The sequence below is a fragment of the Anser cygnoides genome, chromosome 5, assembly GCF_040182565.1.
Source record: "Anser cygnoides isolate HZ-2024a breed goose chromosome 5, Taihu_goose_T2T_genome, whole genome shotgun sequence".
In the NCBI taxonomy this organism is placed as follows: domain Eukaryota; kingdom Metazoa; phylum Chordata; class Aves; order Anseriformes; family Anatidae; genus Anser; species Anser cygnoides.
This window is the reverse complement of record NC_089877.1, coordinates 33452993-33597171: the sequence shown is the minus strand read 5'-3', so window position 1 is coordinate 33597171 and position 144179 is coordinate 33452993. Positions and strand designations below refer to the sequence as shown.

The window sequence follows — 144179 nt, the reverse complement described above, 5'->3', positions numbered from 1 at the left end:
AAGATATGGGGAAAAATGTGGAGGAATAAACGCACCCATGTTCCTTCCTAATCTATCACCTTCCTGTCTAATGCAGACAGCTGGCATGTCCCCAGCACATTGCTACAGTTCCTCTGCTCCCGACACTATTTTGGGGCCCTGTCTTCACACCAATGAACCATTCCAAAAGAGTTTCTCCGATGCGTTTGGCACAAACAGGCTTTTCTCTGACATGTTGGTGCAACACCACCTACTGCTCATTGCCAGGGTGTATTTGTACTCAGCCCTGAGGAAACCTGCCTCTCCCTTTCTGCAGGAATGCCTCCAGCGACTTCGGCTCCCTGCCAGGGTTAGCTGTGCCAGGCTATGGGGCCCATGCTGGGAAGAGTGCATGCACCTAAAACACTGCTCACAACCGGCCTGCAGGCTGCCTTGAATCCATCAGTTGGTGCCTCAATTTCCCTTGCTGGAAGATGAAGATGACACTGGTCTCCTTTCAGAAGTATTTTGATGGCTTTGGCTAAACCCAGGCTAGATAAGCCTCTGTCCGTGGGTGAGGAGTTGCACCTGCAGTTTCCTATGACGGGCAATGTGGTACACCCTTGGAGCTTACCACTGTCACAGTAGAAAGTAAAAAATCTTTCTAAAATTGTCCTGGGACAGAGTTTTGTCAACCAGCAGTCCGGAGAAGTGCCAACTCACACAACACAACTGCAGGGAGATCTCTGCAAACTCCTGTCTTTCAGCTGGCAGGGGGGACCTCCCCCAGCATGCTCGTGCCTGGCACACCATGTGTCCCATCATGACGCAAGTGTGTAGGAAGTACTGCACAAAGCATTATCATTAAGTAAAATCTGTGCTGAGGCCAAAGCCACTCTGGTTGGTTCTGAACTGTGATTTGCACAGAAATAGATGGTGACACACAGAAATTGAGATGAAGGAAGGAGGTCCTGGAGGCAGACAAAGTTCTTCCTGTAAAACAACTTCAGAAGGACTGGAGGAGCCTATCCACCTTCAACAGCTGCCTCCGACTGAGTCAAACAGAAGCACACCTGTGTATTTCATACCTTTTGTGACCAAAGGACTCAGAGGTAAGTTTACATGCTTCAAAGCTGCAGAGGCCCAAGTGCTGCAGGTGGTGGGTGCAGACCAGCCTCCCAAAACACCCTACCAGGTGGATGATCAGAGTTTCTCCCACCACTGACAAACCTGGCATTAGCAATCCCCAGTTCAAGTCACAACTTGAATGGTCTTTGGGTACATGTAAACAGGCCAGGCAGTCGCACAGTGACTCCACACCCTCTGCCAGACCTACACGTACTCCATTTGTCCCAGGACTGTTGCCTGCCAGCTCCTCCACGAGAGCTACATATGCTCCCACCCAATGCAAAAAGGGCAACTGAAATGACATCACCAGCAAAAAGTGATGTGGCGAAGCTCATCCAGATCGTTGGAGGAAACCCAACACTGCTTTTGGAAGAGTAATACACGAAGGTCTCTCTTCCATCCTCACATCCTTGCTCCTACAGGAGTCTCACTATTGGGGGTTAGGAAGTGTTTCCAGGGAGGAGAGAAGAAAATGAGATCTTTCAATTCCTTTCACCTCAATTGCAAAAATAAGCTTCCCTACTTTTCCTGTTCAAGGCAGATTTTTCCTGGCCTTTAACCAAGTCTTTTCGGCTGATCTGTGTTCAGATCTATGATGCATGGTCAACATGTTCAGTGAAATCTGCATTTTGCTGTTAACCAGTGAATGCTTGGGTGTCAACAGAAACAAGACACGGGTGTCAATAGAAAGCAAGATCCAGATTTTCAAAGTGTCAGAAATAGATTTCCTTTGACATTAGCTGCCCAAACACCTTTGTTGGTTGGGAGCAGTCCTGTTTTCTCCAGGAAAGTCCAAGTCCATATTGATAGTGCTCCACGTGCACTCCTAGAGCAGTTTGTACAGCACAAGCTCTGCTCAGCAGATGCTCATACAGACCTCACTGAGTTTGAACAACACAGTCCTCCACATTCTGCGTGATGCTTGGGATGGTCAGAGGGTTTTCCCATAACCTCCCCTTGGGAGAACAGCACTCAGCAGAGGTGGTGGGAAGCAAAAGAGCTAATGTGGACAAGTAGAGGCATTGGTGACTGGAGAAGTCCTGCCCTTCACATGTTTAAAGCAGGCCCATAATCCTGTGCCTAGCAGGATGACTGTTCCTTCCCAGCTTGGTTGAGCGCACAGACTCCAAACTGCACCATCACATGGAGCTTTCCCACCTGTTGTTCATGGAGAATAATTGCTGTGAGGCAGAGAAGAAAGTTAAAAGAATGAACATACGAATGAAGCACAGGTACCAAAAATGGTGAAAACTTATGAGATCATCTCATCCTTCCCCCTCTCTTAGTCAATACCGGATTGTTCCCTGCCGGACTCCAGAACAATGCCACTTAACCTAGATGCAATCATGCTGCAGGAACTGCCAAACACAATGCAATGAAGAGCTGAGAATGAGCTCATATGTGTTAATCCGATTCCTGCAATAAACCAATCCAGAGCTCTGGTCTCCATCCTGCAACATTCTCCTGAGCCAACCCTTCTGTACTTATGTGCTGACACTCAAACAAAAGCTGCAGCCTCCAGTGGGCTGCTGGCATAACCTGGAGCCAGGAAAACGCAGCACAACAATATTGATGAATGTTCTCGCTACTAAAACCATTGCTTTGTTTAGGTGGAATCCATAAACCTTGTTGTTCACAGACATTTGGGGAGCAAAGCTTTATTTCCAAGAATGCTCGTGGAAAGGAAATCCATTGTGTAGGCCAACATGAATAGACCCCTGCATGTGCAGTCTGTATGGGAAGCATCCAGGTGGCTAGTGAGAAAATAGCTTCTTATCAAATACAGTTATGCATTACGAACAGCCACAGATGATTCACAAACATTTAGAAGGCATCCCCATCTGTGAGGCGCACGCCACCCAAATGGGAGCCCGAAACAATGCCGCATAGCAAGCATCCTGCAGGAACGGCTAGCCACAACGCAACAGCACTCTCCATGGACCACAAAATCCACCACTGGCCAGAGCATTCAATTCACTGATTGCAAAACATGTCCAGAGCAACCACAGCACACTCGGAGGGTGGAAAGGAACATCCCAAGTATTCCTTGGGCTGATATCTTACATTCCTTTTATATAAGAGACCTTAAAACAAAGGGTTAAAAAGCTTGTCCAGGGCCCATCAAAACACTTTCCTGGAACTGGCCCGGGTAGCAAACATATCTCCTCCTCCTTCTTAAAATCATATAGCTGATAAAAAGCAGAGAGGCTTTCATCACTATTCTGTATGCATAATTAGGTTTAATTTACGGAGCGATGAGTCCTTAGTAAGTGCGCACACACAGACGGAGCTTGTTCATTTATGTGACTGATATCCAGAAACACAGTTCCCCAGTCAGAGTTTGGGCAGCAAACGCAAAAATGTATTTTGATACTGGAATGCGACAGCATGCACAAAAATATGTCCACCAAGTGCAACATATTGTAAACAGGAGCATAAGTAAAATAAACAAATACATGTCATTTCATCTGGGTCACAAGTTGACTCAACATGACATTTCCTTTTGTAGTGAAGAACATTTGGGGAAAAGAAAGCCTATTTATACATACTGGAATATATTAGGACAGGGTTTTTTTTCCTAGCTCTCGTGGCTATTTTTGCAGTTAGCTGGTCTCAGAGTTTAGAGGCTTTTCCCCCTTTCAAGGTCGAGATTTTCTTTCTGCTTGATCTTACGGGATCACAAGTCATAATCCTGCATCCTTGAAAGATGCATTACTGTACAGCTGTGATCAGTGACCTCAGCCACCCGATTTTGCCACAAAATCAGAGAGGACTCTCCAGGCTGAGAACAGTAGCTCTGTGTTCAATACTACCAGATTTTTAAAGGCATCAGAGACAACCTCCATTTCTCCCATGCTTTCTCTTCCCGAATGACACTTTACAGCTGTGTCTCCTCCAGCAGAGAGGCAGCAAGGACTCCCTGGGGAGCCCATTTTCACTGCTGCTCTTGAATAACTAAAGTGGGAACACGCGTCCCATGTCTCTAGACACATGCTCATGCACACAGCACTCTGAAGCCCTGTGGGTGGTTTTCATGGAAGAGAAAATTTTGGCTGATGCTTCTCTTGCTCTGCCTGCCTCATGCAGAGCAAATGCACCACTGATCTCTGACGTGTCCCTTGTGCTCCCTGAGCTGCTCACCTCCTCATGTAGGTGTCTATCCAGAGCAAGCCCAGCACTGTGCATGGGGTATACAACCACAGGGAGGTGTATGGAGGAAAAGAGACTGACCCCATGGTCCAGCAGGCCAGACCAGGAGGTGTCTGGCTTCCTGGCTGTAAGGTACATGTTTTGAGCACCAGGTCTTCAAAGCCCTTGGCTGCCTGTTACCAACTCAGCTGTCGTCCACATGACATCGCCCCAGGGCTTCCTCCTGTGCCCCTGGTGAGGGGCTCCTCAGGATCACAGCTCACCGTGGCTGCAAGGTTTGCAGGAAAGGCTGACCTAACCCTGCACCAAGCTGGCCCTCAGACCCATTGTCTTGAAATCAGGGTAATGATGGATGCCTAGGATGTTTCATCATTTCCCAGCACTGTTACAAGGCCCACATTTAAACCTCATCAAAAACTTTTTGGTTTCCTTTCTGATTTTTATGTGCCTGGAGTGCTGGCTATGCCTCCCCCAACCTTTGTTCTCCTGTTATTAAATGAGTGGTCCATTTTTCTGAGGATGAGCCGTACTGTTGTGCAAACCCATTAGTTAGCTGCCTGCATTAGCAGTGAGAGCCAAGTGAGGGGTTTGCTGCCTGGGACATGTTCTTCACATCCTCTCCCCCCATCCACCCAGGTGCCATCGCTCCCTTCTCAGCTTTTTCCCACACTTGCCACAGGGCCAAATAAACCAAAGGCTGGATGAGTCAGCCGTAGAAAACAGGGCAATGAGCTTCTGAATGAGTCTGACACACAGATTAAGATGGGGAGGTTAAGAGCCTCTCCTCCCAGAACATCTCCTTCAGTCAGTCCTCCATGTGTGAGGGCAGCATGGATCTGTGCACATACACATACAAGATGCCACTTTGGCATTTTCCCCTCTTCCCTCATCTTCTATAATTCCTTTCTGCTAATATTTTCCTGCACCTTTCTGCAGGAATTAATACCCTAGGCTGCCGGTCTTGACCAGGACTTCTCTATCACTGCTGCAATAAGAGCATGTAAAAATAGTAGTAACCATACCACCATAATTTGGAAAAGAGATTGTGTGCAGCAACTCACATGTTTCAGTGACTAATGTAATAATGAGGCAATAACATCCCCACTTTGGGTCTGATCCAGCTGTTTGTCCAAGAGGTCTCTAGGTGCAGCTGTCCTCACCACCAGCTCCAGATCCTTTTAGTTACAGCTGTAACAGTGCCGTATTCCTGCTTACAGATTTTCTTTTCCTTCTTTGAAAGCACCTGCTCTCTGCACTGCCATTTCTGTTGTTAGATAGCCAGGAAGGGCGAATCTGAGCTCTGCCTTCAGGCATTTCAGGGAGCAAGGTGCTCTCTCATTTTGGAAGCCTCTCTTTCGCAAGCTTCTAACACAAGCTCGATGCTAATCCAGAGCCGTCCCAGAGGCTGGAGCAGCCTGGCCTTTCCTCCAAAGGGCAAGGAAACAACCCACAGCCGCTGGTGGAGGCAGTTCGCCGGGGTCAGGTGGCACGTGCAAGCCTCTAGCGTCGCGGGTCCTGGTGCCAAGAAAAACACCACCGCCGTGCTTCCTGCGTGCCGTCAGCAGGCAGGACAGCCCCGGGTGTTTCCTCCAGGCGGGTGGGTAAAGGGACGAGTGGGGATGTTTGTTGTGCTTGGATCCAGACGCTCATCCATCTATCAGAGCACACCATCTACAGCAGTGGGCTGAGCAGCAGCAGTGATGGGGAGACACCAAGCCACCCCTGCCCCTTGGAGACCAGCAGGTTCCTCTGCACCCACCACTACCTGTCCTTGCTTGCTGGAGGAACATCCTCACCCACCAGGCCCCTAGCATCAGCAGGGACCAGCCAGCCATCGCATAGTTCCAGCTCCTCCATCCTACTGCGTCATAGTCACTAAGAAAAAGGACCCAGCAGCTCCTTCTCACCTGCCCAGCAACTGGAGCTTTCACCTGTAGACTTCACACCAAAGCCTTGCACAGAGGTTGCTCATCCTTTTTATAGCTGGTGGGAGGAAGATTAAAGCCCAGAAACCTGATGTCCCATTGTCCTGCTTGCATCAATACGGGCGTAAAATATGCCACCAGAGGAATAATTGGATTTCTTCAAAGCCACCAGATAAAGCAGACCCCTCTCACAAGCTGCACTCCTTGCCCAGCAGCATTGATATGCTGCAAAGAAAACTGTTGTGTGCCACAGCCTCACAGAAGCATGAAAACAGGCTTGCAGCCTGCTCTTAGATAAGCCCCAAACAAATCAGAAACAACAAGCAAAAACTTGATTCAAGGTTTACTCCAGGATGGACGTCTTGCTACGATAAATTAAGGTGTTTTTCATTATTAAAAATAAACAAAGCAATGAAAGTGAACCGTGTCACCATTCATACACTTAAAAAACATCTTTAATCTGCTTGGGAAAATCTTTTTTTCTCCGTAACAGGAAAAAATATTAGTTGTCCAGATAACAAGCAAAACAAAATCAACCAAAGGGCATCAAGAGACTTCCTGAAATTGAAAAAACAATGTTTTGTATAACAAGTTAAAAAAAACACACAACATACACAGCAAGCAGAATGATTCCTCCAGTTTCTTCAGGTCGTTCTTAGTTTCAAGAACACAAGGAAAAACTACACAAGTAGGCGAATGTTTTATTTAACCTTGCAGCATTTTGCAGCTGTCCTATTCCTCTTCCCTTCTCCCTCCTCTCCTCCCCCCCCGGAAACCATTTGTCTTTCTAGTGCCTTATTTTTAACAGCTCAGCCCAGCCCCAAAGGGACATGTGTAAAAACAACGAAAGAGCCTAATCTGGCGACTTTGGGGCTCCCGGGACTGAAATAGCAAGCCCAATGCAAATCAGCATTGCGCCGGTTCGCAAGAGGGAGTGACGCCTCCCGTCGCACGAGGAGGGGATGGAGGGAGCCGGCTGCCGCGGGCAGCTCCAGTGGGTGATGCTGGCAGGGAGGCCCGGGAACCCATTCATCCTGCAGTAAATCAGCCCCTGGAGATGTGGGGGGAAGTTTGCACAATGTCTGCCCCAATGCCGCCTGGATCTCCGCCAGGCCCGCGAGGCTTTCATTCTCAGGAGTTCACAGATCCCACCTAGGAGCGCCCGACAAAAACAATACTGGATGCGGCCTGGCCTTCTCCCCCATGTCTGCCTCTCGGCCACTGAGCCATGGAGGCCTCAGGAAATCATTAGCTGTGCCTGCTAGGAGCTTTGGGATCCTAAAGAATTATTCACATTGGATGTATTCAGAGGTTGTGTTGGGTTTTTGTTGTTGGTGTTGGTTTTTTAGGTTATTTATCGTTTCCACAGGTTCATTCGTTATCTTGATTTATGCGTTTTCTCATGTTTGGCCCTGTAGATTAATTATAGCAACATAGGGTTCAAAGGCCTGCTGCATTACAGTTATGCCAGCCTTCAGTAACCCAGTTGGTTGCAATCAGGCAATTAAGTCATGAAATTATATCTGCTCCCTAATAAATACACACAAGGGCAGGCCCAGCCCTAACACCCTTACAAGCCAATTTCAAATGTGGTCTCCGAGATGCTGAAACACACATTCTGTGAATATTTATGGCTGCAGAAGTCAGGCCATTGCGTGTTTGCGAGAAGTAATCCCTAGACAGGTGTAGTACCAACCAAAGCAAATTGATTTAGAAATGTCAACATATATTCATATATTATTTGCCCAGCTCAAGCACTTATAGTAAATGTCAACAGATCTAGGAATAGGGTTCAGGTTACCAGTAAGGAAACCTCCAGCCTTGCAGCACGCACATATTGCAACGGGAAAGAAACACAAATCTACCAGCCAAAGGAAATCCCCCCGAAGATGGTGCCAGGAGAGGAAATCCACTGAAATCCACATCCACACTTTCTGGGGACGCTCCACCAACGGAAGCCGTCAGCCTGCAGCACTCCCAGCACATCTGATCCCCCCAGCCCAAGGTCCCCACATTCAGCGGGGTGGCTCCTGGCATCCCGGAGGGCAGGCTCCTAGGCAGCCACCAGCCCAAATGAGGTGCCCCTTTGGCAAGGTGATGCTGTCCCACCTCTCCTCTTCCGCCAGAAGCAGCCACATTTCCCCAGCTGACTGACTCATCACCAGACTGCTGGCCAGGAGAAAGAAAGCCCTTAATGGTAACTCAAGCATGGAGCCTGGGCATACGCTGAGGCGGGTCCCTCTTAAATACCCCCCCATCCCCAGAGGTATCTAAGAGACGTGTGGACATGGTGCTTAGGGACATGGTTCAGTGGTGGACTTGGTAGTGTTTGGTTAATTGTTGGACTTTGTGATCTTAAGGGTCTTTTCCAGCCTAAATGATTCCATGAGGACTTCGCACAAAGTCACCAGGCCCATCCTGAGTCAACACACACTCACCAAGCTGCACCATATCCTGACAGGATATCAGCAGTAAACAGTAGGCAAATACTCACGCTTTATCATCGGCTGGTATTTGTTGTTTTTAGAGACCTGCACTAAAATTCCCACTGAAAAAGCGCATACAACAAAAGTAGCTTCTATTTTCTGCCTACGGCAGAGCTGTGCGAAGAAAGCCATTTCCTTCATTATTATTCTGCACACAAAAATGGTTTGATGATGTCTGTCGTTTTTTGCTAGTTTTTTTTTTTTTTACATCTATTTGCTTAACTCTTGGGAAAAGATTTGTTTACAAATTTATTTTACAGATCCATAAAGATCTGTCTCTGCTCCCCACAAGTGTTTGCCTTTCATGACATGTGCCTTACAAGGGCACGGTGGGATGAGTCAGAAAGTCCCCCCACCACCGGGCAGAGCAGGCACCCACCTCGGGCACAAAGATGGATCATGCACATTTGGTTTTGGCAAATGATCGTGCACGGCCTTCACATGCAAGTTTTCTGCAAAAAGAACATTCCTGTAAAACCGGAGGCATAAACCTGGAAAGAAAGCAAACCCTTACAACAGCACTATCATGACTAAAGCATAAACAGCTATTTGCTGGAAATCACTGGCAACATTTGCTCAGCAAAGGTTATTGTTAGAAAATATAATTGATATTAATGTCTGGGGCTATCACATCTGATTGTATCAGCAAAATATGCTATCACTCGCTAATTACTTTTAACGTGATTTTCGTGGCCGAGCAGCCGATGCTGGAGAACAGAGTTGTCTTTTTAAGCACAGCAAAATCCTGCCTAATTACAAATTAAGCTCCAGACCGAGGCAATCTAGCTGCTGCGGCATCGAGTTTGATAAAGCAGTGCTTTCCCATTTAACTTTGGATGATTCTCATCATCATTTCTCCATGGAAGTAACACTTTTCTGAGAAAATAACGCTGTTAGCCTGCAGAACATTGCCACGGTACAATAGCTGCCTGCTTGGGGCTCACTCGCCACCTGCTTTTCCTTGTTTTGTTTTCTAGCCTCTAATTACTGAGCAGAGTCAATTCCTAATGAGGCAGTTTGATTTCCTGTTTTTCATACTTCTTGAGCCACTTAAAGAGCCAGTCCAACATAAAAGGAACCCTTTTCTAAACAGATTTTAAATTAATTATAATAACCTTGGTGGTTGTTGTTGTTGTTGCTCTGCATGTGCGCGCGCATCTGACTTTTCCATGGCTGTGTTTCTCATTTAATGTTTCCACACGAAACAACCTTTTTTTCATGTGTGTGTGTGTATGTGTTTCCCCCCCCCCAACAATGCAAACTGGAAATTCTTGTCCAGGAAATTGTAGCCACAGAAACACTGTGTCTGGGGCTGAGGAGGAAAAGGTGATGATGTCATGAATAATTGGGCTGTGAGAAAAGATGGAGCATGAATAAGGAGGGAAATATTCTGACGTCTGTCTTTAAAGCTAGAAGATAAACACTTGTTGTGAATGGTACACACTGGCTTCCAAAAGGGCTGGTAGGAAGAACAGTATTGCATGACCACTCAAATATATGAATGATGCTAGGCAGGGCTTTCAGCCCTCTCCTAACCCCGCTGCACACGTGTAATGCCTCTCAGGTCACATCTCGGGGCTTCCTATGTGGATACCGGTGGCACTGGAGAGCTGCCGCAGTTCCTGGGATTTAGGGAGGGTCTTAGTCCTCCTCCTTCCTCTGCTGCCTCCTCCCTCCGTCCCCGCTCCCAAGCTGCCAGCCCTGCTCCCCTGCCCCAGTCTCCTGGTTGCGCTGGTTGAGGCCGCTTGCAGAGGACACCTTAGGACCTCGCCGCAGCAATGGTTCCCCTGTCACCCTGGTTCCTCCATCCCTCCAGGGCAGCCAGTCCAGCCCAGGACTGTCCTGCTGGGCTGCCCAACAAGCGCACAGGCGAGGCAGAAGCTTCGGAAGCTAAATCAGTGTGGTCGTACCAAGCAACCCCTGGCGTTGTTATACCAGCAAGCGCTGGAGTTTTGCCGTAAAAACTGCATATAAAGTTCATCAGGAAAAAAAAAAAGCAACCTGCTGCTAGAAACAGAGAAAAACCAACCTACGCTACAGCTCTAAAAATTAAACTGTACTCAGCCGGGGAGGGCTGCATTCCAACCGCACCCAAATCAGAAAGCTGAGAAAACTTCAATGGGCTCCAGCTTCTGGATTATTATTATTATTATGACAGGGTTTTCCTCTCAGGATTCAGACTCTCTCTAAATGGTGGGAAAAAGGGTTTTATACAACCTCCAGTCTCCACATGACAAAGTGACTGCCTATTCCTACAGTCGTCTGAACAGAATAGACGGAATAAGCTATTGTCTGTGCTCAGAAGTCAGCTCCTGCACCGGCACTTGATTGGTCCAGGATGTAGAGGAACAAAAAGGTCATTGAATAAAAGAAGAACAATACTTTTCATGAAACAAATGAGCTTTTGCTAATTTATAACATGTTTGGTTTGGGTATCATATACATCAAAATGATGTAATTAGTAAATGTCATTTTCTGGAGAGAGAGAGCTCCACAAACCCTTAATGATGGGAATTTCCTGCCCCAGACTAGAGTCTCTGGACTACCAGGGCATCATAAAGATGCTGTATTTCACCAATAATTAGAGTGGACGCAAAGTGGAACCCAGCTGTGCAACAAGGGGAAAAGGAAAAAGTTCACCTATGGCAGAGGTTAGTTGCACTGAAGGATTAATGAGAGAAACGTAACGGAGCAAAGGCTGATTAAAATGGGCACAGTCACAAGCTCAGCTCTCAGAGCACCTCAGTCCAAGGGACGCTCAGACATGGACAGAAGCTTTGCAGGTTATGCAGCACGCTGCTGAATGCATCCAATTGAGAAGGCAGTTTTAAAATAAGACACCTCAATACGCTCAACAGAAACTTTTCAGGTTTTGGAGCACAGTCACACTCACCGCAGAGGTGCTCATGCCAGAGGCTATGTTTTCTAGATCTGAGAGTAAAAACTGCTCTCACAACACTCTTCGCTCAAAGGGGAGTCAGAAGGTCAGAAGTACTGGAGACCTCATGTAAGAGACTTCTCTTACTGTCATTCCAGATTGCACAGGGCCACCTGTACCAGGAGTCTCAAGACTCCTGATATTCACAAACCCATTGCCTCACTGCCAGACATGAGTTATCTAGGAACATAAGGAACCTTCTTGCTAGAAAAACAGTATTTTGCACTTTTTTTTTGGTTTTCAAATTCGGCTTGAAACTAAGCTGGGTGTAGGTTTATTCAAAACCACCAGAAAGAGCAACTGGCTACAGCCAAAAGACCTGAAAACCCTCTTCAGATACACATCTGCCCTCTTCTAATAAGCATATCAGCCACATCTGGGAGACTACCCAAAAACCTCCATATATCACTTCCTCCAGGTCCTTAAGGCAGTTCTGAGTTGAATGTTGTTATAATGACAGGGGAAGGAGAAAAAAAAAAGCTTCTTGTGCCATAAGGGATGGAGAGACATAGCAAACAGCTAGGGGTCTATGAGATTTGAAGAGCCTACCAGAAGTGCCATGCCCTGACCTAGCTGCTCAGACTCAGGAGATTACCGTAGAGACCCAGTGTTTTGCTTTCATTTCAGATGTTTCTGACCCTTTCTCTGCAGAAGTGTTGCATCAGCTTCACCCCCTTAGACCAAGGCTCCTGCAGTAGTATGGAGACACTCAGGCTGTCTCAAGAGCAGTGTGGTGCTCTCTTCTCCCTAGGGCTCACTGCAGCTCAGCTGCTCCCAAGAATGGGCAAGGGGGTGGTGAACCAAGCCACAACCTAGAAAACCTTTTCTCACGCGAAAATCCAGTAGGCAGACTTATGAGGAGAAACCTCCTCTGGCAATGGCCACAACATTCTCTGAGCCGTGTGATAAATATGTTATATTAGTTCATGTTTCCTTCTTCACAGGAATTACTCAGGCACACGTGAAACAATAACACGATCTGGAAAAAACTTCCTACATCGTTTGTACTGCAACTTTGTTCTTCATGGCAAGTTAAATGTATGTGGGAACCAAAACCGAAGCCCAAAGGGCTAGTGAATGCTAATCACCGAGTCTCTTCTGCCAGTAATGGGCATGTCTGAGCTGGAAATGTTTAACTGCTAGGGATTTTCACCTCTCTTAGCAAAGGAAGGACACCTCTAAATGTGACATTCTTCTCCCCAGGAAATACCCCTACATTCTCTGCTGGTCAGAAAGGAAAACACTCCAGTGCAAATAATTTACTTCACACCCGCTTCTTTCCTCCCCTTTAATTTGCTTTTTCAAAAATTCCTTCTGCTGCCAACTTTTCTATCTTTTATGAAGATTAACCCAGCAATTCCCACTTTTGTAAGCAGCTCCAACGGAAATCTGCTAAAAGAATAATCTCGAGTCAACAGAAGTGCACTCTGATGGGCCCCAGCTGAGCCAGCTGTGTTTCTGCAGCTCTGCAAAAAAAAGAAAAGCTTGAGTGTCCTCTTTGCAGGTAGAGCTAAGGTGCTAGAGCAGAATAAGTGACCGCACAACAGCTGCTCCTCTGTACATACATCACCATTTCTGGGCTCCTGGGCGCCAGAAGGCAATGTCAGCAGGATGCACCATGCCCTGCAACGCTGCTGTGTGCAGTCCTGGAGGTGAGCATCGCGACCAGGTGAGGGGCAGGAGACGTGTTTGGGTACTGCCCTGCCTGCTGGCAGCTCCCTGGGGCCCCCAGGTAGAAGGGCAAGCAGTGGGAGAAGACCCACAGGTGTCCCTGTGTGGAGTCTCCTGCTCCTATCCCTACAGGGAAGAAGGCTGCAGCCCTTCCCGCACAGCCAGGAGTCACCAGCATGTGACACATCACCCTCAAGGAACCAGGGCAGCAGGTAAAACGGTTGACTCACAGACCATCCACCTTTTTCAGCAAGCTTCTCGCTTACCATAAATGAGTGTCTGCAGCACACTTTCAGTTCCTCTGTCACGCTCCAGCCTAGCTCTGCATCACCAGATGCCAAGAACTTGACCATGACCTCAAGGTAATACCGCTGCCCACAGCTACAGCTTCTGTAATGCCATGGGCACAATGCAGTGGTCAAGTTAGTGGACTGAGAAGCATTGTAGGTGGTGAGGGGAGGAGAACTTCTTGTGAAGATGAGCAGCCTACAGCTGCATGTGGTTAGAGGCATGTGGGTGGTGATGCACCAAAGAAATGGGCGGCGCTTGTTTATTCTAGTGGTTTCCTGCGTTATCATATATGTCTGGACAGACAGAAGCAATAAAGGTATAATTCAGGTTAAATATTTATTTACTGCCTACTTAGAAAATGTCACTGAGCTAACTGAACAGTCTCTTCTCATCACAGCAGTCCAAGGTCATACATTACCAGTAACTGCAATTTCCCAAGTCTCGTCTTTGGCAGAGCCTGTTCTCACAAGTGCCTCACCCAGTCACTGCAGTAGATGGCATGGAGGAGGGAGAAAAAGTGAATAGCAGCAAGGCAGCAGGAAGGAAAAGTCTAGAAAAGGCATGGGGAAAGAAGATGGGGCAGTGTAAGAGCAACTGAAAGAGCTAGTCAAGTAAGTGCACTTACTGGACTAGAACAAAAAAGTGAATTAAAAATAGTCTAAATGCAGCAACTGCACTGGGGTAGTGCTATTGTTTTTATAGATCCGTCCCCCTTCCTGAGACAACCTCTTCTCAGTAGGATGCAACAGCCAAATGCACTGCATATGGATGGGGAGAAGCAGGAGCCAGCGTGATCGGCATGGGGCCAAAAGTCCCAGCAGGTCCTTTTTAAGATCTCTGCATCATGGAGACCAGTCCAGGTACAGAGAGCTGTCTCTGCTTTTGATGTGGAGATTAACATTGGGCCAGGGTCTGAGGTTCCCAGTAGCTGAGCTCTCCAAAATCAAGACCAGGAACCCAAGGACAAAGATTGTTATACAAGAACACTGGCCTTCAGAGTATAAACCCCCTCAGTACGTTTCTTTTATTTTACTGCTTATATAATAACCTGATTTGATCTTTGACCTTTTTGCTTGCTCAGCCTGGAAAGAGGAAGTAGCCACTGATTCAGATTGAACTACCACCAAAACCCAACAATACAGGATGGCGACCCTTCTGGACACAGCTCTGTTCTCCAGAGGTGTCTCTCATTCCTTCCTCTGCTGCAACATGCCAGAGGACACAAAGCCATGGTGATCCAAAGGGCTCAACCCAAAGCCCCTCAGTCCTCAGAGAGCACTGGCTCAGGCTCCAAAGAGACCTCTCCATCCCCAGGGACACACCTGCCCTCTGCTGAGGTGAGGACAAGCCCCTAGGGAGATCTCATACACTGCTTCAGCTGGAAAACTGACTGCAAAATCAGCAAGGAGAGAAGAGACACAGGAAGGTGAAGTAGGGAAGGGGGTAAACCTAAGAGGAGCTCAGTCATTTCTTTTGTTTTAATCCATTTAAGAGTGTGGCACCTGTAACAGCTTACTGCAGTAGGTTCCAGAATGTAATCATACTTATTTAAACAAGAAAGTTCTGCTTGTTTTAAAATCATCGGCTGGTAATCTCATTTTGTGCTTCCACATTCATGAGCTACAAGAAATACCAAGGGGTCATTCCCTGCCCTGCTTTCTTCATTTTAGGGACCCATCACATGCCCCCTGACAGCTGTTTCCCTCCTCTGCTTAGTGCCTCCTGACACAGCCACTGCCCCACGTCCCCAGCTGTTTTGTGGCCCTTTCTTGCCCCTTTCCTACAGATGGAGCAGGGTTTCAGACACAGCAACATCACAGAACCAGATTGCAGGTAGTTCAGTTTCATCCCTAGTCCCTGTCCTAGAAGGCTTCTGACATTTTACCTCCCCATTTGCAAAGGGAGGCATGAAAGTGATAGCAAACACAAGAAAGCTTGGTCTGTAGACAGATTCAGTGGGCAGAAATTACCACCTCCTGCATAACAAGGGCCATCAAATATCACCTGTTATTCAGAGCAGGCTTGTGACACTAAGCCCCACTATTTGTCCCTGTTAAACTACTTTGGTACATAGCTACAATTTCTTTGGAGGCCACTGTGTCCCAGAAAAAAAAAATAGTGAGTTTTCCATGTGAATATGCATATGGCATCAGGGTGGCAAGGGTCTCTATGCACTCAGAGTGAGAGGTACTGAGCATTAGGTGTTACCCCCACACTCACAACCCATTAAAGTAACTTTCAGAAGCATGTTTAATCAAGAATTAATGCATGCTTAATCAAGAAGCCTCACCTGAACACTACCACATACACTGGATCAAGGAACTGGATATGACTTGTGGCATCTTTCCAGGTCATCACCCAACATGTGCTGACCAAAAGTCACTGCCATCTATGATATCACCCATCTTGATTATGACGACTCTGTTGGTTTCTGCCTTGCTGCCAATGACTATTGATTCACACATAAGGACTGCCTGCATCTTTTTTGATGGGTTTAGTAGAAACACACTGCTAGCTACTCCTCCACATGAAGGAACATTAGAAGAGCAGCATGTAATACCTTGCACTGCTGCTGCTTAGGCTGTAGTGGGTCCTTTAGCAAGAGGAGATACCAATCTTTAAAGCTATTGTCCTGGTTCCAGTTAGGACAGAGTTAATTTTCCCTCATAGTAGCTGGTAGGGTGCTATGTTTTGGATTAGGATGAGAAGAGCGCTGATAACGTGCTGATGTTTTAATTGTTGCAGAGCAGATCTTACACCAAGCCAAGGACTTCTCAGCTTCTCGCTCTGTCCTGCCAGCGAGCAGGCTGGGGGTGCAGCAGGAGCTGGGAGGGGACAGACCCAGGACAGCTGACCCAAACTGGCCAAAGGGGTATTCCATACCATCTGACGTCATGCTAAACAATATATAGGGGTGGCTGGCCGGGGTGGGGGGGCCGGCTGCTCGGGAATAGGCTGGGCATCGGTCAGCGGGTGGTGAGCAATTGCATTGTGCATCACTTGTTTCGTACACATTATTATTGTTAATACTATTATCATTATCACTATTATTGTTATTATTATTTTCCTGTCTTAATAAACTGTCTTTATCTCAACTCACAGGCCTCACTTTCCCATTTTTCTCCCGCATCCCAGAGAGGGAGGGGGGAGGGTGAGTGAACAGCTGTGTGGTGTTTAGCTGCCAGCCAGGTTAAACCACAGCAGCTATGCATCCAAAACACCTCCAAGCAGCACCAAATTCAAGGAGAATAAGCTTGAGGCCACAGGAACCTGGTCTGAATTGTCATCCACTGATGGAGAATTCAGTGGCCCCTTCACTGGGTTTAACAGCATCTGATAAAGTTACAGGCAGTACATTTCCAGCCTAGCTAAACTCTACACAAAGCACCACTGAAAAAATACGTCTCTACAGAATCTGTAGTTGGAGGTGCTTTGGAGTCTGCAGCAATACAAGGCTTGGACCCTACAGCAGATCTCTAAATGACAAAAACTCATCATTTCCTGTTGTTTTAGGAGCAAACTGGAGTCACTTTGGTGTTTCTACACCATAAGCCTCAACTATACTGTGGTCATTACTGTATTTTGCTAAGCCAGGCCCTATTCTCTAAGTATTCTGTTTGTACAGCAGCTTCTGTTGGTATTTCCTCATTCAGGCTGCAGTCACTCAGAGTATGAGTATTTGTATGAATCATTCTTCTAATCACCCTTGCTGGCTGCCTCTGAATGACTGCTCAGTTAGAAGAAACGTGAATGAAAGTAGCGTGGGTAGCAATTTTCAGATTGAGCTTGATTTCCCCAACTTGTATACTAGGTAAATAAGAAGAGAAACAAGAGCCAGCACTAAGACCTGGTCTAAAAAACAGTGCCAACCAAAGCACAAAGACATCTGCATGCAGCTTCTTCTCCCCCACCCCACCACCTCAAACCATTACCTTCAGAAGAGCAGACGCACCTGCATTTGGGTTACCACGTATCTGCATGCTAAAACATGGTCCCGAGAGCCAGCCTCCTACCTTCTGCCTCATCTTCTCCATATCTTCTCCTTTCCTTCTCCTCAGATGTCATTTTTCAGCTTTCCTTCACTCTTCACGAAGAGATCTTCTCTCTCCCCTTAAACACCCAGCACATCCCACTGACCTCAGCTGGGAGCTCTGAACAGAGCTGCACAACAGACAAAGAAACCTTCTGCCTTTCCAACCCACCACTTTTATCCTGGCACAGCACTGGCTGATGACAGAGCTCAGGTCAGCACAGTGCTATCAGGAGGGGCACATCACTAGGAACACCTGCATCTGGGTTTGCCCAGAGCTTCCCAGCAAGGCTGCCTTGCCTCAGGTGAGTGTAATGATGCCACCCTCATCGAGAGCACCATGGGGACCACAAAAATACATTTCCAGGTGGATATATGGTTTATCTTTAACCACTTGCCCACCATTTGTAGTGTGAAGAGGGTTCAAAACAGCTCTGTCACAGAAGATATTCTGTGGGATTATACAGCTGCTGTGCCGCCAGCCCCAAGCAAAGTGGCCAGAAGAGCAGGCAGAGGGAGCCAGCAGGACTTGCACGAGCAGTGGTATCCCTACCCGACTTCTATCCCCCCCCATCTTCTGCCATTGTTCCCTGCTGCAGCCCCGCCGGTGGCAGTCACTGCTGGAGAGCTAACGCAGGGGAAACTGTCCCTGGTGACTTTTCTGCCCTGTCATCTGCACTTGATCTGATACAAAGCAGATATCTGGTGGGTAGAAATCAAGGCAATGGGACGTAGACTGCCCTCAAGTTCCAGCTCCTGCTAACAAGTCTGACGGAGAACAAGGCTTACAGAGGCCTTGCCAAAACTCTTAAATATAAAAGCTCCATCTAGGAATACTTTAAAGCTGGAAGTGGTCTTTTCAAATGAATGTTCACTGTTTTCATCAGTTTGAAGAGTAAGTAAGAATTAATCAGCTGTGAGTTGTTTCTAAAATGAGACAAGAAGCAGCACTCATCCACAGGGGACTGCAGCAGGCATGAAATGAAACAGAACATGAAAATGTGGCCAAAACTTTTAAATGGGAAAACAAGCAGACACCAAAATAAGCAGTTGTACAATATGTTGTGTAAAGTGCCTTCGTTGGACAATTCATCATTAACAGAATAAAACGTTTCCCACTACATGAGATAAAGCATCTTGGTTTGGTGATATTCTTCAAAGGCTTCAGCTGCCACTGTGTAAATTTCAAGACTGAAGGCTAACGCTGCTGTTAGATCCTAGCTAATAAACACACTGGGTATCTAAATTGTCATATGTCTTGGCATTTGACCAGCAAAATGCACGTGGAAAATCATATGCCAGTAAATCTGCCTTCTGCTTTTAAGCTGATTATTCAAGGGTTAACTATGAGATCCTCTAATGAATTAATAAAACCCAGGTATATTTTAAAAGCTAATGATTCATCACAATATCTATTTTAGAGCATTATGAATGTATAAATGGTAAGATGAAAATGCTTTGTAACCTATAGAGAGTTCATTAGTGGTGGTACATGTCATTTGAAATCTCCCTTCATCTACATTCACTACAACACTCCAGATTTTATTAAGAGTGACCCTAAAACAGAATCTTGCCTTAGACTCTCCTTCTCTGAAGTTAAAAGTGTGTTCAAAATCCAGTCCCCAGTGTGAAACCTGATTGTACAAGTTACTCCATTCAGCATCACGACTGTGGTGCAGATCCCCAGCTTCATCCAGGTACCTCAGCTTGCACCCTGTCTGGGTTGGATCAATGCCATTTGCTCCGTTGTCTTGCTGTGACATGAGGAAGGTTTCAACGAAAAGAGCATCAAATTGCAAGCTATCTATGAGGCTGTATTTCTTTATATATAGTAGCTAGTTCTGCAAATCCTGTCATAAGGATTGTGCTCTCACTGGGACTGGAACACCCCTATCCTAAGCTCAATATCCCAAGCAGTGGATGCTCAGAGGTCACCCTTTGCTTCCAGCTCTGCCACAAACTTCTGCACATCTTGGAAAACCACATCATCCCTGCTCTTTTTCCCTCTCCTGTCTTCTGACTGACTTGTCCATTCAGGCACTAAGGAAGGAATTAATCTCACCTTGCTTTAGCTTCCTAAAAATGAGGGGTCTCACCCGATCTAGACATTCAGGATCTTCTAGAGTTAATGGAGAGAGAAGGGTTTCTGTAGATGACAATTCACCTGGTCTAATGCAGATTGCCCTCCCAGGGTGGGCAGTATGGTCCCACCTCTCAGTGCTGTCTCCAGAGGAAATACAGGTACTTGACATGGCCCATATATCTGTTAAGCAGCTAAAGTAAGGTGGGACAACTCCCACCCTAAGCTGGGTCTCCCACTCTGGGTGTACACAGAACCATACACAAGGGTCCCATGCCTCACCCAAAACTTTTAAACAAGGTAGTGCCTCAGCCTCACCCTTTTGTTTCATCCCTCCGTTACAACAGCTACATCCCCTCCAGGGTGGGGCGTATCTCTGCTGTTTGCCCTTCCACAGGTGGTTTAAGCCACCAAGGGAGACTTTGGTAGTCACCCCCACTTCACCAGCCTGTGATGCTGTAGGGCACTCGGTAACAGAAGACTTCCAGGGCAGGGAGCCCTCAGAGCTGCTCCCCTTGGGAAGGACTCCTGTGGAGGGAGGAACATCTCCATGCCATCCCAGGGCTGCAGGAGACACTGCCACCATGGGACAAGAGCAGGAGGAAGGAGTTGGGTACCCTGTGCCCTCAGTGTCCCATTGTTGTGCATCACTTAGCACTGGAGATGAAGCATGTATTGCACGCCCATTCGGGGCATGCTACGGGGTCAAGTACCAACTTTCTTTAGTTTGCTAAATTACCTGATGAAACTTCTGATTTAGAGAATACAGCCGGGAGCCTGGGCAAGCACAGCTTTTGCCATCCAAATAGATCTGCTGTCACATATGACTGACAAGATATTTACGCTGATGGGTCAACAGACAGACAGACAGATTCATTAATTTTCTTCTCCCTTGTCCCATTATCTAAGCCCCTGTGCCATCCGCAGCCACTGGAGTGAATGTTCATTTCTATTCCATTGTCATACTAACTACTGCTCTAGTTTAAGTATTCTTTTGAACCCCAAGAACAATGCGCGCAAGGCGCAAATCCATCCCACTCCTCCATGGCTAAGTAGGGCCATTAGACAGGAGAAACAATAGAAACGCAGCGGGTGCTCTGTGTTTGCTCCCTGCATGGCTGCACACAAAGACAAAAAGCGAGGAGGGCTGGATGGGCCAGGGATGGGTGTTGGATACCCCGATGCACTCATTTTCCCAGCATCCCCAGATCACAAAGGAAAAGAGGTTTTGCATGGGCCTGCAGAGGCTACATCAGTCACTGGGCACAGGACCTCATTGTTTGGTTTGTTTTGTTTCCCTGAACAATATGTCACATATTTACTTTCCTCTTGGAGGGCTGATGCTAGCATAAAATCATCACCACGTTATGTCAAAATGTCAGCATGCCACATCGCCACAGCTCCGCATGAGGCTGCCTCATGGGCCCCCACTAGGATTTCTGCATCCAATCATTTCCCATAAGCAGTGTTCACAGGATGTGAGATCTTCTTAAAATAGGACAAACCCAGAAATCCTGGAGCCGGTGGCAGCCCTCGTTCATGTCTCTGTCTTGAGTGACTCCATCTGGACAATCTAGGATCGCTTTTGATGGGCTGTGGAAGCAGCTGCTCCTGGTTAAAATCTTTTTTACTAGAAATAAATAAAAATGCTATGGATAAAAAGTCAGGATGGTCTTTCTCTTTCTTCGGTCATTAGCAGGTTTTACCTCCAGCGCAGGGATTTTAAAAGGGATTTTCTTACCTAGGTGTCCAGCTGTGCTTTAAACACCCTTGGCTTTTACCAGTCTGCAGCTCTGAGAAGTTACAGCCGCCTTGAATCAGCTAATCCTGGTGCTCAAGCAGGTGCAGCTCCACCGAGTGCCAAGTAGACCTCTCCTCCTGCTATTACACCAGCACTGGCCTCCAACTCTGACCCAAAATTCAGTCCTGAGGATTCAGCAGCTCCTGCCTAATGCTGGGCTACCAGGGTAGTGAGGAAATCAGGAGAGCTCAGAAGGAACCTGGCGTAGCCACCACGAACCCCTGTGGGGGACCAGCCCACAGGAGGTGGATGCCACCAGGGTGATGGTGTGTCATGGACCTCTGCTGGGTGCAGGGCTGGAGGCCACGAGCCCCGGCTGCCCCAGAAGGGCTCCCCCACGCCCCCGATGCCTTGCTCTCTCTCCTGCCCCAGTGGGACAGCCTGCATAGGGAAAGGGTTAAAACTGCCTGTTACTTGCTTTCTGTGACAGATCCCTTTACCCAGCGCTATATAATGTAGCCCCAAACATATTCTATGCAGCCAAGGGCAGCCCAACCATCTGTTGGAAGACACAGACCTTCTGATGCAGGAGTTCCCAAAGCCTGGCCCACCAGACTTTTACTAAGGAGCCTGCAGAGGAAATTTCCCCCCTTTAACTGAAGCCAGCCTGCACTTACTTTGTTAAGTTGCTTCAGGCAGTGTCCCACCCATGACTGTTGACCCGTATGTGCCTTTTGTATGAACAAAGACTTGGGAACCTCTGGTCCCAGTGAGGCATGTCCAGCCTCTCAGTTCGACCCTGCCAATCCCACCCATGGCTCTAAGGTTCAAAAAATGACCAAGATCTGGGCACCTCCCAGGTACCTCCTCTCCCAGGTACCTCCTTCTCAGTTCTAGCTGTAGTTTCCAGGGGTGCTTTTTATGAGAAATCCCAATTCTGTCCAGCCATCTCAGGTAAAAGTGCCAAGTGACTAAGTGGATTTCTTGCTGGCTTCCAAAGGCAATTGGGCTTCCACAGCCAGGTGCTTTGAAAGTGGTATCCCTGGCCTGCACTGAATTAATTCAGAAAGAAACAGACTCACATTACTGAAATATGTACATATCTATAATTTTTTATTTAGTCAGATTCAGGTGCCTTTGACAGGCCCAATAGCACAATGAATTAAGCAATAAGCGTAGCCACAGAAGATCCCAGCAGTACCAAAATCACCTCTGGAGGAGGAAATTGGTCAGCCCAGTGCTGCTCCCTCCCTCCATGAGGAAACTGCCCGGTGTAACCTCCCCACGCCACATTACTCACTCCACTTTCTCATCTCCCCAGCAATGCCATTTACTCTCCCCCGAGACCTGCAGGGAGACACCTGGAGAGGTTCCACCCTGCTCCCTCGGCTTGGCTCAGCACAGTGCATATCAGCCCCGACACCCACAGAAGGACGGGGTCCCTGTCCCGCAAGGTCCCCATGCAGGGGTCCCAAGCCAGCCTCACCCCAGCATTAAGATAACATAACACAGCGCTAAGGAAGGTGGGATCGGTGGCTTTAGTGCTCGACAAAAATAAGAAAGAATAAACGAAAGGCACTTTTTAATGTTTTGTGTCCTCCCCAGCTCCGGTCCGTGCCCTGGCACAGGGTTTCAGCCGAGGCGAAGCCCCGGGCTGGGCGGCTGTGCCGGTGGGGCGCTGGGCTGGGGTAGGGCTTGGGAGCTGCTGTGGCATCTGGCATGAAAAAATGTCCCGGGAAGCTGTTACATTAAATGGCCAAATCGATTTATTGAATGGCAGGTGTTAGCTACAAACAGATGGAGAACATAAAGGCATAAGCAGGCATTTGTATGGAAAAGAAGCCATCGATTTGGAGCTGAGAGGCTCAATAGTGATCGTTATACCCTTTAATAGAAATGTTCTTATTTTTATGGGCTCAGCTCCGAGCAACAATGGGCACACACCGCCGCGCTGCCCCGGCGTCCGGCCAGGGCCGGGGGGGGGGGGGGGGGGGCTCGCTCCAAGCCGAGCCGGGCCGAGCCGAGCCGGGCCGGGCGGTACCGAGCCGAGCCGGGCGGTGCGGAGCGGTGCGGGGCCGGGCGGTGCGGTGCGGGGGCGCGGTGCCGAGCCGTGCCGAGCCGAGCCGTGCCGTGCCGTGCCGAGCCGAGCCGAGCCGAGCCGAGCCGAGCCGAGCCGAGCCGAGCCGCGCTGTCCCAGTTGGCACGCGGCGTGCCCGGCCGGCCCGTGGCAGCGCCCCGCGGCAGATGAGGCACGCGCCGGCCTCATTACAATGAGAATGGCCAGGCTGGAGGAGCCATGTGGCAGCAACAGTTTGCAAATCCCCCCTCCTTCTGTGCGAATCGGGAAACATTTCCAAACATTTGTACCCCAAATCGACCACATTAACACCCCTCGGAGCGGCTCTCCCTGGAGAGATGCTCCGCGCTATGGACATTTAGGCAGAAACAAAACAAGCAAGGGGGATTTTTCTTTTCTTTTCTCCCTTTCTTAGGCTCTCTGGGTGTGCGTCAGCGCTGAATCGATGCGCAACTTTCTAGCTAAGGGGTTTAAAAGCCATCGGGGAATCCGGCTCACGGAGTGGGGCCGTGCACATGGCAGGGGCGGCGGGTGCGGAACAGACGGGCAAGCTCCGGGCTCGGGTGCCCGGTAAAGCACCCCTCAGATCCCGGTAAAGCACCCCTCAGATCCCGGTAAAGCATCCCTCGGGTGCCCGGTAGAGCATCCCTCGGGCAGGCGCTGGGGCGGACCGGGACCCCTGCCGGGAAGGGCAGCGGGCAGATGAGGACCCCCCCCCAGTGTCCCCGAAATCGCGTGGGGGCTGCAGCCGAGCCTTTTGCTCCTGTCCCCATAGGAGCCGCGGTCCCACGGCCACGGGTGGGGCGGGCACCCCCCGAGACGCCTGCAGGGCACCGAGCTGCTGGCGTGCTGCTCCCAAAATAAACGCACGGAAAGGCTCACGCGTGTCTCCTTCCAAAAAAGCCGGGTGCCAGCACTTTGTGGCCGGAGCCCCGGCCCTGGGGTGTCCCCCCGGCCTGGCACCCCACGCGAGGTGCTGGCCCTATGCGCCACACTCCGGTGGATACGGCTGCACTTTCAGGCTCAGCTGTCCGATGCTGTTAATGCAACTTTTTTTTTTTTTTTCCATCTGAAGCCTGTGTGCGTGTGTCAACATGCAGCAGGTGGTTTATTATATTCCCCGTTTATTATTTTATTAGGGCTCTCTTTATAGCCGCAATCACAATAATGCCCTGGAGTTTCGAGGAGGATTTTACATCTCTTTCGCACCACTCGCCCCGGCTTCTGGAAATATTTGTTTTGTGGGGACACGTGGGGAGTTGCAGCGACTTGTGGAGCACGGGCAGAGCATGCAAACTGGGTGCAAAGCTCAGGGCGGCAGCCACCGGGAAGGTGGCGGCACCCGTCAAGGTGCGCGGCCAGGGGATCGCAGCGAGGTTTGGCGGAGCTGTGAAAAGCAGAGATCAGCTTGTCTTGCTCTAACCTACATTAGCTCCGGGTCCATATGGTAGATGCTGCCTGTGGATCTCCAGCACCAAAGCGGGGCCTATTCTTGCACGCCGCCCTGCTTGTGCCAGATGGTGCCTGGACCAAGTGGCCATGCGTGGGGTGGCTCTGGTTAGCCTAATAAACGTCCAATACAAGTCAAAAATCAAAACACACACATACTAACATCTGCTAGAGCCTGCAGTACCCAGCTAGCCTTTCAATACTGAATTAAAGAGCCCCACAGCCCTTCTGTTCCCCTAGGTTAGACACTCATTACCATTTATCAAGCACTGATGTTATCTGGCCTCTCATTTTATTTAGTACCGAAGCTATTAGCATCAGATTTGATTTTGACAGTTGACGCTGCTGCTGGTAAAGCCGGGATCTGGCCGGGCGGATCGCCGCAAAATTCCGAGTCCATCAGCGGCGACACATTCCTCCTCCCGCCTTGTTTACGAGGCCGAGACAAAAGAGCTCCCGTCGGGTGCCTCTGCCCGCGCCTCGGCTCCCCCGCAGCCCCCGCAGCCCCCGCACCGTGCCCGCGGTGCCCCCCCCATCCCCATCCCCTTCCCCATCCCCTTCCCCATCCCCTTCCCCATCCCCTTCCCCACCCCGGGACCGGCTCCGCGGGGAGGCGCGGCCGGGGGGTGCCGCTTCGTGCTGCCGCGGCCGGGACCCGGCTTTTTCTCCCCCATTTCGTCCCCCCCCCCCCCAGTCCCAAAAGAGCCCGGGCTGGGGAACGGCAGCGGCAGCGCCGAGGCCCCAGGGCGGCTCCCCAGGTGCCCCACGCCGCCAAGGTTCGCAGCCTTGCGAGCGCGGCGCTGGCATAAAGGTGGCAAGACCTCATTACCATACAGCTGAAGGTTTATCTCTCCCTCCCCAACCCCCCCCCCCCTCCGGCCTCCCATCCATTTAACAAGCTGAACTAAACAGCCACATGAAAGGCCTTCTCTGTGCTTGGCTTTAATGAGGGACACGCGACCCGACAATAAGCGCCCGCTGCAATCAGGCCGACGCTCGGCTGGCACACGCCGCCCCGCAGCCCCCATTGCCCCCCCAGCCCCAAACGCTGCTCCCCGGGGGGGTCCCCACCGCGCCTCGCCCCCCGCCCCGGCCGGGCTGCGGTGCCCCGGCGCGTCCCGGAGGCGGCGGCGGGGCCGTCCCGTGCCGTGCCGAGCCGTGCCGAGCCGTGCCGTGCCGTGCCGTCCCGTGCCGTGCCGAGCCGTGCCGTGCCGTGCCGGTCGGTGCCGTGCGAGCGCCCCTTTTGCTTTTGCTTTCTGGGGCCGGCGGGGCGAGGACGGGGAGCGGCGGGGACGGGACGGGACGGGACGGGACGGGACGGGACGGGACGGGACGGGACGGGACGGGACGGGACGGGACCGGCGGCCGTCGGGGGCCGAGCGGGGCGGCGAGGCGGGCAGGACGGGTGCTTTGCAACGCTTCGGCCCCTATTGTTCGGCCGCCCCGGGAGGCTGCTCCTCGGAGAGGCGTCCGCTTTTCCATGGAGCTCTCCCTCCCCGCGCTGTAAATATCTCAACAGATGCTCGGCTCGCTCCTAATCAGCTCGGCTCCTCGGCGGCCAGCGCGGCGGCAGCGGCAGCGGAGCGGCAGCAGGGAATTAGCGCCGGTTCTGCGGGCTCCCCGCAACATTTGGCTCCTTTTTCCAGAAAGGAAAGATGGAAAAGGGGAGGGATCGCCCGTGAGGCTGACTGACGGTTTACATAATGAGCTTGCGAGGATGCGAGGCAACTATATAAACAGCTCGGAGGGAAGCGAGTTTTCCATTTACCGAGCGCTGTTCGCACCAGTCCAAGGAGGAGCGGTCCAACACTAAGCACTCCCCTTCGCGTCTCTCCCTAAACCCACCCGGCTTTGGAGTTTACAAAGGCGCCAGGAGCGGTCGGAGCTCGGGGGTTGGCTGCAGGATTTCATTCCCAGAAGGGGACGGTCTCACCCCACCACACCTGGATTTTTACCTCCCGCTTTCTGCCGCTGCTCGGGGAATACTGGCGAGGGCGGATCGCGCTGCGAGGGGCGCCCACCCGGACCCTTTGAGGAATACAGGAGGAAAGCTAAACCCTCGGAGAGCTGGAAGCGCCGCTTCCACGAGGATGACAGCCTTGCGCAGCTTTGGCTTGACGTTTCTGTTAATGGTTTTGCAGCAGGTAATCACGCACCGAGCTAACTAAGCGAATACGTGGAAGGGGTTCGCGGAGCGCAGAGCGGGCGACGGACGCCAGCTCGCGTGGCGGAGCCCGGGTAAGGTGTGATTTGGGTTTTTTTGTGTGTGTCTCCCCTTTGTGCAGGGGGTGGCCGGCTCCGGCGTCTTCCAGCTGGAGCTGCACGAGTTCGTCAACAGCCACGGGTCGCTGGCCAGCGGCAAGCCCTGCGCCCCGCACTGCAGGACCTTCTTTCGCGTGTGCCTCAAGCACTTCCAGGCGGTGGTCTCCCCGGGGCCCTGCACTTTCGGCAGCATCATCACCCCGGTTCTGGGGACGAACTCCTTCAGCGTCAAGGACACGGAGAAATTTGACAGCCCCATCAAGCTGCCCTTTAACTTCACGTGGCCGGTGAGACTCCGCTCGGAGAGCCGAGCGCGGCCGCGGGGCAAGGAGGGCGGCAGGGAAAGGCTGAGCTCACGCAGAGCAAACCGCTCTCGCCGGTAGACTTCTTCCCAGAGCTTCCTCTAAGGAAAAAAAAAAAAAGAGGGGTGGGGGGTGAGGGATAACACGACCCGATGGCACGGGGCGCGGGGCCGTGCTGACGCTGCTCTCTCCGCCCGCAGGGAACCTTCTCGCTCATCATCCAGGCCTGGCACGCTCCCGCCAACTACCTGCCGCAAGGTGAGCGCGCCGCGCGCCGCCGGCAGGGGGCGCGCCGCACCCGCTGCGCGCTCCCGACACCCCCCCCCCCCCCTTCTACCCCTGTCCCGGTCCCAGCCCCGGTCCCGGTCCCAGCCCCCCCCCCCCGCCGGCCCCCCCCGGCCCAGCTGTTTATCCGATAATTTCACGGCCGGCTTTATCCGACCATCAGCAGCTCGGTCCCCCAACGATATCCATCAGGGGCCGCTTTGATTCTGTCCCGACCCAATCTCCAACACAATTGCGTTTCCTCCGGTTTATTTTTGGCGTGGGAAAGAAAGGAGCTCTGCGGTGAGAAAGCTGCGAGGCTGCCAAAGAGCCCCGGCCGCCTTTTCCTGTATTTTACACCTTTCTCGAATTCCGCCCTTTGGAAAGGAATAATGGCTTTGGGATGTTTTTCTGACAAGAGAGGAAAAAGGATATTCCAGCAGCACAGCAGCCCTCGCTTTGAAAGGCCTCTCTCCGCAGAGCCCCCGCAGCCCGGGTTAACGCTCACCGAGCCCGGGGCTCCAGCCCTCCTCAGTGGGGCCACTGCACACACACATTTGGGGCAGGGGTTCCTGGGGCAGACAGTGGTGCTGGTGGTGGTGGTGGCCATGGATACAGTAGTGATGATGGTGATGGTGGTGGTGATGGTGGTCGTGGTGATGGGGATGATGGTGGTGGTGATGGTGGTGGTGGTAGCGGGCTGCTGACACTGTCCATTGTCCCCCAGGCTCCCAGCCGCTGCCTGAGGACTGGCTCATCAGCCAGATGGCGATCCAGCGGTCGCTGGCGGTGGGCGAGGACTGGTCGCAGGACGTGCAGAAGGGCCCACTGACCCAGCTGCGCTACTCCTACCGGGTGGTCTGCAGCGAGAACTACTACGGGGACAGCTGCTCCCGCCTCTGCAAGCGCCGCGATGACCGCTTTGGCCACTACGTCTGCGAGGCGGACGGCAGCCTGGCCTGCCTGCCCGGCTGGACTGGAGAGTACTGCACCGAGCGTAAGTGCCAGGCCGTGACAGACATCGGGTGTGTGAGGGGCCGGGCACAATAGCTCCTGCATGAGCCCCATGAGCTGCCCAGGCCCCACAGCCAGCCATGTGGCATCGCCCCTCTCCACAGGCTGCTGGCAGCCAGCTGCCGCCTCCTCGCCTAGGTGGGGAGTGAGGGACTCCCAGTGAAAGGCCGTGCCACCTCCTGGCCTGTGCACTGGGCAGGCCTCTAAAGCTAGCAGGTGTCTCAGCGTATTAAAACACATCACCTGCTCCGACTTTCTTAGGCCCTCCTCTGTGCTAATCCAAGAGCTACACTGGGACAGGAGTGTAGCTGAAGAGGCCTTTGAGGAAAGGCAACCCCCTAAAGCATCAGGGAGCTGTTCGGTGAAGGCACTCCGATCCCAAAAGCTTGTCCCCTGTTCCAGTTGTGTCAGCAGGCCCCACGCTGGATGCAGTGGTGTTTGCTTGTAGCTGCAGCGGCGCTGCTGCAAAACATCGTGCACCTGGCAGAGCTCGGGGCTGTGTTTTCCTGCTGACCTTTCCCCTCTGTGGAAAGCGGCACGCTGAGGACTTTGCCCCCCACCCCCCGTTGCTGCAGCTGCTAATGCTGTGCTGCACCTCTGTGAGCAGTGAAGAAAGCAGAGAAGGGATCTTGGCTGTTATCGCTGAGTCAGTCATACCTACTCTGAGTTAACACGCTCACAGCTTGCCCACAGAGGCTTACACCATTTCTGCTGCCAGAGAAGATGGGGCAGATGTTGCGCTGTTGTAGCAGGAATCCTTACTGTGGGCTCAGGGTCCCGCTGGATTTTTGCAGTCTTCTGTTAGCACGGGCAGAGCCACCACTTGCTCCTTTTGTATGAGAGCTGCAAGAGTTCATGTTTGTTGTGTAAGCAGAAAAACTAAAGGACAACTTGTCAGATGTTGGCTCTCCTTGTTCACTTCCTCCTGCTCCAGAACTCCTCGTACTAGGAATTTTTAAAACAAAGCTTTGAAAGTGCAAAACCGGTTTTCGAAGCATATTTTTAAAAGCAGACATTCCCCCTTTTAAAAGTGTACTCTGTAGTGGCATATGTATTTACCTAAACATTTCTGCTTTTTTTATGTTCTCTTTATAGCCATCTGTCTGTCTGGATGTACTGAACAGAATGGATATTGCAACAAGCCAGGAGAGTGCATGTGAGTAGATGGCAATTGCAATCCGAACTTCAGTTAAAACAGAATAGTAATAGAAACTTGTAACAGAAACTTAAACTCTTTTCCATGTCATTAATGTTTTAATTTGACTTTTCTTTTAGCTGTCGTCCTGGCTGGCAAGGCCGCTACTGCGATGAATGCATTCCCCACATAGGCTGCCGCCACGGGACTTGTAAAACACAGTGGCAGTGCATTTGTGATGAAGGATGGGGTGGCCTCTTCTGTGATCAAGGTTAGTTCCGAACGTTGTGCTTCTGGGTCTAGATTGGGTATTCCTCAGTACGGGACTAAGGAATCCGACCCATCAGATCTAGAATTAAATTTCAGCCAGGTACACGTTGAGAGGCATCAGTTTGTACCAAGGCTAATATTATATTAGTAGATACTAATACTTAACTTGTAGTAGTTTGGGCTGAAAACAAGCAAGCCTTTTTGGTAGGTGTTGAAAAACAACACCACCTGGATGAGTTTTGAACAGGCAAGTTTTCTATCTTCTCAAGCTAAGTTTAATGTATTCCCTGTACAACTATAACAATTTACTAAACAGTTTCCAGCAGCAGTAAACACCATAATTTGGGCCTTCCTTATTTTGCATACAAGGAAGTTAACTCATGTGATAAGTCTGGAGCATGAGAGAAAAATCATGTAAGCAAGAATGAAAAGTACAGGTTCCATTTTAAGGTACACCAGACCACTTCCACCTATTCAACCCATTGAATCACTGAACTGTAGCCAGCTGAGCAGTCATGTCCTCAAGGCCATATATGCACTGCTGGCACTGAGATCATTAAGTACTCAGAGCAAGTTAAGTGTTTTCATGACATTTATAGGATTAAGATGGGGAAGTCTGAATTAGGCAGGAAAAGTAAAGCTGCAGATTTTTTTTTCTGTTTGTAGTTACCTATTAACCAGTTGTATTCCAATTAGTCTATGGTATTTATAGTGCTTATAAAGATTTCTACTTGCGTCCTATGAACTTGTGTGCTTAACCTCTGTCTCAGATCTAAGTGAAAACAAAAAGGGCCATCAAGCTTGGCAGAGCATTTAGACAGTTTAAACTACTAACATTCATAACAAGGGAGCATGGTAAATAAACAATAAAAGATTTCTAATGTTTGTTTAAATCTTCAAGCCTAAATATTTTTATTTCCTTCCTGCCTTCCCAGAACGTGCCTTGGAGCACACCTTTTAAAGATTGGGCTAATTCTTTTAGTATGTGACATGTTGTGCACGGACTGTCTGTCCATTACGCCTTGGAGCGTCTTTCTGAGAATACACACAAAGTACATTTTGGCATCCACATCCCATTACAGCTAACAGGTTTACACACACAAAAAAGGGAGAGTATAGCAAAGCATTAAGAAAGATAAGTTTCCAAAATTCAGAGCTCAAGTGATAGACGGAGAGCAATATGTAAAATTCGTAACAATCTGAAACATCTGATTATTACTGATAATAATCTGAATAATAACCTCCAGTATTCCTATTAATAGCAAAATTGAAGACTTTTAAAATTGAAAATTCTTTCTTTACTGTTGACTATGGTGTTTTTGTATGAATGTCTTTTTTCAGCCATCAAAGACTCTCTTCCCTAACACATGGTATCTTTGCAGATCTGAACTACTGTACTCACCACAGACCGTGCAAAAACGGAGCAACTTGCATGAACACCGGCCAGGGCAGCTATACGTGTTCATGCAAACCTGGCTTTACCGGTGTTGACTGCGAACATGAGATCAGCGAGTGTGACAGCAATCCCTGTAGGAACGGTGGTAGTTGCACGGTAAGGGCATTTTAAATGTAAAGTCTTTGTGTGAAGCAAGCCCCAGTATACCTTTCCAGAAATGGTTTTGTAACAACATAATGGGAATTCGATAGTACACAGGTTCATTACTGACGCTCACAACTATCATACTGAACCCTTCCCTGGACGTGTCAGGGGAGGAAGTCTGTTACAGGAGGAGATGTATCATCTAGATTAGAACTAGTCAACTGATCCTTAGGTTTCTGTGGCAGCCATTACGAGATCTTGGCAAGATTCAAGGTTTGTGAGGGAGCAGATCTTTAAAAAAATAAGTTTCCCAAATGAAGGTTCATACCAAAATGTGCCGAGTCTGTATTTTAATAATAAATAAAACGTCTGCTTTCTGTTATGGAGCGTAGTGCCAGTTGATACAAAGACAATCAGATGAAACACTTTCTGCAAAACAGGGTTCTTCATTTTTAGTTTTCTGCAGTCTCGTGTTTCAATGTATTTTCAGAGCCAGTCAATGATTGATCCTTCCTGTTGATAACGACTGATGGCTTACAAATATCAGATGTAATCCAATGCATGTTTTGATTAAAGCTAATGCTGCAAGACCCAACTCCCTTCTCCCAAGGCCTTGGACATACATTACTTGCAAAGAAGAGATGAGTTTTGTTGTTATCTAAGTGGAGGGACTTCTCAATAGCAAAGCAAAATAACCCCCTTTTTTATTAAAAAATAAAAAATAAAAGGCTCTCATGGAGAGGATAAATGTCCTGACCACAGCTGTGTAGGTTGACATCAGGCATCCTCTTAGATAGTAGTGGTGTTAGTCATGTTTTTGCCTAGTTGCCTCTAGGCTCCCTACAACTGCGTCTGCTCTGCTTGTGTAGTTGCATGATTACTCCTGCACGATGAATACGGCCAATTCTCGGCTCTATCTCTCACAGACCAGCCTGCAGTTATTTACTCTGAAAATATCACTTTTGCCACAGTCAAAAGTTCAGTTCTGTCTTTTGGGACAGAACAGCACACGCTGACCAAAAATAAATGCGCAAGCAGCTATCCTTTGGTGGCATCAAATTACAATGGCTAATGTTGTGTTTTGCAGGATCTGGAGAATGGTTATCACTGCCTCTGCCCCCCTGGCTACTATGGAACTCACTGTGAGCACAGCGCTTTGACGTGTATCGATTCTCCATGCTTTAATGGTGGCACATGCTTGGAAAAAGAACAAGGGGCCAGCTACACTTGCGTTTGCCCTTTTGGCTTCACGGGGTCGAACTGCGAAAAAAAAGTAGACAGGTGCACAAGCAACCCATGTGCAAATGGTGAGTCTTTTTATCAAAAACTCTCACGTCTCCTTGATTTGTTTGTGCTTTTCAGTGCAGAAGTGATAGAAATCCAATCTGACCTCTACTCTTCCTCTAATACATTAGTCTCTCTCCCTCACTGTATTCCACGTCTACCCTAATTTTGGCCTCTTGGGGCAAGGGGGACGACTTTCACTGGCACTTTCTACGCAGGAAAAAAATGCACAAGTTGGATGGGATAGGATGGGATATGGGATGGGATAGATGGCAGAACTATGCACATTCAATTAACTTTATCACCTATTTAGAAGGGGCATATTTTTAAAGGGTGACGGGTAAGCTAGAAGGAACTTTTCGATGTGTGGTTGTTTGGTAAAATAACCTCCCTCTTCTTGAGGTCGTATAAAATGCTTACGGGCAGAGCTTTATGTTTTATTGGAGACTGATTTTTTTCTTTTATTTTACTTTTTTTCCTCAGATGGTAATTGCTTTTACCTTGGTCAGATTCGCGTGTGTCGTTGTCGGGCTGGTTTCTCTGGTCAGAAATGTGAGATAAACATCAATGACTGTGCCAGGAACCCATGTTCCAATGGGGGAACTTGTCACGACCTGATCAACGATTACACCTGCACATGTTTGCCAGGCTATAGTGGCAGGAACTGTGACATCAAAACCAGAGACGAATGTGCTTCTGGGCCATGTGAGAATGGAGGCACATGCTACAGTGGACTTTACAGTGCCAACTTTGTCTGCTACTGTCCTTCTGGCTTCATGGGCAGCCGCTGTGAATTACCAGTTTATTCAGTGCCCATTACACTTCCTCCTAAACCAGTCCCCTGGATTGCCATATCCATGGGAGTGGGGCTGGTGGCTTTGCTCATACTGTTCTGCATGATAGCAATGGTCATCAGGCAGATGAGGATGCACCCAGAGCAGGACTTGGAGACAATGAACAACCTGTCTGACTTCCAGAAGGACAATCTCATTCCAGCTTCCCAGCTCAAAAACACCAACAAAAATAAAGACCTCGAAGTGGACTGTGGGCTGGAGAAGTCAAACTACAAACCCAAGAATCATAAATTGGACTACAATCTGGTAAAAGACCTGACAAGTAGAGGGACACAGGAAGATAAATATTACAAAAGTGAAAAGTGTTTAGGAGACAAGTCTCCACTCCGACTACACAGGTGAGAATGCAGTCTTCCTAGTAGTCTTTCTAAAGCCCCCCCCTCACCTTCATACCCATGTAGGAGCAGATGAGAAAATATGAAAAAAAAAAAAAACAACTCGGGGAGATAGCATACAAAATAAACCAGAGCAAAGCCACGAATCTTGAAATAAAGTACACGTGTTGTGGCCAAGTGGTATCCGTAGCTAAATGAATTAAATTGAGAGCTTGTGCGGGGTGCTGGTAGTATGGGTGCTGTGAAAGGGAATGGGAGCGACTAGTCTACTGATGAAAGTAAGAAGTATCTTTTCTTCCTCAATTGATCTCAGAGAAAGAACAGTACAGCATATAATGATAAAAATAAGTATATTGGTTATTAAGAAGGTAAAATGATCTGCTTACTGAGAAGAAGGTTAGAGTAATAATAATTACTCTCTTCAAAAAAAGAAAATGGCAACTATTCACTAGGTCATCAGTATTCTCATACACATACTGAAAGTCTTGCCTGGGTCCTGCTTGTGACAGGTGCACTGAGGGATCTGAGGAGTATGTAGCTAAATTGGACATGGCAGAAATCTAGCAAGACACTAGCTATTCCTGACTTCCACCTCCCTAGTGTACTGTCCTGCCATCATATAAAACACATGAAACTTCATCCTCTGCCCTTCCCTCCCACATCTCCTTGGCAATCTCATTCCAACCCTCCATATTCATTGGATTTTTAGAGATAGGAGTGTTAGTAGTCAAATAACGCCCTTTTCTCTCTGCCCTGCCTTAGTGAAAAGCCGGAATGTAGGATATCAGCGATATGCTCTCCAAGGGATTCAATGTACCAGTCCGTCTTTGTGATAACAGAAGAAAGGAATGAATGCATCATAGCCACAGAGGTAAGTAAGTACATGGGTGAACAAGCATAAATTCACAAAGTAAAACAGGCAAATTATCCTTTAGAATTGGATCTGAGAAGGTTACTCAATTTCCAGGGATCCCCGCATACACCCCTTCTCTTCTGTGGCTGACAGGAGTGCCCAAGCAAACTGAGCATACAGCGGGGAAAAAAAAATAATAAATTAGCAGCTCTAAAACCAGAGATTCTGGGTTTAGATAAGGAGATGAAAGCACCGAACCTCAACCCATAAAAATTCAGTACATCGTAGGATTATTTCCTCTTAAATAAGTAGTCGGCAAAAAAAATGAAATAATAATAGTTCATAAATCCACTGATGTAAACCCATGTTTTTTTTCCCATGACTACTATGGGTAATCCACGTTCTGTGGAAACAGGCAAAGCTATAGATTTCCAACAGAAGATGGAAGGCAACTGAATGTGTTAAGTGGATAGGCATAAAAGACATTTAAAAAGTCTGTAGTAAGACATGGATGAAAATTTCAACCTCTTGGCATTTAAGCTCTAGCTATGTGTTCATGGCTGCAGCAATTTAATGCTGTTTCTTAAGTTACTGATAAACATATCTAAATTTTGACATTATCTTGAAAAGCTTGAGAACAGTATACAAAAAAGAGGTGCCTAGCAGTGAATAACCTGAAGACTTCAAAAAAGCATCTACTGAAGAACCAAACAGTTCCCAAAGAATTATCAACAATCAATACCTGTCTTTTTCAGTGAAGTCAGTCACCTCTAGCACTAGTTTCAGGTAGTTCCAGACTCCAAGAAAGAGAGCTTGCTGCGCCATATAACAGTGATCTGTGAAGTCAGATCTGCAGCTTTCTGTCTCCCTTGCCAGGGCGGATATCAGATTTCAGCTTGAAGGCAAGCCGGAATACAAGTCAACCAGTAATATTAAAAGTTTAACTGAAAGGATTTTCAAAGATACAAATGTCAGTTAGACACTTCATTGCCACTAACTGACCTAAATATTGTATCTTCCTTTGAAGATCTTGCTGACCAAAGCTGGATTTACATCAGGCAAGCCCAAAAGTACTTGTATGATCAGAATGACAGGCCCGCGAAACTTCTCTCCCCGGCACACAAGCTATTGTGTTATACCAGATGCCTTTCACAGAGACTTAATGTTAAGCACCCAGATTTTTAAGGTTTATCCTAGGCATTTTCTCCCTCACTCCAGGTAGAGAGGCTACTCGTCATATAGATGAGTTGTTTGCTGAATATTCTCTCTCTCTGGATCCAGCCAAAAACATTGAATGCTGGTAGTTAAGCTGTAGTAATATCTGGCTTAAATTACTTCGGCTTGAATTACAATTCATTAGTTCTGCTGTACTCTGTGCTTCCTTCTCATTTGTTGTGTTACTTTTATGCCCTGACAGGTATAAGACTGAAGATCAGCCCATTTGCACCTCAGATTTGGTAATGCCAGTAGATGGACGTTCCTGCTGCATTGTTTACAATTCAGAACTGGATTGGACTGTTTTTAATTACATGCAACTTGCTGCTCTCAGGCGGAGGATGGAACTGGGTGAACTGGACAGACTGTGAATTTACTGAAAGATGCAATACACCTTTTTGTTCTTACTGCCCTTGTTTGAAGTTTGATACCAGATATCTCATTGGCTATAGAAGAAGGGAGGCAGAGGGAAGAGAGAGGGGTTAAAATGCTTATGTTTTGACTTGCTTTTAAAAGATACTGAGGCCAGTTCCTCATGGACAGACCTGTGGCTTTCCAGAACTCTGGGTATGGGAGGTGCTGGTAGAGGAGGAGGCGCTTAACTATCACAGACGTTGCCACGGAAGGTGTGAAGAAAGACACATTGCTATGCAGATAATGGATACAGTATAAATGAGGTCTCCATTTTTTTTCCGGGTTTAAAAGTGCCTAAAATGTGTCAAGAGAATCTAACAAGCCCAAACAGAGACTTGACTGCTCTTTCTGCAGTTACCTGAACAGTATTGGGCAGGGGTGATTGACACTTCTTGCTACACATCAATTTGCGTCTCCTCTCTCCTGCTGCATGTACTGGAGACAGTTTAAGGGGCGAGAGGAGGAAGGAAAGAGGGATACCGAATTTACGTCATCTCATTTGGTGATGCTTTGGAGAACTGATTGACCCAAGCCACAATATGGGACGGGATTTTCACAGATTTAAGCATCCAAGAAGGGAAAGTTGTGATAAGGAATGTCTACTGCCTGTTCCCCATTGATACTGAGGAGAGACATGATCCCAGTTCTATTTAAAGCCTTACAAATGCGTTTTAAATCAATCAGCTCCTAGAACCTAAACATGCTGAGCTGTCTCAGCTGTTTTCATGCCCTTTGCACTACCAGTGATTGTGAATAGACATTACTTTTTTCTTCTCCTTCCTCATTCTCTCCCCCACCCCCTTGTTCTGACACAAATTTGGGGGTTTATAATGTGTTTCTGAATTAGGTGCCACCTACTGCAAATAGTCTCAAAGTTGCAGCTGTTACTTTCTGAAGGAGAAGCAGCAGTGTCATCCCTGTATTTCTCTGTCTGGTTGCAGATCTCCGATTCTGTCCCTCACGCTGGTTCCAAATGCCCAATAGCAAAGCACCCACTGAGAGGCCCTCTGCCAAGACGGGTGGAGATTAGAATTAGAAGGTCCTAGGCTAGTCCTTTTCCTTTCTTACCGCCCCACTTCTACAGGGAAAAGAGGAAGCCAGCCCCTGGAAAACAGAGGCCTGCAGAAACTCTTATCTACACATTTACAGCAATAATATTGGGTGCCCCCGTGGAAAGTGCTGTGACAGTAATGAAATGAGACTGTGAGGTGGGGCAGAATGAGGAGGGAGGAAACAAAATCTCTGCAAAGAAACCTGGACTGTGCTATCTCTCGGACAGCGATATTCCTGCCCTTGTAAATCCTGTTGTTGGACTAGCCCATCTAATGCCTTGAACTGTGCAGACAAGACCCTTCATAATGTCCACTACTGACCTTCTGCTCTGACTGTGTAGGACCATTTTGAAGATGACCTTCAGAAATCAATAATATGGGTTTTAGTTTGTCTGTTTGTAGTTTATTTTGAAGACTAGTATTTCAGTAATTTAAAAAAATCAGAAGCACTGAACTTTCTACGTTTTATAACATTATTTTGTATATAATGTATATTTATAATCAAAACAGAAGTGTAAATATGTTTATTACTTCTCATGTAATGTTTTTAATGTGATGACAAAGTTTGAATTTTATTTTTTTTTCAAGCAATGAAAATACTTTCCTGCTACTATGAAGTTTATTGTGGTTTGTCCTTTTACACTTCAGGTTCCATGATTTTGTGTCAGACAAGGTTACTTGAAGCCCCAGAAGTAAGCTTGTCTGCCTGTTCCCTGCAGTCATTTCATTTTGCACACCAACTGCTGTAGGCTGCTTTTATAACCATTACCTGATGTCAACAAAGTTGTTCAGCTGAAGAGCATTCATCTGACAGAAACTTTATTTATGTTGTAACACATAATATTTAAATTACATATATATATATATATTCTCTTGCTATGAAATGGGATCGAACCATCAAGAAATTTATTTTTATCATCACTTCCCTCTTTCTCTTCTGTGGCAACTTGTGGCACAGAAGATTCAGATTTCACACCATTTCAAGGTGGCTGTACAGACTTGGGGTTCACTTACAGAACAAGATATGATTTCTAATTGTTTTTAATCCTATGTCTTTAAATGCTTTCAGTAAGACACAAATCTCGCCCTGCTCAGGATCTACTTCTACACTTGCAAAGCTGTATCCCTGTTTGAGCAGGACGGGTGAGATTTGTCTTCTGCTCGCAGGACCAGAGGGAGTTTCAGGCCTTCTCCCTTCCCTGTGCTACACCAAGAGCTGTGTCCTCCCAGGGCATCCCAGAGTCATTATCCTCCCCAGCCCTTTCGGAGGATGTTTCCACGGAAAACGTGTAATAAACATGCTTGTATAAAACACTCCCTGCAGATTTAGTAGCCTTTGAAATGCACACATTTACAGACAATTAGATCTCCCACTAGATCAGCTAGGTGCGATACAGCCAACATCTGAATGCACAAAAGAAAAAACTATAAGAACAGGAAACCACTGCTGCTCTATTTTAAAACCAGGCACTTTTTTTTTTCTTTCTGGTGTTGACAAAATGCCAAAAAAGCATCTTAGTGTTGGATGCCTTTTGTATCTTTCCCAAAACAAAATCTAACCAAAACTTGCTAGTTTAAATATATATATAAATAAATTAAAATGAAACAAACAAACCAAAAAAACCCCACAGACATTAACAGAAGAATCATAACAAATTCTTTTTAATTTTTCATTATAATACAAAAAATAATGGTTTATAAGAGTCCTTCTGAGTGTATTGCTAATGTTACATAAATGCTATTTACTTTGGATGGTTTTGTTTCTCCCTCTTCAGTTCTTTTCTTAGCAAAATTAACTTTCAAATGCCAATCAATTTCCTTGGCTACCATAAAAATAAACTTAAGATGAAACTCAGAAATAAAGCGCCACCTCCCCCTCCCCAAACATTCACCCTGTAGAGCAAATTATGAAAAACAAGCCATTGACAAAAAGCCGAGCAGATGCTCCCTGCTTGCAGTCCTTCCTCGGCAATGTGAAATAAACCCAACAGATGCCTCTCCTAATTGAGCACATGGATTACATACACACATGCACTCTGTCCTGCTTAAAACAAAACACACACAAAAATCAAACAGGAAAATAGCCAGAGAACTCTTCCCAAAGCCCAGGCAAGCAGGAATGCTAAGACCAAAAAAGACTCAGCTCTTCCTGCTCAAAACAAGACAGGAAACCGCATCTATATACACTGGAGGGAGTTGAAATCCATTAAAACCCGTGGACCTGATTATGTAGATCCCACAGGGTAAAGCAGGTACAACACATGCCTTTGTGTATCCACACAGGAGAGAGGAAAAAAAATAACGCATCAGCTTACAAGGAAATCTGTGAATATTTACTGGAGGCAGCACTGCACTATGCAGCTACCAGAATAGATCACAGATCCTACACAGGAAAAACAGGAGCTGTGCCTGCTTCCACACAGGAGGAGATGGAAAGCATATGTGTATCTACGCACGTGTGCACATCCCCAGGTCCTTGCCAAAGAAATTACAAGCAAATTAGCTGAACACATATTATGACCTGGGTTTAACCCACACCTTCAGCCAGAAGTTTCCTTGCCCGGGACTGCCGTGCGCTGCCTGCTCACCAGCCTGCCCCGAGCTGAGCGCATCTCACAGCACATAAACTCACTAGGAGGAGCTCTGCGATCCTTCTGGGCTGAACGGGCTCACCTGAATTTCAGACATTCCCCTCGAGGACCACGGACGATGCCAGGACTGTAAATGCACCGACAAATAATGCCACTGAACAAGCTGATCGGAGTTCTCAGACCCAGCTGTGGACTCTTACTTCTCTTAGCACCATCTGCCCCAGCTATGGCAAGCTGCACCGAAACCTGGCTTTCAGTTATAAAGACCACACAAATTCATTAAAAAAAAATATGTGAAAAAGCACCAGTTACAAGAATGGACTCCCGACTACGAGAAACTGGTGTTTGCTCACATTAGTACTCAATACAAACTATTCCACAGCTACTCACTGGACTGAGTGACAGGGGTGCTGCTCCAAGCAGCACTTTACTTGAGTTGTTGCATGTTCAGCTCCAGCCCTTCATCCTTTACCTCTTTAAACAGTTTGCTTATTAGGGGAAACGGACGCCGGGATATACCCGTAACTATAGCACCCACTGGTGCCGAGACAACACGCAGCAGCACCACGCTGATTCAAACGCAGCACAGGGCACTGAGTTTAGTTAGTGAGTGTAGAAAAGGGATGCTTGTAGAAACTGTGCTTGCTACAGGACCTGCCTAAAATAGGATAAAATGCAAAATGTGTTTTGTCATGCACAGTGCTTGTCCAGCAACAGCTCTCAGCCTTGGGAGAGCTGCTGAGAGTCTGAATTAGCTACAGTGCAACTGCAAACATTCAATCCAACGGATGAAACCACCTCTGTAAAAACACATTTCAAATACTTGCATCGCTCCTCTGTCTTTTTTCATTCACTCACGGCAAAATGAGGAAGGCATAGCAAGCCACCAACAAGCCTGTACTGTAGCAGCTGAAGTGAAAGTTATGTATCTGTTTCTGCCTTATCTCACATGCCTGATCCATGAATACATACTGATTTTATGCAATTGATAAGACACGCCCAGCACATTTTGCTCACAATCCAAATTCCAGTTGTGGAGAATTGACATAACCCAATGGCCCTCTGCCACACTTCACTGTTTTCATAACTTCCATTTTATGGCCTCTCTGGAGAGTCAACACCAAGATTCCCCCCCCCCTTCTCCCCAACCCCCACGCTCCCTCTGCTTTAAATTTTGCCAGCTCAGCTCCCAGAGCTTGCAGTCAGTGACCTGATACTCTGCTAGCCAGTGACACCCAAAGCAGTGAGATTTGTCCCCACTCACTCTCTCGCCTCCTGTAATCCTGCCTACTCTGCACCCAGACCTTGTCTGGGCAACACTGTGACTCAGCACCGTGGAACCACCCTCCCTCTGTCTCCTCCCTCTGTTGGTGGTATCACTGCTGCTGTTTACGCTCCTCATCCTGTGCAGCTTTGTGGCATATTTCTGTAGCACTGTGGTCTACCATGCTGCAGGGTTGGGACAAAAATTTTTCTGATTCACATGTAAATGATTGTGCATAGAGCAATAATTTCAGGTGTTAGATCAATTGTTCCATGCACAACATTTGGTTCTAGGGACCAGCATGTACTTTTTCTCCTTCCCTTTAAAATCCTGATGGCAAAGCATAACCAGCACCTAGAGGTGCTTTCTTCTCCATGGACAGCTCGGCCCTCTCTGATTTGCTGTTCAGCTCTTGGGAGACATCTCCAGGTCTTCTGTGCTTTCCACCATGCTGGTCCCCAAGGGACTGTGTTGTGACACACTTTGTGCAGCTCTCCAAGCTGCTGGAGTGCACCCCTGGGCAAGAAGAAGTCACAGTAAAGTTTAAAAGTACAGAGCGTGGAGTTGGATGGAAAATTAGTTCTTCTCCCAGACCATTGTCCTCCTCTCCACCTGGGTCACTGAGGGCTTGTGACTAACACGTGTGTACAAGAGGGGAGACCTGAGAGCTAAGGCAAGTAGAGTGGTCCACATCTGGAGATCACATACCCCTAGATGCTATGTGACCTGAGTAACACAGGTGATCCCAGGCTGACTTTCTCTCTTCCATACACTGTGGAATACAAATTTAGTGATGGACTTGCCTCTCACACATGTAGCAGGGTAGTGCAGAACCACCACAGAAGGGTTAAATCCTTCTAAATTTCTTCCATGGGCATCATGTCTTTCCTCCTTCTGACTGAAATGGGGACAGTGCTCAGACTTTCTCTATCCCTGCAGCCAACCTGCTCTGCAGGCTGCTCTGCACAAGGCCCACATCATTCCCAGGACAGTCCCAAGTTGCAAAATAGCACCTTGTTCACAGCCATGTTTTGCAAATACACAGATAAATGAGGAAAACACGCAGTTTGAGGAGAGGCTGTTGGTGATGGCATCTTTTAACTGCGCTTTATGACTTATTTGTTGAGCTATTGCTGGCTTTACAACGGTTTTGTTGATTACATTTTTAACTAACTGTCTAGAAGGTCACAGAGGCACCATGCTTGTTTTTATAAATTAAATTAAACCAACTCATATTTAACATCCAAACAGATCTGTTGAGAGTTAGGTTTATAGCTGGAGAGGCCCTCACCAGCCAGAACAGGACCTGACCATTCCTGGCGTCATGCAGGAGCTCTGACGATCCCTGTACCTGTACACGTGGCTCCCACAATGTTTTGTGAGTAGGGTTGCTAAGGTCAAAACTATTGGTACAAAAAATGAATCATCATGCTTTTGAAATTAATTTTCTATGAACACCATTTAATATTTGCCTTACATTTTCTGCTTGGCAGAAAACACCACAGCATTGCCAAAGCGTTTTTGTTTGTGCTCATTTGTTCTCTGGAAAACTGTCAGCAAAGAAACACAAGAGAATCTGAACAAAATGTATTTGGAGGGAAAAAAAAAGAATAAAAGCGTGATAACTGCGAAAGAAATGGCTCTGCTTTAAAACACCTCTTTCAATTCAGACGCCAGGTCCTGGTGCTAGCTCTCCATCAATAGCTTCTCCTACTCCCACATCTCCTCATATCACAGCAGCTCTTTTCTTCCTCCAGACCTGCTCCCTTCATGAAGACAAACAGTGATTTTCACTGTATGTAATGTAATGGTATTTAATTTTTGTCATAAGTTGCTTAAGAGGAGGTTTTGAAGCTCTCCAAAACATTATATGCAATTACACTGCATTTATATGCAATTACACTGCAGGACAGTTTCTGGAGATGGAGTTCACTTACATCCCAGAAAGAGGTAGAAATTCCCTTGTACTTCTAATTACAAAAAGCTCCTTTTACATTGAGACAGTTAACATGGTTAAGGAGTCCTTACATCAGATACACATTTTTTTCATATGCAATTGTTCCATAACCTGGCATCTTCAGCTGACGCGGATTCATTTGGAGCAGGATTTGCTTCACCTCATGGCAGCCATCCAAACGTGAAGCTTCTAGTCCAAGTGCAGGCTTTTTCTAGGGTTCATGCAGAAAGGCAGACGCTTCAAGCTTTCCTCTCTGGAGGGGAAGATGAAATAAGGGAGAGCAAACTGCTTTCTGGAGGGCGACTCTTGGAAAGGCCACTACCATTAACTGACACTGTGATGGACTGGGTTGTGTGGGACGCGTCCTTGTGCCTGAATTTTCATCCACACTCATCCCTGACACGTCCTTCAGAAATCTCCCTTTCAACCCCAATCTGCTCCCCTCTGCTGACATACAAGATGGAGTTAATAATGCCAACATGCCTCGGGAGGATGTTGTGAGGATTCATTCATATCTTTCAGATTCCTTGGGAAAAGCAGCTGCGGAAGTGCAAATTATCGTTTACCGTTCCCATCTTATTGTTTAAATAGCAGCTCAGTGTAAACAGTATCTGGGAAAGCAAAACAGCCGCGCTCGAGTGCGCGGGGGCAGAATCGCTCCCTCCTCCGGCACCCGCGGCGGAGGAGCGTTTTCCTTGAGTTTGGGCCCAAAGCGCCCGCATTGTGCTTCCATCATCGCTTCCTGTTTGTTACCTCATGACATCATTTCCTGCTTCCTGACCGATTACAACCGTGCCAACTGTTTTTCCCAAGCCCCAACCAGCTTCCCACCCCCCCCCCCCCCCGAGCCCCCCCGGTTTCTTCCCAAGCAGAAACACCACAATAAACACTGGCCTTGGCAGAGCCCCGCCATCCCCGTTAACCTCCCCGCCGCCACAGGCCTGGCTCCCGCTCCCAGCAGCATGGCCGGGGAAGCCAGGCTGTGATGGGGATGGCCACGACATGGCTGGCGATAGCCACGACATGGCTGGCGGCGGCCACGACGCCTCCACTGAGGCTGCTCCACGTGCAGCCACCGCAGCGCTCACACGCTCACCCCTCTGGAGCCTGTGCTCGAGGGCGATGGGGCTGGGGGGCGGCTGCATGGCGGCCATCACCCCCCGGGACCCCCGTGTGCAGCCCCGGCCCCCCCTGGTGCCGGTGGAAGCAGCCCCGCGGGCCGCAGGCCGGCGCCGGGCAGGGCAGGGGCGGCAGGGGGCGCCCCGGCAGCGCGGCGGGACGGGACCGGGACACGGAGGGAGCGGGGACCGGGAGGGAGGGAGGCCCCAGGCCCCGCGGCTCCTCGCCCCCGGGGCAGGAACGCTTCACCAGGCGGGATCGCCGAGGTCTCGCAGGGGCGGGGAGCAGCGTGCAGGCTGGTGGGAAGCAAACGCTGTACACTTGTGATTTTTAAGGGCTTTGGGGCCGGGGACACGCGGGACAGCAGTCCCCGTGTAACAGCAGTTGTTACCGGAGCACGCCGGAGGCTCTTCGGAGCTGTGAGGCAGCTCCGGGGGTCTGAGCCTCCACAGGCTCTCCTGCAGCGTCAGCCCACTGCAGCAGCAACCCACCACAGCTCGATCCGACAGTCCTCTGCACAGCAGTGCCCAGTTCAGGGCCTGCAGCAGCTCATACGCATTACCAGCTTACTGTGTCATCTCACCACCTTTAAAACATGAACACTGAATAGCTATTGCAGATATATACGCCAGAGGCACATGCTCAGGTCAGCCAGCACAAATGCAATATCCTCAACCACTATGAAATGACCAGCCAGGTAGGTCAGGAGCCAGCCCCGCTACGTGCAGTGCAGATCCTGCCACCCTCCTTAGGTTAAACGACCCTCCTGTAGGGAAAAGATGAAGAAGAGACCTGTTCAGATGGCTCCATAGCAAGCAACGTGCCACAGAAGAGCATGAGAAAGTCTGAATCCTGTGTTTGCAGAGGGCTCTGAGACACTTGGCAGGAAAACGCTATCTAAAGGCCCCTCAGTAGGACAGGTTTTGTGTCCAGCCCCATGACTCACTTCACAGGCCAGTTGGATGTTCCACCAGTGTCACTGCATTTTCATTCCTTGTGGTTTGCAATGATTTTGTTTATAAGGCCCTTTCACCTAAGTGCCTCATAAGTATAAGATCATGTGGTATTTGCTGCCAATAGTTGTTAGCTTTAAGGTGCCAGTTTACAAAAAACGCATTAAAGAAGGCAGGCTACATACTGCTAAGCAGCGGTGGTGGTTTGAAAGGCCAAGGTGAAGGGCAAACCACGTACTGAACAGAGAACGTGTCAGTAGAGGATTTAGCCTGGGAAGATTAGAGAGATGCTGTTGGAGAAGAAATGCTATGGGATGGCAAAGTAAGTGGGAGACCAAGGGATATTGCTTCTGCTCCTGCAACTTCACATCTGCATGGTACAAAAGTATCTGTGACTGCTGCTTGCTTATCCACCCACAGAAAGCCAGTGAGCCTGTTGCTGCCAAAGCTCGGCCTGCACGTGGGATTGATCAGAACAGCTCAGTGGTCAAGGTGCTGCCGCAAGCTTGAGGAGATGAAGCTTAGCAGAATGCCAGTGCACTGCATCTGTCTGGCACTTTATTTCCTCACATCTCACCTACAGTATGCAAAAATAAAACAAAACCCACCACAACAACAACAAAAACCCACTCTGTTCCTTCACCTTTTGCCTGTCTTGTCTAAATAGACTGTAAACTATTTGAGGAAGGAACTGTCCTTTGCTGTGGCTTTCACAATCCTCAGGTGCTTCTGAGCCACAACACACTGCACAGGAAAGACCCTGGACATCCTGAACTGCAGAATGAAGACAGAGTGGCTTTAACTGTTCTTCCAAAAATAAAAATAAATAAATAAATAAACTATATATATATATATATATATGCATGCTTTTAATTAGCTGTTTTCTTACTAAAACATCTGGAAACAAGTCTATGTCGCTATCAGTGATCCCAGTGCAATACAAAGCTTTATTGCTGTCCCTTTTGTGCATTGTTGTTGGAAATCTGAGCGGGCAATGGTTGCAGGGTATGTTCTGTTTATTAACTTTGTTGTGGACTGTCCCACCGCATGCTACTGTGGGGCATGTTGCTGAGAACAGGCTGGAAAGCAACAGATATACCACGCAAATCCAAACTGGCAGCATGTGGGAGTGGGGGAGAGCTATAGTGCTGAAGGAGCTCTTCATCGTGCACCAGTTACCACATGCAGATTTTATCTCTGGATAGCCAAGTAACTTCATCTGTGCTGGAGGGCAAGGAGAGCAGTGGGAAAGAACAGAAAGTATTTGCAGCAGATCCATAAGCCTCACACATGCACATACAGTTTTGCAGCCCCTCAGGAGCCAGAAAAACAGCATCTCTGACCTACCCTGTAGAGCTAGTAGAAGTCTACAGAGCGGTCACAGCCTGTGGCTACAGCACTGAGGCTGTGAAAGCTCAGGGTAGGTGGCAGAGATGAGATGCCTCTCATGAGAGACACCTTAACTGAGCAGAACTGTGGGGTCTCTTGGAACTGAAAACATAGTCCTCTGTCACGGTGCAATGCAGTTAATGGGGGCTAGTAAGGGGGCTAATGAAGTTAAATGCCCTGTGCTGCATGGCCACAGGCACGCACTGTTAGTGTGAGCAAAATTTGTGGCCACAAGGATAGCTTACTAATAGTTTGAGTATATAGGTGCATCATTGCAAGGCCATGGATTGAAGATATGCCCAAAGTGCCTTTAAAAAAAAAAAAGTGCCTTTAAAAAAAAAAAAAGAGCTTTGCTTAGCTCTGGGACTGCAACAGCAAGGTCACAAGTGACTCAGTAAATAATAAGTCTGTACTGCAATGGGGAATGTACTGAGGCGTTACAAAGTGCTGCCTGCAAGGACAGGTGCCAGGTCATTCTCCAGAAAGGCAAAGGCATTCAAGGCACCACTGTGCAACCACAGAAGATTCTCCCCACCCCAGATCTGCAGAGGTCAGCCATTTCCCAGAAGAATGGGGGATGTCATCCTTTATATTTTGCTAACCAAGATATAAAGCCAGCTGCATACTAGTGTACTTGCACTGAATCCAGCAGAGTTACATGGGTGTGAATCAGGACCACAGGAACTCAGGTGAAGTGTCTATTCCCTCTCTTCTCCCTGCTCCTTCTGTTCAGGCTCTACAGCTGCCCTCTGCGCAGAATTTACCTCTCTCCTCCATTAGGTTTTGTTGCCACTACAGGTTACAGCAGGTGTTTGTACAGTGCTTTGAGACTCTCTCTCAGTGGGGGCTACCTTACCATTGAATACAAACACTTCTCTATGCTCTGCCCTCCACCTCACTGTCGCTGTCACGTTGCAGGATGCACCCAAGTTACTGTAACTGACACAAGCTGAAGGCAGCGCTGAAAAGCCTCCTTTTGGCTGCTCCAAAAACAGGCTGCCAGAGCTGATCCCTTTTCCTTAAGGAGCCTCACCACAGTGCTATACATCCTGTGGGCATTTTATTTTACTTTTTATAAACAACTACCTCATTAGCTCCATGCTTCCTCTCCACATTCGAGGTCAGCAGCTGATGGTGAAGTTTGAGAAGAGCTACGAAGGATGAACCTGCTCTTTGGACCACTGAGGAGCTCACTTTCCATCTCTTCAGACTTACCCACTTGCACTTTCTTGTGGAGAAATTCCTGCTAGCTCAGGATGACATTCCTGCCAGACTCTGAATGTCATCATATGGAGATTTGCTCCCACACAGAAGGGTGCAGAAAGGATGATGTGCTAATGAGCTACCTTCTTATCCCTGCTGTCAGATCAGTGACTCTCCCTCCTCCTCTACCCTTCCCCTGAACTACAAATGCGATTGCTTTCCAGCAGCACTGCAAAGAGCCCAGTCCATCTGCAGTCCTGGAACCCCTCCAGAGGGCAAATTCTTGGCTTTGCGCTTCAAATTATCTTGTCTTTTCTCTAGAGAAGAAGGAAGGAAATACCAACCAGGGCACTGATGCAGCCAGACCGAGCAATTGAAACAAGGCCAGCATCCCTCTTGCCATCGGACTACCCAGGCTGTCCTCCTGCCAGCGCTCAGCAGGCCAACGTGCGCCTGTTGCCACCGTGTCACTAGTACTGCTACTCTGCTTGGTAGCGCGGCTGGTGTCTGAGCCTGCTCCCCCATGCCTCTCTCGATACATCACCCACCACGGTACCTCACACCCAGCGAGCAATATGAAATCTAATCCAGGATGGATATCTTAATACTTAGTTAATCTCCCTTGTTCCATAAAGAACTTTACAATTTCTTCACTCTCCATGATTAGACACCTGTGGTATATCTACTGGGCCAGATCTATACAAAAAACACTTATCTTCAAAATAAGAAGAGTGATATCTCTTGAAAGGTTCACTTGAACCTTTATTTTAGTGCATGCACCATGAGAAAAGGGTAGTTTAGTGGGACCTGGCGTGTAACTCTCATGTTTCTTCCTTCTCCCAACAGTGCCATTATAAGGAGAGGTCCAAGCAGCAGCACGAATGCACCTGAGCAGCTGGTGACCTCCCGCTCCCTCCTAGCATGACAGAGGAAGGCAGGTGCTGGAGGAGGCTCCAGCCCCTCGTGCACATGTCTTGGGTGCCAGCAAGCAGGGTGCTCTGATATCGCTCACACCAGCTCCCACTTACCCTTGTGCAAGCCACTTTCCCTCCACTGCTCTTCCCAGGTGTAAAGTGGGCTAATACTTACTCACCCACCTCTGAGAGGGATAGTTAGTCCTTACTCATCTGCCTCAATGAGTTAGGCTCAATTAGCCAGTGTAAGAAGAGTTCTGTGCGTTACCAGAGCATACTGATGCAATGCCTGAGCCTGCTCAGGCAGGAAGCATGCACAGGTTGGAGGCAATGAATACAGCAAGGTCAAGGCTACGGTTCCATGGTACTTGCGGTCCGTTGAAGGCATAAAAACACTTCAAGTGTCCTGGTTATCAGCATACCTCTTTCACATCATCTCTCCACACACAGATTAGAGCTTGCTGAGAGGCCAGTAGTTCTGCTTAAGGCCCTCAGAAGTGAATGAGAATGAACAGAGTGGAAAAGAACTGATAATAAATAAACTGCTTGGGAGGAGGAACAATCTGCCTGCCCAGAGTTGTTAGAGGATCCATAGGTACAACATTTGACAATGAACAGCATCTAAGCAGTTGCTTTAATTTCTCTCATACAGAGGTAACATACCAGGAGAGAGATTTATCCACACAAATTCACAAACAACCAATGATGCTCTCAAATGACATCCATTGTTGTTCCCCAATTCTCTTACTTTTGAAATCTATGTCAGACTTCTTTTGTTTTTTGCTTTTTCAATTTAAAGGGTCATACTGAGAGCTGAATGCTGTTTTCTGTCTTTCCGCTGTTTCTCGGTTTCCCCATTTATGGCTGTTTCTTGACTAACCTGGTCACACAGTATGAAATGATTTGGTTTTAAATCCAGTGCACCAGGTGTCCAGCAGACACCACAGGAAAGCTGGGGGACTCAGCTTGTAACAGTTTTGATCTAATTTCTTCTGGGAAAAGGCACGTGTAGCCCCCAGCTGGCCCTGCCCCATGGATTTCTCCCGCTTTAGGGCTCTTTACATGTTCTTTACTGCTAGTGCTCAGCAACCTGATGCAACCTTTGCTACTTATCTCACCAATACCATGACATGCCACAGTGACCTCTCTGCTCAGGGACTGGGTCCTCTCACCTCACCGTGCATTCCAGCATGAGCAATATGCAAAACATGCTAGCTATTACACACCCACACCGTGACACCTTTCTTCCATAATCACCAGCACAGCACCTTTTAACTCATTTTAATTGTTCTCATAATCACCCTCTGCCACATGAATGTCTAAAGAACAGCCAAAAATAGCTCAAGGAAAACGGGCAAATTCTGATACAGGAAAGTGGCTGAAGCTTGACAAGGGGATTATTTCTCAGGCTGGAGGTTTCACAGAGGTTGCTATAGAGCCTGGTTTGGACTCTCCTTTGGTGCAGAACTCATCATCATGCAAGAATTAGAAGAGCTCACACCTGCCAATGTTTGAAAAAAGATGCATGGCAAAATTAAATTTACATTCAGCATACAGCAAGTCATCCTGGCTTGAAGGGAGGAAGAGAAACAGTTCTTGGCTTAGATTTTCTCTTACTTATACTGCTTGACTGCAAGAAATGCAGCCCTTAGGCTTTGCATTAGGTGAACAGAGCCCTCCACAGCTACATCCATCCCCATCACAGGCCAATCCATCACATCGCAGTGAAATCTCAATCCTTGCACTTAACCTGCCTACACAGGTATCCATCCACAATTTACTCATTCACAAGCAAAAGCTGTCTGCTCACCTATGGAAATCCAAGAGCTAAGAAATCCAAGGGCTCTGCTGTGCTGCTTTGCATAATATGGCAATGCAAACTTGGAAAGCCTGTTTAATGAGAGCTAAAGGGAAAGAAGAATACTTGGAAGTGGATGTGCACTCAAACTGCTGTGCCAGCAGATGTTAGCTTAACCTGTCGCATAGCGGTTTGTGTGCCCTGCTCATTTAAGCTAAAATGTGTACAACACAGTCCTGCCAGCAGGTCTGGAGGGGCAGTGAAAAAAGCAGACCGTGTGTGGGAAGCTTTCCCACCAGCTGGATCCAGAAGAGAATCCCACAACATCAGTACAAGGAGATCTCCTAGCATAGGCTCCGATTTCAGCACAGGAGGTAATGAAGTGGGGGACAGGCGAGGAACAGGTGGCCGATAATTCAACTAGAGATGAGTTATTAAACAGTTCCTGGACAACAGCCCGATCACCTCAGTCTTCTCCAGGATTGAAGAGAAAAGGCACAGGCAGATTTCGAGGGATCCTTCATACCTCTGACTCTGAAGGCGTCTGTTATGCACAGACTCACACTCAAATTAAAGGAATCACTAACTGCTTAATCTTAAGCACATGATTAAATCCAGCATCAAGGTATTTAAACACATTTTTAACTCAACAGTCTTCACACAGGATCCTCTGCTAATTTTGATCCAGTCCGGCTTTGCAAAGATCCTTATTTTCTTGTGTAAACAGAACATGGTCTGATCATAACATTACACACAGAGATAGTCAGCCTACAACTGGGCAGCACTGTGACTGACTGTACTTTCCTGTTTGAAGCAGTGGAATTTAGAATAAAGCTACAGATGTTGGCACTAGCCTCCAGTACCAGACTTTAGGAATAAGCTTCCACCAAACAACATCGCAGAGAGCAGGACACAACTGGCTTCTCCCCCTGCACCCACCTCTGCTTTAAACCCCTCTCCCCCAGACAGTGCCCAGGTGCTCCAGCTGACATCACAAGCTTGCTGGGGTCTTAGCGGGTTGCAGCCAAGCACTATAGGACTGGAGCCTGTGAGACGAGAGGGTGATTTAAAAGGAAAAAAAAACACACAAAACATTATCCTAAAGAGTTATTAGCCTCTTAAAGGGTGATAAGGCAACAGCCCTCTTGTTTTAGCTGGCACAGATCTCCTGAAGTGGGAGTTCTACTGGACACAAGACTAAAATATACGGGAAAGCCCCAAGTATAGTGCAGCACGACATGTGTGTATCCCACAAAAGAATGGGCTCTGCACCTCCCAGCCCTGCAGAGAGCAGGTGCACATTCGTCAGAAGCTGGAACACGCACAGTTGTACAGCAATTTTGTTATAATGCTCTGGGGACTGTGGGGTAAGAGCTTCTTTATTTTCTTACAGGTGAGATGGAGTCAGATGATTGGTTTCTACCCGATACACGCACATAATAGGACAGAGTCTTTCCTCGATACTGCAGCCTGTACCAGGGTGGATTTCACACATCTTCGAAGGCTTAAAGTACATGTGTTAGCTGCGAGTTGTGAAATCTTATACCGATAAGCCACCATCGTGGGAATGTTTCAGGGCTTTTCCATGAAATAAAAGGAAGAAAATACCTATCAGAAAAAAGCTGACTGTCAGCTGTTGTCCTGGCACCAGTCTAGTTATTCCCACCTCACAAAAATCTGGCTGTGCTCTCCCTAGCCTGATGTAACCTCAGGCTATGTGTAGCACCAGCATTAGTAAACAGCTGGTGACGAGGCCTCTGCGTGAGTACAGCATTCCAGTTTAATCATTACATCATGTACCAATCACTTGGGTTATGACTTTGATATTCCACTGACACACCAGTCACCAGCCTCTAGCATTCGTGCGAACAGGGCATACGCAGCTCTAGGAGAAGACTCCCCGCGGCCCGTACTGTACAGCTCACTGCCAGAGCTCACGCTGGCCATTAGCAGGGAGGGTGCCCTGGTAAAACCTGGACACAGATTGCCCCCAAACTATGCCACACTTCATTCTGCATTGTCACAGCCAGCTGCGTGTCTCTGGCAGATGAGTGCTACGGGTGAGGTACAAGGATGCAGGTGGAGTGCAAGTTGGATTAATTTAAGTTGATTATTTTTAAAAAGTACATAAGCCACATCAGCCTCACTTCTCCCTCTTCTCCACCTCTCCCCAAGAAGTCTCATTATTTTTCAGGACCCCAACGGACCCAGATAACTGTAGCCTTACGCTAACTACCCTTTACTCCGGCCAAAGCAACTGCGCTTCCATTCTGACCTGGTGGCTTTTTTACTGTCACCATGCACAAATATAAACAACTAGACAGGATATTTGGCATTGGAAAGTTATCACAACCCTTTAAGCTATCAAAGAGCTGCTGAGAGCTGATACTGGGGGAGGCAGGGGGGAGCTGGAGTCACAAGGAAAACTTTGGCCTTGGTATAGATACATGAAACTATTGGATTCAGCATGGCTAAGTTTAGCTTGTGCTCTTAGGTCAGTTCCTAAAAGCTCAGCAAGTAGCAAGGGCTGAGATATGACAAAGCTAGAAACAGGAGAAGAATTAAAATCTGCAACGGAATGATGTCACAGCAGAGCTGGGGAAGGTTGGTGCCAGGTCAGGATCGATAGTAGAACCAGAGCAGACAGGGGAAAAACAATCTCATAGGGCATACAGATAGGTCAGAGTCAGCCAAGAGAGAAACAACATCAGAACATGGTGAGCGAGTGCAGGAACAAGTTCAGGTGCCGCTGCAGCTACACGCACAGAGGAGTTGCCTAAGCAGACATGAGAACAGGGCAACAGGAATCATCTTGTTCTGCCAACACTGGGTGCTAGTTTAGGACACGCAAATTATAACACAGGCTCTCAATGACATCTCTCGATGGAGCAGAGCTTTCTTTGCTGGTGCCAACAGGTCACTGACAGCTGAGGAACTCTGAAGCAGAGCTCAGATGCCTTCACAAGTGATTTTAACCAGCCAAGAGCTCGGGCGCTGCCAGCCTGCATCGTTTTGCAGTCCATCTCACAGCTAACTGTGTGGCCCTGCACCCATCCCTCGAGTCACCATGTCCCCTGCACAGAAGTGGATGCAATGCCACGTGAGTCACTTTCCTGTTGCCTCCCAGTTAAGACCAAGGACCACAGAACTGTGCTGTTACCACTGCCCACACACGGTGAGGAAGCACACCTGGAACATCTCTGCACCTTGCAAAAGCTGTTAAGTTACTCCTCTTACTGTGCATTTGATCTAAAGGCTGGCGGCAGCCTTTTCACCTCACATTTGCACTGGAAGCAGGGAAGCTGCAGGCGGTTAATGGACTGGCTGTACAGTGCCCCAAGAGCCCTTTTTGTTCAGGCACTCAGCCACAGCACAGCAACACGGCCAGAATTTCATGAGAAATGCACCTGTGCCTCATCACACCCAGGGAAGAGAAGCAAAGGACGCAGCCTCTGGGCAGTGACTTCTTGCGTCTGCCTGGTGCCTCCAGGTGCGGTCCTGATGACACAAAGCTAGGGCAGAAATGCCGACGAGCACGGTAAGCCCAGCTGCTGCATCCACGCAGTCGGTGGCAGTCCTTCCCGCAGACAGCACCATGAGTCACGGGCAGCAAGGTGCAGCAGCCCAGCGGCTCCCGGTCTTTGTACGTGCCTGGAGTCATGTTCCCCAAATCACACCCCCTTGCACAGTGCAGCCACAAGGAATTCACCCCACTTTACGCTACTGCTCTGACTCACCCCGTGGATCTTCAGTACAGCAGCAGCCTGGGCGCTGCGGTTCTTCCTTCCTACCTGCCTCCTGCTACCACCGCAGCCTGAGACTTGACGCAATGCACCCCACCGAGCCTTGTTTCCATTGTTGTGCAGGACAGCACAACTGTTCTGCCACATGGCTCAGATTTTGCACATGGGATAGAAAGGAAACTTGAAAAAAACAAATAAAAAGTAGTAAAATACACGTATGTCTGTTTTTGTTTTTCAAGCCAAACAACCGGAGTCGCTGCCAGTCCGGAGACAGACCACCAAAATCATTACTTCTCTTAAAAACAGAAGCTGTCTCATTTCACTAGAAAAATTCAGTTCCTACATGGACTGCAGCTGCACTTTCTGACCTCCATAGGGTCTGGAAGCTTCACATCTCCTACACTGAACAGAAAGAGGCTTAATTTGGAAATGATTTATCCTCATCATCTTTAGGAGTTAAGTATCTGAGAGTTACGATCTCCCCATGATGGAAGTGATAACACCAAGCTGTCAAAGGCTGCTACACAAACTCAAAGGCTGCAAAGCGTGGAAGGCACCAGGACCACCCGTGGAGGGGTCACAGCCACCACACACAGCAGCTCTGGCCAGGCAGGTGCTTTCCTCTTCTGATCTTGCGCGTGGTCGAGCATAGGAGCACAGCGCCCATTACCAGCAAGACACAAAGTCCAACAGCCACTGAGTCCTTTAGAGTACTCTCAGCTGCCCGGCCCTGCAAGTTCTTGGTGTCCCCACACACAAGAAGGTGGCAGGCGCAAGGCTGCGCAGAGCAGCACGACTGGCACCCAGGTTACAGGCAGGAGCGTATGTGACTGTAGAGAGATGCTCAGGAGGGGACCTCTGGCCCACAGCATGGAAAGGACGGGCTGACAGGCTGCTGGGCAACATGTTACTCATGCATTTCTGTTCCAGGCTGAATGAGTGTTTCTGCGGAACCTGTGCACATGCAAGTCCTCCGTGCCTGCTGTCCTGGCACTCAGCTTTGTCTTCTGGGGCCTCACACAGAGACAGCCTGATCTGACACACAGATGCTCTCTCTGAATTAAAGAGCTGGCAGAACTTGCTTATCATATTGCTAGGGCACCACAAGGCAGACAGGCATCACTTAGCAGGTGTACGAGTCATTTCTTGGCTTATTAAGTGTCTTTTTCCATAACATTTTGTTCTAAATAAATATCATTGTGCTTTAAGGTGGTGATCATTAGTGTGTTCTGCTCCTCATCTTGAGGAAGAGCACCAGTAATTAGTAAAGGACAGATCTTCAGGTCTGCCGAGCTAATCATGGCAAGGCTTAGCAAGGGAAATGGCATACCTAGGTTATCAAACTATAGGGAGAAGAAAGCAGGCTTTTATTTTGAGACAGCTGAGAACTAACTAACCAGCCTAAGTGGACATGATTTCAAAAATCACAAAAGGAGTAGAGTTACTGTTAAGCCAGAATCTCTCCTATTAATACCAGAAAACCAAACACATTGGCTCACATATAACACATCTACAGCTATTTTTAAGTATCAAAGCAGTTCTCAACACCAGAGGTACTACAATACCTCAGTACCAATACCACAGTACCTCAGTACCAGAGGTACTACAATATAAAGACAAAAATTTTCAGCTGCTTGCTAGAGGAACTCTCCCCAGGAATCACAGTTCTCCTCAGGCAGAGACATAGTCTTAACGAACACATTTTTTTTCCAGGACAGCCATGTTTAAAGCAAAGTCTGCCAGTATTTGTCACTAGCAAAAAATCTGCTTGGTATGATCTACCTCTCAGGGTGATTCCTTAGGTGACAGCAACCAGACTTTTTAGCAATTTCAGGGAAAAGCAAATCACATTTGCTTATACAACAGCATGAAACATTTTGTTTGCATTAAGCATCACATGTGCTATCTCCTTCACTCGCAGCAACACTTATACATTCAAAACAGTCAAATGCAATGTGAGACATACTTACACATAACAAAAACCGTAACAGAGAAAGAACCCAATGAAGGAGGAGCTTTCTATCGACATAGCTGCTTACCTGTCTTTCTCCACAGAGATCTCACATGGTGAGTGGCTGATTAATTGCTTTGAGTGGAAGGGCGACACACACATCTTCCTGCCCTAGAGCAACCAAGAACCTAAACATAACCACCACTAGCCTCCTTTCTGCCTTGTTAAGGATTTGGATGAGTTGAGCAGTAGCTGGGGCCCCTTTCTCCCTCAGATGAAGGCTATTAGTAACTGCTGCAGGTGCAAAGCCCTTCTCCTGGCCACAGCAAGGAGCAGCAGTGCTGCTGAGGAGCTGGCCGCTCTCCCTGCAGTAGTGCACACTGGGCTCTCCCAGCTGGCTGGCAGAGGGAGGAGGTGGTTCCTGTTTGTGCTGCGTGGTCCCATTCCAAACTTCACCCCTGTGAAGCCTCTTGTGCTGTTATTACGTTTGGGAACCTGCTGCTCCCCATCTTCAGAAAGCAAGCCAGCTGGTTCCAGTCCTTTCTTAAAGTTTGGTTACAGACCTTGTTGAAGCTCACTTTTTCGCTGGCAAGTAGGACATGAATTTCAACCTGCTGCACACCCCTTCCTTCAAAACTCCAGACAGCACTCTAACACCATCTGGTTTGGGGTTTCTCAAGTAGGTGAGATGGTGCTTCGGGGTCTGCATATGTTCTGCAACTCTTGCTTTGCTGTTAGTACCTCAGTTGGATGCTTCTGGACTCTAAGTTTGGGCCTGCTGGAGGATTTGTGGTCATCCTCTTGCTGGCAGCGTCTGGGCTTTAGCAGAAAAGGAATCTATAACATCTAGGCCTCAGATGAACAATGCAAACAATGCTTGTTAGGGAAATCCTGTGATGATGTGGGCAAGAACAGCTGCAAGCAAGTCAGGTCAAAACATTATCACTGTAAACTTTTCTGACATCACAAATCTCCAGAAATTCTGGAGCTTGGTTCCAACTGACTGAAGCTATATTCAGGCTATTTCCTGTGATGATGGAAACTTTCTGTTCTTCAAATGCATTGTCTTTCATTTTCTATGTTTCATTTCATTTTTCGTGTCTCAAATACGGGCACTGCTTTCTGTTTTCCAGTCATGTGGTGCCTGCCCCATTTTGATATATTTACATTCCTTGCTTATGAACTCTTGCTGCGTCTGTTCTTTCACCTCCCTTGACACGCGCACAGGAGCTCTTAGATCTGTGCTTTTGTTTCAGATGTGGCAATTTTTTTTATCAGTCATAACAATCACCATCCTGTTTGTTATTGATTTGCATCTAAGCCATCTTGATGCTTATATCACTGCTTGGAGTCTCACTTCTTTCTTGATCCATTTTTTTATTTGACTAGAAGGCTTCTTACTGAGTTTTTAATCTAAAAAATTCTCTAAGCTCCTGCAACAATCCTCCACACTGTCTCCTCAGTCTCTGCTTACTATGTCTGCCTTTAACCAAGATAAAATCCAGTCTGAAACTGAAGTTCTGATTCCTTATGGAGAAATTCTTTATGGACCAGCACTGGGAAACCTCAGCAATCAATCAGCAATAAGGAATGTGACAGAGGCAGGATGACCAGAGCCACCGAGGCCAGCCCCTGCCAGCAGGGTCAAAACTGCCCACAAGCTCAAAGTGGAGCTGGGTTCTAACTGACTGAAGCTATACTCAGGCTATTTCCTGTGATGCTCCTGAAATGCAAACTTTCTTTTCTTCAAATGCATTGGATGGAAAGGTACAGTGGGTAATAGATTTAACCGATAGGCATCACATGAGCCCTGTTGCAGTTAAATCTAGATAAAGTGGTTCCTTTGCTGTTGCTGGTTCAACTGGGGAAGTAAGGCTGAAATATCAAAAACTTGCTGCTCTACAGGTTAGGATGTTCTTGTCGATCTCCAGACTATGCCACTCATGTCCATCTAATGCTCATGTACTTCTGTGCCAATTCAGTTTGAACAACAGCTCCCTTCTTTCTCTTTCTCCCTTGGTCACCAGGATAAACCCCATGATGTAAAACAGCCCTATTCCCATTTACACAAGCTCAAAGTGAGAATGGGAGGGGAAGCTGGCAAAAAACATACTGCAGCAGATCACTTCTGTCTATAAGACCAAAAAGCCAAAAAGACGACGACGGGTTTTCTTCAAAGGACTTCTCAGTAAACTACCAGGCCACTGGGAACTGATAGCACATGAAAATGCTCTTTGGATCAATGGATTACTTTTTTTCTTTTTTTTTTTCCCCCACATGTAACTAGTTCAAATACTAATCAAGTCTGTCATGACTTAAAACCCACTCCTACCAGTAATCTTTGGGATATGAATCGGGCACACTGTAAAAACAACCATCACAACTGCTAACAGTGAGAGCTGAATCAGCCATAGGACTGAAGTAGACCAGCACAAGCTGAGGTTCTGTCCTGCAGAAGAATCCTCCAGACTGCTAAACTTTTATTACTGTTGATATGCAAACCATCTAAACATGGAGATTTGTTTCACTGCCTTGTTTATCACCTGTACAGGTGCTTTGTATAAAGTTTTTTCATTGTCCTGGATACAGAGACTTCTGTTTTTTAGCCTGGTGTCCCTTTAGTACTGTATCTCTTAGAGTTTAGGGTTGTTCTCTTTAAAGTACTGGTAAGTCCTTTGCCATTTGTTCTTCTTTTTGCTCAGGACTGTACTTACCCCCAAGAGTAAAACCAGTTAGCAATGAAAGTGCATTCCCTTCAGATGCAGCAAACATCCAAACACACCACTGCCTACTCTTCCATGCATCATTCCTGATCCCCAAGCTCTTGTCTGGAAGCTTTGACAATGCCACTTCTGTATTTGCATGTGTTTGAATCAAGGACATCTGTGTATTGATATGTGATGTGTTCATATCTGAAGGCTTGTAAATGCTATAAGAATTGGATTCAACAAACAGAAATAATGGTGATGCACATGAATATGGCAACGTCCATATCAGAGGAATGGTATTGATTTACATCACTTGAAAATGTTTGTGGCATTGTTTGAACTTCACCTCCAACCACAATAGCTGTAATATTTACTGAAGCCTCAGGGAAAAGGGACATATTTGTTTTTTAGAATCTCATCTGTTCATTGTAGAGAGAGGAAAGCGGTGCCAAGCTGATGGAGGAAGATGTGGTATGTGAAAACAAAGCAGCAGTCCTCCTGTCCCCAGTCAGTACTTGCTGAATAGAAGAACTTTCGGGAAAACCCAGTGCGTGTCCTCAGCTTATTGAATCAAATAAGTGCCCGAAATGCAAGACGAAGCTAATGACGGTTTCAATCCACTGTTATGTGTCATGCCAGCCCTGTTGTTGGTTCCTCCAGCTCTGTGGTGATTCATTGTTATCCTGAAAAACAGGCAGCTCTGGCACTCTGTTAGTCACCTGGCACTAACATGGAGAATTGCTCTGGGGAAGCACAGCACACACTGCTAAAGAGAAACTAGGCCTTCCTTTTCCTGCAACCTAGGAAAAACAGTTTCAGGATGCAACAAGTAAAGCCACAGTTGCTTTTCCTCCTTCCTAAAGGTTACCAAGCCAAAATAATAACAATTGCTTAACGGCAGGGAGAATTTTACATTTTTTTATTAATTAACAGAGTATGACCATTATCTTCCATTCATTTTTCCCTTTGTCACTTTTAAACTGAAGTCTGTTTTTTTTTCCATCTTCTTTTGTTTCTCTCCTGAAACTACATCGTGTTGCTTAACAGTTAACTCCATTGCTGTGCCACATCCTCCCTCACACCTATTTGAGCATTCCTGTGGTTTAGCTTGGCAGGCTGTTCTCCTTGCCTTATGAATGCAAGCTCCAACACTAACAGACATTAAATCCTCCCCTTAGCATCCACCTGCTCTCCTTAGCTCTATACGCTTTACTCACATAGCCACATCTCCACCATCTTCAAGATACCTCTTCTGCTCAGCCCCAACAAAGATGAAAGCTTAAAACCAATAAAATTCTTAAAGACTTGCTGCATACGCCACAATTTCAAAAATAGTCTTTCCCCAGGCTGTGCTCCTAATGATAGAGCAATATCCCAAAGTCTTTACACAAGAAAACCAGGGACTTGACTTCAAAAGGAGTTTCTAACCTCGTACCTAATTGATCTGGGTGTAGCAGCACTGAAGGGAGCAGAAACCTGTAGCGTTTAACTGGCATGGGTTCTGAATCAGGTCCCTAAGGGTTTTTGCTTTAGGCACTGGCTCTTGACTGCAGATCTGGCCTGGCTATGCAGCAGAGTCTTTTAGAAATACCATTAAGAACGCACTGCAATGGAAAGGAGATATTTTTCTCCCTTAGTCAGTGAGCATGCAGTCACTTCCCAGTAGTGTATTTTTTCTTTATGCAATTTTCCTTAGCTTGTACTAACAGATATTTGTTGCTTCACTTGCAAGACTGATGCATATTCCAGCTCAATTCTCAGATGGATAAAATTCAAATCCTGAGGAAAGCTGAAGAGGCTAGACTTGTTTTGTTTTTACTGGTATCACTAAGAACAGAACCTAGCAAGAGCTTCTTCACCTTATCTTTTAGGCTCTGATTTGTCTGTCGCTGTTTGTGCTTTTGCCTGATAAAGGTAATGCAGCTACGGCCGAATGTTTCAATACTTTTATTAACTACGTACTCAGTGTTTTGCTCAAATTGCCTTGATGTTAGCATGAAAAATTTCCAGAACTAAATATGAAAAATACACACTTCATGCAGTGGGACACAGAGGGCTGACTGAATCCACAGATGAAACTGGTTTCATTTGATTGAAAAACCACAAGCGTGTAACTTCGTGGGTGTGCGGTGTGAAGGGCTGGGAGGACTCAGAGTTGCCCCCATACCTGTGAGCCTGAGTAAGATAGGGAAGGTGACCGAGCAAAGCACAAGTGGAGAGAGTGGGAGAGGAAAATTAAGGAGCTTTAGGCTCTGTTAAGATTTACCTTGTGAGGGGTCATCCAAGGTAAGTCAGAGAGCCCACCATGCAGGGCAGGGGAGAAGGGCATGCAACATACGGCATGGTAGGCCAGACGTGGCAGCCACACAGTCAACGTCACCCACAGTGAACGTGGCAAGGCGCAGGGAGCACCCACCACAGTGTGCGCGTTGCAGCTGGAACACCCTGTTACCTGGAACGGGAAGGTGGGTAATGGTTGGAGGGGATCCAACAGGAAACTAAAGAAAAGACTGCATCTAATCGTTCCACGCAGTCTATTTACAAAGGACAAACACAACAGTGAGAAACACTTGTATATTGCCTGCACCCCCACAATGAAGAACCCTGTGATTTGTGCCCACCTCCTGAGCCATCAGGACCTGCCTAAGGCTGATTTGCAGCTGGGTCTCCAGGACACGACCCGAACACGTCGCAGGGCAGATAGCTCTGGGCCCATCCCCGTAACTCACAGCACCTACCACCAGCCCACGCTCCAGCCTGGGTGCAGCACAAGGGGAAACACACTCAGTTTGCCAGGATCTGCACCATTGCCTTGCCTTTATGTGGATTTTATCACGCCAATGCCCACCTATGCACCCGAGTCTCAGCCCTGGTGATGTCAGGAGCCGTGGCTTCACCCGTCTGATGCTGGCTGCTCGCTGTGCAGCAGCCGCTGACCTCGGACGAAGGCAAGCCAAGGCGTGCGCTGCCAGCCCCTGAGCACTCCGTCACTCTCCCTGCCCCAGTTTCCCTCATTTTCGCACCGCCCCAAGCGCAGGCAGCTCTGCCCAGCAGCCCCCACACCTCCGCTTCCACACCGAGACGTGGGTAGCCCACCCTTCCCTCCCAGCCTTGGTGTCCCACCACCATTAGGACGAGCACCTGCCCCACGGTGGGAGCCGGGCCCCCCCTCACAGGCGGCTAACGGCCGCCGCTCGCCGCCTGACGCAACCCGCGCCCCGCTTTGCCCCATGCGCGGCGAAACACCCCGCCCTCGTTGCATCACCCGCGGGGCAGCCCGGCCGCGACCAGCCCAGCCGAGCCGAGCCGAGCCGGGCCCGGCCGCCAACCGGGGCCGTGCGGGGCGGGGCGGGGGCCGCTCCGGCCTTTAAAGCGCGGCGGCGGCGTGTGCCGCCTCAGCAGCGCCCGGCGCCGCCATGAAGCGGGACCCGCAGCGCCCTCAGGAGTGCCCCGGCCGGCCCCAGGGGCAGCCCGAGCCCCCTCCTTCGTCCCCCGCTTCGTCCTCCCCGGAGCCGCCGCTGTGGATCTTCGGGTACGGCTCGCTGGTGTGGAGGCCGGGCTTCGAGTTCACGTCGCGCAAGGTGGGCTTCATCCGCGGCTACAGCCGGCGCTTCTGGCAGGGGGACACCTTCCACCGCGGCAGCGAGAAGGCGGTGAGCGAGGGGCGGCCGTGGGGGGCGGCCGTGGGGCGGGGGGCTCGGCTGGGCTCGGCTGCTGACGGCTCTCCCTCTGCTCTCTCCCGCAGCCCGGCCGGGTGGTGACGCTGATGGAGGATGGCGGGGTGAGTACGGCACCGGCTGGGGGCTCCCGGGTGGGCTCAGCCACCCCATCCCTCCCCTCCGTGCCCTCGGTTCATGGGGACCCCGGGGGTGAGGCGGGCTGGGGGCTGCTGGACGCGCCCCCTTCTATCACTGCCCCAACCTGACCGCCCCGCTCCATCTTCGTTGCAGGCGTGCACGTGGGGTGTCGCCTATGAGGTCTGCGGGGAGCAGATCGCTGCATCGCTCCAGTATCTGAACATGCGGGAGGCTGTCCTGGGAGGCTACGACACCAAGCTGGTGAAGTTCCACCCGCAGGACAAGGATGCAGAGGAACCCATCCAGGCTCTTGTTTACATTGCGACCCCCCAGAACCCGTCCTACCTCGGCCCAGCGTCCGAAGAAGACATTGCAGCACAAATCATGGCCTCAAGTGGTTGTGCTGGCCACAACATAGAGTACTTGCTGAGACTGGCAGACTTCATGCGCTACTTCTGTCCTCAAGCAGAGGATAAACATCTCTTCTCCATCGAAGAGGCTCTTATTTCTATCCTCCCCTGCATGTGCCACACAGAGGAGCCCCTAGAAGAAACTTCAAGTGTCCCTCAGAAGACCAAGAGCTGAAATGAAAACATCTTGCAGGGTTTCAGTGGAAGGGACATAAGGAAAAAACAATAGGGACAGTCTTAACTCTGAAAAATATACCAGACTGAGTGAATGAAGGGAAAATAGCAAGTAGGTGGGGAGGGAGGAAGTGGAGGGGCTGTAAAACGTGTTTGCTATAGGACTTGCAATTAGGACCTGTTACACTCCTTACTTGTAGCACCAAGACAGTCATTGCTGCTTTCCAGGTGGGAAGCAGGGGTCTTGGCTGGAACTTTGCTCTAAGACTTGCTTTTGGGGGTCAAACCTGAAGCATTCATCTTCTTAAGAGGGAAAAGAGGCTCATTGACTTTGCACTTTTTTTTTTTAACTTTGAAGACTAGTTGAGCAGGACTTGACTGGGTTTTAGCAGTATATATGCAATTCTACCTCAGGCAAAAAGCTGTTTGTGTCGTGGTGACTTGGGCAGGTTCTGCCAAATTCCCCCCCCCTCCAGTGCAATATTAAGTGAACCTTGCCTTAAGTGGCCTCTGTAGGCTCTTGTGAATCCTACTTCCTTATGTTGTAAAGGATCACACTAATGCACTTATTTTTCTAAACTGTTGTGTTGTATTTATTTATGTTGCATATCCCCTTAGGAGATATGTCTGAACTGCCTGCTTATGTGCCACTGTGTGTGTAGTCCCCATTCAACCTTGCAATTGTGCCTTTTAGTTTTAGATCAGTTTTATGAGGAGCTGTGCCTGCTTTAATGACAGAAGCTTTTCTCCAAGCTTCACTGACCTTGTGCTGCTACAAACTTAACTGACTCCATAAGAAATGGTCCTGTCTGCGTAGGAATTCTGTACTGTCTGGAGGAAAGCTGCCTGGATGCAGCAGCACTTTAACTAGCCCTGTATTAGATAAGCCTCTTCTGCTTCAGGGTAACATGGGTTTCTGGAGAAGCATTTGAGGGTTCTAGTTCCACACCTAGAACTGAATCTGTCTGGTCCATCTTTACTTGACTGCAAAGGACCATCACTGAGCATACTTGCAAGCTTGGGAGTTCCTGAAATGCCTGCTCTATCACGTGAAGCAGAGGTACTGCTGCAAGCTCAGACTTCTCAGCTTTAAACATACTAACAGCTTTAAAAGCCATAGTATTTCGAAAGAAAACTGCTGCTACTACAACTAGCAAGAGAGCTGACCTCTGGGATGTTTGACTCCTCCCAAATACTATGTTTTTTTTAAATAAAAATAGGGAATGTTTATATTACTGTGGCTTATATGTATGAACTGATGGTGTGCCCAGTAATAAACTGACAAAGTAAATGACTTTTGTACTTTTTTTCAATTAGTGATTTCAAATTGATCCTTACTTTTAATGTGCTTGGCTCTTTTTTGTTTTGTTTTTTTAAACTTAGCTGGTAATGCTGCTGTAGCCCCCCCCTTTTTTTTTGTTTCATTTCTGAGCAGCTTCCCTCAGCTGGACCTACTAGAAGATGTACCTTTGAATCTTTCCCTTTAAGAAAAGTGGGTTCAGTCATTTTTCTCTTCTCAGCTTCCAGCTCTTGTTGACTCTGGAGTACTAGTGCTGACAACAAACAAGCCAGCTCTCCTGACTGTACAGAGCAGGCACGGAAATGTAATGCTCCGTTGGCAGGACAAGGGCCTTTTGCCTGAGTTGAACTTACCCTTGCTGTTTCCAAGAAGTAGTAGTGCAATGACAAGAATCTACCACCCCCAGCTGGCTCTGCTGACTGCAGTGGAGGAGAGGTGTTTTTTTTTTTTCCTTGTCTTGTGCAAAGTTGCTGCATACAGGGGTAATGGGCAGCTGCCCTTCTGCCCGATTTCTCTTGTTACCAGCTGCTTCAGCACTCATAGATTACAGTATATACCTGTACTGCCTGTCTCAAGACAGGAGTGAGGGAGTGAAAACTAATTGAAACAACTTAATTTACCACTAATTAAAGGCAGGTGCATGTTTCGGGGGGGGGGGGGGGAATAGTCTATAGAGAAAACTACACTTTCCCTGTTCCATGGATGCTCTCACTTCAACTGAGCAGCTGCATCTTCCCCCCTGGGGTGCAGCTGCAGAAGAGCAGAGTCAGCCTTCAGCTGAGAGTAGGCAGCAGAAAGCCTGTTCTCACCTCTGCTGCTGCTAGCGGTGCCCTTGTTGTGTGACCTCGCTGCTTTGAGCAATGTTCTCTGTTTGGGACCATAAGACAGCTTTGCAATAACTCCTAATGCCTTTCTGGAGATGCTTACATGTACAGCTGGGGGTGTCCTGTGAGAGAAAGTGGTACTGCAGCTGAGGGGTATTTTTAAGTCAGTCCTTTGGGGAGAAACCCCCCCATTCTCACTCCCAGCTGCAATGTTCCTGGCTCTTAATTGCTTTGGTCCTCACCACGATGGTCTGAAAGCTCACTCCTTCCCTGGCTTTTCAGCCTCTCTGGCTTGCTAGTATCTGCCAACTGGAAAATTAAAGTGTTAAAGGAATTAACTTAATTTGCAGGGAAATGCTCCCATATTAGTACAAGACTGGGGTGAGATATCAAAATATCTCCACCTAAAACAAAAAAAATCTTCACACCTTTCACATTTTCAGATCCACAGTCATTGCAGACAGGAATTAATAGCAGATGTGCAGTAAGCACCCAGCATTACTATTTCACTTGAAGACCTGCTTTGTTCCTCCTGTGGCAGGCAGCAAGTGCTTGTGAGGAACCACATCAGTGCTGGGAACGTTCCTTCAGCTGCTGTTTCTTCTTCCCTTGAAAATTTAAGTATTTAAAGCACAGATGTAATTCTCCACCAACCTACAACTTTCTTCCAAAAATGGGCACCCACCTACCCCGTACGCCTTTCACTACAGGGGCAGCAGGGTGTGATTCAGCTGGAAACATCCCCGATTCCTGACAGCTCTTCCACAGGCCTGGTGGCTAGCCTGGGGAAAAGCACTTCACCTCGTCAGTGAGTGATACAACTGCCCGCAGCTGCAAAATGCTGCCAGACATCCCTGGAGATGCTTCCATATCGAGTGGCTTCCTTGCTCGTCCGCAGTTTCCTCTTCTCTGAATTCCCTACAACAAACTCATGCCTATTGGGTCCCCTCACATAATAAACCAACTTTCCCAGTTGCAGTAAAAACATGTTTACAAGCACTGTCACATACTTTCCAAGTCTAAAACCAGTACAATTCACATGATTTCAGTCATTTCTTCAACCTTTTCCATTCTTTTGCCCAAGAGCTCCCACATAGCCCTGGAACACAGGCCTGAGTCATCATTTCCTTGAGTACTCCAGGACAGGACCTACTCAGCTGTTTCACAATGGCACAGCCAGCTAAGTAAAGTAGACAACAACTGTTAATCCAGCCCTTCGTGTGTATGAAACACTCCTGAGGGCCCACGGTCCTTCACGGAACAAGGACAGAGAAACTCAGAAATGTTAAAAGCATTCAGGGAAGACAAAAACACAAGAAAAACTCTGGTTCTCTAGAACCAGTTCTCTACATAGCATCACCAAGCTGTAAACCTACCTGTGCTCCATACGCACTCTGAAGCACAGGCTTTGAAGACCACCAAAGAGCCGATGTGGGCTCTCGGTGCCAGAAGGAGGAAAGAGGGGCTGTTGGGTAGCTGAGACTGACTTCGCATAAACCAGCCTGAATCATTCAACACAAAACACACAGATACACCCGTGTATTTTGAAGCTTCTTGTAACACGCTCCTCGCAGCTCAGTGCCAGAATGGTAGCACTGCCCATGGCCAAAACCTGCGAGTCAACCTAGGCCTGGAAAGTCCTTGGTGGAACTTGAAGCTCGCTTATATCACGTTCAGCTCAATGAGCAGAGCTTGGGTGGGAGACTCCCCCCAGTCAGACTCCTCATTTTGGCACTGCCAGAGTTCACAAAAGCACATAGGTCAGCAGCACCAGACCCAAAGGGTTGCTCAGAGCTGACGGACAGGTGTACAGAAGGGCAGCCCCATATACAAGCGGGCATTGATGTACCAGCAGCACACAGCCCAGCTCAGCACCGTGTGCTCCCTGGGGCACAGGAGGAACAGGAAGGGACAAGAAACAGATTTACAGTTAGGCTGTGGAAAAACTATGCTTTGCTCGCAGCAAAAGCAGCAACCACTCGGCAGGCTTGGAATTTCCTATTAACGACTTGCCTTGGCTTAAGCTGAAGCCTCCCCAGTTCACGTGCTGTATTAAAGTTATTAGAGAAGTCCCACATGTCTTTAAAACAGCATCAGGAGTGGGAGCACAGGGAGGGAGGAGGGAAGTGGGCATTCCGGACAGCCCTGTGGAAGCTCTACATGCTGTGTTTACAAACCCCGTGTACTTTTTGTTTGTCTTTTGGATGTGTTTTATTCTTTCCCAGCTCCCTTTTCATCTTACAGTAGTGCCAGCCAAACTGATGAGTGTTTATGCGTTTGAATTCCTGAAGCACAGCCAGTACCTTGAACTCCAGAGAATGAGACTGAAATAACGTGAAGGGTCAGGGAAGTTCAGAGACACAGAGGTGCTGTTTTCCTAGCTGGGGACACCACACTGTTCCCAGGCCACACTGAGCTAGCTGCTCTGGGGACACAAGAACAAAGACTGCTCTCTTACATCCTCCTGTTTATGCTGTTTTTTGCCTCCCTCATCTCACTTTTAATGGGGCACATACCCATGAATCTTCGATTAAAACCCCTTGGAGATCGGCTTGGCCCAAGGCTGACAGCGGAAGAGAGACCTGATAGCTGCTGGTAGTTGAAGCCCATCACCAAGAATATCAGGGAAGGGGAAGGTTTTATCCCAACTCTCACGCTCCGCTGGCTCACAGGGTAGGAACGAGCCCCAGAGCGCTGCTTTGTCCACGAACAAAAAGCAGCTATTGCAGCACACAGAGATCTGTAACCGCTTCACCCACGGGAAGAAAAGTCAGAGGATGACTTTAGGAGAGGTTTCATTTGCTGGTTTGCAAGACTGACTTTCAGAGACATGACTAATGCTCGCCTGGGCACATGCTGGGTACATGCAGGTCAGCTCTGCCATGCAGTTTGGGTAGCGTGCAGAGCATCCACAGATGGCCTCTAGCTTATCAGAGGCCCCATGCCTTCTGCACAAAGCTGTTGCTCGTACATGACACGAGGTGCTTGCTGACTCTGCCTCGAGCTGGAGCTATGGACCTACTGACATTGACAGCATAGACGACATTGAAATCATTTCACAAACTCATATCCAGCCCGCTTACAGCAATTATAACCTCGTCCACAAACAGCCTCAGGGGCAACCACAACCAGCTTGCTGATATTAAACTCTGTCTACACAAAGCATATGTGACATTTGAAAACATTCGGAAAACAAACCGAAAAAGCAGCCGTTTCTCCTCTCCTTGTCTAGACGGTACACCCGCGCTTCCAAACTCCAAGTCACCAACACAGCATGTGATGCCCAGAGCGGCGAGGAGAGGCAGGGGCTGCTGGCGATGTGCTTACGTTACCTCTGCTCACCCTGCGGGTACCACGCCGGGACGCTGCTGCTGGGTGCACTTTCACATTTCAGCAGGACAGCCAGGGCTGGAAGCGACCTCCCAAGACCGCGGCTGGCACGCTGTGACTGCTGGTGGTACTCGGGGTGGGAGATACTGTTACAGGCAGGGGGGGTCAGCAGCTTCGTCCTCAGGATGCTTCTACTGACATCATGAGATGAAATCTTTTTGTTTTATTTTTTTTTCTTCAGTGAGGTACCCATTCCTTTAAAGACAATTGACCCCAAAGTGTATTTCAAACAGCTGGCAGGTTTTTAGATCATATATACATTCATTCTTTTGGTCTGCTTTATAAGAGTGTGTTCTTCTCCTTGGCATTCTTCTTTGCCAATACACAATCCCATTTTTAGAGAAGGAAAAGAACTGGAATGCTCAGCTCCCAATGACAGACACTGCTTTTTATCTTCCCTCTGACATCGAATATTAGAGACTCTATTACTGGACCTGTTAGGCAGGAGCCAGATGAAATCATGTCTCCTGTTGCTAAACAGCACAGTAAATTCTGGCAGCATTGGCATCTCTAAACTACATATATATCACACCTATTCCTGGAAATGCATCCTATAATTTGAGGACCCATGAGTTCTGGACAGAGGATAGAAACTAACTATGGGACCAGCCTCATTTAGAATCAATACCCACGATTTTTTTTCCAGAGGATCCTTGCCTCATTTCATTTGATCGGAGGATGCTAAAATTAGCAGCAACTCGGTTGCTCTTTCTCCTGTATGGTCCTGCATTTATTTATGCAGAACTTGCTCCAAATGTGAGGAAACTGCTCCCCATTTTCACTTTTCTCTGGGAAATCACTGCATGCAAACTTTAGGCCATCTTCACACCACCTTTGTGAAGAGGTGTTATTTCTATTTTACAGATGGAGAATTGAGACGTAAGAACCTAATTTCAGAAGTGTACATTGACTGCACAATGTGAAACATTGAGGGATGATGTTTTTCCAGAATACTTGGAACTGTACATTAGGTATTCAGATAAAATCCTGTGGGAAAAAGATAATGTGCTCACATCATCAGCACTCAATTATGATGCAAACATACAAAAGTCATCTGAAATTTTCATGGATCCCTTTATGTTTGCCATTGTCCAATTAGAATCCATGCTTCTGGAAGTTTACTAACTCACTGTTAGGTACATTAAGTTTTAAAGAATACTAAGTTTGTGTAATATTTATTTGCCATCTAAAAATTAACTTTGGCAGGGAAACATACATATTTTATACATGTATATATATACATTTAATGTTTGTTTGTCTTATACACATCACTCAAATTTGCTGCAGTCCCTCAAGCTTTTTTAGCTAATGGCTTAGGCTCGCAGTTGCTGGCAGTTCCAAACTTCTCACGTGTTTATTCCTGTAACATCTCAGACACAGGCTCTGTTTTAAATTAAGAATTTAAACCTCATTACTTCTCTCATTTGCTATCAATTATATCACTGCAAAGAAGAGCTGGACTCTCTAATCTGTCTGCGAATACTCTACCAGGCCAACACTCGCTTTTAGCATTTAGTTATTTGATTCCAGACAGACACAAAGAAACATAGTTAGACAGCAAACTGCCCTGTAACCAAATTACATTCATTACGCAATACATACCTCCGATTGCATATGGCAAGAGCAAGTTATCAAAGCCAGGGAAGCAAATCTCCTTCGGCAGAGCTCATGATGACATGTTTCAAAAACACACAAATCACTTGGGGTTTTAACAGACCACAGAAATCATCGTGATTTCCAGTCCCAAATCAACACTGTGTTTACAAACCTATTGCGCTTCCCAGATTCAGCATTACATCAGTAGGTTTTCAGCTAGTCAATAGGAATTGAGCTGAGTGACAAGTAACTAAAATACTAGACAGCAATTATTTTTTCCACGTTAACCGAACTAAATATATCACATTAAACTCTGACTAAGAGTAGATACAGTAACCTCTTCCAAACGCTGAAGAGAATGATGTAAGACTGCAATCACCTAGACAAACAGGTATCATGGAGCTGAATTACTGCTTCAAAAGCGCTTAAAAAATAGAGGTTTAAGTTGTAGCCTTATTCATCTTTAGATCTAGTTCAAGTGTTACGTCATGTAAAGTGATATGTCAAAGCAATATTGTAATGCTATGGATATAAATGAGATTAAATCAAAGAAAAACATGGGTTAAAAGTTAAAAGAGAAGTCTGTAGGAATGCAGAAGCTGCCTACACAAACAGCCACTCAAACTCTACGGAAGGAGCAGGAGGAGGCAGAAGGACCAAGACACAGAAGGTCTCTCACATCAGCACCGATCAGACGCACGGAGTGACCAAAAATAGGGGATTTGGACACAAGCTTTCTGGATTCTCACACAGTCCAGGTTGTCCAGCTACCAGAGGCTGAACAGCTCTTCTGTTTCCTCTGCTCGCCAAGGAAAACCACGGAGCTCTGTCACGGGCAATGAAGTGGCACGCAGGGGTGTGTCGAGGCACGTGCCATCTCATTGACTCGCCGGCAGCACGCAGCTAATGGCAGGCAGTCACGTGGCGACGGCTTTATGCGGTTTACAGAAAAAATAATAGAAAGCAACACTGAGCCAACTAAGTGCAAAAATTGCTGACTCTTCCCTGGATTAAAAACAAACAAAAACTCTCCAAAAACACAAACAAAACAACAGAAAACAAAACAACGACAAAACAAAGAACCAAGAACCTTGTATAGGCTGAGTGAAGCACAGGAAAGCACTGCAATTTGAGACTGGCCATGGGGAGGATAACGCTACCAAAGGTGACTTCTTCAAAGAGGTCAGATCTTTGAGCCCATGCAGCCACACTTCTGTGAGGAAGTGGGGTGGCTTTTAGGGCTCCTCTGATGAGAACTTAGGCTTGTTTACCGAGAAAAGTTACTTGAATTAAAGGAAGATGGAAATGTTCCCATTCAACTCCTAACACGAATGCTCTTTCTGCAAAGTGCTTCCCCAGACGGGGAGTTATCCAGGGACATAACTATAGAACAAGCACAATATAATTTCTGGTCCCCACTGGCAATAAAATTCTGAAATTCACTCACTAGCTTGAATACAAATGAGAATTTCTAGGTTTGAATTCTACTACAACATCAGGAGAAAACAGCACAAGAAACCTGGGTGTCAGACATGTCACAGTGCAAAGAGGACTCCTGCCTGTGATTCATCCCTTCCTAGAGGAAAGCCCACGTCAGGTCTGTGTGACAGCCCAAAGCAGCAGGAAATTTCCAAATGGGTTCTTCTAATCTCAGAGCAGCAATTACAGGCTATTTTATTCTTGTTTTTGAAAAAGTTGGTGAAGGTTTATTCAGTGTCACAATGCTCGCAAACTACATGCGCAGCTTTCTCTTAATTCACAGTTCCCGCAACAATGCGATGCAAGGCTATGAGGGTCATTTGTTTAAAAATTAACACCTTTAAACAGAAACATTTCTCCTGTCAACCAAAAGCATTGAAGACAACATGTGGATCTTGAGAAAAGTTAGGTAAGGCTAAGGAGCAAGAAGGAAAAAACAGGTTCATGCAAACAAATGTCACAGAGCTGACAAGGGATACCGTACCCCCTGGATGCTCAGAAGCTCACATCACACCTCGCTACTGTTGTGTCACAGTACTGAGGATTTAACACAACCAGTGACACTGCAGAAGAAGGAAGAGACAGCCCGTGGGAAATTCAAGAAAACGTGAAAAGTGGTGTTTAAATCTTTTCCTCCCATACCTCATTCTATCAATGATGCTCATCAGCTAAGGAAGGAAGGAAGGAAGATGTCATTTCATACCTGAGTACTGAAACACTTCCTCATGCCTGGGATGCAAACTAATACCCTCATACGCCACTAGAAGAACATTATGTAAATAGTTTGGTACAAAATGCCTGGAAGACCCATTAGCTTTGCAGTAAATTCACTTTCCTGAGGGAAGAGGCAGGAGCTAAGAGGAGGGCATAGCTGGAGGAAACCCGACTCATCTTATCACGCATTTCTCCATTTCAGAAGGCATTTGGTGCAGGCTTCTCAGAATACTAATCCGAATGCTACAAGAAAGGCTTGTTTTTGCAGAATAGACCTGGTGGTTGGATCTGACAGCTGAGCCATATGTATCACCCCAATAAAGATGCTCTTAGGAGGAATGATGAATTGCCCCTTCCCCTCTCATTCACCACTACACACTTGGTACATGCTGCAAATAAAAACAAACAAAAAACAACCAACCTTCACAATTCAGCTAGTGCTTATGCCTAGGAGTGTAAGATGAAATTGCCTTTATTTTAGTACAAATATATCCCAGTTATACTTAACATCCAAGCAGCATCTCTCCTTGGGTAGGGAGCTACAACGTGTTTTCCAGCCACTCGAGCTGGAAATTTCCGAAGGGCAGCATGGAGTGCACAGCCATCTCTTCTTGAGCAGTAAGGGGAGAACAATGAAGGAGCCTTATAGGCATGTCAAGTTGTAACATGTTTCAGACTGAACAGTCAACAACAAAAAAAAAAAAAGGCAGAAGAGAGAGGAGGAGGAGTCTGTAAATACACCTGGGAGCAGAAGCAGACCAGCTCGCCCTACAGACCGTAGATCAGGACTGGCAGAGCAGTGGTCATAGAGCAGCATTTCCCAAAGTATGTTGATCCACATCCTGCCCCTAAAGTGATTTTATCGGTCATGCTCTTCCTCCTCCCAGCTGCAACTCAGCTGCGCCTCAGCTACAAGCAAAGTAAGTTTCCTATTCCTTTGGCACAGATCTTTTCCCACTGAGCTCTGTGTGCCTCCCCCCCACACCCTGGGAAATGCTGCTAAAGGAAATACTTCAGGAAAATGGGAGTAAAGCAAAATATAGCCCTAGGCAGACAGAAGGCATTCAATGAGCAAAACACGACAGCAAAGAGCAGGGACACTGCGGTGGGGAAAGCACGCAACAGAAAAGAAGGCACAGAAATAACGCCATGTTTGGTCAGTGCAGTATTAATACCCTGAAGTTAAGAATTAAAACAGTTCTCGTTGAAAACCCTCCTACAGTAGTCTGCTTTGACTCTTTGCTGAATAGGAAGACATCATCGGTGGCTGACATGAGGACAGCATACTCGACCCATGACAGAAAGAGAAAATGGGTTGTAGTAATAACCGGAGAACTGCATTTAACAGTTTTGCAGTAATCTGTGAGTGAAGATACCAATGCTATAATGAAATAGCAAGAGGAATACACATTCCCAACATCCCCCCAAACATGCTGACATCTATTTCACCATTCCAGCTTCGATTGCAAACTCCATTACTTCGATATTCTGTTTCTGCCAGTAGCAAATACTTCAGTCCCTCAGAGGAAAGGGACATTTTCTCTGCCATTAATCCGTAAGACAAGTGCACAACGCACAGCCTGAGTGAAAAGATTCACAGACTGAAACTTCAAAAAACAAAGTTTCAGTGTGCATGTCCATTTTACTCATTTAAATAGAAGTATTCCCCATAGCGCTGATCACAAAACATCCCCCCCTCCTTAACATATTTCCCAGTCTTTGTCTTTCTAGCACTACTTAATTCCCCAAATCAAGAAATTGAGTAGAACAGCCTTTACATGAACACTTCCTAATTCCTTGAGTAATATCTCAGAATCTCAGTTCTTCTATGATGCGTAATAAAAAGAACGCATCTGTTTAAACTTTTTACAGATATTAAACTGGATATGATCTAGCAGCTCATTTATTTTATTGCTACGTTAGGTCTCCCTAAATTTGTCAGCCTGATGCATGTTTCACATGCAGCTAGGCTACTGCTACTTTTCCCACAATTTGTGATATCATTCTGTGCTTCTTTTGAAGATTAAATAAGTTTTTCAAATGCTACTATCATTTTTTACAATACCAATAATTTAATCTTCCAAAAGCATACGTGCAACAGAATATTACTATTTTTTTCCAATCTTTTCAAGTTACAAATGTATTTTTTCTCAACTTTGGATTACAACAAATTGACACAATCGTCTAGCAGTTTGAAAATCAAGACAGTAACACAAAAAAACAACACAAAAAAATTACCCTTTAAAATATAACCTGAAAAAGGGAGGAAAAAAAATGGAAAATCTGTAGAGAATGATGTCCCAGAGCAATCAACTGTTGAATTGAACCGTTGCGATTCAGATACCATTATGCAATTATTCTATTTTCTTGTGATCTGCTGCATACCTGCTCCAAAGTAAATTACCAGATAATTACCAGATAATCAGTGAATACAAACATGTGATAACTTGTACAGTTGTAATTGAAAAAGGTTACAGAATGATACTCAGAAGAGCGTAAATACCCGAGAGCATTACACTGAGCAGCACGTCCCTAGATTTGTTTGCAGATGTGCAACCTCCACGCTGTTCCCTAATCCTGTCACATAGCTAGCTATATGCATAAAAACCACAAAGACACTGATTTACATAAAATTATCTCACTCCATTTTATTTAAGATTTTCTTCTCCAGTTAGTAAAAGAAAGATGTGTCTCTCTTTATACATATGTACAAGTTCAGTTATAAAAATAGACAGCACATTCAAAGAGAAAAAAAGGCTTGGCATTTGTCTGATTCCCTCTAAATATCATATATACATGTGAATACGAGGGGAAGGGGGAAGTCTTCATGAGTTAATTAAACACCATCTCCCCCTCAATTATCCCCTGCAAATCTGTTTAAAAATCAATCTAACTAAGCTCAGTTTTGCTATTTTCAGGTGTGCAAATTAGAGGCAGAGCCAACAGGAAGCACTTGCTCCACACTGTAGGACGCCAGGCAAAGGATTTGGGGTTGGAAAAAAAATTATAATAATAAAAAAGTCATCTTTTGCTGTCACAGCCCAGACCTGCAACTCATAACTTGCTTCTCTCGAGGGATTGAAAGTGCCCCAGAACAGCCTTTTAATTCAGTGCGTCAGACAGAAGACCTGTCCCACACCTAATCTCAGTGCAATGCAGACAACGCTTACAGCAAAGCAAGGGGCTACAAAGGGGGTTTGTGCATTGAGAAAGGGAAAGGAGCAATCGGAGATGAGAACACAGACGGGCACTGGCAGCACTGCCTTCTATCAGCCTTACGGGAGACGGCTACTGGTACCCACAGGGAGCTCCACCAAGCTAGTACACGGGATGATCACAGAGATGAAGGGAAAAACACACTGGAAGAATGGTCAATGGATGGCTGGGATATGAGACAATTTTTTTTTTCCCAGGATTTGGCTGGAGATGGGAATGGCACAGTTCTCTCAGTGCTGTTTCTCACTGCTCCCCTCGCAGCACTGCTAGCTGCAGAACCACGCTCTGCTATGGCACACTGAGAGGAACAGCAGCAAACTCTTCCTCGGCCCTGCAGCTTTCCCTGCTCTTGAGATTTGCACAAGTAGAGCCTGATTGTGTTTCTAAGCCTTTAAGATTTCAGCACGTATCAAAAATGAGAAAAATTATTCTTAACACAGCAAGAGCTTATGCTGGCAAGAACTCTGAAACACAAATCAAGCCACTGGCTTGGAGCCTCTTCCATTGCAGGAAGCAGAGGCAGTGCTGCTACCCTCACTAGGCCTGCCAGAGCTCCTGTCACTCTGTGGCTCTGAACCTGTTCTAAACAAATGGTGCTGAAAAGAATCCACTCCCTGGAAACCACCTGAGATACCTTCCTTTGCATTTCAAACTCTCAAAAAACAAAACAAAACAAAAACAACCAAACAAAAACCCCAGAGGCCCACACTAGAAGAATCCAAGAATCTTTTGATCACACATCATCCTCAGCTTAGCCCCCAGCTACCCCTGCATCTACACTGACCAGCTCCCAGTACAGAAATGTCTTCTGACTCTACAGGACAGCCCTGGCATTCAGATACTGGTTTCACAGGATATAACTAAAGCTGGGTTCCATTTCAAGCTACACTCGTGTGACTTGAAGCACACACAGCTCTGGGATATTGCATGGAGTACCTGGATGGTTTCTTGGGAAATCTTTGTCAGATGAGTCAATAAAACACCATCCGACCACCTCAGTTACCCCAGACACCCCTTCCATCCTTCTTGCAGTGTCTGCAAAGATAATTTTTGGGATACACATAACCAAAGTGCTCACATAAACCACCCGTTCCCATTGTGCTTTGATTTTCTTTTCACACAGGTGCTTGACAGCAACAAGGCATTCATTTGCATGCCTTCACCTTGCAGGGTGGTCTACTCTGAAAGCCAACACAGTTCAGACAAGCTTTGGGGGTTCAAAATTACTACCGACCACCTGAGGTGTGGGCACCTTTGCTTTGCTTCCGAATTGGAGTTTCTGATATGAGACTGCTGGTCAGGTTTAAGCTTTTGGGGGTGCCACAAACACTGTTTCCTTTGCTCAAAGGGGAGCTCAAGGGAGAAGAGGCGCTTGAAGGTCCAAAATCTGCAAGTCCAGAAGGCCGAATAATTGCTGTTTGTAGAGGGCTGCTTGCAGACATGCCTAGCAATGGAAAAGAGAATCAAATTCCACGTGAGCATACCACTCTACTTGTAGCACTAAGGTAACAAAAAAATTTTAATGGCTACAATATACTAACACTTAGTCCCAAGACAACACTGTGTTCATGATTTATGAGATTTTAATGAAGAGGGATGGCCTAAACATACAAATCATCTTGCACTTATACCCTGGGCCGACTATATGTGCTGTAAAGCTGAAGCTCCATCACCACTGGTTTAGAACATTTTAAACCTGATGCTGTAACTTCACCATATCAGCAATATGGGAAAGACACAGCCAAACCCATGGGATAAACAACACTATCTAATCTGTCTGGGCACCAAAATGAAGAACAAGAGAGAAGTATTTGGTATGAGATAATTTAAAGGGCAGGTGAAAATTCTGCAAGATTAGCCTCTCAAGGTCATCTGCAGTGAAACTGGCCATCCTCTCACACCGGTACCATGTCACATTGCGCTTTGCCTGGATATCAGAATATACTGTACAAGCAATACCAGCAATACTTGCATCTATTTTTGACAGGCTGTAAACAAACAATCGTCCAAACTCATGTGGTTGGCTCTGCTCTGGGTAGCCTGCTGCCTCCCTTTCCCCACATACCTTTAGAGACATTGTACCCGTACGCTGCATATGCCGCTGCAGAGGCTGCTGCCGCCCCTGCTTTGGCACCTGCCATTGCGGCCGCGCTTCCTGCTATCGATTTCCGGCTTCTGCCTTTCCCGGTGCCTTTTGATCCACCGCCTGATCCTTTAGGGCGACCACGGCTTCGACCTGACTGGCCTCTCCCAGTGAGAGGTGTATCTTGCATTGAAACCCCTTAAAAAAAAAACAACAGAGCATTAAAACAGTAACTGCTATAGCATGTCAGACAGCTCACAAATGAATACAGCATCGTAATGACTTGCTATTTACATTCATACTGTTCCTGTTAACTGATACTGTTCATTTACATTAATACAGACACTGTCAGCAAGTATTGATCTCACGAAATCACATATACAAAACTTGACCCTTCGTTAATCACATCTTATTAACTTCCTTGTCATTATTGTTATGAATCCAATCCACAAATAGATGGAGGATTCAGGGTTCTACTTCAGGATGAAGCATCTTCTTACTGAAGATGTATGTTCTTTCCACTTGCTATCTGTAAAGAAACTCATGAAGAACTAGGTCTCTCCTTATTTCAGAGTATAAAGTTACAGTAACTAAAAACTGTTACCATTATTTAAAATTATAGTTGCTTTAATCACTCAGTGGAAATGGAGAACTGATTATTAGCCCTATGGCAAATTCAAGGAAAAACTTAGCGATGAAAGAGTTCTGTGGATGTCTGTAGCTCGGTAAGGTGAGCACTCTATAATATAGGAACAAGGGACAAAACTCATAAGAGTAACTAACACAGGAAAAAGGAAAGTGTGATGAATGACTATAAACAGATTTCTTATCAAATCAGAAGTTATTTCTCAATGAAAGACAAATTGTTTTTTGCAAATCTTGCCAACCATGCACAGAATCTGATTAAAATGCAGAACATGTACCAACCAGGCATACAAAGTCAAGGTTTAATATGCGTTAGTAAGTCAAGGCAAGAGTACTGACCATTCATGGTATCTGAAACGGAGCCAGTAATGGAAGCAGGAGAGTTTGTTGCCCTTGACTGAGGTGCTGAAGAAGCTGGATCATCCACAATCACAAGCATATCACTGCTGCTCTCATCGGGAGGGATAGAGCCCATATGTAATTCACTGCTGATGGATATCTAAACATGACCAAGAACAAAGCCGTTAGCTTCTCAGGTTAGGAAAGGGAAGGGTTCAAACATAGTAAGACACGCAATCACAAGTAATTGGTACTTGTTCTGATCTCTCTCATTTTCTCCAAGACTTACAGCATGATACATATCCTGCCTAGTCACACTACACCCTTTATTTACATGCTGAACAGCAGTGAAGACCTCCAGGAGCTACTTAATTTCAACTGATGAACATAAATGTTATCAGCAGGAGACTAATGGGCTCAGCAGAGACTTAAGAAAACTGCAGTTTAACTGTGCATCTTTCTCAGACTGCAAGAGAGAAAACAATAGGACTCTTAACCAAGTAATTAGTGCCAATAAAAATCTTTATCAGCAAGGGAACAATACAACATAGTAATCTTAGTTAACATGGTATAGAACAAAATATTTGCTGCCAAAAATTGTTCACAATTCTTTATTAAAAATATGAAAGAAAATATAATGTGCACCATTGGAAATTTACAATTTAAATTCCAGATTAAAAACCACACTAATTCAGAATCAAAAGCAAGAGGTTCAGGGCATGAACTTGCTTTAAGAAAAGACAAAGACAGAAAGTGAAGAGGAGCATAATGGCATATCAAGAAAGAGGAGCTCCAATAGGCAGCTTACTGCAGCCGCTATGTTTTCAATTAATTATTTTCACTTCCATGGTTCACCTTTCAGACATCTCATTTCCCTACATATTTGAATTCTGTATTAACTGAAATCTCAGAAAGCAAGAACCCTGCTGGATCTAAGATCACAACTGAAACAGCACATACTTTAAAGAAGCAGGCAGTCTCACCTCACTGAAAGGGCTGGGCATGGCAGAATCTACACTAACAAAGGAGTCATCCCCATCAGCAGACAGGTTAGAGTTATCAGCCGAGGGAACAAACGGGATCACGAGGTTCATGCCCTCTTTCTTTCTCTTCCCATCCAACTCATCTTCCTTCTTCTTCTGAAATAAATAAAACAATACAGGGAATGAAAAATACAGTTAAAACCGAAGTGGAACATGCATATTAAAATCTCAATGTATAATACAGTATTGTAACTCAGAGGAATGCCACGTACAGAATTATCCAAAGCAAGTTTTTGAAAGACAAAGTAACAGATCCTTTAAAGGCTCTGTCTTTAGATTTAAGCAGTTTTTTTTCTTCTTCATAAAATAGATTGAGTGCTGTAGAATTACTCTTATAGAATTACTCTGATTTCCATTGCCTTCTGAAGTAAGCTCGAAATTCTTTACCATTATAAAAAAAAAACTAATGCAAAGCCTCCAATACTCAAAAATTCTGAATTTTCATAAACAAGATTTAATGATTTTTTTAAAAAAACAAACAAACTAATATTCTGTCTTTCTGCACAAGCCACATAGCTATTTGGGATTTACCTATGTTTGGTTCTTCATTTGTATTATTTTTTCATCCTTGCAAAACAAAATCTTAATTAAGTCTCCATTTTATATGCCATAGAATGATCACTCAATTGGTTGTTTTGGTGTTGGTTTTTTTGTTTTGTTTTTTTTTTTTTCCAAACTTGAGTCCCCAAATTGCTGTCTGTAGACTACTGATGATCTACTGTGTTGTATGGGTATGCAGTACTTCCTTATTTTTGAAGTTGCAAATGATACTAAAATACAGGGAACTGTGCATTACTTATTTTATAACATCCCTCTTCTGTGTAGGAAGTGCCAGACTGACATTCGATGCTGAAGAGAACACTTTACTCATTAGACTGCCTTTGCATAAAGTATTTCCACACTACTTAATAGTGTGCCTAAAGCTTTTCAGGCTCTCTGTGTCCCTGACACAGGCAACCTCTCTGCATCAAGGTACCTTTTCAGCGTATTTTTCCCTTTTACGTTTACGTTCCTTCACACGATTTGTTTCTTCTTGCTGTCGCTTCTCTTCTTGACGCTGACGCACTGTCAGAAAAGAAGCACAAAGTTGTCGCCGGAAAGATACTTCACACCCTTTTGTGAACCTTACAAGAAATTCTAGTTTCTTGAAGTAGAACTGCTATATTAAAACTTTCCAACCAAATTACTAAAAAGTCTCATAGTTGAAATCTTCTTTCAAACATACCATCAAGTGTACCTCTAATACAGCTTCAAAACTGCAATTCAACACAGCATTTTTATTAATACTTTTCTTGTCATGACCTACTTAATTCTTGTCAAAGCTCTGTCATTCAGGAACAATGTAATGATCCTGAAAGAGTGCCAATAAAAACTATCACATCATCATGTCTCTCTTGCACAACCTCACCCCTCAGCTCAGCAATGATATGAAACCAGCTTGTACTAACAAAAATGGCAACACAAAATGAGCCAGAAAACGGAAGTGGTTATCAGAAATACATGTGTTTGTAGAGATAAAATGACAGATTAAAAAAACTAATGAAGTGGAAGATGGAGAAAATGCTACAACACGAATTTCACATACATTTCTTTTCTAGTTCTTCATCATCTAGTAGAAGGCTGACCACCTCTTTTGGTTTCAAAGTGTCAGGTTTGAAATTGCCACCTGAAATCACCATTCGCTGGATCTAGGAAAAAAAGGAAAAAAAAGAGAAATTACTCAAAGGATCCATGAAACGTTTTCATTACCCTTCACTGAAAGCCAGACAAAAAAGATGTAAATGCAAGTGTGTGTAGTCAGAATTGATTCAACTTCTCTATCATACTATAGTTAGTAGCAAAATTTAAGGAAAAATTTTATTGAGAATTGTAATCATTAATTGTAATTATTAAAAAATGAGAAGCAACTGAGCTAGAAAGCTGAAAATTGCCATTCATTGTACCAAGCTGTATACTTCTAAAGCACCACGTCATAATAATATTTACGGCTTAATATATTGCTGAACACAGAGTAAAACTACAGCAGTACTCCTATAAGGTATAAATTAGTAGTCCTATTTTTCAAGTAATCTGTATACAGGATCAGGCAGATCACATTCTTAAAAGGTACAACATACTTAATCTCCTCCACTCAAAACTAAATCTCCATGTTGAGTCTGTGTCTCTGTTTAAGCAATTCACTCAGCACAAGCAACTTTATTAATTCAACTACACTACAAAACACACACACAAAAAAAAAATGGTAAGAGGTACAACTCAGCAAAAAAGAACAAGCTTTAGCATAAGCCAATTTTGATGATTTGGAGCACCAGCAAAAAACTACACTTATTTTCAGGTTGGTATCAAGTTACTAAGTGCAGTATCCCACATCGAAATGGATGAAATTCAACAAGGGAAATATGAATGCATTCAGCTGGAGATGCTTCAGTTGCTGCAGTGCTATGACAGCATCTAATTAAGACAAAAGCTAAAAGAAATCCCAAGTGCACAAAACATCTGAGCCTCGTGTATAGTGTATCTATTGCTACCAAAGAAAGTGATTGTGAGTAATTTTTTCTTGCCAGTAAAGTGTCATGAGCTTTAAAGTTTCTAATACATTTACCACTTGATGCTGCAGGAAAATGAGCCCTTCTGGCAACCCTCACAGCTCAAAAACTGTCCTTTAATTACCTTCCAAGTTTCTTCAAAAAATAAGCTGTGGTGTAACAGTATAACATTAGAGGAATCAGCATTGCCCTGACACAGCAAAGACGCAAGCTCTAGCTTTAGAGTCCCAAGTAGTTTCATTGCATCATAAGAAATAGTTTCCATGAAGTCATTGTGTAAATAATGAGCTTCTTCCCAGTTTATATAATGCAGCTGCAATGATGCTGCGCTAGCAACAGATTTGTTTGTTTGAACAAAGACATTTCCTTTTGGTTTCTGTTATATGCATTCCCTGCATATATATATATATATATATATATATATATATATATATATATTTATGTATATATAATATATATTATATTTATATTTATTTTATAAAGTTTTATATATAGTGTGTGTGTGTGTATATATATATATATAATTTATTTACTCATTTTGATACACATTTTTTGATAAAGTTTCCGTAACTTCTTGTTCCAGATGATTTCTTTATTCCTACCTCACTCTTCTCCTTAGCTCTTTGTAAGATACGCTCCTCAATGGTGCCTTTACATATCAACCGGTACACAGTGACTTGTTTTGTTTGACCCAGCCTATGTGCCCGGTCCATGGCTTGCTGGTCTACTGTTGGGTTCCAATCACTGTCATAGAAGATGACCTGTAAAAGAAAACCAGAACAAAAATTATTAAATAAACCCATATATTTAGTGTACCTGGAGATGAAACAAACAAAAAACCAAAAATCAACATAAAAAAAAAAGTTCCACTACACACCCCGCAGAATCACTTGCCCACTGTAGGCTGTATTCACCTAGCTTTGCCCAATCCAATAAAATATTTTCCAATGCATTTCAAATATATTCAAACTAATTGACAGTGAACGTTTCAACTTCAACAGAACGTCTTCAATATTTTCTTCAACAAATCTGCTTTGGAGGCACAAAATTCTGGAGTTTATCACCATAGTATATCATTGTCATTTGATAAGCCTGTTAACTAATTACATTGTGAAGCCATTTTAGGTGTTATTTACCTTAAGAAAAAGACCATCAAATCAGGATTTCACACAAAAAGTAACACACTTTTTTTCCAAGATCTGAATAAAGCCTTGTCTAGTCTAATAACTCTAGTGTTTTTACCAAAAAAAAAAAAACCTGAAATACCACATCACATTCACATTGCCCTATCATTCTAACTGTACTTTATGCACAGTAAACATAAAAAAAGGAGACATTAAAACAATTTTAGCTGAAGTATTGAGAAAGCTACAAAACCACAGAACTAAGAACGTTCATGCAAGGAGCCTGTGCATACATGCCTGTGTTTCCATCTTTTTTTTTCCCCTCTGTTGAAGCAACTTCAAAACAAGAGAAGTTTACAACCCTGAAAATCCTACAGATAGCTTTCTTCTGATTTCTTTTAAGTAATAGCAAGAGATGATGGGGTATTTAAAGAATTACATCATATTTTTGAATCAGATTTTTGGCTAAGCACTACAGTCTGTCTTGGGTTCAAATCTGCCTGCACATAAGGTATTATGTTAGAAGCACAGGAACAGCAGTTACTGAAAACATAAATGGTTCATGTAGGTCAGTATTCCCTCCCACAGTGATTGGTGCAAGTGTTCAACAGTGCAAATCCTTGCAATTCACCTAAATCAGGATGTCTTTACACCTCAGGCACATTAGAAGGAATAAATTTATCTTTCCTGACTAGCTGATACTCATTTAGAAACACAAGCACAACTCAACTGCCATTACTTCATTCTACTGTGCGCAGAAAAAGGGTGACGGATACTTGTGCCCTCTGATTCCTTTGCTGCTGCACATTAAGAGCAAGCAGCCATGCAAGACAGCAGTCGTATGAAAGTGTCATTGCATTTGTAGACCCCTTTAGTCATCCAACTTCCTTCTAGACTCTGCTGCTGATGTATGTGGGGAGAAGGAAGGTATCTAACAGCAACCAAAAACTGTACACCAGGTGCTCAATATTCTGCAACTTTATCACCAAGATAACATTGTATTACAAATACAAGCAGAGTAAACAAGGCTAGGCAATTTCATTAGGAGAATGGCAGCACTAATATTGATCAGCATAGGTATAAGAGTTCCAGCTTCCACACAGCAACACCTATTTTCCTACATATATTGTGAGTCTGGGAGGCAGGAGATGAGCAGCTTGGGAAAAATGGTGTTTGAAGGCACAGGAGAACTGAAATCTGAGTATCAGAAAGCTGATTTTTTGTGTTTTGTATTACTTTATGGAACTTCACCTACCGTATCTGCAGCTGTAAGGTTAATGCCCAAGCCTCCAGCTCTTGTGCTTAACAGGAACACAAAAATATCATTCCTGGAGAGGAAAGAGATTAAAAAAAATATTTTGTGCATGAGGAACAAGAAGTAACCACAGAAGTAAATTTTTTGACCCATGTGAAGTGATCAGGGCTATTTTTATTACTCGAACACTTCAGTATGTTTTGTGCTGTTCATGGTCAAGAGAAAAACATATGAAAGAAGTTAATACACAAATGAGGACTGCTTGAACACGCAAGCATTCAGTTTGCAATAGCGGCTTCTTATCTCTATCAAAACAAACCAGGGCTTGTTTATCTTGCCCACATTGGAAAGTAAGATTTCATATAGACAAAGAACAATTTATTGTTTCACAGAACTGATCGATGTTAAAAAATAAAATAAAATCTTGAGTGTTGTGCCCTAACAACACTCAATTGATAAAGAAAGAAAAATAAAGGTTGGAACTGTGTAGATGCAATTTTTGTTCTAAATTTGGTGCTTTGAACAGAACAAACAACTCTTAGAGGAAAAAATGAATAACCTTCATATAAAAGCAAGCTGGCAAACACAGAGGTACATTATAAAAGGACAAGGGTCTGTCAGCAGATACAGAAATCCCTCTGTCTAAGAACTCAACTACGGTCACAACTGTGCTGATTTGCATTAAAAGTTTCATTCTTTTGTCCAGTTTTCTTATCAGCAAAATGAAAATAAATTGATTCTTCTCAAGATAGCAATGTAATGATAGTAATGAAATTGAGATTTACCATAGAATGTTTCAAAGATGACTATGTAAGACGTTAGTAATAGTTGGATACTGCACAATAGGAAAAGTCATTCATTTCACTCTAACTCAAGCTCTTTGAGATGCACTGTCTGTAAGTAAATTACATTATTACTGCACACAGGCTGTCCTTCCCACCTTGGGCATTTTAACTGTTTTACATTTACGTTCTTTGGAATTCCTCAGACAGCATGAAAGTCAATGACAGATCAGTTGCTTCAGTGAATACAGCTCCCAGTAGAACAGGCCGTAACAGAACATGGATCACCACTTCATGGCACAGTTCAAGGAAGGCATCTCTGAATACCTCACTGGAAGATCCATAAAGCCTAATGCAGTCATATTAGCCCCAATAGTTAGACTTGCTGGCATCAGATTTAGGAATGCTGACTACTAACAGAGATACAAGGCATCCCAATACCTGACTTGGAATAATCCTCTAAAGATAATAATCCTTTATGTAACTGAGGCAGTGAGACACACTAGGCAAGCAACTGTAAAAGTGCTTTAAGTCCTACCTAGCTGCAGTCTGAAGAGTTGGAGGAAAGGGAACACAGTTATTCAAATTCAATGGCAGCTCTAACACGGTGCACACAGAAAACAAAGGAGACAGATCTATATGAAGGATCACCAAGTACTGATCAAAATTCAATTGGTCATTGATTGGCAAAATCAGGATTTCCACTGAGGCTGTGAACCTCACTAGTGCCAAGGACCTCAAAAAAGTTGATGTTCTTTGACAGTATGCAGCAACAGAAATGCTTAAGAGAAGACACTGCAATACCACATCCTTTTCGTACCACACTGTCCATACAATAACGCACGCACAATTAGTAAAAGACCAAAAATTCCTGCTGAATGAGCAGCATGGGGCATCTTCTTGATTAATTACGTGTTGGCAGTCTGTCCCCAAAAGTCCACTCATCTAATCTAAGGGTCTTCATTAATTCATTCTTAAATAATAATCTTCTACCCATTTAAGGTAACCTGACCCTTGCTATAGTAAGTACAGGTATATTGTGTGCTATTATGCATATGCTAGTACAACTCAAACATAAAAAAAAAAATAAAATAGAGGTTTTGGAATCCATATTCTTGCAGGTCAGGTAGAACCAACTATGTTCTCAGGACTCATGCTTCAAGGTATTAATTACCAGTCTTTACCTGGCAAGGTTGTATTGTAAAAAACAGACTCTCAAAAAACCTACTCTGGTCCAACAAAAGATTTTTTTTCCTCCCTCAAAAGTTGCCAATAGACGACCAAAGTAATTATTTAAATTATAAATTTAAAAGAATAAAAGCCAAGAATAAAAGCCAAATTAGAAATTGAAGGTTTCTGGCAGTCTGAAATCTACGAGTACAAAACTCTACCTTGAGCTATGGGCATTCAAGAGGAATTGAAACCAAGCTGTCAATCTCTAGACTTTATCTTCCAGGTGCAAAGCTGAAGATGACAGCAGGTACCCATGCACAGTGTAGGCAATCCTTGGCCAGGAAGTCTTCTGACTTTTACAACAATAGTGGAACATGCATTTAGTAACCTGAACACTTCTGGAAATGCCATATGGAAAGGAAAGAAAGAGGACAGTGGCACAGCCTACAGGAATGGATTATCATTCCATGGTTACATATTTTCAGCATCCTACTAGGACATCCTGCAGGATAGTTTAGTCTCAGTCAGGCTTTTTTTCCTGGAAACATTTCTCATAAGTAAATCATGTACAAGAGGAACTCGAGTAACATTTTAATAGGAATTCTTGTTTATACTGGCTGACCTATATCTCAAAGGGATTTCCTGTTGAAATGATTATTTTTCTTTAGTTGTTCTATTCATTAATAAAAACAAATTTCTTTTTATTAATAAAAACAAGTTTTTTGACTTCTTTGGTTGAAGGACCTTACAGGAAGAAGTGTCAGCATTCCAGGAGGACATCCTAACCAGCACGGAACCTGTTTTTGACAACTGGGAACAGAGAAAAAGGCACTGCACAGTCCTCTCACTCTAGGTACTTGGTTCATACTCTTCTAAAGTTTTATTGCTCTAAGGAGTTCACTAAAAGCCTTTTCATTGCAGCACAGTTATTCAGGTCTTCAACCCTTATGAACGAGTGGCCTGAAAGGTTTTGTACAGATTCTTCCTCCTGTCTTCTGCTGTGATACCTTGGGACTGGTGATGCAAGGACTATCATCTAGAACATGGTGCTTTCACCTTGCAGTAAACAACAATCTGTGAACCTAACTTGTCTGAAAAACAAAAGTGACCTTCTTAAAAGCTCACATCCCGCATTCAGGAAGGGTAACCTTACTGTGAACTACTGCACCAAAGTGACATCCTACCAAGCTGTATTTCATGATTAAAAGGAAACTTAATAACCATAAATTTAATTATGTATTTATAATATGCCCCAATAGAGACAAGGTTATACTGAAATATTTGAACTTGTAACAAGATGACTACATAGTTTTCTTTCCTGACAGGCTAGTACAAATTGCAAGAATCCATTTTGTTCTACTAAATGGAACAGGTTAGCACGTCTTACTATTTAATAACCCCTCCTTTTTAACTGTTATACATATATTAGTTTAAGCTATCTTAATAAATCCAACTGTATTAAAGATATACTTATTTATTTATATTCTGTGAAACATGTTTAAGTGATAACGGCGTGTTTTGCAGCAAAGTAGGTCACTTCCAAAGCTCTAGCATATGCAGTATTTTCAATTTCATCTTTAGAGTGTCAGTTTTCAGAACATATAATAACTAATGAACTTCTGCTCTGTTTCTGTCAACCTTCTTTATAAGCAATAGCATATTGGAAAGGCAACAAACTATCGTGGGTTCATTAAAATTTGCTTCTCGTACTGTTTCAGAGATGATGAATTTCTAAATACAAATGGATTTGATATCAACATGAATGACTCCCGCCCAGCAAACCACCAAGAAACTTTCAGATCATGGTTATCATACAAGATAATTTGGTGCAAATTTCATTTATTTACATTAAATCTTATACCAACTATATACATGTGATTTAGTACAAAAACACCTTTTAAAATATGTTACCTGTTCTGAAAATCTGCTACCATATCCCTTCGTTCAGAAATCTTTGAAGAACCATCCAATCTCATGTATGTATGTTTCCTATAAACCATATATTCCTGCAAAGAACACATACGAGAATAATATAGTTGGTCTTAGAACTGTTCAATTTTCATTATTCACAAAAAAACAGCAATAATAAAAGCAGAATTGCTGCTTAGGAGGAAAAAAAAGTACCTAAATGTCATCAGTAAATGCTATAATCAATCTTCTGTAAGCAATACTTTATAATGATTTGAGAAATTAAAGCTACTGTTAATAATTTGTCAGTGTTTGCATTTCACATAAGGTAAGAGATAAATTATGTTGTCATTTCAGAGTTGGAGATGTATTAGCTGGGCTGCACAGTGTTGCTATGGTACGTGCCTTTTTCTACAAATAAATGAATAAGTAAGTAAATAACATCACTAACGTAGGAAATTTGATTTCACGAAGTCTGAACTTTTAGCAAATCCTGAGCTCTCACTGTATGAGTGAACCTTTTCTAACAAAGCAAACGTACCTGCTGCGTGTCAATTTTGAACCATCTGACTGGTGGTTTTAAAAACCTGGTACTGTCCACTAACGTCTGTCTGTCCAGGCTTTATCTCGCTAGTAAAGAGCCTGTGAATCTCACTGCATACAAGAACACTTTGAAACGCTGGTGTTAGCCCACAGTTCGTGCCAAGCAGTGTAACTGAAACCATTGCCTGGGACACAAATCAAATGGCATCAACCAGGAATGCTGTAGGCAAAAGATTTTTCCAATTTTTCATGTGCTAAAATACTTAGTTGTTTTCTGGTAACCGTGCAACTACCAATAAAATCTGAATTACACAGAAAGCTCCTCAGGCTATACACATATCCTTAAAGTATTTCTGAAAATATATCCTCTGATATTTTAACACTGTGAGCCTTGGCTGACGAGATGCAACTCCTACTGGTCACATTTGTTAGATTTAACCCTAATGGTTTATGCGTCTCTCTTTGAGCTGTTGTGACTGCAAATGAAGACAGAAAGGAAGCAGATGGTGCTTTAGCAACGAGAAGTATGGGATTCATCTTGCTCCAAGCCTCAACGTTACGCAGATGAAGAACTGATGTTCAGTGAGAAGACATGGCAGTGTTTGCACTCTAATGAACCTTCTGACAGTACCATGCTCAGTTCTTTTTTTTTTTTTTTAAAAACCTATCCTTAGGGCTCCTGCTTCTTTTTTGTTCTGCTTCACTACTGCAGAAGAGGTGAAAGAGCTGCCATACTATAAGGAACTTGAGCGTTGTACTGGAGAGAAGCTTCAATGAATAGACAATGAAAGCAAAAAATAAGTAAATACAATTAACAATGCAGAAATGGCCAAAAGTCACATTTGGTCTCCCCTCTACAAAGCAGAGCTCATGGCTAGTAGCATTTTAGTAACACGTCAACAGAATCTTAAAGCAGAGAACAGCTACTTAACTAGAGGGCACTCAAGCCCCAATTTACTATCAATTTATTCCACATCTACAACAGCTTTCTGCCACCAGCTAAAAGCAGAAAGAGCAATACCGTTGTCAGCTAGGTACTATGTGACCTTTCCTCCAAATCTGATTAATCATTTTTCAATTATCATAAGGGCTTTTCTTTCAATTTCTTTTTTACTGTCTTTATCTGTCTTTATGCTGATTCAGTATTTCTACATCTTTAGTCTTCCCTCCTCTCACTATTAACCACCTTTTCATGGGCATCTTCAAACCAAGCTTCAGCACAAACAGAAAACAACAATTTCTATTCAGTCAAGTTCATTTATCCTTATCCCAAATCTTAGACTTTTCCACTATCACACAATTTACAAAAGAATAAGCTATCCTTCTACATCTGTAATACTAGCACTCATGATTGTATGTGCCATGAAACTAGCTTAGTATCTTAGCTAATTGTATCTTCAACGCTGCTCAACGGGTTCTGGTCTGCTTCTATCCACCTTCCTATGATCAAAAAGGATACTTCACAGTATTCTTACAGTGCTTCTAAGAAACATCCTTTTTTTTGTGAGCTAGTTTTATCCAATAACTTCATTTTTTTTCAAACATTAACAGTATACTGTCTAATTTTAGGGAAAAAAATACAACTTATACTACACTTGCCAGTAGTTTAGTGTTTTGATCACTTGCAGAAAGCTAATGCTTTTAGCTTTTAAGAAAAAGTGAGAGAACTCTGAAGGCAAATGACCTACTTAAGAACTAATATACATGGTCCCTAACTGCAATTAAGGAAGATACTTGACGACTACCCGTTTTTCTACTTCCCACAAAGAACAAAATATCAAGAAAACACAGAAAAAGATGCCACCATCTGATCCTTGGAAGGATTGAGGTCACACCACTACTGCACTGTATCTTGCAGTCTACCACAACTGAGACAAAATGAACTGACAATAAGCACATAAAGAGGTGCAAACTGGCAAATACTCCTTCTCAAAAACCAAATATGGGCTACCATTGTGTTTCACAGAAATAATAATAAAAACTCAGTGATTGATCACATGGGGACACTTACACTAGACATACTTGAACTTCTACCTGGCAATCTTTTATAGTATAAGGGGTCAGCAAGTCACCAGATGTATTAATCTAAGAAAAATAACATAAGTGACCCTGGCAACAGAGAACCTATACAGGAAACTAACAACGAGTAATGAACTGAGTATGGTAAAAACATAGTACCATTAAAGTAAGTGCTCTTCAAGGCTTTGACACTGATATTTTCTCAAAAACTATAAAATGTTTTACCTTCATCTTATTTCATAGTCCAAAGTGAGTGCTGTTATGTTTTAACATAACTAATAAACTTACTTCACGCAGAGTATAATTTGAGTTCATACCACATCAATTCAATGTGATTCCCACTGAAATCATGGACAATTACTCTTCCATACAGAAGAAAGCAATCACATTGACAAAAACAAACATGATGTTAATCTAGAAAAGTATGAAATACACATCTACATGAAATAACAATAATGAAATTATACTTTATCCCTTTTTGTTGAAAGAAAATCTTTTCCTCTTTGTATTTGTACCTGTCATTTCGTAATGGCTGAATTAAGCAGTAATTCTTCTTCAGCTGAAGCTAAATCAAACAAGCATGTTAACTTTGTAAACAACGTGCCTTGTGCTCTCTGCCCTGCACAGATTAGGCTAGTATGATATGGTAGGAGTTACACTGACACAGTCAAAATGCTATCAAAAGAAATAGGACATCTTATGTTCTTACATATGCAAGCAGGCTGAGGGGATGTATTTTAACATCATTGGTCACACACACACAAAAAAAAACAAACACCTACTGCTATACAAATTTTACAAGTCCTTGCTTGATTTTTAGCTTGCTTAGCTCCAGCTTCTGCTACATGGTGGTAGAGAAGGTAAAACAGACTTAGTAAGTGGCTTATTTGGGTAATGAAATCAAACGAGTGAAGTTGAGCATTTAGGAGGTACAATAGTAGCAAAATGATATGCTCCCAAGCCTTTAAAATGGAATGTTAACAGAAGAGACAGAGGCACTAAACACTCAGTTTTACGAGCTTCATGTTGTAGTGCAAGGTGTCAACAAACCTGCACCATGACCAACATTGGCCAAAAAAAGAGGCATAAGAAGCAATGCTAGGGAATGAGCTGAGATAGAGGCTTGTAACCATGCAAGTTCTGCTTTTGCTCATAGCAGCAAAAACAAAATTCAGCTTGTGATGTGTTACTGCACTATTAATTGCTGACCTTAAAATACACTCCTACCCATATGGGACTCATGATTTAGGCAGCTATTAGTTCAGGCTTTTCACTTGTTCTCTTCTCTTCTTGTGGAGAAGACAACATCCCATACAAAACACTGCTGAGGGAGCCCATGTACACCTAGGACTAATGGCTGAAAAATAACAGGATCCTGAAGTTTCAGCACAGCTGAAATTACACTGCCAGACGGAAATATTTTCCTACCTGTCATGTATTCACAATCAGAAAATTTTATCATGATTGCTTCTTTGAAACTAACATACATCAAGTCTCCTATTTGCTTACTCAAAAATAGATAGGTCATGAAAGCTACCATGACTAATTCTTCACTGGTAAGGCACAAGGCATGACACAAGATATTTTTTTTTCAAATTCAGCAAGAACTTCAAACTTTGCTGCCTTCAACAGAAGGCCAGAGAAAGAAATGCAGGCCAGAGAAAGAAATGCATTTCTTTCAAAGCACTCTGAGTACTACCAAAAGGAAACCAAATTAATAATCCTCCCACTAGTATCTTTTTAGACTAGCTCTTCTGTGGCGTGGTTGCTAATCAAATAGTGATTTTTTTCTTTGGAGGTAGACTGACTGTATTTTAATAATGAGTAATGACTTAATTCCTAATTTCTTTCCTATCATATATGTCAGAGAACCTCTTATTATTAATGCCTACTAAATTTCTGCACTGGAATAAGATGACAGAGGGAAACAGAGTCTGTAAAATGACAAGCAACATGAACAATGTAAAATTAATCACTGTTCTCTCCTTCCTTCCAATACAAGAACACGTGGGCATCAAAAGAAACTAGAAGGAAGCAGTTCAAAACCAGCAAGAGTGTAATTAAGCCATTAAGTATTAAGCAATCCCTTGCTACAGGACCGTGTAAAGAACAAAAATTTATGAAGACTCAACAAGCAACTGAAAATTTCATGGAAGAAAAATCCATTTAGGATTACTAAGTATATAGAAGCTACATCTGGCTCGGAAAGTCCTTGAACAGGACACTTAGAGAATAACTGTGAAGTGTCACTATTCATATACATCTTCCCCACACCATTTGCTGCTGTACACTGGTGGAAGTATGACACTAGGCTGGGCCTTCAGTCTAACTCTGTATGGCAGCTCTTATATTTTTATATTAATGCATTTACTGGGTATCCCTCAGCATAATCATTTTATGGTTTGCTGTGTCCAAATTATAGTATTTTCTCCAAAACAATGTTGCTAAATTTGCATCTTCGGAATTTGTCTCATGTAGGCTATAGCTCTCCTACCTCCAGCAAGTCAATCATCCGTGTCATCTGAGAGTAGATGAGAACTCTGTGTCCTTGAGATTTCAGCCGTGTCAATAGAAGATCCAGAGCATGAAGTTTTCCACTGTCAGTGATCAGACTCTCTTTATCTATGAAGAAATAGAAGAAAAGCATGTAACTAATCAAGCCAAAATAGCTACAAGCAACAAGTTAAGTTCTAAGTTTTGCTAGCACTTCACTAGAGTAAGGAGTTGCAATGAAAGAGACATCAACATCTCTCCTGGCTGACGCTCATAGTCATGCTGCCAACAGTAACTTTTGTTTGGGACTATAGGACTATATGAATACACCTGCTTTCTACAATCTCATCACAGATTCATCTCCTCATGAATACAAACTTCTTTTTTGGACGGTCATTTCTCTCCTAAGGATTCATTCTAACCAGACCAACAACCACAACATGCATTGACAGTTGAAGACATTTCACACATTAAAATGCTGTCCTTTGGACATTTGCTGCAACCTGTTGCTAAGCTTCAGGCTCATTCTTCAAATACCTACTTTCAAGACCAAACCCATCACTAACACAGGTGAAAAACAGTTCTCTAGGTCACTGCAAATTAACTGCCCCTTCACAGCACAGCCTTCACTTTTTGTTTTCTTCCTTGCCCTTCTCTTTTTTTTTTTCTGTTTAAGAAATGCTTCCAGATGGCAAACTTGTAAGTCACTGCAGATATTATATTTTGTGTCTTCTCTATTTCAGCGCTGCTCATGAAGTATTTTTCAGGAAGGAGATCTTCCTGTTTGTACATTCTGTACATAAACTTTGGTAAACAATACACTACGGTTGAAAGAGGATGAAGGGAAATTTTCTTCCAAAAAAATAATCTGTTGGAAAGGCCACTAATGATTCTTTATTCTTTGGGATGTCTGAATTTAGGTTTACAGCCAAAACGGAAAGTTGACAATTGCAGATCATGCAGGCTAGTACAGAATCCAAATATTTTCAAATACCCAGCAGGTAACGCTTCTAACTGGTGGGCTTCAGAAAATACAACTTGCTGTAAGGCACTTAACAGACACAGAATCACAGAATCGTCTAGGTTGGAAGAGACCTCCAAGATCACCTAGTCCAACCTCTGCCCTAACACTAACAAGTCCTACACTAAACCATATCACTAAGTTCAACATCTAAACGTCTCTTAAAGACCTCCAGGGATGGTGACTCAACCACTTCCCTGGGCAGCCCATTCCAATGCCTCACAACCCTTTCAGTAACGAAGTTCCTCCTAATATCCAACCTAAACCTCCCCTGGCACAACTTTAGCCCATTCCCCCTCGTCCTGTCACCGGGCATGTGGGAGAATAGACCAACCCCTACCTCGCTACAGCCTCCTTTAAAGTACCTATAGAGAACGATAAGGTCGCCCCTGAGCCTCCTCTTCTCCAGGCTGAACAATCCCAGCTCCCTCAGCCGCTCCTCGTAAGACTTGTTCTCCAGAGTTCTCTACAAGTCTCCAGACTTGTACAATATTTTTAAAAATATATATATGCAAAAATTAATTCATCCATCTGAGCACCATGCATTTTAGCATAGTTAAAATCAACTTCATGCTCCTGGAAAAGATGAGTACAGATCACAAATGGAAAACGGTGCTCCTAAAAATGCTCATGAGCATTGCAGGCAACCAAGTCCAGTTGTGTCCACGTGCAGTGATATGGCACAGAGGGCTGGCTAAGTTTGATCCTCAGACGTACAACCTCAGGTTTACTGAGGAAAAAGCAGAAAGATAGTTCTTCTATACTTAATTCAAAAGATTGTTTTGGAAGAACACACCTAGGTTTAAGACCCCTTTCAGAAAGGCTAACAAAAAATTAGAATTGTTCAGGAAAAAAAAAAATCTTCAAGAGTTCCGTGTGTTAAAAACTTTTCCTGTAGTGAGGGAGAACCGAAACATCATCTGTTTCATTTTTTTCAAAGAGCAATTGGCAATACCCAAGATTATTCTTTTGGACAAAGGTTTTCAACAACAGAATAGAACTTCATACTAGCAGAAAAAGGCCCAGGACCCAGTAATTTATGTTGCAACTGTAAAAACAGGACATGCTACCCTCTTAATTTCCCAATAGAGGAAGAAACTAATGAGGAAAAGTTTTATCCAGAAACATAGTGGATTCTTCAACACTTTAGCATTTCAATCAAGATTTCTTTCAAAATTATATTCTTTTGCTTAAATATAAATAATGGGCCTGATGCTAGAATTACTGAAATCTATATTAGGACATCAGAAGATTCTTCAGAAGATTAGGACATGAGAACTACTGCTTTCTGAACTGAGAAAACATTTGTGCTTCTGTGCCTATCTAGATATGCACTGGTTTCTTCTGATTTGTTCTCCCTTCATAAAGAAAGATCTCATTTGATGGTGATCTTTTCGCTTTGCCAGGAGCAAGCATCACAACATTACTTGAATCATTACCAACTACCTCAAGGGATTTGTCAACTGTAGAGCCAAGCCAAGTAAATAGTGTAAGGAAAACTCAAGACCACAGCTCAAGTTGGCATTTGTATTAAGTGAAACAGCATATGACACACTCGTCTCTAGAAGAGAACTCATTTTCAATTACATACAAATAGTTAATAATTTCATGCATGCCTCTAAGTAAAACTAAGCTTTGAACTTAGGCAATTACATAAAAATGGAAATGACTTTGAGTTATTTAGGAATCCTTATTTATTACATGAAATGTTATTCTTTCCGTTAAATCATAAAACCATGACATTTTGCTTTTATTCTAACTGGTTAACTTGCTATTTTGAAGTGAAGCAACATGGAAAGTCTAGATAAACAAATGAATATGATTATTAACCAAAAGCTGGAAGGAAACTGAGAGAACAAACAGGGACTGTTCAAAAATCAAACTAGACTGACTCAGATTAACATACTAAGTTTCCGAAAGCAAAATGCTACAGTTTTTCTCACACAGGCATGAATAGGTAGAATTAAGTTTTGGTAACTGGAAATGATGCGTGTCCTTTGCTGCTGGCTCCTTAAGTCTCCATTGTGTAAGTTACTATTTTTAAATTGCAATAAAATGCAAATTACAAGGGAAGAACTTATTTGTGGATGGTTTTACAGTCTGAAAAGCTCACAACTAGTTAACAGTTCATAATTTATCTAGTATCTCAGCATCAGAGCAGACTGCACTGAGAAGAAAGGTTTTTCTGAGGACAGCAAAATTAACAAAACTAACAAAAAAAGATTTGTCATCTCTGGAAGAGAAAAATGTTTGACTTTAGCCCGGCAACTTAAGTGTGCTATCTTGATACCACTGCGTTTTCCAAACTCATGTTTTTGCAAGCTTAAAGCCTGCCACCTAGTGTTTCAAAGGACAAATTCTGTAAAGCTGTAACAAAAACTATTCTACTTTATTCCTCCGCCTTCAGACAGTATCACAATTATTTAAAAAGTGTATTCCATCTCTAGTTTTTCCCATTGCTATTTCTCATCCCCTTTTACCTTGTGGGAAGAAAAAGGCTTCTTTTATTAAATGGGGTTTCCAAAATTTGCAATTGTACATTTTAATCATCAGTGAAAGCCTCCAGTAACAATATGTTTTATTTATTTATTTAAATAGCATCATCAAAGGAACGTCTAAAATTTTAAACCAGTCAGGAGATGAGGTCCTGGACTGCACCTCAAAGAAACTGTCCCCAGGATGCAATTTTGTGATCTTTTTCAGCACTGACAAATGACATAATTGACAACCAGAACAAAAAGACAGTAACTCTGAAATCATACTCTATGGTTTTTAATCTAAAAAATGTTCCTGCCTCTGGCCATGGACAATAATTATCTACAAGAAAGTACTATGGGATCTTACGGCATGGGAAGAACAGTTAGAAATGATTATGACTTGGAATAACCCCAGTCAGAAGCACTGGCCGATGGCTGCAGCTGGGCTCACAGCTCTCTGGAGAATGAGAAAGTGCCTCTGGGCATGCAAAATACAGAGGAAAGAGAGATAAAGTCTGGGTTCCAGTTGACACCCCTGGTTCCCCTCCCGACAGTCTGCACAGCACAATGGGGTCAGTGAGGAGCTAGCTGGCTCTCACAGTAAACAGCCAGCGAGGCCGGTGCTTTTTATCGATGCTAAAAGGACTCAGACACTTCCTGCCATTTAATCCAGGACCATTTTTCTTTCAAAGAACAGGAAAAGCCTCCAGAGATTCCCACAGTGATCGCAGCTGAGCCTGCTGCCAGGGTACTGGGAACGCCGAGTCTGGGACAGGATAGATCAGGGTTAGGAGAGAGAGGTTTCCCCTTTGTTCCTGTCACCTATTTACCATGGACCTTCACACCTATGGTTCCATTTTCCACTTGCTAGACTTCAGCCTTGTAAATGGCTTCTTCAGCATGTCAGTCACTTTCTGTAATGCACCGTGCCTGCTTCTGCATGTATAAACACAGCTGTCTTGTTGTGGTATGTGCCCTCTCCTCTTAGTGTAAGTTTAGGTTTTAATGCAGCTTTCCACCTAATTAAAACACAGCTGTATGAAACTACTTTTTTTCATCCACTTTTAGCTCCAGTACTTCCCAAACGAAGCCAGCTTTACATAAAACACTCATCCAAATGATGTTCTCAACCAAATTATTTGATTCTTCCTTGTGCTTTGAAAACAATTTGTCAAAACTTGCACATATTCACTCATCCCTGTTTCTTGTACCCTATCTTTATTTCTCTATAAATTTTTGTTGATGACTAAGTTATCAGTCTCTTCATGAAAAAGCAGCCCTCTAATTCTATGCTGGCTACTTTTCTTCAATTCTCTATTCATGTCTTCTGTCTTAATTTATCCCTTCATTATTTCCCTCCTTTCTGCTGCAGTGATTCATCTAAGTAATTGATAAACAATTGAATTCCTGAAGAAAACATGCATTCCTGAAGATAAACATGAATTCCTGAAGAAAGGAAACTACAAAATCAATCATTAAACATAATCTAGTGCAAACTCATGAAGAATGGTTTCTCTACTAGGTAGATACAAATGTGCATTTTCTTCAAATAACTCCACGTACTTATGAGGTACCTTCATAAACCGGACTGTAGCAAGCAAAAGGCCATTTTTCTTTTACTGTACTAACTTCCCTTGCCAAACATCCTTGACCCAAAAGGGTCTGGGAATAACTTAGGATCTGGCAGTGTAAGCTGTTTTTCCTCTTGGCTATCTCTCAAATCTCTAGTGCTTTCTGCAGAATTCTGTTCACTGTTCAGGACCATCTTCCAACAACTTGATCGTGTCCAGTCCATGAAAGTCACTGCAGTACTGGCAATCAAATTCCAGCAAATCTTTAGCTACTTTAGCCTATTTCCAGGAAAAAAATGTAATGCATTTACGCAATGGTATCATTTTCTCACTTTACTAGGAAGTATGAACAAGTCATCTTTATTTCAACTGAAACTCAATAATCCCCCATCCTGTTTTCTAGGAAAATTTCCTCTGAACTTGGTGCCCATACCTGTCCTGCTCCTGGTAGACTGCTACAAGCAGTCTTTATCCTTTCACTAGGAAAACCAACAAAAGCTCTTTGATCAATACAAAGGTCTTCCAACACACCAGGAGGCAAGCTATGATCATTACTTTTCCTGCAATTTTCTTATCTCCAACCTCAAAGCAGTATTTGGTTGTGAGAGTAGACTGCACTTTATTTATCAAATTTACCTCTTTCAAGAGGCTTTGAAGACTGACATGCAAAGAGAGGTTTACTGCTGACAAAGGATGTGAAATCATTGCGTATTTTAAGATACCGGGGTTAATTTTCACTTAAGATGAGCAAGCAAAACACAAAACAATAAGCAAGCAGCATGACCTCCAAAGAGCAGATGGCCATATTTTATCTCATCTCTCTGCCATGACAACCTCCAAACTTACCTGGTATCCTGATAAAAGACCAGCCATTCTGAGGCCTGATTCCCAACAGCCCTCCTGGATATTCTGGGAAGAACTGGGAGCATTGCTTCAGCCAGTCAGCTGCTAGTTCAGGGGCTCCATTGACTACACACTGCTTTGCTTCAAGACTTCCTCCTTCCCTTAGCGCCCTGCGCTCATATTCTGCGCTTCGATCGTTGCAATAGAACTCCAGTGGCACAGCTGTTACCTACAAATAAAATCATAATTGGCATTCTTATTCAGGTTGCCCTCATCCCCTTCCCCAAATTCCCAATTCAGTTACCTTCCCAGTGGTTCAAATTTTAAAAGCCAAATCATTACTGACATGTACCAATAGAAAACGACCTTAAACTGGTTTACAATAAGGAAAGATGCAACATCTTTCCACCCCACAAAAAAAGCCTCACGAATGATAAGACAGACCATTTGCATTTTGATACAGTGTTTTGTGCCAATTCCTACACAATTGACAGCAAAGCTGAGAGTAAAAGAATAATGTCCTTGCTGCATTTTGCTACTTTTTTTTTTTTAATTTCTGCTCTTCATAATCAAGTATTTACCTAGCAGAGATGAGATTTACAAATTGTCCTTAACAGAGATTCATGTGATAATTTCAAACTAGGAAGACATTGATATTAGAAAGGAAAAAAAAAATGAATGGGAAAACAGATACGTTTTTGCTCTGCAGTTGTTGGACTTGACAGCTGATCTGAACAAAGGTGGGCCACAGAAACCACGAAAGCAAGCAGAGGGTGATTGTCTTTTGCTTCTAGCCCTTCTATGAATTCCTTGCCCTATTACCTTCTTCAGTATACACAACGCAGATAGACAGACTGGTGTCTGTCAGGAACTCTGATTTCAAGCCATGTGAATTATTCTGGAACAGCTCCAGCTCTAACTTTCCCCCTGCCTCTGTCCCACCCACCCAAATCTGGACAGAGGGTGGAAGGTCCACCTTAGCCATACAGCTGCCTGCCTTACAGCCACCTGCTGTAAGGTCCTGGAGTAAAGAGTCTGCCCTACAGACAAGGCAGTCCTTTGTGCAATCTATGGTTTCCTCTTCTTTCTCCCTTACCAGGAGGTAAGGGACAATTTCAAGATACCATCCTGAGATCACACATGTTTTGACTACTGGCCTGTGGAGCAGAAAGAATCAAGATGAACGTTGAAGCATCATAAGAGACAAGGAGCACTGTACTACATAATTTGATGTGTGTTCTACTTTTACAAAAGAGAGGACAGGAATGGAGCTTGAAAAAAGTCAAGATTTGTAGATGCAGTGATCTGCAAATTTCTTTCATTCTCTCCAACTCATTGAAGTAATGAAAACCGTAAGAGAAATTAACAAAACCAAGGCACACACCACAACAGCCTACTGAGCTGTTTTTCTCTTAAAGTACTTCACCCACAGATAAACCATATGATCCCAAAGGATCACCACTTTCACTCAAATATAAGTACATAATTCACTAACACAAAAATCTTTTCAATAATATGCAGACTGCCAACTTCTTCCTACCTTTTCTGAATGGAAGTCTGGTTTGGGCTAACATTGCGTGGTATATACAAAAGAAGGAAAGTAGAAACTTTCACATTCTACCAAAAGACTTAGTAATGCATTGCAAGCTCACTTAAAATTAAACTAAATTTTAATATTACATAGTTAACCTTACAGTATGGAATTTAAATGGAGAACTTATAAATTTGCAATATTTCATAAGTTACCTCACTAATATAGGAAGCAGATATGTTACTACTTTAGAAGTCATTGTTGCTTTTACCTCAGAAGTTAAAAAAAAAAAAAAAATCACCCAGGTAGATTCAAGGAAGTTACAAGCATTCTCATGAGTCCTAACACCGTGGAAAATGAACACGCTACCTAAAAGATTACAAAAAGCATTTAACAAATGGAACACAGAAGAAATCAGTTGTGAAAGTTTTCACATTTGAAAAAAGGCAGCAGAGCTGCACAGTGAGAAATACTAGGGGAATCTGTAGGATTTGATGCTGAACAGTAGCAGATGAGCTTCTTTAGAATTGAGAAGGTGTGGGAATTTTGTTGATGATGGGACAACTGAAACTTTAAGTGCAGTGAAAGAAGCACCTTACTATTGCATCTTTTGTGTTTTGGAGGGGAGAGGAATTTCTTGTTCAAGCTTACTCCAGTACGATGCAACTGACTGCTACATATTGAGAATAATACATATAACCTTATAGCATGCCAATAAAAACCTTCTAATGGCTTAACTAAACGCTAAGCAGTGAAACAGTTTAAACAGCAACGGTTTTACATACTGCACTTCAGAACTGTGTGATGGAGCATCCCATACCTCAGGACAGGCTGCCTGCTATCTTAGATGCTAGCTACTCCTCTCTGGACATACACCAGCTAACACAAGGTAAAAGACATTAAGCAAGATCTTCTTGATGGAAGCCTGTGGTTTACTCCTGGTTTACGGGAGCTCTTCTCATAAGAATAAATTCATCTCGCTAACAGTTACCTTTGCAAGGGACAATCTCTTGCTTAAAAAGATTCATGAGCACAATTATAGGACATATTGAAACAAAACCAAAAAAGCATACAAAATCTTAGCAACAATAGTAAAGCCATTGTTCTGCAAGATGCCAAAAGCTATTTTTATACCAGGATGGCTTACAGGTCTACATGCAGTCGCATGCAACACTGCAAAGTGAAAGGCACTGCGTTAAGTAAGGCTTTATACACATTTCCACCACTCACTAGATAGTGTTGGAGCTGATGCTATCTTGTACTGCCACCTGCAGTCAAAAGTATAAGACTGTCTTTTGTGTGAGAGGGCAAAACCTCTCACAATTCACAGTTCAAATCTTGTTGCCTCAACACTGATGATCACTGCAAACTATGGTAGAGAACTGCATTGTTCCCTTTAAGGACACTATTAACCATCACATTTCTGTTCCTATTTCTTTACTAGATAGACTGGAACAAACACTCTTCCAAGCACTGGCAATCTGTAATACCTCACCTAAAGGAAGAACTATTAGGAGTCAATCTCGAGATGAACTCTGCCTCAGTGCAACTTCTGCATTAACACGAACAAAACTTCCCACACAGGAAGGAATAACACCTGTGTGACACTGACTAACATCTGAGGACATCAGACCATTTTCAGTCAGCTCCAGTTTTTTTTAATGCACACACACACTAATTCAGAGCTCTGCATCTTTTACATTGCCTTACATGAAAAAAACAAAACATTCTGAAACAGGTCAAAAAAGTCTTCCATTTAACCTTGTTCATGCTCTTACTCTTACCATGGCCCTTTTGCCATGGTTCTTTTTTCTTGTTTCAGTTTCGTTTTTGTGGTTTTACTTGGAATAAAAAGTTGGATACACTCGTTAGTACTAACGTACCCTTTATCAACATATTCTTGGCAAAACCACAGAATATAACAGTCATGGCTCAGAAATATATCCAAAATTAGGATGATAAGGATATATGAATGTATTACCACCTTGAATTCGGTAGCTTAGTAATTTTAAAACGTTTCCTGCACTTATCTCCACGCACAGTTAATCCTTCAGACATTTTGAGATTCCCCAAACCACTCCTCCCTGCAATACCCGTGACACACTGGGCTCTGTTAAACTGCTAACCTAAATCAAACCATATTACTTTAAAATTAATAAATCAGCTTCTTAATGAGAATACAAGATTCATCTTCTAACTTATTTTGTGGGAATTGAGGCCTGTCTGTACTCAGGAAAACAGCCCCTATAGAAAGAAAACTACGGTGCTGAACACCCCCTCTCCACTAGTCCCCCCCCACCCCGATAGCTGCTACATAAACATACGCTCCTATTTCTATCATTCGCTCCATTAACTTCCCAAAATTCATCATAGGTCAAACAACAACAGAAGGCTATAGTTTCTGAGAACATATGTGCTCTTTCTGCTGTTTCAAGTCTTGTACACTCCTGCCAAAAGTTTCTAACAAGCGTAAAATTAAGTCTTTGTATTCCTAGAAACAAAAAGCCATGCCTGCACTTAATCATTTTCTACACCAGCCAAGCCAAAAACAAGTAACTTTTATTCAGCTGAATAAATGTCAGATAGAATCTCTCCTTGCCTTTCCCTTCCCCTTCAAACCCAGCCTTCTGAGCCCCTCTCTTCCCTTCCTAATGTATAGGCAGTATTCAACACATTCTTCAAAAGTAATTCAATTTTGAGCACAAAGAGTGACAAATCAAAGGATTGAAATTTGAAGGAGAAGGGATTTCTACAATTTGCTTTCAGAGTAACTGCTTGTCCTTGAACCAGGTAGCATTTTGTGACCAGGAGGCGGTATGAGACTTTGGAAAAAGTTGGGTTCCTGGCCCCTAGAACTGAAGGCTACGAATTCAGCTCAAGGAGCAGTATATAGGTGATAAGCAGTCCTAGATGCCATCCTCCCTTCTTCAGATGCCAAGGTATTATACATACATGCAGCCACAGTTGATCAAGCTGCAGTAACAACATCAGTTCTGGTTAAAGAATGTAACATCTGGATGGTCTGGCAATAAAAGTCTTCTGCTATTGACCTGGTTTGTATATACACATAGCATTAAAATTCCTCTTTAAATGGTAGGGATTTTATTGGCCTGATATTGCTTCAAAGTAACTGGAAGCAGATGTCTTCGTTCTTAGCCCCACTGACACCCACTTTTCAGTTAAGGTAGGGCTTTCCCTCAAGAGCAGAGGGTTGACCAGGAGAGTCCTGGGTATGTGACAGTATATGGGAAAAAAATTGTAAGACTAATTATTTCCTACAGGAGAAAGTTTTTTGTCTTTTATTTGAGCATGAAGCAATGCAAGACAAGCCTATTATATTAATTATTGTTTGTTGATTTGGAGTTGATCATTTACATTACTTAATTTACCAAACTAAGCTGAGAACAGCACATAATAACATGGTAAAGAAAAAGAAAAATCTGGGGGGGGGAATATACCAAACTAACTACACACTGCCGACTTGGTGGTGCACAGCTTCAGCTTTCCTGTTCTTTAGAGGACCAAGGATGTGCCCAGCAGCCAGAGACACTCCTGCAGAACTTTATATCTCACCCAGTATGCCATAAAATCTAGCACAGTGTGGCATCCAGGGCATGTTTATCTTACTTTTAGCTGTTTCCTCAAAACTGATGTTCATCCAGGCGATTAGGAGAAACAGTTTTCAGTGATTTATCTTTTAGCAAGAGCATGGGTCAGAACCTCCTTTTTTACAAAAGGTTACTCTGAAGGTGGAAACTCTCTATAGATATGCTTATCTATTATGATGACAAATGGTAGATTCAAGCTCAGATTTGAATCATAAGTACATTTTGTTCAGCTTTGCCAAGATCTAGCAACACAGAATTAAAACAATAGCCATAGACTTATGAGGGTCTCTTGTGTCAGCCAAGGAAACTTCAGCTAAAGTAATTTCAAAATTTGGTTTATAGTTGATAGATAATCCCAAGCAGTACCACTTAATACCCAGAAGATTTAGGAAATGTCAACTCAGTCCTTATATACCACAATTTAGTGTTTCTTTTTTGGAGCATAAGCTCACGCAACTAGAGAAACCAAACATCCTTTTCAAAAAAAGCATTACTCCTCAGCCTCCTCTGTCATCAGAGTTGACCAAATGATCATCCCAATCAATTTATACCATATCTACACCCCCTTCAAATTATACGGGAAAAAAAAAATCTACTTCACAATCTCTTCTACAATTTTACTGCTTTTGGTATTAGGAGAGAAAGTGAAATCTACGTATCTCAGAATAACTCCTGTTGGGTGCATCTCACAACTTTCCTTTTCCCTTCAGTACCCACTGCAGTCATTTCCCCTATGAAGTGACTTCCCCTATGAAAAAAGCACTACAGAATACAGTAGCAAAAGGATATCCTCACAACAATTTTACCCAACCAAAAGAAAGTAATAGATCATCCTGTTCCTAAGACACAATTCTAACAAGATTTGAAACACAATAGAAAATACATAATTTACAACTTAACTTGGACTTACCCGTGGGCTGGCTATGCACAGGAAGGACGGCAGCTCAGTCACCTGGCAGCACCGTACACATGAGGTAGCTGATCTCCTTCGATGTATGACATGATCTGAATAGCCAGTAACTGCTTTACAGTGGCTACTGAACACAAGGTTCTAAAAACAAAATTAAAATTAAGAAGTTATTATGTCTGTAACGAAAAACTCCTCTCAAATCTTGTAACCACCTATGAAAAAGACAGGAAAAGAACATTCACCAAGTATTTCTCTTGGAAAGAGGAAACTCTATGTATCTTCCACAGTGACAATGTACAGATCTCTGCAATTATCAGAAATCCTGCAATGGCTGAAATCAGAATAGCTCATATTCATATTTGCCTTTATGCTCTATTGGAACTAGAAACAAGTTTTTCCTTTTTTGAACCCTCTGACCTTAGCTTTTCTAATGAAGGAAGTACAGTAATATTCTAATAGATCCGACCCTAAAACCATTTTCTGCCTGTTCTTTTATCTATTCTGATGCATGGTCAAAATGAAATTTGGCAGGAAAAAAAATTAAGACACTAAGTAACACTGGGTTGATGTCTCTGTACTTTCATTTTTTCCAGCCTTTCCTTATCTTCCTGAGCAAAATGGCTTTGAATTTTATCCTAAAGACTTCCAAGGTGCTGGCATGGTTACTGACACGTATCAACATACCCATGTGTAAAACTTGTAATTTGCAAGAGGATCAATGTCCTTTTCATACAGTAAAACACACTGATCATCTCAAGGGACAAATGGGGGCGTTCCGTTGATGTTGCAGTTTAAATCAAGGCCAGTTATTTGAGGATGCTCTACTCTACACAGAAAAGTAACAGAAAACAAAACTAGACTTTCTTTGCTTGCATCAGCTACTGTATTTCCTTCTTTATTGTAAATATCCATGTCAAGCAATTAAGTAAACTGCTTATAGACTAAGCCATTCTTACTACTTAGTTTTTATTCTAACTCTTCTATATTGATATCAACCAATTGTTATATCATACATAATTATGACAGAAAGAACACGAGACCATTATTCTGAATTCTAGAGGAAACAAGCAATCAAAAAGAAACATTAAGAGATAAACTACCTGCTGTCTTCATGACAATTTTAGCAGTTCACTTAAGTAAAATGTAAGCAACACCTAAAGCTTCCATATTGTTCTGCTCCAGCTCCTAATGCACCAAAATTAATTTAATGAGGCTTTTAATTTCCAGAGTCTCCCAATTTTTCAAAATTGCAGTGTCTGAAGTTCTAAACATCAAGCCACATGTATATCATCTCATACACAAGAATGTGTATATACACTGTATGTCAAAAATGCTAGAAAACATCCAAACATCCACAGCAGTAGCCTATTAGAGACCACGCATTCTTGGCCCTTTCCATTTCCAGATGTAAATGCAGTGGACGAGAAGCAGATGGCTAGCATACAGGTGAGACTACTAGTTAAAATTAATACACCACAGGCAGACCTGTACATGGATATGGTTAGTTCACAGTTCAAAAAAAAAAAAAGGCAAATAGTGTAATGAGGATTACAGTATATGCAAGAGACAAGCATAATCTTTTGTAATCTCCTGACAAGGGAGACAAATACTCTTACTGTACATATGTGCTAACACCACCTATGCAATAGAATCGGTCAATCCCAGCACGTAAGCACATCTTTCAGCTGCTACCAGTGCCACTTGTGGTCTAGCAAAAAGAAAGTTCCGACTCTCTGACTGAACATCTGCTCCTCTACATAAGAGGTGGGAACAGAAAAAGCTGACAATAGACTCACTGACACTCAGCAGGGCTAAAAAGCACAGGTCAAAGCTTGGGCCACACTGGTTAATGTGAACTGATTCCAAACACAGGCACTTACTCAGCTGGCAATTCTTTACCAGTAACGCTGCCTTAAGCAGCAACTGGTTCCCATGTTCACTCCCTTCCCTGCAGAGCTCCTTCTTCTTGTTGGCATAGCTGTCTACATATTGAAAACTTGGTCAAGATGAAAACAAACCCTTGTTCCTCCACCCTATGTTACTTTTGTGATCCTTTTAACCCCCTAGTAAAAGCCCCCTTGGCAACAGCAAGCTACTAGACAGGCTCAGAAGAGCTGATTGAGGTTAAAGCCACTTTCTTCCCTGGCCCATATACAGGAGATACATCTTATTTTGTGGTAAGGGTCAACATCCATGCAGTCACAAGAGGTTTCCACTACATCTTATGACAGCAAGCGTTGGTATTCTGACTGTGGTTGTTAGAGGGGTTTGTTACCTTCACTTCTTGGAAGGTGAAGGAACAAGAAACAGATAGAGAGGAAGCTAACAAACTGCAATTCCAAACCTTGCAAAGGAATGCAAATTTGTTATTTAATTCTCTTTTGGAAGCCAACATCAAAAAGTCAAAGACGGCTCCAGCCCAACTAGAATTACACAGGAAGAAACAAAGGGAAAGCTTCCAAGGAGGCACCCCAAATAGGAGAAAAGTATTATTTTTATATACGCACTGTATTAGAAGCAGTTCTTGCACAGGGGCATAAATCTACTTTTCAGCTTCCTGTGCACAAATCATGAGAAACATCTCTCTGTGAAGGCCCTGACATACACAGCCATTAAGCATTCATGAACAGAGCAGACACCAGATATAACGGGGACAGTGGAAAGCAGCTTTCCGTCAGTCACACACATGGAAAAGCCTGGATAAGGTTACCGAAGAGAACACAGGCACAGCTCTAAAACGGATCATATGCCTTAGTACAACAAAGCTAGGCACCTACGAAGAGGACTGTTAAAACAAACATGAATGCACACGTCTACTGCAACCATGCAGTCAAAGTAACTGTTGAAAGAGGCTTTCCTACAGCGCAGAAGGGGCTGCACAAAAATGTGGGCTATGGCTACCAGAACTGTCTTAAGCTCCTTAACACTTCTAAGTTTTTACGGAAAGAAAATGGAAAGCAAAGGAGAGAAGGGTTCACCTCAGCAGATTTCATGTTAATTTAACTCAGCATATATAAATTAATACACACGTGTAGGTGCTAAGGGGAATGAAGAGACCTCACACTGTGAGGCATTTCTGTGCTTATGTGAAGAAATTCATACTATCTTTAGACAGATGTTACTTCAATTTTGGAGAGATCCATTTAAAAAGTTTTTTTTTTTTTTTTTTTTTTTTTGTCTGCTGACTTATTTTTGTAGTTTGCCTCTTGTATCGGAAATGCTGATCTGAGCAGTTAAGAAAAGCCTTTCCAGATTTATACCATTTCCTTTTTCCTCTGTTTTTTCCCCCTCCTCACTCCTTACATGTTACTATCTTGCAGAGCCCTAAATGAAGCCTCAAAGAACTTTACGCTGCAAATTTATTTCCATTTTACTATCTTACAAAGCCCTAGATGAAGCCTCAGGAAATTTTACATTGAAACTTTCTTGGGCCAAGATAAAAAACATTGAGTTCATTTACACTCATGATGATGTGTGCTGTTAAAAGAAAGACATGTGAAAGGCTATTTGTTTTTCAACTCTCCTTCTGTTTTTGCATATGTAAAGATGTTATATATGTAAGCTGTGCAAACAACTGTGCAAACATAACTTATTTTAAAGTGACTTCAGGTGGTAATTTGTCTATAATGAAGGTTAGAAAAGTTCTAAGGAATCCTTTGTAATTGTAGAACTAAACGTCCTTCAGATTTACCATGGTTATCACAAGTATGCTGTATTGCCCAAACTGATGAACCTTACTCCTCAGCTGGCTGTTTTTTGTGTAAAAGCCACGAGTTAAAACAGTAATATCACTGGGACTCACAGAGACACAGGTAATCGGATTTGTGATTTGGAGAAAAAAAATTATATGATAAAGACCTGCCAGGCTGTGGCACAGGTGGGTCTACAGGTGAGTCGCTTGCTTTTCATTTCATTGTTAGTATTAAAAGATAGATGTGCATATTCCAGAATTGTCATCTGTAATGTAAACCCACCTTCTGTTCTGTAAGAAAACATGATGATTTTCATTTTGATATTTACATACACTAACCCAAAAGATACATAAAGACCTAGATTGTCTTTCTACATATGAAAAAATGAACGCTACCTTCTGTAAGCGCATACAATGACACCATCTACTACTACTCCTTTACTGTTAGGCTGCAATGTTTATGACAACACACAAGTTTTCCTTGGCCATACCCATGAGAGTACACAGCTACAGTATAGTTTCAGAGATACAAGCCTTACAGACAGCACACAAACGGCTGAATGTAATCTTAATACATACATACATACATATATATATATGTATGTATTTTTGCAAGGAAATCCATACAGTGTAGACATTTCATCAAGCTAGATAAGGAATCATGGAATATTTAAACACCAGCACAGTCAGAGTTAACAGGCATACACACTCAGTTGGCTTGCTCTTTGTTTGATAACTAGGACTCATTTTGTTGGCTTTGCTGTTAACACTGCAAAACATGACACCAAGCCCAAGGTTGCTTTCCTCCTGCTTATGCATCTTCTATTTCAACTTCCTCTACACGCTATTCAATTGAATTCTGGCTATCTCCTTTCCCTTTCCAGCCTCATGAAGAGAAGCAATATTCCCCAGAGAAAATTGGCAAGATCTCACTGTTTCAGAAAAGATTTTTTTTTAACTGTATGTATGCTAACTGCCACTAAAGGAGAATTTCAACTGCACCCGAAATGCCTACCGATCCTGTGCTTCTCTTTTTGTGAACTTCCTTTCCAATGAAATAAGTTGATGCAGTTATAACTCAGGAGATCAACAACAATTTAGTCATAAGGAGACAAAACAGTCACACACACCCTAGGCAAAGGCTTAGAGAAAATGACCTTGCATTACACTGTAAGATGAACACATTTGGAATTTACTAGCCAGCAGTAGAAGCAAGTATCAGAATAGAAAGACAACCATTGATAATGCTTGTCCATCAACTCGGAAGCACTACTGAAGTCTCTGCTTATCACTGTTGCTGCAACAATGTATTGAATTTGAGAAAAGAACTGATTTCAGAATGAAAATAAGCAACTTACATGTAGAAAAAAAAAAATCTTAAGCTTACATGTAGAATCCATCCCTGACAAATCATGCATCTAGTTCTTCTACTTAAGTAATATTTTTAAGACCTCTAATTCAGTTAGTCTATTTTTACGTAACAAGTTTTGAAATGTATCACTATGGAGGAGAAAGACAGCAGTCAAATCACTTTTCTGTTCAGCACCCCAAACTTCATTAGCTGTATCTGATTAAAGGTTGGACTAGATGATCTTAGAGGTCTTTTCCAACCTGAATGAATCTATGATACAACAGATATGAGAGTACACTAATAAAATCATCTTGTTCAGAAGTTTATGCTTTCATCCATTTTGTAAGGTTGGGAGGTTTCTGAGCATTCCTCCCTCCTGAGGATTTGCTAATATCTCCAGATCACAGAAATTTTGCTTACCTGCAGCAAAGTGCAGCTGTGCAAGTTAGGGAAAGACAGTGGGAAATTTACATCAAGCAAGAAATCCTTGTTCTTTAGACAATGTGAGCCCTGCTGTTTCTCTCTTTCTGGTTCCATCCAAGAACGCAGGTGATGGAGCCTGTAGGAGGCTTTCAGAGACAGGAAAAGAGCTAACCATCTGAAATAAAACACAGTAGATACATTTATTCACTGCTTTGTGAAAGAAAGGCTTGAATTTATTTAACAACATAATTCCATAATTGACACAAATATTTTTTTTTCCAGAAATTCAGGCTTACAATGTTCTGACTTGAGAGAAATACTTTTTAACTAGACATCTTCGAATTATATTACTGTGATTTTCATCTTTTCTACAGTGGCTTAATTGAATCTAAATGATGAAATTAGAATGCATTTTGAAGCACTTCATTTAAAAGGGTCAAGCATGATTTAGCCATTACTAACTAAAATTGCACTGACTTCTCTGTAAATTGTACATATAATTCATAGCAACTTGTATAACGAAGACAGAATTTATCACAAGATCAGATAAAGAGCAATTTGTACAGCTATTAAAACACAGATGAAAAAGAAGCTGTCCAAAATAACTGCACTGATGAAAGAATATTACAAAGCCCTAAAGAAAACACATTTATTGATAAAGACTTGCTTTTAATCTTTTTTTTTTACAGTAGCTACTGAACGTTAATCAGAGTACTGTCACTTGTGGAGTATACACTAGCTTAAACAGATCACTTCCCTTTCCAATATGAGACAACTCACAATGCTAAAAAGCCACCATTCTAAGCCTGCACCTTGGAAATCCATTCTGTATTAAGAACAGAACATGCAGAAAGGAGACAATATGGCTGGGAGTTGAAAAACAACTATCAGAGCATAAGCTTATTCCATGTGTGTTAAACATACGCTCAAGTGCAATTGGTAAGCATTACAATAAACCAGCCTTCAGAAGTCTGTATTCTGTGCTTAACACCAGCAACCTACAGTGTGATCTTAACCAAACTCTTCTCTTGCCCGTTGACCATCTTGTATATTTGGAACATAAAATCATTTTAACAGAGAATTTCTCTGACGGAGGCATAAAAAATATCATGTATAATGGTGTCCTACGCCTGCAGAAAACTCTAGAAGTTATTATATTAATGATAGATAGGTGATAAATATTAGGAGGCACAGAAAACGGGGATTTACAGAGACACCTCTAACATCACCTGTACTATTCCTTTAATTAATAAGAGAGATAAAAGATAAAAAGTTGTCCTCACCTGGCTAAATGTCCCTGATTCATGAGGTTTGCCATTTCTGCTGGAGAGACATCAATAAACCGGAGGAAAGAAAAACAGCTTTCTTCATTGATGCCTATGGCACAAAAATACTAGAGTTAGGCCAAGACATTGCACAGAAACTCACAATTGGAAGTAATGAATATATTTCAATAGTGGTAAATTCTATGCAACATACACATTCTCTACGATAAGAAAGATCTAGGCAAATAAACATGAGAGCCTAATTTAACCTAGATCTTTTAGAAATACTGAAAACTTCATCCTAATTGCTGTTCCCCTAACTCTAAGTTCCAGTTTATTTTCCAGTATGGGCAAGAGAAGGATATTTACAAAGACAGACAGACATATTCTATGCCAGAAACACATGCAACAACTAAGCACACTTATTTGACCTACTAGGAATCAACAGGCAGTTGTGTGCTTGCTAATGCCATCACGTATCTCCTAGACAGCTGATACGAACATTAGGACAGCCTGCTAAACATGTTCCTTCTCACTGAGCCAGTGAGTCAAACATGTGGGAAGGAGATGTAGGAATTGGCAGGGCATCGTGAGTGAGTGTGGGTATAAAGATGGATCAGATATGGTGAAGATGATGGAAACGCTGCAGTGAAGCAGGGAGCTGGAAAGATATGTTCCACTGTTCATCAAGAAAGCTTTTCAGGCCCATCTGTGTCTTGTATTCCCAATACCATTCATACCTTTTTTTTATATTTACTTCTACACAAAAATCGTATCTCCAAAATTATTTTCCTTTTATGTTATGCCAAAGAAGGTACTCAAGAAAAAGTCTATTATGAATACCAAAACAAACGTAGACCAGAATAACCAGCAAGACACACCAAAGTTAGAGAGTTATAGACAAGTGCAGACTCCTGTTGTTGCATCTGGTTCTTCTTACTTGAAAATATGTTTGCATAGTTGAATAGGTCCACGCTAAGAGACTTCAGCATAGCAATGCAGCCATTATCTCTTTTGCTTTTTTCTCCTCAAATTTTCCCCATTAAAGCAGCTGAGCAATCTGGTTCACTCTTTTTAGCGAAAAAAATCAAATCATCTATAACAATGAACTATATCAATAAAAGCTATTTATGTGTTTTTCTGCTCATCAATTAGATCCCAGATCATTTACATTCTCCTACTTTTTAACTGAAAGAAATTGGCAGTGTAACATAAAATAGATTGTACTAAAATTAATCCAAGATTTCTCTGAATCTCTGAAAAACTCACACTTGACTAAAGAGGCAGCATTAATTCCTTAAAGTAAGCTAAAACAAGACAAGAGAAAATACAACAAGAAATTGAAGTAGGGTTAAGCAGTGACTGAAGTTGTCTGTAGAATATTCTTCTACTTGCTTCCATCCTTTCCTTACTGAGGAAATGAAATATACGTGCTGACTTCCCTTCAAGTACAAAGGCTAAAAGAATTCTAACAAGTTCTAATCTGATTATCTCAGAGGACAGACTGATCTGGCCTTTCAGTTCTCCCCTTGAATAACACGTATTACACCATACATACAAGTGTTTAACCCAGCTTACTTCTCAGGACTATAAACCTACCCTTCCTATGGAAGAGAGACTGCTGGATGTGGTCTGGTGCAAATGGCGAAAGTAAAACCCGTAACCACCTGAAAATGAAAGCAACAAAACAAACAAAAACACTTAGAAGGTGTTAATACATATAACATTCAATCGCATAGACAGCAAAAAATGCAGAGTAACCGGTAATTCAGTTCTTTATGATAAGTATTCCAGCACTCTGGATGTTTGGAATTGCCCGGCATCATCAGTTCATGTGCACTGATGTTAATCTGACGCTCAGAAACACCATTGCTTTGGGATTGCATTTTATGCTGTAGAATAGTTAGTCTCATCTTCAAATGTCTTTCACACCTCTGCCCTGAGCATTTCTCATAATTTAATGAAAAAAACATTTATCAGGAATTGCCAGAGTCAGAGAAAACAGCAAACGGCACTCAGGTGGCTTCTACTCATTCAAGGTAAGCATTGAAAGCTGTCAACACACAAGTAGATGCTCGCAACATATCATGTCACAACGGGCAGATACTGATAGCTTCCTTAAACATGAAAAATCACTGAAGGGAAACCAGTGTTTTTCTAGAATTCTATTAAAGGTAGTTCTATTACACATCATCAGCAACAACTATAAATTCCTTTTTCTTACTTTCTTATTCAATCAAAGGGATGTTTGATGCTCAGGATTCCACTAAGGATCATCAGATATCTGAGGTTTAACAGTTGAATAAACGAAAGAAAAACAGGAATGCATTGCTTGGCTAACACCATACAAGTACATCAGGTAAGGAAGTTAATTAGCGCTTACAAAGCTAAAATAAATCTAAATAATACTACAAAAAATATTAAGCTGGAGAGGAAGTGGAGTTGGCTTGCCTGTCCCGTGAGTGGTTGAAGACCCTGATCTGTCCATGACGGTAGATGAACTTTGAAATCTGGTATGGCTTTAAGGAGATGTGAAATGGAGACCAAGTTTCCTGTCGCTCAAACAGCTCTGGGTGATTGCACACCTATAAGAAAATCAAAAAAATTAGGAAGGGATTAATTTAGTCTGATGCAACATTTACATCCCAGATCAATATGACTATTGATCCCGTTAATATTGGCTAGAATTTCACAGCTATTTTAGTATATTTGTTCAAATTGAATACTGAATCATATCTTTTCCTATTCAATTCACAGCTTCCACGTCTTTTTCCCAAGTGGATGACTTCAACAACCAATTTGGAACCAAAAGTTGGCAGATGCATGCAGAATTTGGCAGAAGCTCTTCTACTCCGACATCATGCTGCACTGCACCAGGAAGAAAACTGAACACAAATCTGCGCGCGTATGCCATGCTTTTTTGCTTGTTTGTTTTCTAGAAGCCCTATTTTAGTGCTGAGCTAATGAGAGAACGTGCTTGTTAATTATTACTTAAAAGAGCCTTACCTTCCTGAACTGCATGACTAGATTCATGAGACTACTAGTGGTGTTCTGCGCTTGCTGAGTAGTGCCCATTGAGGACTGCAAGAGGTCATCAATAGAGATTTTATTTTTCAGAGCTTGATACAAGAGCTTCTGTCGACTTGTCTGCTGGCAGTACATAAGAATTTCAATCTGCAAAATAGTAATGAAGTTTTAGCTTTTTCTCTCTCTGAAATGGAACATGACCACATCAGTACAAACAAACCAGGGAAAATGCATATTAAGGAAAACTTAACTTTCTCAAAAAATATATACATACAGGCAGTTGTGTTTGTATCTGTATTTCAGGATCCAGCCTGAGAAGCACTTATGCAACAACTGTGTTTTGGAAGCCTTAGGAGATAGACCATTACAAATACATGAACACAACTAAGTCAACAGAGTCTTAAGAACCTCTGAAAACATCAAATTTTCAGATGAACAGCTTAAATTTTGTCCAATTCTGCTATACTGTTAAACGCTACCTATTTGGAGTCATCTTGCACAGGTATCAGGAACCCATGATAAAGACAACTAATAGATCACATAATAACAGTGTCTGTGGGAAGAGTTCCAGTTTCAAAACTAACAAGTACAGCTGACGTCTCTCTGCCAGTAGTCCCAAAACCTGGGCACAAGTTGTCCACAAGCCCATCCAGCATCGCTAACATCCACAAAAAATTAAGACACTAAGAGAGAAGAGTATGATATTGCCAATATGCATATCTTGCTCAGTACAAGCAAGCAGAAACAATCTTAAATCCATGCCCAATCTTTCACAAGGGCCAGGCAATCACTGCTGTATCAACCTCCTTTACTTCCATTTCTGATGTTACTGTCAGTTTAACACAGCTTAAAGACTTTTTATTTTCAACTGCGAACAAAATATTTTCCCTAGATAAAAAAAACTCATTAATTAAGGGGTTCTTAAGTTACATTCACATCTAATGAGATTGCTGGAATGTGATGCCAGAAATGTAAGGTCTATGAAAAGTCTACAACCAAATTTCAGGTATGGAGAGTGACAAATGAACCTATAAAAACTAGGTAACAGAGCTATGAAAATAAAGTTGAAATACTCTAAAGATAAATGCTTTTTCTCACCTTATCTGACAGTTCATTTTCCACATCCTTCTTGATTCTTCTCAGCATGAAAGGTTTCAGGATCATGTGCAAGCGAGATAGCTGGTCTGGAACATAGTGAAACAGGAACAATTATTTCGCTGAAGAAGAAAACTGTGTTTTGTTCTACTACAAATGAAGCCCCTTATTGCTCACCTATTTCTCCTCATATGAGTTCTTACAGCACAGAGTTTTGGGTATTTAAGAACTCTTAAAACCTTTACTTCTGTGGCAAGTTTCACCTGTGCTGTGTTCTATCTACTCCAATTACAAATCACCTATTTTATCTAGCTAGATTTTTCAATATAATTATCCCCTGGAATTTACTGTGAATCATTTTCTTTTTTTTTCCAGCAAATGATTTTTAAAATTCTCTCCTGAAGCTCAAAAGGTGTTTAGTGCTTTCTACTCTAATTTTTAGAGCTTGTAACATACTTGCAAGGCTTGTTAGATGATGTGCTCTACAGAAACTTACAAACATTTAAAACATTTTTTCTCTTGTGCTGGGAAGGAGGAATATTAGAGACAAGTATCAAGTCAACACCTTCACCACGTTTTTCTTTTCATTACACATGATGCATTACAGTGAGAAACAAAAATTTCAACATAAACTTTGGACAACAAGCCACAATGTTCCAATCCATGTACCCTCTGCTTTATAAGGCATTCCTCATACACAAAGTGAGAGAAAGTTTATCCACTGGTAGTTAGGAAAGGCAACAGATTTTTCATATACAAACTACTGTAACTACACGCTGCACTCACTCTCATCAATGGCGGATTTGTTCTCTGCATGGCTCTCTATGTCCTTAGAAAACCACTCATTGAACTCTTCATGGGAATCAAACAAAGTTGGCATGATAAAATGCAGCAGGGCCCACAGCTAGAAAGGAAAGGAAAAAATATATTAGCAAAAGTCATCCTACTGCGGACAAGGTAACTGGGGATCCCAAACTCTTGCAGCTCTTTATGAGTGCAAGAGAGTCACTTTAGCAGATCGCAAGACATGGCAAACTCACACCTCTGACATATTCTCCCCCGCCAGATATATCAACACCATCAGAAAGCAGTGAGAAATACAGGGCAATGATTTCAGCCAACAGAAGTAAAAGCTACTAGAATTAAATTCTATCCTATAACCTAGGCATTACTAACCATCAGCTATCTTGAGTTTTACTGTTATTTGAATGCCAGGCATGCTTCCAAATTTTCCCCTCCCAGAGTTGATTCCATATTTTTTTGCCAGTGGTGAGATACAAACACAATCCCACAACCACAGAAATGCAACAGATTTCTCAACTCCTCACAGATACTTAGGATATACTCCCGTGATAAAGAAAAGTCAGCTCTTGTGAGCTCCTGAATACCTCGGCCATTGTGTTCTGGATTGGGGTCCCAGTCAATAACAATCTATTTCGACACTGGAACTGTAGTAGGATCTTCCAGCGAACACTGACGAATAAAATTGAGAAAAAAAAGGAAATCATTAGAATTGTTTTTTTTTCTGTTTGTTTTTTAAGAATATGAAATCAAGAAACTTTAAGACAACTGTTTCTAGTAACCTTCCCAAATGGTTTTTTGGAGGTCACTGGATAAAACTACCAAACCTACCTCCCAGTCTTTCAAAAGGCAACTACAGGAGGAAGTAGCCTTTTACAAAATCGAAAGAAATGTGCATCGTTTATTTTATTTAAGTATGTTTTTAACTCACTTTTAATACAAATGCTTGGATACTAATAAAATCACAATCTTGTCATCAGAATAATTAACTTTCCAAGAGAAACTGTTATTATCAATTTGAATTGTGTATTTTTCACACTTTACAACACTAAGTCTATAGGCCACTGTAGAAGGAGTGCTGAGCTGTACTTTACAATCTTAAGGGGGCAATTTCCAAAGAATGCTGAAGAGGCAGACTTCAGTCTGAACAAGTCGGCATGCAAACCAGTCCTCAACTTACAGAAATAGAGATTTGATGTGAATAGTGGCAACTTGAGGAAATGTTAAGAAAAAGCAATTAGAGAAGTAAAGATGCACAAATCTATTACTCGGAAATAAAGAGAAAACTTTCTGGCACAGAGTATTGTGACTAAGATTGGGATTTATTGCAGCTGAAAATATTCACCAGGTTCTGACCTTCACTAGTGTCTGGAAATGCCACTGAAGAAGGAATCAAAATACCACATTTAATGGAATAAGCAGAAGTAATACACATTAAAGACTACAGATTGTTCACAAGGCAGAATTATACGAGTAGTCAGGAAAGAAGGTGAACAGTATTTAACACCTTTTTGTTTCATTGTCCTGTAGTCTGTGCATACTTCTGCTCCATAATTACTTTTTTAGATGTTTTATATATTTGGAAGAGGAAAATCAAGGATAATTTCATTGTCACCCACCACTGGAGTTATACAGATATTTAACTAAGTTAAATACTTGAAGTCTCACGTACGTCAATTTTAAATTCTGACAGTTTTTGTAATCTTTATGTTATCTTGATACTTCTTTGAAAGGTTCATCGAGAGGAAAGATTGTTTCCAGTTCATATATTACCTGGAGCTACTCTTGAGTGCTTGTGCTTCGTCCAGTACCATATATTGCCACTTCACTCGCTGGAAATACTTCACATCCTGCACGACCAGTTGATAACTGGTAATCACCACATGGAAAGGAGCATCCTGAGTATACAACGTCTTCTATAACCACAAAATAAGAAACAAATGTCCACATAATGTAAATACATTGTGCAGAGTTCACCTGCATATACTGTAATTTTAGATTTCTGTTGCATGATATTTTCTCATTATCACTGCATTTTCCCCCATATGACTTTAAGTAATTACAACAACAGTTTTCAACTGGTACATCTGGACTTCAGCCCATTAGTTCCTGAACAATTTCAGATGCTTCTTAACATGGCAGACAAGACCCAGGCATTAAGCCCTATAAAATGCTGTTTACCCATGCTAAATCAGGAACAATCTGACCGGCCTGCAGGGATGCTAGAGTTGGACACTGAATTAGATTATTCAAATAGAATAAACAGTTCTTGACAGTGAAACCACCTGCTTCATTTATAGGGACCTATTTTCTTCAACTAACTTCATACTACCCTAAATTGCCGTACACTGTATTGTTCTCCAATACAAGAGAAGCCTTCTACCTTGTTATTTTAACAAAGATGTCACTACATAGATGAAGATGCAGAACTCCATTATCCACAAATTGTTTAGCTCAGTAGGGTATAGTAATAGTTTCTGTTTCACTTTGCACAAGTAACAAAAATGGTCCAAGCACATGGGCATGCCAGTATTACCTGACTCCAGAACTTCCTGATCACCTTTCTGTCATGGGGATTTCCCCAGTAAGGTAGCACCTGGAACAGTACAAAAGTACACAGATGTTATTTTCAAATAAAGACATACTTGCTCTAGAATTTTACACTATGCATCCTACAAAATATAAAGACAGGTGTTTTTTTTCCAAAACAACCAAAAAGGAAATGTTCTCAACATGCAGGAAAAAAAATACTTAAAACAAAACAAAACTTAGAAATATCATACTAAGCAAATGTATCAAGCGGCTCATGCCTAATATAGAGATATAAAGACAAGATTCTCAGTTTGATATAAAAATGCCCAGAAGAAAGTTACAACTTCTAATCTGATTTTTCTAAAAATGAAAACTTATACACAGTTTATGGAAGAAACAGGCCTACTTCAGTTAACCCTACACAACTAGTGGGCTTGCTCTCCTGTTTAACATTCCCTGTTTTCTTCCCTAATCACACTGATTCTGTTGGTTTTGTACTTCAAAACTGTCCCCAAACTCTGAGATCAAAGTTAACATATTTGGTCTAATGCAAGAAGAATTTGCTCATCAATTCATAACTCAGAATTTTACAGGTCCTATTACTAAAAACAGAACTTTGCAATGAACTGAAACCAGACCGAGTTACTAGTTAATAGTACTGTACTGCCATCTTCTGTCTGATAAAAGGACTACATTCAAATAAGAGCAAAAGTAAGGAGTACTAGTTTCTGATGTTATGAAACATTTCCATCCTTCAACGGACAAGCTCTTAATTACTACACACAATGTGCCTTTAGGTGACTATTCTTCCGTTTCCAAATTAAGGATGCTAGTAAAAAAAGTCATCAGATTAATCAACAAGTGATTTGCCTTTTAGTTTACATATTCTGCCATGGACCTGAAGAAATTAATTCACTGTGATTTATTGTAAGCATAACTGACTACACACCTGATTACACTGTATGATTAGAAACTGGAACAAAACTGGTTCAAAAAATTGATAAAACTTATAAGCAAACAACAATCACATGTTTAGAAAACTTTTAAAAACATGAACCATTCCAGGGATAAGGTAAGCATTATTATGCAATAAATCCGCAAAACGGCTATACAATAACAGAAACAAAGAAAAACATTCTTCTTATATAAAAAAAAAGTTCTCTATTCACAAGCATCCTGGCTGCATTTTTGAAATGTTTTCTGTATTTCACTCCCAAGGAGAAAGCATAAAAGTTGCTCACCTATACTAGTTGGAGGAAATGACAAGGAGTAAGTAGGTAGAATGGCCAACTGCTCTAATGTCTTCTACTCCAGGCTTTAAACTGGGGTCCCTACTGTTTTGGGCCATGCAAATACACGAATAATTCATTTTTATTTTGATTTTTAAAGTCACTCCTCACTAATTAAATATTTTTTATTTCTTTATCACTTTCTTTGAAGTCTGAGTGATCCCAATTTATGCCAAAATATAAGCCACTCAAATCCTCCACTATTGTACAACATTCTTGCACAAATTCTCCTCGGACAGATACCTTGAAGTATATACCACCATAACCAACAGTATAGTCTTGTAAGTGACCTGTGCAGCAACCTATTTCATAAGAGGTAAATCCTTTAACACTCCAGACCAAGAAATCAAATATTACTTACAGCAATACTTCCAAGTCTTTTCCTCCACCTCATTAATTACCCAAGACATTCAAACAATTAGCTTGGGTGTTATTTGTTTGCTGTCTACTTACGATCAGAACTGCATGGTTTTATTTATTGTTTTTATATATTCTTTGTAAGAATTAAAATTAGATGTGTTACAAAACCTCTTAAGATCAAAGGTTGCCATGCCAACAACTCAAGCATTTGAACTATAATCCTTTCCTTGCAGATATAACTGCAAGCCTTTGTCCATCTTGAATTCTAAAATTTGTCACTGTTTCAGTAATATATATTCCTTTTAAATCTTCCTTTACAGCAGTCAAGTGTTTTCCACTGGGAAATAGGTAAGCAGCTTGTTTTTCAGTAACTGCCTGTTCCTTAGTTTCTACTTTACTGTTTTCTCACATTCACAATATAACTGTAGACCTTGACTTATTTCCTTGTTATCTTCTTGATCTTACCCATTTGCGTCCCTCTGCTTTCTTTTTTCTTGATTGCTAGCTCCATTTCTATGGTTCTTCTACTTTTCTTTAATAATAACTGCATTTTCTCTCCTGATCTGTTTAGAGTTCTAGTTTTGTTTACATACAATCTTTACCTTACTCAGATTGATATGAAGGACTGAAAACACTGCTCCAGACCTAATGAGAGTACATTAGACTGAAACATTTTTGGGCTTGCTGCCAGGCCCACATTCTATAGAACTGAACATCCACTCCCCACCTCACTTCAATTCCTCACTGAGACCGTGTCTTTAAGCTGTTGCAAAATGAAAATCACATAATTCAAGAAAGAACATTTTCCAGCCCTAGATAATTTAACGCTCCAGAAAGACAAGATGATGGAAAAAATCAGAATCAGGCCCAATACAGAGTTTCAAATTTCAAGATGAGGCACCCAGATGTGGCAAAGAAAACCTGGGGGAGGAACACAGTTCGCTTTTGAGATAACACAGAACTTTCTTGCACATGCTTATTACCTTGAATTTAGGAACAAATCTGGCAAACTCCTGGTGCCAGTTGTTAAGAGTAGAGGCAGGTGAAATTATTAAAAAAGGTCCCCAGATGTTCTCTCTCTGCAATAGACACATTAAAAAAAAAATCACAGATTAATTAAAAGCCCTATGTAGGTTCCAAAAATCTGAAGTTGCAGTGCACCACGAAGACAAGTCTAACTACCTGTTGTCCCTTCCGTACATATGAGCTCAAGAGCCTTTGGCTCTGCACAGCCTTCCAGTATCATGGCTGATAGTACCATCAAACTGGTATCACAAGGAATATAAACAAATACAGATAATGGTCATTTCTTTGGCCAGTACTTCAGCTACTTCTACTCTCGGTACCATTAGCCTGTATCCCCAGTTTAAGGCAAGTGGCTGGATGCCAATCAAGACTTTTTTTTTTTTTTTTACTCTACCTACACATCTCTCTCTGTATTTCTGCATAAAGCAAGCTCCCATTGCTTTTGCTGTTTTGTTTGTCTGTCCTGGAACAGAAGAAAATCACTATGTTTCCTAAAAAAATAAAACCCAGCACAGGTTGGAAATGCATGCTAATTGCCATGAAGTTCAGAATTTGTTCTTCATTTCTACAGGTCTCTATGATTTGTAAAGCTCAGGGAACCTCTAAGTCTGCAACTTGTTCTCTTGTCAAGCTTTCACAATCAGTGCATATGAAAAGGTATTACTCTATGAACAAATGAAAATTCGCTCTCTATATGCGCACAGATATATATAGCTACATACACACACAGCCTTTAAAAGGCACAGCTTTAAAACAAAAGGAAAGGCCATAGCTAAAACACTTTTTAAGACACTCAAGCTTTATAATCTAGAATTCATTCCAAATGTGAAAAGTATGCATCTTCTATCAAGTATACTGAACCAGGAAAAACCTGTAATCCACTTACCTCAGCCAGATGTGCAAGGAGAGCAATACTTTGCACTGTTTTACCCAGACCCATTTCATCTGCCAGGATTCCATTGATGCCCTGTGAAAGATCCATAAATTAACACCTTACTACTTTTTTTGATCCATAAAAGATTTGAAAAATGCTTCCCACTGAATTTACGATAAGCAGCCCCACTATGACAACTCTAAAACACCCTATCCCCTTTTAGGTCTTCTACTGAGAGATAATTTATCTCAACCACACTTTCATTCATTTCTAGGCCTGATTTTTTTTCCCTCAGCCCATCTGCATTTCACGATCATATTGTGAACTGGATATATACACGAGGGCAACGTTGCCTGCAGTTTACAAGCTGCCCAAAGCCTGAAATTGTATATAACATGGAGCAGCAGAAGTCCCCTCAGTGTATAACCTAGGTGATAAACATTTGTATAAATGTCCACATAAAGAATCTCAAAATTAATGTCCCATTCAAGGTTGTTACTTCCTAAATAATTCAAGAATACTGGTAAGTGGTTTACATAACATGTTCTTTTCTTCTAAAGACATTACAAATACAGTATGTAGTCTATTTTTTAAAATAGGTTTTTTTTTTGACCAAGTTACATGAATTCTTCTAGAATTTTTAAAAATTTGCAAGAGATACTAAGATACCTGCTCATATAGGTTGGCCAGCCAATTCATGCCTTTCAGTTGGTAACCTTTCAGTTTCCCATTGAAAATAGTAGGCTGTGGAATATCTTCCCCTGCACGGATAGATGGATTTGCTAAACTGTAGCTCTCTCCAAAGCCAGTACCAGACTTGTTAGCAGCCCGTAAAGCAGCTGCCCGACTTTCCTTTGCATCTTCATCAAATGATCTGGTCTAAACAGGAAGAGGAAAATATGCATAAGATGATGGACATATTAACTTAACAAGAAATTGTACAGTAAAAGGCTTTACACTTCCCATTAAGACATAGGGTATCTTAAAACCAGATGAATCTGCTCCCATATCCCAAATCTTTATCTCTTGTTTTTCTACCTGTTTAAGCACAGAAAGGGACAACAGAACCAAGTTTAGATCTGGTACCCGAGATCTAAACTTGATCTACTTGATTTGGCTGCTATTAAAGATCCTGTTTTGGGGGCCTCTACCAAGTACTCTGCTTTCTGTTTACTTCATGGATCCAAAAAATACATACCCGTGCCTGATGAATCTGGTAAGCATCCTCAGCATTCTTCAGAGCTTGGGCCTTGTAATAGTTACTATCTGAAAACAACATCTTCACGTTAGAGCTCTGCAGAATTAATCACCCAAATTAAAAAAAAAAAAACAACAGATAAATTCCAGTAATTACAGAAGAATTTTGTGCTTGAAATGGTAAATTTGCGTAAGAATGCACATAGTACAGTAAATTCCAAGAGTGCAAAAGAAGGATTGTGCATGAATTGCTTACCATAATCTTCCTGGGTGATGTTGACCACTACTCCACCACCAATATCAATTTGCCTTTGGGTAGAGCTGTCTTCCAGTTTGCGTAGGATTTCTTCCTGTATTCCGTCATGTCCAATATCTCGTTTACGACTCATAAAATGGGCATATAATTCAGTTTGTGTGATCAGGAAGTTAAGTTTTCTCTGCTGCCTCTTAGCCTAAGAAAAGAGCATTTACAAAAAAAAAAGATGAAGGGGTAAAAACAGAATAAAATATAGTTCAAGAAAAAATGTTTTAATCTAATAAAATATCAACAATTAATCTAGATTGTATTATACATCACTTTGATATCAAAATTCTAGAATATTAGTTGAAAACACAAACACCACCAACCACAAACACCTATATTAAAATATAAAATTGCTGTAAATGAAATGTTCTTTTAAATTCAGGAATCATGGCAAAGAATACCATAATCTCCTGAAAGAAAGTTTAAAAGTTTTTTTAAAAGTTTTATGCACACTGGAAAATTGAAAGATTTACAAAACTAAACAGCAGTATAGAGGTCTACAGTAGATGAACCAAGCAGCTAAAAAAACCCTCAGGACAATCACAGCAGGTAACTCCAACATTCTGTTTTTTAATAGTACAGAGAACTGTGAAAGAACACGTGAAATGCATACTGCTGAGATATTATCATTGTCCAGGGTTCAGCAAGATGTTGCAGAAACTGTTCATTCTTAGGTTCTAGCTAAAAAATGATACAGTGGAATTTGTCCATTAATATAAGCCAGTTGAAACCATCACAAAGTATCTACAAATTTTCAAGAATTGAGAGAAGCACTATACATAAAAACATGATCTAACGGCTTAAGCGTAAAACTAACCATAAGGTATTTTGAAGATTCAACCTCAGCTCATCACTGCACATGTAAGGTAACAACCATAATTCACCAGAGAACTTTGGCAATGAAGTTTTTTTTTTTTCTTAAATTATACCCTTACCACTCTTTTAAAGAGTCCATGAATCAGTCACTTGACCAACCCAAAAGTGATCACATAAAAATTCTCAACTCTGTATGCCCCAACAGTTCTGCTAACAATTTCTGCAAGTACCATACAGAAGGCACGTACAAATTATGATGTGTTTACAGTAGGGGGGAAAAACGTGAACAAAAAGATGGTTTGCCTTCTGGATTCAGAATGATGAGCAAATCATCACAAAAGGCTGGCACTTAGTAACACTGAGTTATGTATGTGTCAGCAAGACACATGCTGTTTGTCTAATTCCTTCCTCTATTTCACTCACTTATAAAGAATTTAAGTAGTTCAAAGGCTTCTTACCACCTCTGGCTAATGTCAGAAGAATTATGTAAAAAATTTTAAGATAGCAGAAGAAACAGATGGAATACCACTGAAACTGAACAAATATCTGAATTTGGTGGTCCAGATTTAGAAACTCAAATCATTTAATCACTTCCGTGTCTCCTCAGGAGATGAATTATCAGCATTTTGTGGTTTTGCTGTACCTCTCTCATCTCCTCATCCAGCTTGCGTTGTTCCAGAGCTTCTTTCTCAGCTCGTTTCCGATGTTCTTTTTCTACTTTTTCATACTTTTTCCAGTAGAGAAGCATCTCCTTGGTAAGACGACGTGCCCGTGGCAGAGTTTCCTTACAGTTTTTCTGGGCCTGGAGAGCAGCTCGACGTACCTCCCTCATGCACTGATGGGCAAGCTAGGGAGAAATGAGGTTTGGATACATAAGAAAAATGGGCAGATTTAGAGAAAGCCAGCAATACACAACATCAAATTTAATTACAACCAAGTCTTATCCTTCAAAAGAGAAAAACTATGATACTTCGCTCAGCAGTAATGCTTTTGAAACGGTGTGAGACAACATGAACTTTCAAAAACTTCCTGAGATGCATACAAATCCAAAGACAGCTGCAGCATGGCTTGATACTTAAAGGATTGATCTGGTGGATAGGTCCTTGAAAGGAACTCAGGAGACCTACATCTCTGACTCCTCTATTCCATTTTTCTGTGGTACCCGCTCTTTCTCGCTGTTTTAATAAGGCTGCTACAATGGCAATATTGGCAGCACACAATTGCATTCACATGTTAATATACTGGAAAGTGGGGGAGTATCCTACAATTTTCTCACCATCTCATAAAGAAGCATAATACAATGTCTTTTTTCATTCTAGTATACATAAATTAATGTCACTGTCATAATGGCCAAAATTGCTGGGTTTGATGTTTGTGACAGTTGTTTTCTTCCTCCACTAAAATTTGCACATCAACAATTCCATCACACAGATTTCAAATGATCAAACAAAATGAAAACAAAGCAGAAAAGAGTGCAATTTCAAAACCTTTAAGTCTGCTGCATCACTCACTTGTATAACATGCAATTTGTGATACCTACAAACACAATAATCACAGACTATTTGCTCAGACATCAAAAAGAAATTCAGTCTCTGGCAAGGACACCCACAGAAGAACCTACCTACAGTGAAGGAGGTCCTGTTTTCTGCATCCCTGAGAGAGAAAATGCTCCCTTTCTTACTAATGCGTATATGGAATGTAAGTTTCCTACATCATCTTGCATCTGGCGATTCTCAGCCATATGCTTAATTACTTTTTCATTAGCCATATAAATCAATCAGGCACTTGAACATAACACTTAAAAAATGCTCAGAAAAGTATTACCAAATGTTCCTACAATAAAGCCTTCTAGGTAGAAACAATGACACTTCTCAGATAATACTCTGATGAGGAGATAAATTTCTTTGGCAATCATTTAAGCAGATTTTTTTTTCTATTTTTAAACTTATATAGAAGTTGAGACTATGAACACATCTAATACTTCCAAGAGCCCTTCTGATTTAAACAACGCTTAAAACAACAAATTCTAACTAGTGGATGGGCAGTTCAAAAGCCGACAAAGCGTACCAAAGTCTTATTGTAAGTTTATTGTATCAAAGATAAGTTAATTAAAAATTAATAAACTAAATGTTATGAAAACCAAAAATACTTAAGAAATTTATGTTGCTTGTTTCCTCTATTGCTTATTAAACACACCAAAATAACACATCTACAATTGAAAAGCTGTATACAAATTACTTATATACAGTTCTTTCTCCTATACTGTCCCGCCAATATAGTCAGTGTTGTAAGAAACAAAGAGGTTACAACTTGCTTATTACATTCAATACAAGAATCACCATAAAGCAGAACACTCACCTTTTTGCTGTTGGTTAGGAAAAGGTTGCGTGCTGAGGCTTTTTGTTTGTATGCCTATAAAAGAACACCAGCTTAAAATTACTTAAAGGATAATAGTTTTACAGTATTTTAAAATATCACTATCCATTCTTTAGCTGTTAACACCTGTCAACCTCAGTCATGCACTTTATTGTATAATTGAGTACATGTTCTGTAACTATTTTTGATTTTGATGGAAACATCTTTCACCCTTCATAGTCAAAGGCATGCATAAATGTACTCCAGCTCCTAAAGGAAGCATGTAAAACATCTCCGTTTTCAGGAAGATTTCTTTAATTATTACTTCTGCAAAATAGGGCTCTTCTATTCAACTGTCATCACTTAAACAAAAGATGTTTCCACTGTTTCCCAAATATATTAAGAGTTAATGTAGATCCCATGTTGTTCACATCACCAAAATCAGTCTTTTGAAAATACAAGGTCTGGCACATTGCACCTATCCTTTGCCTGGTATATAAGTCCATAAAGGATGATACAGCCATCAGTCATACTCAACTTGCTAGAAATTCAAAGTCTGTTAACAGTGTACACCCAAAAGCAGGTTTTAAGGTCCACTGATGACATATCAGAGAACTAGTGATAGTGAACCAAGCTATCACAAACGTGCCTAAAGCTTCTCCTGTAAATGACAAAGTTTTCCCTAGGCTGTTTCTGAACTAAGTTTCAAAAAATATGCAAGCTGTAATGATTGGAAATGCCTCTCCTGAACTTAGCACAAGACCAAGATGCTGGTTTGCATTACATAGCTATCCTGCAGATTAGTGGGAGTACCTGCTCGAGTTTAATGTGCTGTTCATAGAAAGGGGTTGGATAGCCAAATGAAAGTAGTGGCAAAGCACTGCATGATCCACTCAGATACCATTGGTGGTAAGAAATTAGAACTGCAGTTTGCTTACAGATACCAGCATATCAGCGTGGCCATTGATGACCACCAGAAAATCAGCTCTCACTTTACTCTAGTTTTCCAAGTGTCACCTCTCCACTGAATTAATTTTCTATCTCACTTTCTTGTTATCATCACTAATGCAGTGCCACTAGCCAAGCTCACCTTTGGCAACTCCTTTTTAACGATGCTAAGCCACACTTTCCGCCGACGAGCATTAAGTTGTTCAATAGTCAAATGCTTTTTCTTGGACCCAGGTGGTGGCGTATCATGAGAAAACTTGGCAAAAACTTTGGTCTGGTGATGGTGGCGTCGTGGTGACTCCTCTGAAGAGAGATCTTCATCCCGTCTCCTCTTTTTCTTTACTTTTTTCAACTTGCCTGCATGAAAACAATGATCATGAAGTCTTTTTTTTTTAAGCTTATATTTGGGAACTTCCACATTTAGTCAGACATGTGTCCTAAGTAAGCTATCCTAGCCAATTTTTGCATGGAACCAACAAAAAGCCAAACTTATCCATGCTTGCCAATTCTAGTACCATCCACTTACTTCTTTGTTTTGAAACTAATTCCTATGGCATGTTTCCCTGCATGGAAACACACCCTAGGAGCTGATATAGTGCTTCTTGTTCTGTGGTAAAATTTTATTCAAGACACGTAAAGATAACACATCTAAAGGTAACAACATCAGCATTTGGTAGGGTAAGTTTCAAACCAAACTTGCCGTTAAAGAGACTGGCATGTTATCTCTTACTGCAGATACAGCTTTCAGAGGGAACTACCAGACACTATTATCAGATATTAAAAATACTCTTTGAGAGCATGCAAAACCATGGATGCTACAAGAATAGAGGAGAAAAAAAATGAACATTAAAGGAACTTGCAGATAGACAGGAAGGAAGAAGGTAAGTCCAAAATAATCTCCTTAAAAAACAACAACAAAAAAACCCAGCTCAAACTAAAGTACTTGCACTAGAATCTACCTTACACTGACAGTTCACAGCCTTCTCTTCCTTCCTCCTTACAGATCAACAGATGCTGCCAGCACAAACAAGAAAGGAAACTGTACTTCTCACCAAACATGCATCTGAGAAACTCCAGCTGAGAGGTTACAGAAGTAATTCTATTTTAACTCATTTTGGACATCAATTCTAAGTTCCCTCTAATTTCCAAAAACAATCTCACTTCCTATTATTTCCATGTCACTAGAATTACTCATTCATGAATAACTGTATCAGGTACTGGATAGCTTCTTACTTTTTTTCAAGAAACTATCATGTTTTCAAAAAAAAAAAAAAAAATAAAGAACAAATGAACCATGATACACAACAATATTTATGGATTCTGAAACACTACCAAGACTATTGAGAACTATGAAGTATTTATTACATGACAGATTCATTCTAGATCCAGAGGTCTACAAAGAAAATCTAAAGCCATGAACTTTCAATTTATACTACCCATTTTTACCCTAACTCTCTAGAGGTCAGACAATAAAGCACAGTATTTTCTGATGATTTTTCTTTGACAGAACTGGCTATTAGCTTTCCATGCAAAATTCAAAGGTTTTGAGCATTTATGTTTATTCAAAACAAATAATACAGGAAAGGAGCTTAAATCACAGCAATCATTTGAAAACACAAGGTTAGTGACTTTACCTTTTAATTTTTTCTCCTCTTTAAACTTCTTTTTCTTGGGCCCTAGCAGGTGGCGCTGCTGCTCATAGTAAGGGTCATGCGTAGACAGCAATCCCGCACTGTAGTACTGATATTGCTGCAACTGAAGTGGATGTAAATGAGCACACTCATGGAAACCAGATATAGCAGATAACAGATAGGAGATAAGTTCACATTTTGATTGTAAATAAGAGATCAGTAAACATGCATCTCCATATTTAGCATTGTTATCAAGGATTGGAGTGTCCAAAGTGAAACCACTTTGTGTACAGAAGTAGCTCCAATGTTCTACATAAGGAATCAAACTCGCTCAGTCAAATAAGAAGGGAAGAACGGGCAGTGAAGCTTACACTTTCAAAACATACTGCTCTATACAGGTGCTGCCCAGCAAGGCAGCACGTTATGGACAACGGCCCCATCAAGGACTTCCTCTTTGTTTTGCTTGCATTCCCAAATCACATACATGTCCTACTTGATCATGCCAAAGGATAACAAAGGATGAGTTTAGATAAAAGGCATTTAAAAGATTTCCACAGGAACAAACAACTTGAATATTATCTAGTAAAAGTATAGCTGCCTCAGCAGCTTGCAGATTCTAAAAAAAAAAAAAAAAAGTATATTCAAAGCAATATTCAGCTAAAATATTAAAGAATTATATAGAGGTTACATATAAACATGAAAATTACGACCTATCTGAAAACTGGATGTATGAATGTTTGTGTAGTTACGTAGTATTTCAAGAGAACCCAACACAATCTGGGTTTAAAAGTTAATGAGAAAGCAAAGGAAAGAAGTGGACACAAGCAAAGACGGGTGGGAAAACTATTTCTCCACTCTTTTGGAGAAATTTCAATGCAATGACAAATTTTTGTTTCATACACATCTTGTGATAGCAGAATAGGATGACTTCTTTCATCTGAGACCCACTTTCTGGCACAATTCAAAACAGTAATTATTTTTTTTGCCAAAGCTCTTGTAATTCAAAGAAATACATTATTAGAATCAAAATAGTCAAAACTTGGCACAATATCGAAAAATGTAGAAATGCAGCAGGATATTTTCTTATGAGGAAGAGGAAAAAAAGAACATGAAAAGAAAATCTAAAATAGAAAGGAAAGGTAAGGCAAAAAATCAAGTCAAGTAAAACTCAAAAGAATTACACAAAACAGTAAAGAACTCTCTTTCAAGAAGGTAAACATCACCTTACTACTTGCTGCCTTGATGATGATGCAAATATACTGCTTTAGGTTTAATTGTAGACTTGAAACCCATGGCATCTCAGTTTTGGTATGCATCATCCAAATCTAGCACTCTACATTTGCTCTAACGAACACAACAAGTGTTGCAGAAGCTATGTGTACATGTGTACCTATACTATCTATGTAAGCTATCAAGAGATTCTCAGCATAAGGGATCAACAGCTTTTCAATCTGTACATAACTAATTAAATAACCCTCGTCTGAAACTGATAGTAGATTGTTCTAGTTCATCAAACATTAGGGTATTTTCTAGTCCACAAAATGTTATCATTTTTCAGAAAAAGGTAAAAGCAGTTAAAAAAACGCAACTGAAAGAGAGAATAAAAATCAAGGAAATACAAAAGTTCTGGATTTTTACCTCTTTGTCTTTGCTATATTTACTTTGATGCAGTTTCTTATATTTGTGTAATCGCAGCATATTGTGAAGCTCCTCCCTTGAAAGAGAAAATTCTTCTTCATCCTCTCCATCCTCATCACTTGGTGAATCTGTGTCACTGGAGTCATCGCTCAGAAGGATACTCTAACAAGAATAAACGGAGACTAATTTAACACTCACAAGTCCCTGTACTGTTTATTTATGCAGAATGCTCTTGAGCCTTTATCTAATAAAGAGCCGGCAGACCTGGCCCAGCCACAACACTCAGCCTTTACAAAGTATCTTACATCTGAAATGCCTCAAATGGAAAATCATTTTCTGACATACAATACTGTTTAGCAGTTAATCAAATGCAAGTTTTCTGATTTTCAGGGAGGTAGTTTTCCGTAAGTTTAATTAAAATTAAGATACTTTAAAACCCACTGCAGATGCTCCTAATCTTGGAAGATTCTTTCCAGCAGTGAGAAAAATCAGGATACAAGCACGGGTATTTTATGCCACATGGTTACAGGTGCTTTGCTACACCATTTGTACAGCCTGACCTGCTATTCTACCACCTGTACCAGGTTTGGCTCTCAACTGACCTCTTGGCAAGCTGTTTTTGCTAACTAGAGAAGGCTGCAGTACAATGAGAAGGCAAAGATGGCATAATGCCACCTTTCTACTCTCTCTTTCCTTCCTCATCCGGGCCTTGTACTGAGTACATCTTCAGAAACAAACTTTCAGCTCAGTCCCAAATGTCCATTTAATGTACTTCATAATAGCTCACTGTAATTTGTATAGTGCACTACAATTACTTCACGCTACTGAATGTATACTCTCTGAAATTTAACTAAAATGCTGCTGCTACCAAAACTGAAATGTCTACTGTCCATTTCACTACCTGATGAAAATGAAAGCCTTAAATCTAGAGACTGTAATCCTATTTTGTTCTACTCAAGATCTTAACAATACTTATTATCAACCATCACATTTTCTTCTTTCTCCATGTTTCTAAGATGAGAAGTCTCTGTAGAATGTCTTTTTTTTTAAACTTTGGTCAGTGTTTTTTTTTAATGTAGAAAGAAAAACAAAACAAAACAAAAAAACCACATCGATTTCTTCTTAGCAAGGGACATTAGTCTAACTCCAGTTACTTCAAAAAATAGTGCAGCAAACAGACCAATATAGTACAAGATATTTGTAAAGAATTCCTTTGAAGGCCTCTTTTCAGCAAGATATCAAATATTAATACATTTCTGTATCACCTTAGGCTTCTTCTTCAACATGATATTTTGCATCAATTAAAACTGCATCAGATCATTTAGGGCAGCTCTTAAACACATTTGTCTAGCTTTCTAAGCTCTTGGTAGCACATGTAAAGTAAAATTAAATGGACTACTGAGATGGGAACAAATAAGCTTACTGTAAACTTACTGTATTTGCCAATTTCATTTGAGGTAATGCTCTGACCTGTGTTCAACTTTTTTCTGCTACTTTCTTACATGTTTGGATCTCCACGATCTACACCAAATGATAAGACAGAATCCCTCATTTACCACTGTCAACAAGGCATTAACTGGGACCCTCCTCAGATTTGCTAACAGCTGCTTTTCTTTGCAATATTCTTACCTTCAGCCACTTTCTGCTTTTCTTCAGCTTAGAAAAGTTATACAAGCTCCCTTTTTCAGACTTTGGTTCTGTTTAGAGAAAAAAAAAGATAAAAACAAATTTCCTAAGAAATTATGCTTTTCCCAGCTTACCACAAAGTAAGCAGAGATTGAACTTAGTGGATGACTACCTGGCTGCAATACTCCATTCAAGGAATGTGTGTTCAGCATCCCAGAATTTCCTACTCCAGAAGATTCCCCAAGCAAAGAGTTTGGAGGCTCTTCCTTAACTTGCATCAGGGGATCCCCAGATTGAGGCAGCAAAGGATTGTCATCCAATCCATCCTCACTTTCATCACTGCAAGAAGATACATAATACGGTGACAACGAAAGGAAAATATACAAAATAGGAGGCACATACGCAACTTTCCTTGCATGCAGCCATTTGCTTGGAAGCCTGAGAACTGAGTCAGCCTCAGCTTTAAGTCTACACGTTAGAAATAGCACTGTTAATAATTTCCTTCTCAGGAGCAGTTAATGATCAGACCAGTCTGGCTACGCTATCAACCCACACCCCCAGTCTCTAACTAGATTCTTTAATTTGAAGAGCATGAACTAACCAAGAAACTAAGTGTTGAGTCAAACCAAAGCACAACACTGTCATTCTCAGCACTACCGTACATGTGAAAGATATAAGGCATTTTTTTTCCCCTCTGCTCCTCGTGTGGATCTTATTACATGCCTGTAATACACCTGTTATCTATTACTCACACACTTTACAGTTCTGTAAGTCTGCAGTTCCAAAACACTGATGAAATTAAATGTAAGTTGTTTTGGGACAGAAGTGTACCTCTGATGACTCACTTCTCAGCGGTACAACCTACTGTCGTATAAACGCTGCATCCGAGAACACAGTCTGCATTTTGCTTAAGGCTACGTGCCAGTTCCCTGAAAAATCAACTTAATGCTTGCTCATCCTATTTTTTTGCTGGCAAAGAAAGTTTTGGCCACTCAACTATGAAAGAGCTTTAAAACATCTTGCCAAGTTGAACCTGGGCTGACAATATGCTGATTATCAATGTGAAGTAAAAAGTATAGTGCAAAATGTTTACAGGAAATGAGTTTATAATGAGCAAGTCACTAATAAACCCCCTACTACGGTGTTGCCTGGGAACAATATTATAAAAATGCTTGTCTGTCCTTGGTAATCCTAATGAGAAGGTTTGGGTACCTGGATATACTCCTGTTAAAGATGGCAGATGTCTGTCGTAAAAACTGATCCAACTGCAGAGCTTTCTCCAGATATTGCAGATAGAGGGGTTTTGCCAGCTCTGAGCAGCTGCCATCCTCCCTGGCGCCCAGCTCCGAGGCCATAGAACAAACTTCTCCTCATGCACAGACGCCTCGGAACACACAGCTGTCAAGAGGAAACAACAACCATCGTCATCACTGCCACCTCCAACAAGAAAAAACTAGGTGAGTAGGAAAACACAAGCTACACCAAATGCCAATACTTAACACGTAACCAAAGAAGTTTGGGGAAAAAGGCTGAGGTTGCAGTTAATAGGTATATTCACCAAACAAGCAGAAATTCAGACTAAACTTTCCACCACAAAATTATGAATTTGTGGATGCTATTTGATAAGAATGAGCACCGCACTGACCTAGCATAATTCAAATGCTTTAGCAAATGAGGACATAGAAATGGAAAGTAAAATGATTCCGGTCCTTGAACATCTAAAGCAAACTTTCTTCACTGTTAAATATATTTAACTCTTACAAAAAGGCAGCCGTGTATCATGAAAGTCAAATGAGTGCAATTAAATTATTTAGTTGAATTATATATGTATATAAAGCTGCTTTCCTCCAGAAAGGAAATACTAAAAATACTTTTCTTGTGTTGTTTTTATCATTCAGTTCACAGCTGCAGCCTACAGAATACTTGTAAGGCCTTTCCCTTACTTAAAGGCAATGCTAGCCTTACAGCCCTCAGAATATAGCTGCTACCTGTTGCGCAAGCTACAATGCTTGACCAGAAAACCTGCCCCTCTAAACTGTTATCTTCATTAAAGAAAAAGGAATATATAATTAGCAACGTATTACAACCTTCTTCCATTTACAAATTTAGACTATTCTCCAGCTTTGTTTTTTCAAATAATAAAAATAGCCTTCCTGACTTTTCATTTGTTCCCAGGACTTTGGATTCTCAGACTTCCCCCCCCGCCAAAATACCCCACAGTATTGCATCGTATGTACTTTAAAACCAAAGCTATCATTTTATTGTTCTGTCAACTGCAGTTTTACTTTTCTTTATTGCACAAGATGTCCTATCAATCGTTACAGTAATAGGTCCATCAACTGGAATTGTAGTTTTCTTCGATTAGGAAAGACGTCATAAGTGATACAGTAACAGCAAGATAATTTTAACTGATTTCCAAATTCAGAGTTGTAACTGCAACTGAAAAGGCTGTCAATGCCATAAATATGGTATTTACTAATAAATAAGCGCCTTTAACTACAGCTTTTGCACATGTTGGATGACAAAAATAAAAATAGCTTTTGAAAGACTTAGATTAAATGTTCTTCTAAAGGATTCTTCTGGTTTGTGTTAGTTCTCAGAGATACTACAAATCTGAAGTAAACTTCACGTTATTTTACTGCATAGGATTTTGTATCTGTTCAATTTTTGAATTGTTACTGAGTGAATTGTTTTAAGGTTATACAAGTGAAAACACAAATTGAGCATCTGCTCTTCAAATTGTTCTCTCCACGTACACAGTCCAAAAATCAGCATCTAAAATTTTCCAAGTCTGTTAACCCCAAAAAAACAATATACAAAGCAGATTCAAAACTTCCAATATTACCAAAGAACGATTACCACCTTGAGACTATCAGCAGTGGTTGAACAAGAGCAAATTTTATTATTTCTTAATAAACACCTAGTCACGATTTAATGTCTTTACTCACACAGAATAAACAGCAGCATGCCAGGAGGTGTTAGACAGGATAACAGCCCTCAGTTAAAAATGACTTTTAGACTCAAGCTATCTAGGTTCAATTTTCTATATGCTACATCTTCTTACACCTGACAGAAATAGAATAAATGACATCTGTCATGAAACAGGTTTCAAGCAGAGGTTAACAGACAGAAGAAAGCACCCCAAAGCCTTCTGTACAAAAAAGGGATTACGATTTGTGTTTTCCAAGAAACTTTCACCTATATGTGCCACATTTTTTAACAACTGTCTGAAAAAAAAAAAAAAAAAACAAACAAAAAAACACAACCACCCACAAACAAGCACTACCTAAAATCAAAGACTGTCTTCCAAAAGACAGGGTAGGGTCATGAAGAAAATAAAGAAGTTAGAAAATGAGATGAAACGTGAAACTTGTGCTTATGATGGAAGAAATCATTGTGGGAGGGACAGAAAAGGACACCAAAAAGGTGGAAAGACTTTTATTTCCCATTAGCAATATTGATATGTATCTTACGAGCAGCTTAACAAAAATGATATATATAGTAAGGAGCAAGATTCAACACTTAGTATCATACCAGAAAAAATATGATGATCCCTTTACAGATATGTTTTGAAAAGGAGTGATAAAACAAGAACTAGCATGAGTTATGTTAATGCTGTGTTACTCCAGTTTCCCAACCAAAACACCACACGCAACCACTGTTTAATGATTTTGCTCAGAAGCGCAGGGCATCCTTCGCCTCTCAGCTCTTTGCAAAAGAGCCCTTTCCCCAAACTCAGCACCTGGTAGCACTGCAGGAAAGCAACCTGCCTCCTGTCCCTAGAAGAGGGCAGTAAGCACCCATGACTTCAAACGGATTCATCACTTCTGAGGACGACGACAGACTGAACATGCTCTTTTTCACCCCAATGAGACTTAGCCTAAAATAACTATAGGAGCTTAACAGCAAAATAAAGGGAAAAATAATGAGAGAGATTTGAGGCAAAGTCCTTAACTGCCAGACAGCAAGCGGGTCGGAGGCATGGCAAAGGCAACCATTTACCTGACCTAAAAGGAGCAGCTGGATGCTCCACCGGCTGCCCAGGGGCCCCTGGCCCGGAGCTGCCACCAGGCCGCGTCCCCGACCTGCCGCGGGGCTCCTCGGGCTCCAGAGACAGCCCAGCAGAACGCTGCTTCCAAATCTGTGTGGCATATAGGGCCCCAAGAAAAAGTGATGCCATCCAATGTGTTCACTAACCAGAAAACTCTGAGATTTGCTCAAAAGTGGCTCACTCCTACCGCACGGGCTTCGTAGGCAAATGTAGTCGTTCATTCCCTATCTTAACAAACTGAACTCACCTGTTGTGTGCTACGAGACATGCCAAGTACCTGTCTGTCTGCGCTTTTTTCAGACACCTGTGTTCTTAAACGTTACTTCCCGGTCCTAGAAGCCTTACATTTCCATACTCCAAGTCCTCCTTGTGCTGACGCAGTAAAAGGGCTCTATGCTTCACCCTAGAAGACAAGCTTTTGCTTGTCTTCCTATTTTCCTTGTCCCAAGAGGCTCCTGTACACACAAAGTTAATTACTCTTGTCTTCAGAACAGTTACTGGTTGGTATCCAGCCTACTGAATAATCAAATAATCACAGGCAAGCCTAACAATATTCTTAAATATCTTTAAAATGCCCCAAACAAATTCAGTGTTACAGAGGCATCTTAAATACAGAATGGTTCAGGCTTTCATTTATTTATACACTAACAGCCGCACAGGGCTTCTCTCCTGATCAAAGTAATAACCTGGTAAGCCAACAGAGATCCATCTTTATTCTCTGTTCTTTTGTTCCCATTCTAGGTTTTAAGAAACAAAGATTTCCAAAGGCAAAACGTGCTTGTATACCGACACGAGAGAAGGGGGGGGAGCAAGCCAAAGGGATGCACCCAACAGCCCTACCCACTGCAGTAGGGAACAGCGGTCATGAAACTGCACCAAGACATTGTTTCAGTGGATTTATATGGTGAGGACATTCTCTCCTTGCCATCTTGGAAACAAACCAAGACTAGAGAAACAGAGAGATTTTCAGAATGGTTTTCATTACTGGTGGTAACATTTAGGTAAATAATGTGTTACAGGTGGTAAAATGACTGGATGCTGCAGGGTAATCCTTCTGCCATCACAACTTTCTTACTGATGTACTCCAACTTGATCTGAAGTTTCAGTATCAAATTCAGTAGTTATTTTCTTTCTCTCTTCTCCCTTCATCTCCCCCAGAGCAGTAACAGCCTAGAAAATGCGCACTTGGAACTAAATATCTGCTGCGCAGGCTGGCTCGCACTTTGAATCCTTCAGCGTTCTTACCTAATCAGAAGTTCACACTGAAACTATTTAATTGCATCACGTGGCCCTTTCAATTATTAAAGGCACAAGTCAAATACCACCGCAAGGTTCTGAGTTCAGCTACCAAATCCATATAAATAACCTTCAAAATGATGTTTTTTCAAAGATCTAAGTTCATTTTTTAAGACACCCTCCTTGTCCTTTAAATCGCATTGCTCAATTCCACGTTAATGTAGGTGTGGGGTTTATTCATTTACTTTGTTTTTCAAGTCTGTCCATCACACTGTCTAATCAGTAAGCAAACACCCAGCACTGGAGAAGAACCCTTCAAAGACATCCTCGGAAAGTGGACTTATGCATTATAACAAGGTTTCTAATTTTTATACCCATCAACCTACACAAACGAAGGAGCAAAACCAGTGTTTTCACGAAGCAGCTTAGCTTTAAAAGTAGACTCTCCCAGTTTAAATAAATACCTACTGGCCATTTCTGAATGGAGTCCGGCAGGTTTTTGCTACCAGTATCAATTGAAAGCCCCGTAAGGGGCACGCTGCAGGTCAGAACTTCTGCCTGCCCACCAGCTGGAAGGGATTTTTGCTTTGGATGGGTTCTCCGGAGTCGTCTTCTCCTCAGTCACTGGCATCTCCACATCTCAGGTAAGGCCCAGAAGATTACTTTTTCTTTTCTTTACGCCTAACACCGGCATCAAACATTATAGCAAATAATGACAGTAATTGCACTCCTGAGGGCTCATGCACAAACACAAGCTACCGTGCAGGTACAAGGTAGAGCACAGCAGCTAATCCACAGTGCCTGTTCTCAGCCTACGACTAAATCTAAGATGCAAGACAAATCAGCAAGGTAAAACTAATCCAAAGGGTCTCTCTCTGTTGCCACACACTACACATACGTATGTGAACTGTTACCAGCTGCCGGGAGAACACACCTACTTGCTCAAATATTTCAGCCCACAAAAGCAGTTTCCCGCCTCTCCTCCCTCTAACTAGTGCAAGAACACGGGCAACACATTTAAACAGACAAAAAGCAGAAATCCCAGCTTACACAAGGAAATTATGTCTCTCTCATATCCCTGTTTACATCATTCAAAGTTTTATCCATAGACCAGGATGAAGAAGTGAAGCCAAGGGAGCAAGAATATGACCTTCTACGCTTTTTTTCTCTCACAATTTTAGCAATCCTCTATTTTTTCTTGTGTGGTCTTTTCATGTTTTGCATTTTGGCACCAACTCACCGAGATTCTCCAAGCTGAAATGAACATCTAACATCCTTTTTTTTTTTTCCTTGAAGAAATTTACGAATCAACCAGGCAAACTCTCCTCAGAATAGCAGAATACTGTAAGGATGTCTTAGTAATGTCTCCAGAACGACTCCTGACACAAACATGTACATCCACATGAATAAATCAAGATTTACGTGGAAAATTTATGTGAGTACAGTAATATCAGTTTGGTATGTTTTTGCCAATTTCCTTATATGCATGTAATCTCTAATACAGGCAATCGTGGTGGCATAAAACAGCTTGAAGAGGTATTTTGCTTGGAAGAGAACTAAAACATCGAGAGGGAAAAGACGAGCATTTAGTTTGCTTTGATAAGCGTATAGTTACACTGACAACCATTCTCCGTGGTACACTATATGCCAGATCTTAAAGTAAAACATAATCCCCGTGAAGTCTTTTTATGGCAGTAAATTTCTTAAGTATAACTTTGATACACAAGAGATTATTGCTTTTCAAAAACCAGAGAGGATATTTATATGAACTTAAAAGCCTTCAGTCTCCACTAAATTCAAGCTGAATGAATAAACAACAAGCATATACAACTGAAGACGTTTGCACCTTTTTGGTTTGAAATGGATAAGAAGTCATTTTTAATTGCTTTTCTGAGTAATTAAATTAGTTAAACCTAGATACTGCTCTATATATGGTACTTTGCTGATTTGCTTTTGTGGCTAGGTTTTATATTGCTTTCCAAGGAATGAGACAGCACTTCATTGATCTCCGTTCCACTTTTTAATTGCTTTTAAACGCAGAGAAGAGCCATTGAGACACAGGCCCTGAATTTTCTAATTGCAGAAATAATGGTCACAGACTATTAAAAAAAAAAAAAAGGCTGTACAGCTCTACAAAAACCTTACTGGAAGCGCACACGTAAGCGAATCACAGAACACCTTCAGAGATACCAAGCGCAGAAGCTGGCATGTCACAGCTCTGCTTCCACGTTTAAACTAGCAGGAAGCTAACCAGAAGAAGGCAAGCCATCGAACTACGTAGTAGTCGCTCAGGGAGATTACGTCTTGCCCCAGAAGGGCAGCCGCCAGCACTTAAGAGACCTCTGACGGTGCTTCCAGTCCCCGCGCTACGCAAGCGCACCGACTGTTACCCTGTTACCCTCGTACTCCGACATTGCTTCACCCCTCGCTGTGTACACAGACCACGAGCTGCAGACAGACGGTTTGGTTTTTGCTCCCCCTGTCCCAGCCCGCGGAGGGGGAACTATGCCCAAGAAAGCTCTTGGACAAGAAAGAAAAAGGACCATTTTCTTCTTGCCATCTAAAACAACCCCTAGCATGTAATTTAGCTTGTCAAGCAGCGTGCTTGCTGCAGAATTTACAGCTTATTACGTTATCCCCAAGCGGAGCAGAACTTGATCATTTAAACAGCCAAGAAACGCAACGCAGGGTTTTAAGCAACTTTAATAAAGTACAAGCGAGAGATGCCCAGAAGTGAATTAAAGGAAATGCTCTTAAGCATTGGGAAAGAGTTCGGGCTGCAGGCCTCCCTCGTGCTCTTTTCGCTCACTGCTCACTACCTTGGCAATCAGGGGGTATCAGGATCTACGCTTATGTGTACGTGTTAGAGGAATGACAGTGCAAAAGTGGTATTTCTGATTCACGCGTTTTGGGGACGTGTAACTGTATGAGGCGCGCTGCACAAATCCATGTGACAGATTTGTCTGAGAGTAAAGTAAAATTGCAGAAACAGACATAAATAAGCTTCAATATAAAAAGAGGTTTTAGTTTTAATTATTTTGAAAGCACACGGCAAAGTTCGCCTGAAGGAACTAGCACGACAGAACGGGCCGGGTGGGAAGGGGCCTTGAAGCCCCCGCGGCTCCCACCCCGTGCCATGTGCAGGGCACCTCCCGGCCGCCCAGGCCGCCCCATCGCGCCCGGCCGGGAGCACCCGGTGCTGCCCCCCCCAGCCTCCCCGCGCAGCCCGTGCCAGCGCCCCCCGCCCCCGGAGCGCCCCATTTCCCCCCGGTGCCCCCGCACCCCGCGGGAGCGGCGCCCGCCGAGGCCGTGCCCGAGGGTGCCGGCAGCGCGCAGCCGTCCACGGCGCGGCCGGGCCCGGGGCTGGCGCCGCGCCGCCTCCTTCCTCCTCCTCCCCCTCCTCCCCCGCCCCCCCCCGCGTTAAGGGGGTGCCGGTGCCGGTGCGGGGGCCCCGTTCCCGAGCCCTGCCCGCGGGCACCGCCCGCTCCCCCCCCTCCTCCCCCCCCCTTCGCGCACGCGCCGCCGCCCCCCGCGCGCACGTGCGGCCGCAGGTGCCGGCGGCGCCCCACCCCCCCCCGCCCCAACCCCCCCCCCCGGTCCCGGTCCCCGTCCGGGGATGGGGGGGGGGGTACCGGGGAACCCCCCCGGCGGTGCGGGCGGGCGGGGCCCTGCGCCTTTAAGAAGAGGCCCGGCTGCCGCCGCCGCCGCCGAGCGGGCGGTGGGGGGGGGGGATGGGCCGCGGCCTGTCCCCGCGGCTCGTCCCGCCCGGCCCCGGCCCGGCCCCGCTGCCCCCGGCCCGGGCGGCGCGGAGGCGGCGGCGCCGTGCGGCTCACCTGGGCGGCGGCGGCGGGCCCGGCTCCGGCTGCGGGGCGGCGGCGCCGGGGGGCCGGGGGCGTCTCGGGGGCTCGGTGCGCCGCTCTGCTCCGCTCCGCCCGGCCTCTCGCCCCGCGCTGCCGGGGCTGGCGCCGCCCGTGTCGTGGCGCGGGGCGCTCCCGGCTCCCGCCTCGCCAAGATGGCGCCCGCGCGGCTGCTGCTGCTGCTGAGGAGGAGGCGGCGGCTGCGGGCGCGGGGACGGCGGCGGCGGCCACTTTGGCTCACTGCGAGGAGAGGAGCAGGGACACGGGGAGCCATGGCGGGGGGGAGGAGAGGCGCCATGCCCAGGCCTGAACAATCGAGCCCCGCGCCGCCCCCCGCCGCCCCCGGCCCGCCGCCCGGCCCCGCCGCCCCGCCCGCGCCGCCGCCGCCTCCCCGCCGCCCCCGCCGCCCCCTCGGCGGGCCCCGGCCCCGCGGCCGGCCGGCGGGGGGCCCGCGAGCATCGATGCGCTCCGCCGCGCGATTGGTAGCGCCTGGCGCTGACGGAAATTGCCGAAGGGACTCGGCCGAAGCGGCCGGCTGAGCCGGCGGGTCTCGCGGGAGGCGGGGGAGCTCTCGCGATGGCTGCGGGAGGCGGGGGGGGGCAGCGGAAGTGCACGGCCCGCTCGCCCTTGAGCCGCCGGAAGGGCGGTGGGAGCGGCCCCGCGG

The 144179-nt window shown here is 43.4% G+C and overlaps 3 protein-coding genes and 2 long non-coding RNA genes across 10 annotated transcripts; 2 read left to right on the top strand and 3 right to left on the bottom strand.

Annotated features, from left to right (window-relative positions):
- Positions 1-12531: 12531 nt before the first annotated feature.
- LOC106043239 (uncharacterized) lies at positions 12532-15926 on the bottom strand. Its single transcript, XR_001211578.3, has 3 exons — positions 15838-15926; positions 13966-14097; positions 12532-13051 (listed from the first exon to the last, which is right to left on the bottom strand). It is a non-coding gene; the product is annotated as an uncharacterized lncRNA (long non-coding RNA).
- Positions 15927-26880: 10954 nt separating this feature from the next.
- On the top strand, positions 26881-38331 carry DLL4 (delta like canonical Notch ligand 4). Of its 2 annotated transcripts, XM_066997823.1 has the most exons (11): positions 26881-27068; positions 27210-27473; positions 27689-27746; positions 28480-28749; positions 29862-29922; positions 30042-30172; positions 31554-31723; positions 32799-33018; positions 33479-34187; positions 34947-35055; positions 36455-38331. In XM_066997823.1, exons 1-11 carry the CDS (start codon positions 27015-27017, stop codon positions 36458-36460), a joined length of 2052 nt encoding a protein of 683 aa, XP_066853924.1. In that variant the 5' UTR covers positions 26881-27014; the 3' UTR covers positions 36461-38331. The 2 variants fall into 2 exon arrangements, with proteins under 2 accessions (XP_066853924.1, XP_066853923.1); XM_066997822.1 differs by lacking the exon at positions 36455-38331 and having other exon boundaries at positions 34947-36428.
- A 967-nt stretch (positions 38332-39298) lies between these two features.
- On the bottom strand, positions 39299-62634 carry LOC106040922 (uncharacterized). 5 transcript variants are annotated; one of them, XR_001210138.3, is made up of 3 exons: positions 62450-62634; positions 56689-61760; positions 39299-43783 (listed from the first exon to the last, which is right to left on the bottom strand). It is a non-coding gene; the product is annotated as an uncharacterized lncRNA (long non-coding RNA). The 5 variants fall into 5 exon arrangements; XR_007163729.2 differs by lacking the exon at positions 62450-62634 and having other exon boundaries at positions 56689-56771; positions 57342-62443; XR_007163726.2 differs by lacking the exon at positions 62450-62634 and having other exon boundaries at positions 56689-61483; positions 61575-62443.
- Positions 62635-62691: 57 nt separating this feature from the next.
- Positions 62692-64896, top strand: CHAC1 (ChaC glutathione specific gamma-glutamylcyclotransferase 1). Its single transcript, XM_048065031.2, has 3 exons — positions 62692-62961; positions 63054-63089; positions 63259-64896. Exons 1-3 carry the CDS (start codon positions 62725-62727, stop codon positions 63688-63690), a joined length of 705 nt encoding a protein of 234 aa, XP_047920988.2. The 5' UTR covers positions 62692-62724; the 3' UTR covers positions 63691-64896.
- A 747-nt stretch (positions 64897-65643) lies between these two features.
- On the bottom strand, positions 65644-143748 carry INO80 (INO80 complex ATPase subunit). The gene is made up of 36 exons (XM_066997821.1): positions 143492-143748; positions 135584-135769; positions 134544-134710; positions 134375-134442; positions 132746-132907; positions 131111-131231; positions 129619-129833; positions 128532-128585; positions 126817-127020; positions 125310-125505; positions 125055-125122; positions 124526-124735; positions 123869-123949; positions 122940-123035; positions 120312-120371; positions 119549-119691; positions 118363-118447; positions 117761-117878; positions 116978-117063; positions 115859-116026; positions 115304-115437; positions 114452-114519; positions 112871-112964; positions 111585-111762; positions 106123-106263; positions 100077-100302; positions 94163-94290; positions 89110-89204; positions 85244-85316; positions 83467-83625; positions 81904-82006; positions 81295-81383; positions 80259-80414; positions 79276-79435; positions 78274-78489; positions 65644-77652 (listed from the first exon to the last, which is right to left on the bottom strand). The coding sequence occupies exons 2-36, from the start codon at positions 135724-135726 to the stop codon at positions 77435-77437; spliced, it is 4683 nt and encodes a 1560-aa protein (XP_066853922.1). The 5' UTR covers positions 135727-135769; positions 143492-143748; the 3' UTR covers positions 65644-77434.
- Positions 143749-144179: the final 431 nt, after the last annotated feature.

What these genes read in the sequence shown, in the direction of transcription:
- DLL4 (XM_066997822.1), top strand. Translation starts at nt 27,015, where the DNA reads ATGACAGCCTTGCGCAGCTTTGGCTTGACGTTTCTGTTAATGGTTTTG. An exon ending in CCTTTAACTTCACGTGGCCG is followed by an intron (nt 27,474 to 27,688) that starts GTGAGACTCCGC and finishes CTCCGCCCGCAG; the next exon opens with GGAACCTTCTCGCTCATCAT. An exon ending in CGCCAACTACCTGCCGCAAG is followed by an intron (nt 27,747 to 28,479) that starts GTGAGCGCGCCG and finishes ATTGTCCCCCAG; the next exon opens with GCTCCCAGCCGCTGCCTGAG.
- CHAC1 (XM_048065031.2), top strand. Translation starts at nt 62,725, where the DNA reads ATGAAGCGGGACCCGCAGCGCCCTCAGGAGTGCCCCGGCCGGCCCCAG. An exon ending in ACCGCGGCAGCGAGAAGGCG is followed by an intron (nt 62,962 to 63,053) that starts GTGAGCGAGGGG and finishes TCTCTCCCGCAG; the next exon opens with CCCGGCCGGGTGGTGACGCT. An exon ending in CGCTGATGGAGGATGGCGGG is followed by an intron (nt 63,090 to 63,258) that starts GTGAGTACGGCA and finishes TCTTCGTTGCAG; the next exon opens with GCGTGCACGTGGGGTGTCGC.
- INO80 (XM_066997821.1), bottom strand. Translation starts at nt 135,726, where the DNA reads ATGGCCTCGGAGCTGGGCGCCAGGGAGGATGGCAGCTGCTCAGAGCTG. An exon ending in CAAATCCGCCATTGATGAGA is followed by an intron (nt 117,064 to 117,760) that starts GTGAGTGCAGCG and finishes ACTATGTTCCAG; the next exon opens with ACCAGCTATCTCGCTTGCAC. An exon ending in GAGCTAAGGAGAAGAGTGAG is followed by an intron (nt 82,007 to 83,466) that starts GTAGGAATAAAG and finishes TTTTTTTCCTAG; the next exon opens with ATCCAGCGAATGGTGATTTC.